General features: G+C 39.7%; 2 protein-coding genes and 3 pseudogenes across 4 annotated transcripts; 2 read left to right on the top strand and 3 right to left on the bottom strand.

The window, feature by feature from the left end:
* Positions 1-2,186: 2,186 nt before the first annotated feature.
* On the bottom strand, positions 2,187-39,935 carry SNAP23 (synaptosome associated protein 23). The gene is made up of 8 exons (XM_046007615.1): positions 39,838-39,935; positions 19,127-19,230; positions 18,543-18,584; positions 18,070-18,118; positions 17,213-17,330; positions 6,993-7,151; positions 5,207-5,351; positions 2,187-3,633 (listed from the first exon to the last, which is right to left on the bottom strand). The coding sequence occupies exons 2-8, from the start codon at positions 19,181-19,183 to the stop codon at positions 3,568-3,570; spliced, it is 636 nt and encodes a 211-aa protein (XP_045863571.1). The 5' UTR covers positions 19,184-19,230; positions 39,838-39,935; the 3' UTR covers positions 2,187-3,567.
* A 3,108-nt stretch (positions 39,936-43,043) lies between these two features.
* ZNF106 (zinc finger protein 106) lies at positions 43,044-108,523 on the top strand. 3 transcript variants are annotated; one of them, XM_046008378.1, is made up of 22 exons: positions 43,044-43,194; positions 64,652-64,737; positions 69,981-70,042; positions 76,038-76,238; positions 79,379-81,559; positions 82,622-83,255; positions 85,380-85,449; positions 86,842-86,996; positions 87,081-87,141; positions 87,807-87,944; positions 90,055-90,835; positions 91,179-91,234; positions 91,804-91,949; positions 93,310-93,444; positions 95,714-95,830; positions 98,514-98,705; positions 99,154-99,216; positions 99,919-100,038; positions 100,553-100,624; positions 101,416-101,487; positions 104,036-104,182; positions 104,601-108,523. In XM_046008378.1, exons 2-22 carry the CDS (start codon positions 64,684-64,686, stop codon positions 104,655-104,657), a joined length of 5,514 nt encoding a protein of 1,837 aa, XP_045864334.1. In that variant the 5' UTR covers positions 43,044-43,194; positions 64,652-64,683; the 3' UTR covers positions 104,658-108,523. The 3 variants fall into 3 exon arrangements, with proteins under 3 accessions (XP_045864334.1, XP_045864333.1, XP_045864335.1); XM_046008377.1 differs by having other exon boundaries at positions 87,603-87,944; XM_046008379.1 differs by lacking the exon at positions 87,807-87,944.
* LOC123943895 lies at positions 55,396-56,002 on the bottom strand (annotated as a pseudogene).
* Positions 58,455-59,408, bottom strand: LOC123943586 (annotated as a pseudogene).
* LOC123945282 lies at positions 86,119-86,271 on the top strand (annotated as a pseudogene).
* Positions 108,524-110,207: the final 1,684 nt, after the last annotated feature.

Genomic DNA, 110,207 nt, shown 5'->3' with positions numbered 1-110,207 from the left:
AGATCGTGGGTCTTGGAGTCAGAAAGATCCTGGTTTAAATACACAGTCTGTCATTTACTAGCTTTGTGAATTTGAGCAACTTATGCTCATCTGTAATATGGAGAATACCTCCAACCATTCAGGTTTGTTAGAAGGATGTAGTATAAAGATACATAAAGGCATTTTAGAAGAGTGCCCATGATAGAGTAAGCAATCAATAAACGGTGCCATTTATTTCACCTGTACGGTATTAAAATAGAAGTCAGCGAGTCATATAGAAACAGAAGACTTAGAGCAAATACTACATTAAAAAGGATGAAAACAAATGACTAGAGAATAAGGAACTTGACTATCAATCTGAGAAATACAAATCTGAAAAAAAAAATACAAATCTGATTAGGAATGTAACTGGGATAACCTGGAATTTTGATAAGACAGTGACCTAATAGAGAAAATAATATTTAAAGAAACTAATTTAAGTGCAATTGAATATAGAATGTCTGTCTGGGTTAAGAGAGATTCGTAATTCACACACGACATGAAAAGATCTAAGTTGAAGCGTGGTAACAAGGATGAAGGAAGGGACACTTGGGTGGCTCAGTGGGTTAAGCCTCTGCCTTTGGCTCAGGTCGTGACCCCAGGGTGGTGGGATCAAGTCCCACATTGGGCTCCCTGCTGAGCAGGGAGCCTGCTTCTCATTCTGCCTGCTGGCTCCCCCTGCTTGTGCTTTCTCTCTCTCTCTTTTGACAAATAAATAATATTAAAAAAAAAAAAAAGAGTGAAGGAGGAAAGAAACAAGCAACTATCGGGGATAAATACCACTGTTATTATGAGACTGGAAACTTGAAGAAGGAACTTAGTGTTAAAAAATTAAATTGAGGGTGAAACAATTTTTTTAAAAGATTTTATTTATTTATTTGACAGAGATCACAAGTAGGCAGAGGAGGGGGGCGGGAGGCAGACTCCCGGCTAAGCAGAGAGCCAGATGCAGCACTCAATCCCAGGACCCTGGGAATCATGACCTGAGCCAAAGGCAGAGGCTTAACCCACTGAGCCACAGGCAGAGGCTTAACCCACTGAGCCACCCAGGTGCCCCAAGGGTGATACTATTTTTGAACTCCTTAATTATAGGTTAGTGTTATGCTCAAGACTACATAAGTAAATGACTAAAGCAAAATTTGAAACAGGTGGTCAGACTCTAGAGCTTGTGTTAACTACTTTGTTACATTACTTTCAAAAGTAATGGAAACAAGTTTCCACACGATGTTACAGTAGAAAATCAGAAAAGGCTTTAAGTCAACAGCTTGTATTTCTAGTGCATTACGGACCTAATTTCTATGACCTCATCTCTCTTCTTTTTCCCTTTCTTTCTTTCTCTTGGAGGCATTTGTAACCTGGGATCCACAGATAGGCTTTTAAGACCCACTGAGGCGTGATTTTTACTTATGCGTGATTCATGTTTATGTTTATTTCTCTGGGGAGAAAGGCTGTTGTCTTTCATCAAATTCACAAATGGACTCTGACCCCAAAAGAGCTCCACCGAAGACAGGATAGCAACTATAATTTATTAAGCTCTTGCATTTATTGGGTGCTACTCTCGGTTCTTGACATGGCATCACCACACTGACTTTTCGTGACAACTCTATGGAGGAGGAATTATTAATCCCCATTTACAAAGAAACTGAGGCATAGAAATGGGCTTACAGTCTCAGCAGGTGGCAGAGTATAAATTCAGATAGTTGAGTGCCTTAACTTACACTTCTAACCAATTATATTGTGGGGGCAGCATGTTGGTATCCTCAGAACTACTGCCTTTAGCCATAACATGAAAAACATTTTTTAATTTAGGTGTATCACAATCCCTAATGTTTTATACTTTCTCTCTTTACACATTTACCACCACCTGCCAAACTACTCCTTTTGGCATGGAGCATTTCTGTTCCAGAGAGCCTGACTGAATCTCACTCTAAATATTTTCCTCTTCAGCCTAAGGAAGTCCTCGTGTTAACAGTACCTTCACTAAGTGGTTTGTAGTTCTAGTGTATAAACATCCTTTCAATCATTAGTGTATTAAAGCTCAAATGAGTAAGAGACTAATAATAATTAAAATGACCCTCATGACAAATTGTAGGAAGAAAAGTCCTGTCAGTATTTCCAATAAAAAATGGGAAAGGTGCTATAAAGGCAGCTTTCCATCAGAGTGCTTCTTGATTTAAGGACCTTTGCTTTATTCAGTTTGTTAAGAGCTGATGAAATTTTTGCCCCCCAGCCCCCACCAAATAGTCACAGAAACATATTACCTATTTGAAAGAACAATTCCACTAGTTAGTTATAAAATTTAATTGTAAAGATCAAGCAGTGGTATTGGTCAAACCAATCCATATTAATAGCTTCGAAGTGTGCAGATACTACTTCTTAAATAAAGGTGACAAATATCAATCAGATTCTTATAACACTGTTCAGGATCTAAATAAATGTGATTCTAGACATAATTCAATCTACAAGGCTAACTGAATGATAGTGCAATCATCAATAATTAAACCAAAGGCATAATTTTCCAAATCACTTTTAGTTAAACAGAATAAAGTCTAGCTTTTTTAAAGTCTAAAGCTATAAAAAACTCAAGGCAATCTAACTATTTTTCTACCTGAGATCAAAACAAGTTTCTTTTTTCCTATCTAAACATAATTCTTGACATTGAGGTAAATCTGAATTCACGTAATATATTTTGTCAAACTTTTCCAAAAAAATTTTAAGTCCTGCTTTAAAGAGAAATTCTCATGTTACAATACATATTTACATATTTTTTTCTTCAAAGACTAATAACAAATTTACGAGGTTAATGGGCATGTAATGGGACCATGATAGTACTAATAATGTGAAAATAAAAAGTCATTCATTTATACAAAGTGTTCCTGTATGGTGCAGTATGAAATGGGATCACTGTCTATGTACATACATAAATCACCAAACGTTCAGAAACTAAGCGCACTTTGAAAAAGTCATTCTATTTTTTTTGGAGCAGAGGTTGCCAAGTTGTGATGTATAACAAAAATATCGTGTATAAAAGCTCTGAAACCAAGTAGTAGCCTAAACTGGCAATAACTGCAACTTAAATTGAAAAATTAAACCCAACTAGATCTTTACTGTGGCTATGCAACTTTTGCTTTGTGGCCTGCAGGTTTTACTGAGGTAACAACCTCTTATCTCTTGCCTCTCCTCCTTGTGCTCGCTCCCCCTGCCTCTAGCTTCCTTCTTCATGGCTGTCTTTGGCAATGCTTCCAAATTTTGAAAGCAAAAGAACCTGCTAAAGTAAATGAGGAGGATGAAAAGTAATACTATATATGATGTATAAAAACCAATCTAAGACTATGAACCAAGGGACAAAAAATACTAGAAGTCTGAGCAGTAGTATACCCTCAAGGGAAAGAGATCATAAATGAATAGGGGTCTGTACTCCTGGCCTTCTTGCACATTATCTCCTGATTAAAAAGAGCATGGAACCAAAATGTCAAACTCTGAAAAGGTAATGACTTTGAAGGAGGAGCTAGAGAAGTGAATACACGATAAAGAAGTACAGCAGCAGTGTTAGCTGTCAATGAGTTTCTTTGCTCTGGCATTGGCAACATCAATACGATCTTTGTTGGTGTCAGCCTAAGGGGAAAAAAAAAGGTATCAGCATTATGTTACAAGGTAAGTTACTCTACTAAAAGTTGAATTTCATACATCTGGAGTAAATGACACACTGAGAAAATTCAGGAAGCATGAAGTTACATTACAAAACTCATTTTTAGGGGTGCCTGGGTGGCTCAGTTGGTTAAGTGACTGCCTTTGGCTTGGGTCACAGACCCGGTGTTCTGGCATCGAGTCCTGCATCAGGCTCCCTGCAGTGGGGAGCCTGCTTCTCCCTCTGATCCTCCCCTCTCTTCTGCTCTCTCTCATTCACTCTCTCTCAAATAAATAAATAAAATCTTAAAACAAACAACTCATTTTCGGCAAGAAGAGAGAGAGAATGAAATTCATTTGGGAAAACGGAATATAAACATGACAAAGGTTTAACAGAAGAACCTGCCAGTATTTCATGAATTCTGTAGTATGTTTTCATAGTTTAACTGGGATGCATCTTATAATCAATGCTTTCTGCTATAGATGTGGACATTGTGGGAGTTCCCTAAACTGAATCATAGAATCTTATCTGAGACTACTCTAGGTTTAACCCAGAAAGACTGAAAGAACTTTCTCCAAGATTTTTTTAACAGATTTATTACCATCCACATCAATATCTGAATTAAAAAGATGGGTAATATGTTAAACCCACAGGACAGCTCTAAAAGCATCTTATGAACAACAGTTTACTTCCGTGAAATCCACTGTTAAGTGATTTCAACAGAGCCAAGCTTAAAAACTCACCCCATTCTTTTTTTTTTTTTTTTTAAAGATTTTATTTATTTGATAGAGATCACAACTAGGCAGAAAGGCAGGCAGAGAGGGGGGCTGGGGAGGGAAGCAGGCTCCCTGCCGAGCAGAGAGCCTGATGCAGGGCTTGATCCCAGGACCCTGGGGTCATGACCTGAGCCGAAGGCAGAGGCCTTAACCCACTGAGCCACCCAGGTACCCCAAAACTCACCACATTCTTTAAGGGACCCTGAGATTTTTAATGAAATAATAACAATAAGAATGGCTTTTAGACATGGCACATCCAAACACTGAACCCAACTGCATTTTCAGTATCTCTTATATCATGTGAAGTAAAAAAAGAAAAAAAAAGCGCAATTCCATCTTTTCTTTACTCACAGGACCCCGTTTTGTGTGTCCACTCCACAAGAACCATTCTGCAGAACTGATTTTCACTTTCTGACTCATGAGATGAGGATTTAGGAACTTACTAATTTTTTAGTATCAAAGTAAAACTACAAAAGCTAACACGGTCATTCAGGGGGAAAAATATAGCCCTTCCAAAGGTTAGAGTAGACTCTAAGGTTCATGTGTGAAATTTTAAATAAAACCACTCATTCTAAGGTCTTGGTTTCAAAATGAACCAACTCCCATGAACAAGAGATAGTAGAGACCCGGCTATAATTTTTCAGTATGTTCGAAATGCCACCTCATGTCCTGTGAGGACAAGATCTTCTCTTATTGTTCCCCAAAAAGTATCAAGCACAGATGTCCAGTACTAAAACACTGTGAGTGTCTCAAATTCCTGAGGGAATTTTGAAGGACCATTTACCTTTTCTGTGATCCGGTCTATTTGTCGGTTCTGAGCCTCGATCTCATTGCCCATGTCCAGGGCCATGTTCTTTAGGTTTCCTAGGATACTGCCCACTTGAGTCAGGTTCTCTTCCATCTCATCTTCTCTGGCATCGTTAGTTATACTATCATAAAAAGACAGTTCAGCTTTTTGGTGAATTATAAAATGGACTAAATCTGGGCTTAGTCTTCATAAAAATAAGTAACCAAAATGACTTCAGCAAGTGTTAGACCCCTGGGAATGTAGGTTACCATTCTCAGAAAACATTCCATAGTAAAAACTGAAAGACTGACCAAAGAGAGCACAAATGTCTTAAGGCCATGGAGGAGAAGAAACAATTCTAGAACAATGGTTCTCAAAGAGTGATCACAGCATCACCTGGGAACTTTAATTAAACATGAAAACATGCTAATTCTCACACTCTACTACAGATCCACTGAATCAAACTGGAAGTGAATCCCAGCATTCTAGGTTTTAATAAACCCCCAAGTAACTCATGCAGACTAAGTCTAAAGAAACACTGCTGTAAAACAGGTTGCAAAACTCTGGCCCAAAGGTCAAAACTGGCTTGCCATCTTATAAAGTATTTCTTAGAAAATATAACCCTAAGGAGTGACTGTGGAAGCAATTGAAACATCAGCAGCACTCCTGTTCTCAGGCTACTGAATGCAATGGCTCAGGAGGAGCAGGATCCCATGATCTTCTGGGGCAAGGCACAGGTTAAAAGAATATATTGTAAACCCTAAGGAGTGAGCACGGAAGCAGCTGAAACATCAGCAGCATTCCTGTTCTTGGGCTGTTGAACACAATGGCTTGGCAGGAGCGGCATCCCATGATCTGTATGGGCAGGGCATAAGTTGGGAGCTATGAAATAATGTAACCCTCAGTCTCTCCTTTCTGCACCTGGCGATTGCTAGCCCAAGCATCCTGGGTGCCTACGAATAGGGGAAAATGCCAGACTGCTTCAAGATATTTGCCATCACTTTGTATTCCTTCCCCATGCTTGGAGGCATGTGTCCTTGCTCTTCTGATAAAAAAAAATAAAAGCTATGTGCATGAGTCAGAGGCTGCTGCTCTCCCTTGCAGAGGCAGCCCCACACGGCCACTCAGATTGGTGTCTGAGAACTTTATTTCAGTGCACAACGACACCACCTGATAGTGTAAATAAGGTTTTATTCCAATATAGGCACGCTCACCTGCTTACATATTGTTTATGGCTGCTTTCACCCTACAACAACAGAGCTGAGTAGCTGCAAAGTCTGAAATATTTACTATCTGATCCTTTACGGTTATCTTTATAGGGATTTGGCCAACCTCTAACTCTTGATGATACATTCTTTCTTTTTAAAGTAGGCTCCATGCTGGGCATGAACACAGGGCTTGAATAACACGGGGCTTGAACTCACGACCCTGAGATCAAAACCTAAGCTGATATCAAGGGTTGGATGCCTAACTGACTGAGCCACCCACATGCCCCTGCATGATACATTTTAAAACACATTCTCCCATTTACAGAAGTAAAATATGCTTACTTGGGTAATTTTCAAAATACTGAAAAATACAAAGAAAAGTTAATCTATCAATGAAAGTCAATAACCAGTCAACATTTTGTCAGAAGGCAGATTTTAAAGTGCATTTTTCAAATGGAATAAACACTATTTCTAATTGATGAGTTAGGGTTCATGTATAATAATACCCATTCCCCTGAGTGAGCCATTCATTTAGGAAAGGGGTTAAAAAAAAAAATCAGAAGGAGCTGGCATACCGTTTAATGTATCCACCGCTAGCTGCTCCAGTGGTTGTTTGTTGAGGCTGACCATTTGTCACTCGGCCTGGCTGCTTAGATACTACATTGCTAGGAGAGTTGTCTCCACCATCTCCCCATGTTGCTTTGTAGGCCTTACCAGACTCAAAGTTCTTTGTCCTGTGTAAGAGTCAGGATTGTAGAGAGATACGGAAAAGCAGGAGGGGAAGAATTGTAATTATTAGTGTTTTTTTACTTTCAGGATGACCCTAGCATCCTTAACATGAAAGCTACGTACAGCTAGATCTAGGTTAGCTATGCTATGCTCCATTATAATATGGTATATGAAAAAGATGAATTGTGAAGGCCACTGACATTAAACATTTTTTTAAAAGTTCAACTATTTGGGGCGCCTGGGTGGCTCAGTGGATTAAGCCGCTGCCTTCGGCTCAGGTCATGATCTCAGGGTCCTGGGATCGAGCCCCGCATCGGGCTCTCTGCTCTGCAGGGAGACTGCTTCCTCCTCTCTCTCTGCCTGCCTCTCTGCCTACTTGTGATCTCTCTCTCTGTCAAATAAATAAATAAAATCTTAAAAAAAAAAAAAAAGTTCAACTATTTACATAAAATGTTCACTAAAAAGTTAGCAAGTAGCAAAATATTTGACTTTTCAGGTTTCCCTGGCCTGTAACAGTCTTCAGAAAAGAAAATAATGGATATTAGGAAAAAAAATTCCTTAGGAAAGATGTTCTGGAATGCCTTATGAGGTTCCTTGGAGGGATCTCCCAAGTTGATGAGGGATGGAAGAGAAAAGAAAGGTAGCAGAGTGGGCAATACTCAGACCCCAGCTGCCCACTTATTTGAACCAGAGTAAATCCAGCTGATTGTTTTTTAAAGCTAGAATTTTGCATTAAATTAAAAACAAAAACAAAAACCAAACATCATGAAAGAAAGGCATGAATTATTTCCAAATTGAATAGCCAATGATAACCATCTTGACCACACTGGTACCAGTTACAAATCCTTTGACTTAGGGCTTTTTCATTTAAGATTTTACTTTTCCTCCTAAAAAAAAAAAAAAACACAAAAACACAAAAACCCTAAATCCAAGCCTCTTAAAAATAAAATATATAATACACGTTAGATGTAACTGATGTAGTCAAAGCCAGAATTTTATCTAGGGATTTACTACTCAAACTGGTAATTACGGCAAGAAAAAAGGCCTTGTAAAGTGACTTTTAAATGACTAGTAATAATGGCAAGAAAAAAAGTCTTGTAAAGTGACTTTTAATGTTACAAAAAAATAACACAAGTTTTTTTTTTACTGATTATTTGGCTAGGTACATTTTTCATTCTTAATTTTAATTTTTACTTTTCTACAAACAAAAAGTAGTATAAAGCTGTAATATTGGTCTCTGATTTATCCCACATAACGTTAACAAGGAAGTTACAAAACAGCAAAAACAGAAATTTTTATGAAAATTGTAGCTCCTTCTTTAATAGACATAATAGACATTCCAGGTTTTGGCAAACCTAGAATCGGATCTAAACTTTAAGTCATTAATGCTATAGAAAGGGTACTACCACCTTTTTTATAAGAGGTACTATAAAGGTAAATATATCTATAAACATTGAAGAACTAATCGAAGTGCCTTTCTTGGTTCCACTTTAAGTTCTCACAATTTCCTACTTGTGCTACTATGTTTAATTAATTTATCAATTTATTAACAAGCCATGTTAAATCTGTCCTGGAACAAGGTGGGATATACTTTTCTAAATGATTATTTATAAATAATTATCTGTTAGTTTGGTGAAACCCATTTGCATGTATTCTTTGTTAATAAGGTAAGTTTTCAGACAAAATGCTAAAGCAGAGGAATACCTAGTAAACAAAATAAACAGCATGAAAGTTTATCAGAAAGTTAATAACCAGATGTATCAGTAAAAAGTAACAGAAGGTAAGTGCAGCTTTTATCGGGATGTCAGATTGTAGAAGTGAAAGAATGAGGGCTGGAATTCATCATGCTTCTGAGAGTCATTGTACATAAAGAGTACTCTGGGACAGGGCCTGCCAGCTCCTGGTCTATCAAGAAATACACACATGCTCCAACTTCCTTCTGGGTCTTAAAAGATTTGAAATTCCTTTAAGTTTTTGAGAATTCTTCTTTCCATAATTAGATACAAGGGGCTCAGGATGCAAATGAATTGTTTCAATATGATATTATGAATGAATTCCAATGAAAGCATCATCTGTGTTCTAAACAAAGAATCAGAAAGGTTATTATTCCTTCTCCCTTTAAGAGAACTGGATCCTAAAACATGTTCCAATACTAAGGGGGAAAGGTATAAAAAGGTGACTTTGAATTTTTCTTTTTATAGCTTTGCACTGGGTTGTCATTTTTTTTTAAAGATTTAATTTTATTTATTTATTTATTTATTTATTTATTTATTTATTTGAGAGACAGCAAGCTTGAGAGGGGAAAAGTCAGAGGAAGCAGCAGACTCCCCACTGAGCAGGAAGCCCTACTCGGTACTCGATCCCAGGACTCCAGGATCATGACCTGAGCCGAAGGCAGTTGTCTAACCAACTGAGCCACCCAGGCACCCTGGGTTCAGTCTGCTTTTCAAATGAGTTTCAAATGAGTTGGGAAAAAACACTTTTCTCATGCAGTTACGACATGTTCTGCATGTTTGTGAAGAGGTGATTTTTAAATGGTGCTCATTTTCTATCTTCATCCACATGGCTGCTCCATGTCTCTTTCAGCATGTGTACTCTAGGTAATGTCTTCCAGTTTACCCTGCCACTTGCCATCACCTTGGAGTTTGTCCCACCAAAGTGAAATACCCTTGAAAGTTATCTGTTTTTAAGGAATTGTCAAGCAGCTACTCATCTAATAACAATGATGATCATGGTTTCAATCTTGTTTGTCTTCCTTCAAAGGGTCTTAAATGATTATTATGTTTTAATATTTTACATATTCGTCAGAGAGAGAGGGAGAGGCGCCTGGGTGGCTCAGTGGGTTAAGCATCTGCCTTCGGCTCAGGTCATGATCTCAGGGTCCTGGGACAGAGCCCCTAATCAGGCGCTCTGCTCAGCAGGGAAACTGCTTCCCCCTTTCTCTCTGTCTGCCTCTCTGCCTACCTGTGATCTCTCTGTCAAATAAACAAATAAAATCTTAAAACAAAGAGAGAGAAAGGGAGAGCGAGAGAGCACAAGCAGGGGGAGTGGCAGGCAGAAGGAAAAGAAGGCTCTCCACTGAGCAAGGAGCCAAATACAGAACTCCACCCCAGGACCCTGAGATCAAGACGTGAGCCGAAGGCAGATGCTTAACCGACTGACCCACCCAGGTATCCCCAAAGGATCTTGAACGCTTGAAAGGTAATATTTCCCAAACCTGACTAAGCACAGGGCAATATGGAGGCCTTTGAACACACATGTGTGTAAGTTACATGCTAAAAGTTTTGTTCTAGTACATATGGGGTAGAGCCAAGGAATCTTTTATTGTTATTATTGTTTTATTTAAATTCAAAAGCTCATTTACCTTCCCAGCCAGGGAAAAGAAACACTGTCTAAGGGACTTCCAATCTCTTGCAGAAAGTGTATTTTAGTTACTCCAGCAGTCTACCTTAGTATTTCTACATATTGAGAACTGAGAAATTAATCTGGACAAAGCAAAAGTACACACCAAGATTTTTTTCTTTTTTTAAAGGCCACAAGATTTGTAATATATTGACATGAATTCCGATCCTAGACCTGTCATTCTACTGCTGTAGAACCTTAAGCAAACTTCCATTATTTGGGGCACCTGGGTGGCTCTGCCTTCGGCTCAGGTCATGATCTCGGGGTCCTTGGATCGAGCCCCGCTTCAGGCTCTCTGCTCAGCAAGGAGCCTGCTTCCTCCTCTCTGCCTGCCTCTCTGCCTACTTGTGATCTCTGTCTGTTAAATAAATAAATAAAATCTTAAAAAAAAAAACTTCCATTATTTGGCTCAGTCAGGTTTGGGAAATATTACCTTTAAAACATTTAAGACCCTTTGGGGATGCCTGGGTAGCTCAGTCGGTTAAGCATCTTCCTTTGGCTTAGATCGAAGGATCCATATACATCCTTATGTGTAAAACTACAATAAAACAACAATGCTGTACCAATATGAATACTTCACAGGACCATGAAAAGATTCTGTTGATAATGGATATAAATTCTTTGAAAAGCATTAGTCAAATATTTCTATTATTTGGCTTGGATCTCAACCTGATCCTTACTTAATAGTTCATGCCTTTAAGTGCACAGAATACTAAATGGCATGTTTACTATTCTGGCCTATAAACACTCCCTAGCTTTGAGATCTACAGGAACTGAATATAGTTGGAATATGGCTACAAAAAAAGACAACTAGGCCCAAGTTGTTTTGGCCTACAGTAAGAAATGATTCTGAACTGTGACTGAATTATTTTGCTTAATAAAATTTACAGCCCTTCTGAGCAGAAAATTAGACTTTATGATAAAATGTTTAAGCAAATTTGTGATAGAACTGCTATTAAGAATGCCATCTGGAAAGTTAGATTTACCTTGTCAGTTCTGAGGAATTTAATAATCATTACCATTTTTTCCCATATAAATAACTCATTCAAAAATGGCAAGTTTGAGGGTGTCTGGATGGCTCGGTCATGATTCCAGGGTCCAGGGTCCTGGGATGGAGCCCCACATCAGACTCCCTACTGAGTGAGCCCTCTGCCCCTCCCCCTGCTTGTGCACTCTTTCTCTCAAATAAATAAAATTTTTTTAAAAACAAAGAAAAAAATAAGATGGCAAATTTGAAATAAGAATTTGAAATAACCCTTAATCAATTCAAGAAACTGTTGTATAAAAGCAGAAAACAAGTATCAAGATATGATCACAGGGCACCTAGGTGGCTCAGTTGGTTAAGTTTCCGACTCTTGATCTCAGCTCAGTTCTGTATCTCTGGGTCTTGAGTTTAAGCTCTGTGTTGAGCTCCATGCCCAGCTTACTTAAATAAATAAATAAGGGTGCCTGGGTGGCTCAGTGGGTTAAAGCCTCTGCCTTCAGCTCAGGTCATGATCCCAGGGTCCTGGGATCGAGCTCCCATCGGGCTCTCTGCTCAGCAGGGAACCTGCTTCCTCCTCTCTCTCTTTAGCTCTACTTCTTTCCTATCAGGAAGAAAAGGGACCAAATAAATGCCAAATGTAATGAGTGTGTGTGTGTGTGTGTGTGTGTGTTGGGTGATCAGGCTACAGGAAGGAGAAAAAAGGAGGGCAAGAAACAAAGGGTAAAGATCATATGCTCAATTTTCTAACATTTAACCATGGTCTTCACAGTTCCTAATAAGATCCAAAATTAAGGAGTCGAACATTATACTTAACAGTAGGTAGACTAGGTTTAACTTTCATTAAAAAAAAAAAATAATAAGATTAGTTAGCTCTGTATTAATTCAGCATGAAACCAGAGCAAGCTAATAGGGACATTATAGGAATTACAGAGCAGATTAAGAGGGAAAATCCTTATTTAAAAAAAAGAAAATACCAGATAAAGTAACATTTTAAGTTTATATCCCACCATGTTCCAAATGGTATTCAAGATGACTAGTTTGGCAATTAATTCCAATTTGGTAAGTGGCCTAAATCATGGAGAATCCAAATCATTTAGAAGCAACTCTTAAATAGGAAAAATCTTGATTCTGGAACCGGAAAGGCACAGGGAAGTAAAAGAAGATAGGATTCTGAAATCAAAGTCCTATGGAGATTGGTGGATTTTGCTTGAATTCCCTTACTTTTGATCAGAACTAGGATTAAGCAATTAACTACAAACATCACCTTAATTAAAACTTCATTAGAAACTTCAGGGATGTTTTTATTTTTATAATCTTAAATGTTATTTAGCAAAAACTTAGTTATCAGAACCATTAATCAAAGGGGGGCATTAGAAATTAAGAACATTTTGTCAAGTCCATCTTTTGGTATACAACACCCAGAACAAATTCACTTTACATTACACACCACAGGACAATTTTAAAGACAGTCTCCACCATTCACAAAATCCATGCACATGCACAGAAAAACCATTTGAAGCATCACCTTTAGAAAGCAGATTAACAGCCCAAACTGCGCCACAAGACTGCATCTTACTGCATCTTAAAGTTCCCTTTGATCAGTTACTGAGCTCGGCTCCTGATGTTAAATCTTCATTTTTAGTAAGCAGATTAGAAAGGAAGAGATTAATCAAGTGAGAGAATAAAACGCAGAAAAGAGTGAATGCCAGTCAAACAGAACAGAAGCAAGTTTAGAATTCTAAAAACATAATGCATTTAAATTCCTGCCTGGTTTCATAGAAACAACGAACATCTGAGAATCTAGATAAAAAGAAACACAGGAAAATAATTTAAGCCAGAGCACACTTCATTTTTCTTAAGAATGTCTGGGTGATGATATTCTTCCCTAAAATTATGAAAATCATTATGAAGAGAAGGTGAAAACTAATGGAGAGGTTCTAAGACTTCTTCATTCTTTCTTGGTGATTACAGATCTCTCCTAATTATTTCTGTTATATATTCATGTGCATTTAACTTAAAAAAAAAAATCTTTTTACATGTCTAACTCTCCCATCAGCCAACAAGTTTCTTAAGGACATTCAATCAGCAAGTATTTATTGAACACCTACTATATATCAGGTACCATGTCAGGCCTCCCCAAAATAAAGAGTAATGACAAATGAAACAGTGCCAGAGCTATACCTTACTCATCTTTGTATCTGCAGTGAGGAGGCTGGAGGGAGAAAATTCAAATGTTGACTAAAATATAATTCAACATTTATTTTAACAATCAGAGCTGAATTTTTACATCTCAGTAAGACTTGAATAGTAGAAAATCTGTAGTACCAACTGTGAATTTCTCTAATAAGTGGTCCAGAAATACCAATTTGTCTTCAAACTATGTGTTTGACATTGTAAGTACACACTGAAGAGAGGCATCTTCAGACAGAAGAATACCTTGTCTGAGAACAGTTAAACTGGGACACCAGCAAGTTTACTATACTGAGACTTCCCATTTAAAGGGTGCTTCCTTTTAAATTCTTGTTAATTGGTTTAACAATTAGAATGACAACTTATCAAAGTTACCATCAAAGATGATGACACCAATTCACAATTTTAAAGTTTAATCCTGGTAGTCTGTTTAAATTCCGGTAGTCCTTTAAAAATAATTAGCTAATGTTAAAATTCTCTTCTAATACAGGGTTCTGTTAAATAAAGCTATTTCTATGTCTGTTTCACTTGCTGAGCTGGCTTCAATGAAAACTACCGAACAAAAAAACATCTCAAAGAACAAATCTACTCAAGACATTTTCTATATAGCAATACATCTAACAGCAACAACAAAAAGGTTCATTCTTTTCCTGCCAAAGTCAAGCAATGTAGCTATATAGTTAAAAGCTGAGACTCTGACTGGTTTTGGATCTTAACTCTTCCATTTCTGGTATAACCTCTTTGTGCCTCTGTTTCTGCATATGTATAATGGTGTAAGAAGAGTCTATTTCATATTTAGGTTACTGTTAGGATTGAACTGAAAGTGCTCAAAATAATAAAAGCCTAATTTAACATATAGGCCCACAAATCTCATCCAAACCCTTGGATGTGAGACATTTGAGTGTACCACATAATCAATAAATACATGAGTATTTCTGTAGTGAAACAAATTAGCATTTACACTAAGTGGGATAAAGATTATAAATAGCTTCAACTCATGTTGTTTAATGGCCTAATTAATGAGTTGTGGCACATTATGGGGATACAAATCCTTGGTTTTCAGAGATTTTCAGATTTCTAAGTGGCAGATAAGAGATTGTGGACCTGGGATTTTATTACTACCAGAATTAATACTAGTCTTATATGATCTACCTTTGAAGAAGCTCATGTTATGGCTATTTATACAATAAGCCTAACTAAAGCCCGGATTAGCAGATAAAAAAGATCAAGACACTGGCAGGAATAATAGTACACAGAGCTAAGGATGAGGATATCATAGAGGCCAAAAAGTCAATGTTATAAAGAAGAGATAGATGCAAGGAAGGCAATTAAAATCTGACATCTTTAAGCTGGAATATCACTCTCTTCTCTTCAGGGAACAACTGTTCTCTTATAAGGAGCCCCTTCATTCCATCTGCTAAGAAGTGCATTCTCTGGACCTACTGAGAAAGGGTTCTGCTGACGTGAGAGCCTGCAAACTGCCTCAGGACCATATTACACCTTCTCTCTCACCAGTGTCCCTGAAAAACCCTACCTATGCTTGGCTAGGATATTCAAAGTGAAATAATAATACTAACTAATAGTTAATACTTCTGTAGTTCTATTTCCCACTTTCTAAGACTATCTTAGGATTCACTGTTTTTCCTGTTTATCAATCCCTGACTCAGGTGATTTTGCTCTTTGTTCTCAGGAGGATGACTTCTGCCTTTCTCTTCTCCGAATATGTAATCTCAGGAAAATTCATTTGATTTTTCTCCTCTGCACTTTTGAAAGGGTACACAGAACACACAAGAAAAGCATAAGTTTGCAAAATATAGTTAAGAGTTTAGATTAAAAAAAGAAAAAAACTTGTGCATTTCTAACTTGTTTGCTTAAGGTAATCTGCTATGCCCTGATGGACAGGTCATATTTAAGTTTAAAGTCATTATTTAAATATGCACTTTTAGAGAGTCAACCAAGATCTAACAGGCCAGCAGATTTGTCTTAGAATAGAAGGCCAATGGATAACAGTAGGAAGAATACTGTCAAATTTTAATTTGTTATGCTCAAAACAAACACTAAAGTTGACCAATAAGCAACTTAATTCTATTTTCTCTTGCAGAGATGGCAGAGAATGCTGTCACATGAAAACACCTATCTAAAAGTATGACAATATAACAAAAGTTCCTCCTTTCCCAACTCCTTAAGAAGTAAAAATGCTGAGAGTATGTAAACCTTTGCATCCCACTCGTGGTTTACCATACCAGCTGAGACAACTAGATCAAGTACTAATGTTTATGAAGCTCTTCTCAAATGAATGCTCTCAGCAGTAAGGATGGTCATTCAATTTCCAGACGTTGTCATTTCAACTAAGGGGAAAGTTCAAAGTTGTTTTGTTAATAACAGACAGAAGGGAAGATAATGGTTAACTGCCTCAACCCAAACCTCCTCCTGGTCGAAATACATAAAATATTTGTCAACTATATGGAGTTTGGTTTACTAAAGAGTAAGTAGGGAATTTCAATATTCATAATGGAGTCACCAAAAAGAATGAATTTCTTTCTGTCAATCATAATCTTATACACTTATACACAAAAAATTTGAAGACTTTTCATCTCCTACTTCACTAGAAACTTCAAATTTTCAGAGGCTTCTTTGATTTTTCCCTTCTTGTGTTTGACATACAATTAGTTGCTTTAAAATAAATTCCCTTGACTTATACTTTTTTCTCTAATCTCACTAATAAGGCCTCACCTCACAGGCCCAGATTACAAAAGGTTCCTAACTATGGCAGTTATATACGCCACTCCAATCCATCTACCCCTTAGTCCACCTATGTATGTCTTAATTTTCACTTCTCATCTATATGAATCATACAGCTCAGTTAAGTCAAGCTCCTCTATAACTTGGGTTTACATTAGGAAATGCCTTCCCTAGTTTGTGGTTCCACGTTCATCCAAATCCTTCTAATCATGAGTCTAATGCAAGTCCTCACTCTCTTGTAATATTTTTCCAAACCAAATTTTATCAGTTCTGTGTCCTCAGTTGACACATGATTTAGCATTAGATGTATATACTTTCTACTTTTTGGCTATTCTCCTTCATATATCACATCACACGATAGGTCTTTTGAAGATAGGATCCAAGTCCTTTACTCCCTTGGCCATTCCTCATGTGCCTACCACAGAGTATGTATTTTGTGAATATTCTGTGTTTGAAAGGAAAAGACACTAACTCCATCCTCCTCTGTATTAGCCAGATGTTTATTTCCTATATTATATTTCGTGTACTATTAAAAAACGAAATTGAGACTTGATTCAAGGACTGACTAAATTCAGCCACGGTTTTCAGTGAATGCGCCCATTTACATGAAAAGTTTGTTCTGCCTGAAGGAAATTTATCTAACAAAGTTCCTTATTTAGGCCCAGGCACACTTCTGACCTTCCTGGAGGACGGGAGAGTGGGGTGTTCTCACTTTCATTTTAAAAAGGACTTGATTTCTCAACTCACCTATTACATGGGCAGACGCAAAGGCCACAGCACTTGTTGAGTTCCGTTAAAGTCTTCTCAGCCTCTCTCATGTCTTTATTTATTTGGTCCATGCCTTCCTCTATGCGGTTTAGTTGTTCTAAGAGTAAGTTGTGGAAGTGACATTTTGTGTTATATTCACAGTTACAGTGAGAAGACACTATTAATATGGAACAGCAAACTTCAACTTTGAATCCACCAGTAATCCATCCCAGTGACTTTATCAGTGCCAGAAGGTACTACAAACTGCCCAACATGAGAACAATCTTTCACAAACTGATCCCGAGGCACCTGGCTTCTTATTGTGGGAAGACATGCTTTAAAGAAATTTGTATAATAGGAGCATGTGAAGGCTTTTATTTCAAGATCACCCTTGCAACTGATTTAGGTGTACTGTGACCAGACTGGATCCCCAGCATTTCTCTCTCTCAGTAAGTCCAAAACCTGAAGGCTATCATAAGTCTAATCAATCTAGGCCAAATTGCTCAGGGCCAACTCAAATGGAATGTTTCCAAGCTTACCTGAATCTAAACCTGTTTAAGGACTTAACTTGACTTCTGAAAATGATGCTAGAATACCACAGTATCTAATGTACAAGTGACAAATATACACAGTCCTGCTACCTGACAAATACTTGGTGTACAATTGGGCATTGTTGCTCCCACCTCAAACAGGCAAAAAACAGGATATAATTCCAATCAGAAAAAGGAAGTAAATGAATCACTCTTATCTTACATAGGGAAGGCACTCCCAAGGCTTAATTTTAGACATGGCTGATTTGGAAGGGCTTTCTGGCATCGTAAGTCAAATCAGGAGTTTCTGCCATGACTGCAACTCACCCCCTTGTTCATCCAGCATAGTGATAGTCTTGATTCCTGCATCCTGAGACTAAAAGAAGAGAAAAAAGCTGAGCGCAATACAACACAACACAAAAGCAATAGAAACAATAGAAACTATAAGGCCTAATAGCAAGAGAGAATCATTTAGAAACCCAAGTTCTCAGAGGATCAGAGCTACAGAGAAAGCTAATATCCCACAGCAACAAACTTTAACATATTTAACCGCCCCCCCCAATATAATTAAGTCAAAATTCATGGTGACTTGATCTTCCCTGTCATAGTCTATATAGTGTCAATGGGAAAAACAAAAACGGCCCATCAGTTCATTGTTTGACAAGTTCAGCAATTGCTGGTTTCAAATAATAAAAGCTTACTGATACCATATACTTCTGACTCCTAACACAAATTCCAGCTTGTGCTATCAAGATCCCTCTTGTACAATTTTTCTGCTTAATGATTAAGCATTGTCTTACCTCAAGGGCTAAACCCAGGATTCTCCTCGTACTTTCCAGAGACTAGGGAAAAACACAGGCTTTTAGTATTCTAAAATATGTAGCCAAAAAAATAAATAAAAATAAAAATCTGATCACATAGTCATGATGCTGCTCCCTTTTTAAATACCCAGTCCAGCCATATCTCCCCCCCTTTAAAACAAAAACAAACAAATAAGAAAGTTGATCACTGTAATTTTAGTTATTTTCTTCCTACCAGTTGCTCCTTAAGAAAAAATTTTGAGGGTAAAGTTAGCAGCATTTATAAAAGTTTAATGTAAGCAGAAATCTAGGTGCATTACACAGATGTTTCCAATTCCTCAAATCTAGAGTATCTTTGTTGTAAGTAACTGTTAAACAATGACACAAAAAGAAAATCATACAAGCTGCTTTCACTTGTTTAGTTTTTGGTAAGCTGAAAAACTAAGGGGCCAGCAATGGCACTCTGAAGAAAATGGATTCTTGGACATAAAGGGACAGGGAGGAGGCCAAAATGGACTTCTAAGAAGGTCCTCTCATCCTTCCACTGAGAAAAGTGAATTACTTATTCCAAGTATAACATTTACCTCATCAGTAACCTGGTGGGCTCTCAGTTGAATTTCTTCTGATGACAGATTATCCATGATGAATTAAAACTTTTGATAAGCACAGAAAGTGAAACGTGGATATTCTGTAAGAATAAAGATACAAAAGGGTTTGTTTAAACAAAGGGGGTGGGTTTATGGAATTCAGATTATCTGAGAAACAGAATAAAAAAGCCTATCTATATCTTTAGCTAGCTAACTAGCTATCTATCACAGGTGAAGAAATTAAGGCCAAGAAAGGATAAATGGATGGTTAAAATGCTAGTTAGTATCAGAGGTAAACCTGAAACTCAACTCAGATTTCAGGACCTCTAGTGAAGTGCTGTTTCGTTTTGTTTTGTTTCGTTTCTTTTCTTTCTTTCTTTTCTCTCTCTCGCTCTTCTTCTTTTTTTTTTTTTTTTTTGTGAAGTGCTGTTTCAAAGAGAAAGTGGTCTCTCTACTTTGAGGAGCACAAACTAGAAGACAAGCTTTAAGAGATTATTAAATTTTTTTAAAAAACTTTTGTTTTTTTTATTTTTTTTATTTTTTTATTTTTTTTCCATTTTATTTATTTTTTCAGCATAACAGTATTCATTCTTTTTGCACAACACCCAGTGCTCCATGCAAAACGTGCCCTCCCCATTACCCACCACCTGTTCCCCCAACCTCCCACCCCTGACCCTTCAAAACCCTCAGGTTGTTTTTCAGAGTCCATAGTCTCTTATGGTTCGCCTCGCCTCCCCAATGTCCATAAAAAACTTTTAAAAGATTTTATTTATTTATTTGACAGAGAGAGATCACAAGTAGGCAGAGCGGCAGGCAGAGAGAGAGGGGGAAGCAGGCTCCCCGCTGAGCAGAGAGCCCTATGAAGGGCTCGATCCCAGGACCCTGAGATCATGACCTGAGCAAGGCAGAGGCTTAACCCACTGAGCCACCCAGGCACCAAGTGAATTCTTGGTTGTACAATGTTATTCATACATTATCTTTTTTTATGATACATTTCTATTCTTTTGTCACAGTCCACATTGCTTCCTGAAGTCCTATAATCTTCTAAATTATTTTTTAATAAAAATATATTTTAATAAAAAATATATATATTTATACATTATTTGAACACACAAAAGCAGTAAGGTGAAGAAATCTAAGTTAGGTAGTATTCCATTAATAAAGTAACAAAAGTCATAGTGGTGTGCCTGAAGAACACAGGAAACATTCCAGACATGTGTCAGCTGGAGAAAATGAAGTATTTTCATTCTAAACAAGAAAAGTAATGTTGACAATGAATGCAGAAAAAACATGAATTTTTAAAAAAGATTTTATTTATTTATTTGACAGAAATCACAAGTAGGCAGAGAGGCAGGCAGAGAGAGGAGGAAGCAGGCTCCCCGCTGAGCAGAGAGCCTGACGCGGGGCTCGATTCCCAGGACCCTGGGATCACAACCCGAACTGAAGGCAGAGGCCTTAACCCACTGAGCCACACAAGCACCCCAAAAAACATGAAATATTTCATAGAGGATTTTCTCTTTCCAATTATAATACTGTTTTCTGTTTTAGTGAAGTCCCTAAGAAACTAAGTAATTATTCTCTTATACATAGTAACTCGTAACTCAGAGAAGATTCACAGACATTCAGACTAAAACACAACACATTTAGAAGGTGTTATTTAGGGAGCACCCGAGTGGCTCAGTTATTAAGTGTTTGCCTTCAGCTCGGGTCATGATTCCAGGGTCCTGGGATCGAGCCCCACATGGGGCTCCCTGCTCGGCGGGAAGCCTGCTTCTCCCTCTCCCACTCCCCTGCTTCTGTTCCCTCTCTTGCTGTGTGTCTCTCTGTCAAATAAATAAATTTTAAAAAATGAAAGAAAGTCTGATTCTCCCTCTTCCACTCCCCCTGCTTGTGTTCCCTTCCTTGCTGTGTCTCCCTCTGTCAAATAAATAAATAAAATCTTAAAAAAAAAAAAAGGTGTTATTCAGTACTACCATTGTGTACTCCTCTTTGAAAAAGACATAGGGAGTAGTAAGTACTGTGTAACACTCTAGGTTGCTTTCTTTCATTACATTTGCTAGTTTTGTATTACTTTTTTTTCTTGTATTACATTTTTAAAACTAATTTTACCAAAGTTCTTTAACACAGATAAAGTCTGGTTTACATTCTAAACTTGCCTTCAGGGAATATCTGGCAATGACTGTCATGAGTTTGAGGGGGATGGGTAGTGTTACTGGCATCGAGTAGGTGGGGGCCAGAAATGCTGCTAAATATACTATAATTCTTCTTGGGACAGCCCTTTACAACAAACGATTATCTGGCCCCAAACGTCAAAGTGCTGAGGTTGAGAAACCCTGCCACGTAGTAAATTCACTGACCAGCAGGAACCTAGTTAACCAGGAATATTCTAGACTAAATCCTTGGAATGCAGAGATTTCACTGTATCTTTTTATCTCTAACACCTAATCTGACAGTTGGCACTGCAGCAAATATATGCTGAATGAACAAATACGTAGAAAAATAAGATGTACTCTCAAAATACTTAAGTGGATCCTGGAAACAAAGCTATGTGTACCGGTAGCAGAAAGCCTGCAAATATCCACTAGAAACACAAACCAAAAATTGCCATTACATATGTATAATCTGGAATGGCCTGCAGGTCACCCACAAATCTTTTTAGTCACATCCATAGTTAACCATCACTTTTAGTAGAATCATCACTGATAATACAAAAAGCAACATTAGATTCTCAGTACAAAAAGGCATTGCAGGGATGCCTGGGTGGCTCAGTCGGTTAAGCCGCTGCCTTCGGCTAATGTCATGATCCTGGGGTCCTGGGTTGGAGTCCCACATCAGGCTCCTGGCTCGGCAGGGAGCCTGCTTCTCTCTCTGCCTCTGCCTGCTTGTGCGTGCGCACTCTCTCTCTCTCTCTCTCTCTCTGACAAATAAATAAATAAATAAAATCTTTAAAAAAAAAAAGCAAAAAAGCATTGCATTTCAAGGTCTGTTTATTAATCCTACTGTCACAGCTGTTTTAGGTTTAATTAAGATTTTGAACACTGACTAAAGTTACTAATGCTCATGAAGAAATTATTAATTAATATTATTAATAATAAAAAGCATTACTACAAAAATCGCAAATTTAATTTCATATCTTGCTTGCCAGTGTAGAGCTTTAATTCTGGCAGGAGGTTCATATACTAAGATATAAAATCAAGATATAAAGGTCCTTCTTGAATTAAGAACTGATCATTCATTAGACAGAAGCATTAATAGAACCACATGCTTGATTACTTTGCTAATAATCTGAGGCATAAGATTTATCATAGATCTGTTCATGCTACAGTTTCTCTTGTTAATCTTTCATAGTTACATAGCACAGATTTCTATAAACATTTTCTTTCTGTAATACCCCATGTAATTTTATGCTTCTCCATTACTTTCGAGCCCTAAACAACACACTAATCAAAGGCTGCCCTTCCCAGCATGCTCCAGTTGTCTATACCTCTTCAATGCCCAACAGAGCAGAAAGTGGTGACAAAAGTAATACAGGCTAATCAAGCAATGCCTGGAAGTGACACCCTTAGTCAGGTTTTCCAATATGGTATCCTGTGGATAGGAAGACATTTTGGGCATAAGGATGCTCAGATCTCTCAAATTGTGTAATTTTATAATTCTACTCCTGGACCTGATTCCTGCCAAGTACAGGTCAGTATATCTTCCCATTCTAGTAAAAATGAGCAAAACCTCCTCATAGGTTCAAAGAGAGGCTTGAATATAAAACTGACCTCTGTCAAATGAGCAGATACCAAGAGCCTACCTTCTAATGATAAAGAGAAAGAAAGAGAGAAAGAAAGATACCTACATACATACAGCTGGGAGGTAGATATTAAGAATCAATCCTGGCATGGCTATGGGCTCATTTTGAGGGACACACCCACTGGTGAAATCAAAGTGCTGCCTAGTACTTCCTTTTTTCTCTCCTCAGCAGATGGCACACAAGACAAGAAACAGACTTATGTAAAGTTCTCACATGTCTGACAGGCTGACATCGGGACACAGCTGCCTAAGACCTCTACTCTGGATTCTTGAGGGTGTTGAACACATGGTTACAGTAAATGGGAGCAAGAGAGACAAAGCAGAATTGTAAGGGGGAAGGACAAAGCAACAACATTCCCCAGGCTTTTCTTAGCCTTTACTAAATTGCTCAGAAGTGTCAGGCAGGGTGCAACCTAGAATTAGCTATACAGCTTTACTCATATTTATTATTATCTTCAGAAGTTTTTCTTATGAAGTCAGGAAAAGGCTATCCAGGATATCGCAGTAAAGACAATTAGAGGTGGGAGAGGGGAAGGAAAATAAAATGTTGTTTGACACAAATATCCCATTAAACTTACTGTTCTTAGATATAACCTAATAATTAAATATCTGTGTCAGTTTTTCAATGCTCCCAGAACCTAATATACTATGTTAATTGTGAGAATAGTATATGCTCCCTTTGAGAGGAAACTGCAAGATTTTCTCCAATGCTATTACAACATATCTTCCTTACTATGGTTCATTTGGGCTTTCTAGAAGACTCCCAGTTTACCTTAATTTCTTTTTATAAACTTTGGGGGGAGTGGGGAAGAAGAAATATTCACTGAGTACCTACTATGTGTCCTAGACCTTACTAAGTACTTATATACATCATTATCTTTATTTTTTATTTTTTTTTAATTTTTTTAAAGATTTTATTTATTTATATGATAGACAGAGATCACAAGTAGGCAGAGAGGCGGGCAGAGAGGCAGGCAGAGAGAGAGAGGGGTAAGCAAGCTTCCCTGCTGAGCAGAGAGCTCAATACGGGGCTCGATCCCAGGACCCTGGGACCATGAGCTGAGCTGAAGCCAGAGGTTTTAACCCACTGAGCCACCCAGGCACCCCCATCATTATCTTTATTATACCAGTTTACAGATGGGGAAACTAAGGCTCAAGTAAGTAATTTGCCCAAGGTGACTGACTCAGTAAAGGGCAGATTCATTACTCAAATTTGGATATTCTGAAACCAAAGATAGCTCATGGTTTAGGAACTAGTCTCAACTGTTGGGTTCATGGGGCGCCTGGGTGGCTCAGTGGGTTAAGCCTCTGACTTCAGCTCAGGTCATGATCTCAGGGTCCTGGCATCGAGCCCCACATTGGACTCTCTGCTCAGCAGGGAGCCTGCTTCCCCACCCCCTCTCTTTGCCTGCTAATGATCTCTGTCAAATAAATAAATAAAATCTTGGGGCACCTGGGTGGCTCAGTGGGTTAAAGCTCTGCCTTCGGCTCAGGTCATGATCCCAGGGTCCTGGGATCAAGCCCCGCATCAGGCTCTCTGCTCAGCATGGAGCCTGCTTCCTCCACTGTCTCTCTCTGCCCGCCTCTCTGCCTATTTGTGATCTCTGTCAAATAAATAAATAAATAAAATCTTTAAAAAAAAAAAAAAGAAAAGGAAGCGTGCTGGGCCCATAACTGTTGGGTGCATCTTCCCTTAACAAACAGCATAAGATCTGCTGAATATCAGAAAACAGACTAACTACCCTACCTGATAGTTCATTTCAAAATTTAAGATGCCTTTTTTTTTAAGATTTATTTATTTATTTTTGGGAGTAGGGGCAGAGGGAGAGGGAGAGAGAATTTCAAGTAGACTCTCTGCTGAGTGTGGATCCCAGTGTGGGACTCAATCTCACAACCCTGAGATCATGACCAGAGCTGAAACCAAGAGTCAGACATTTAAGTGACTAAGCCACCCACGCACCCCTAAGATGTCTTCTATAATAAAACCATAAGAACTCTTCAAAAGAGTCACAGTTAGTTAAATTAAAGGAAGAACTGGGGCGCCTGGCTGGCTTAGTTAGTAGAGCAATGGACTCTAGATCTCATGGTTGTGAGTTCAAGTCCCACACTGGGTGTAGTGATTACTTAAATCAACAAAGATATTGCTTTCCTTGGCAACTAAGCAAAAAAAAAAAAAAAAAAAAAAAAGCATCTTGTAGAACCTGAAATTATTTAAATTTAGAAAATGAAACTAATACTATTGGGAAGAAGGAATACAAAGAAAAAAGTCTTAGAACTAAGTCAACAGGAGATCCATGTCTTCACTGATAAAAATGGGGATATGTTAGGAAGTAATAAAAGAAACAGCACTTTAGATCACCCTCAATTCCAGGGTCCTGCCTAGACCAATATAGGAAAGATTTTATAAAACATTTTATACTGGAAAGCAAAGATTTTGCATTAAAATATTCTACTTAGTTCATTACTTCTTCTCTTAAAATTAATCCTAATGTAAGTTGCTCTACAACTTACACCATGTAGTTTACTGTAGGATAAAAAATTTGTGATTCTCTTTGGTATATTTTGGTTAGACTTTCATGGTAATCAATGTATTGACAGCAAGTGCAAATTTCTGTTCATAGCAGGCTAGCACAGTGGTGAGTAGCAGGAACTCCAGCATTCAAATTCTGACCCCAAAATGTATCAGCTGTATGACCTTAGGCAAGTTAGCTAAACCCACTATGATTTAGTTTCTACATTTGTAAAATGGAGATAATAGGCCCTTTTGGTGAGGATTAAAAAAAGATGATCCACACAAAGCGCTTATTATTAGTGCATGATACATGGCTAATATTCATGTCAGCCATTACTTTATTATTAGGGAAGCAGAAAAAAATAGGCAAAAGAAAACCAAAACAGCAATGTTAAGTGTAAGTGACATTAACGTAAATGCTACTAAATATTAATTCTTCTATCTGTAAGGCTAGATTTTAATATTAAAGTTGATAATACCATATGAGCCATATACCTGAACTTCATGCCAGCCATGAGTCTGCGTATGTCAAGACATACTAGACAGTTTTAAATTAAACCAAGTTTCTGGTTGATTGGTACTTATCTAGACAAATATACATATAGCTTTGCATGTCTAAAAAGTTAAAGACTGCCTAAAATGTTTGTTTTTTTTTTTTTATCCTGGCTAAGGTTAGCAAACACAAAACCACACAAAATGGCGACGGTCAGTATATGAAGTAAACAAAGTAAGACGTAAAATAATCAAATACTTGCTATAAAAAAAAAATAAGGTAGAAAAAAAAGGTAGAAAAAAGTCTAGGAGGGAATCATTAAAATATAACCAATAGCTATGGTGGTAGAATTAAAAGTGATTTTTCTTCTTTTCCCAATTTACAAAATAGTTTGTAATGTAGTTATACTACTTTTAAAATTCATACATTTATTTTCATCATAAAATATGACAGCTTAAGGGCACCTGGGTGGCTCAGTTGGTTACATGTCTGCCTTCAGCTCAGGTCATGATCCCAGATCCTGGAATCTGAGCCCTGGGTATGGCTCCCTGTTCAGTGGGGAGTCTGCTTCTCTCTCTCTCCCTGCCCACCCCCCACTTTTGCTTCCCCCACCTCCACTCGTGCTCCCTCTAGCTCCCTTGCTCTCACTTCCTCTCAAATAAATAAATAAATAAATAAAGTCTTTAGAAATATATGATAGCGGGTGCCTGGGTGGCTCAGTGGGTTGGGCCTCTGCTTTCGGCTTGGGTCATGGTCTCGGGGTCCTGGGATTGAGGTCTGCATTGGGCTCTCTGCTCGGCAGGGAGCCTGCTTCCCCCTCTCTCTCTGCCTGCCTCTCTGCCTACTTGTGTCCTCTCTCTGTCTGTCAAATAAATAAATAAAATCTTTAAAAATTATATATGATAGCTTATGACAAACAAGAAAGCAGATTTATAAGACTGAAGAAAACAAAGACAAGGAATTAATTTTAGACCCCATTTCATAAGCATAATTATGAATTCTTAGCCTCTCTTGAGAGAAATCTTCTGTTGGCACATATTCAAAGTAAATGTAAGTTTGCAGAAACATATTCATTCATTAACAGATGATCACCATTCCAAAGCACAAAGGTATGGAAATAATACAGAACAATTTGTCCTGAATGTTCGGCTAACAGATGGCTAGAGCAAAGGCCCTTGCTAAAGTTCAGCTGGGAATCCTATTTCATTCACATTAGGTGATGGAAATGGGTTCTAATGAGTTCTGAATAAGTCTTTAGTACTTTCATGGCAAAATACTAAGAGGTAGATAAAAGAGGGCCCCACACAGAAGCAGAGAACTTAGCTGGAATAAAGACTTTATAACTTCATCGTGGAATATAAGCAATCTCCTGTCACGGCCCCTCACCTTCAGTGTATTCTCTTTCTCAAGCCTCCTACCAATCATCAACCTCCTCAGGGATTCAAAGAAAACATATGAAATTAGAAACCATTTAAAAGGTAACCTGTAGGATGTGCTTTAAAATAATTCAGAGGTGGGTAAATGGGTGGGAGAACAGAGGAAACAAGATTGGCCATGACTGATGAAGCTGGTGAATAATACAGGAAAGTGTCATCATGCTACTTTCTCAACTTTTTCTTATGCAAGAATTCAACATATATGACAGTTCTTTAAAATGGCAGGTAACTGGGGTGCCAGAGTGGCTCAGTGGGTTAAGTCTCTGCCTTTGGCGCAGGTCATGATCTCAGGGTCCTGGGATGGAGCCCCGCATCGAGCTCTCTGCTAGCAGAGAGCCTGCTTCCCCCTCTCTCTGCCTGCTGCTCTTCCTACTTGTGATCTCTCTCTCTCTCTGTCCAATAAATAAATAAAATCTTTTAAACAAATAAATAAAAGGGCAAGTTAACATTTTAAGGATACCTGAGTGGCTCAGTCAGTTGAGTGGCTGCCTTAGGCTCAGGTCATGATCCCAGGGTCCTGGGATCAAGTCCCACATCAGGCTCCCTGATCAACTGGGAGCCTGCTTCTCTCTCTCCCTCTTCCTGCTACTCCCTCTGCTTGTGCTCTCGCTCTCTCTCTCTGTCAAATAAATAAATAAATAACTTTTAAAAAAAGTCACGTAACTTTTTAATAGTCATTACTCACCATTTTGTAAGTCTAGATAGTGAGTAAAGGACTGAGATGAATCACAGTAACAACTACAAGTTAACACTTACAAAGCACTATACATGCACAAAGCACTATTTTTTTAAAAAGATTTTATTTATTTCTTTGAGAGAGAAAGAGTGTGAGCACAGGGATGGGGGTGGGGTGGGGAGCAGAAGGAGATGGATAGAATCTTAAGCAGGCTTCACACCCAGCACAGAGTCCAAAGCAGGGCTCGATCTCACAACCCTGAGATAATGACCTGAACTAAAATCAGGAGTTGGACACTTAAGCAACTGAGTCACCCAGGCACCCCCTGATGCAAGACACTATTCTAAGAAATTAAAACACACACACACACACACACACACACTCATTATTTAATCCTTAAAACACTTAGTCTATCCAGCTGCTATAACAAAAAATATAGAGAGTTGGTAGTTTATTAACAACAGAAATGTATTTGTCACAGCTCTGGAGGCAGAAGTCTGAGCTCAAGGTGCCTGCATTGGTCACATTCTCATCACAGCCCTCTTTCTGGTACAAAACTGATGCCTTATATGGTGGAAGGGACTAGGGAGTTCTCTGGAGGTCCCCCCTTTTACAATTTTATTTATTTATTGGACAGGGAGAAGCAGGCTCCCCACTGAGCAGGAAGCCCGATGTGGGGTGGGATCATGACCTGAGCCAAATGCAGACCATTACCTGACTGAGACACCCAGGGGCCCCTGGAGCCTGTTTTATAAGGCGCTAATGCCATCCATGAGGACTCCACCTTCAGGGCTTAAGCACCTCCACATAATACCATCACACCAGGAATTAGGATTTCAAGAAACATTCAGACCATAGCAAACACTATTTAATTCCACATTTACAGATGTAGGAACTAAGGAACAGTGAGGTTAAGCAACTTTTGCAAGGTCATATAGTAGATCCAGGTTCCAATGTAGGTAGACCGATACAGAGCATGTGTTTTCAATCACTATTACACACAATAAAAAGAGTAGAGAGACACAATATCAAATCATTCAAATGTGTAGCAGTTTTGCCAAGAAAAGTATATATATGAAGTTCTGCCTTCCCCTTTTCAAGTAGCAAGTCTAACTTCAGTTAGAGTTAGAACAGTGGTTCCCAGTCTTGGCTACACATAATCACCTGGAGGCCCAAGCTGCACCACAGACTAATTAAATCAAAAACTCTGGGGGTTAGTGCCAGTTGATTTTAAACATTCCCAGATGACTCCAATGAGCAGCCAATGTTGAAAACCACTGTTTTAGGTGAAAGTTGTTTTGTTTTGTTTTTTTTTAATGTATAACCAGGTACTAACGGATGATATCCTACCCCTGTTATAATTCTGGTACCTAATGGAGGAAAAACATACCATTTAACAATGCAGGACAAGAACTCAGGCTTCAATAGATTAAGCATTGAATTACATGTCACCCAGCAATTACATTCCTATGTATATTAGAGACAAATGAAAACACATGTCCACATAAAAACCTGTACACAAATGTTTAAAGCAGCATTATTGCTAACAGCCAAAAAGCAGAAAACACCCAAACACCCAAATGTCCATACAATGGAGTATCATTCAGTCATAAAAGGGAATGTTACATGCTACAACACGTATGAGGCTAGAAAGCATTAATCTAATTGAACTGGATACAAAAGACCTCATACTGTATGATTCATTTATGTGAAATGTCCAGAATAGGTAAACCCTATTTAAAAGTAGATTAGTGATTGCCAGAGGATAGGGGAAAGGCAGAACAGGACTGACTACCAACAGATATAGGGTTTGTTTTGGAGGTGATGGAAATGTTCTGGAATTAGTAGTCATGGTTGCACAGCATTATGAATATACCAAAAGCCACTAAATTGTATACTTTAAATGGCAAACTTTACATTATGTGAATTATGTCTCAATTTCTAAAAATGGAAAAAAATGACTTAAGGATGGAGAAAGAATATTTGAAAGGAGAGAACAGTTAAGGAAAAGAAAACAGTATGAATAAGAATGAAAAGGAAGATAAAAGGAAAAAATTAATTTTGTAGCTTTTCTCATGCCCAACAATTTTCTGCAACAAAACCCCATTTAGTTAAAATAAATGATAGTAGCTATATAGTACGCACCACTGAAATGTCCCTTCTTGAAAAAGAAAAATGGTGGTTGGAAAACAGGACAGAACAACCATATTAAGAAATACACCTGATGAGTGATCCGAAGGGGCACATGCACCCGAATGTTCATAGCAGCAATATCCACAATAGCCAAATTATGGAAAGAGCCTAGATGACCATCAACAGATAAATGGATAAAGAAGATGTGGTGTGTACACACACACACACACACACACACACACACACACACACACACACACAATGGAATACTATACAGCCATTAAAAACACATCATCTTGCCATTTTTTAAAAAAATATTTTATTTATTTATTTGACAGAGAGAGAGGTCACAAGTAGGCAGAGAGGCAGGCAGAGAGAGAGGGAGAAACAGGCTCCTCACTGAGCAGAGAGCCTGATGCGGGGCCTGATCCCAGGACCCTGAGATCATGACCTGAACCGAAGGCAGAGGCTTAAACCACTGAGCCACCCAGGCACCCCATCATCTTGCCATCTGCAATGATGTAGACTGAAATAGATGCTATTTTGTTAAGCAAAATAAGTCAATCAGTGAAAGACAATTATATGATCTACTGATATGAGGAATTTGAGAAACTAGACAGAGGATCATAGGGGAAGGGAAGGAAAAAATGAAACAATATGAAACTAGAAAGGGAAACAAACTGTAAGAGACTCTTAATCTTAGGAAACAAACTGAGGGTTGCTGGAGGGGAGGCGGGTGGGAGGACGGGGTGGCTGGGTGATGGACACTGGGGAGGGTATGTGCTATGGCGAGTGCTGTGAATTGTGTAAGACTGATGAATCACAGACCTGTACTCCTGAAACAAATAATACATTGTATGTTAGTTAAAAAAAAAAAAAAAAAGAAGAAAGAAAAGAGAAAAAAAATACACATGATGTACTTCTTAGTATACTAAGATTCAAGTACAGGGGTGCCTGGGTCACTCAGTGGGTTAAAGCCTCTCTCTTCGGCGTGGGTTGTGATCCCAGGGTCCTGGGATCAAGCCCCGCGTTGGGCCCTCTGCTCAGTGGGGAGCCTGTTTCCTCCTCTCTCTCTGCCTGCCTCTCTGCCTACTTGTGATCTCTGTCAAATAAATAAATAATATCTTTAGGGGTGCCTGGGTGGCTCGGTGGGTTAAGCCTCTGACTTTGGCTCGGGTCATGATCTCAGGGTCCTGGGATAGAGCCCCACATCGGGCTCTGTGCTCCGCGGGGAGCCTGCTTCTTCCTCTTTCTCTCTCTGCCTGCCTCTCTGCCTACTTGTCATCTGTGTCTGCCAAATAAATAAAATAAATAAATAAATAAATAAATAATATCTTTAAAAAAAAAAAAAGATTTAAGAATAGTCTGTGTTTGGAATTCCGAAAACATGTCATTCCATATCTTTAAAAATGAAAGAGTCCAATTTTCTTTCTTGCAATGAGAGAAAAAAATGTTTTTAACTGGCACTTCTGACTATTATTAATAACTAATGCAAGAGAAACTGAAACCTAAATAAGGGAACATCAAGGTCAGATACACTAACATATATCTGAAAATGCTGAGCTCTTTTTGGAGACTTAAAATGGTCATTATACAGGTTATACACTACTATTTTCTATCAATAAATCTTAATGCCACATTAAAAAATATGTATGGTTTAAAAACTAAATGCCAAAAATGTAAATGTCCACCCAGCTTAAATGAGATGGACTGAAAATATTTTTTAAAATTTTACAGATAATTTTTGTCTTATACAATAATGTATTTTTCTAAATTTTCTTTAAAAGGACTTTTTTTTTTTAAAGATTTTAATTCCAGTTAGCTAACATACAGTGTTATATTAGTTGCAGGTGTACAACACAGTGATTCAATACCTCACCACGTGCTCATCACAGCAAATGCACTCCTTAATCCCCATTACCTATTTAACGCAACTCCTCACCCCACTCCCGAAATGTTATAAACATACATTGGTTGGGACACCTGGGTGGCACTGTCGGTTGAGCATCCAGCTCTTGGTTTCAGCTCTGGTCATGATCTCATTGGGGGTGAGATCCAGCCCTGCCTGCAGTTCCAGGCTCACTGGGGAATCTGCTTGAAGATGCTCTCCCTCTGCCCCTCCTGCCATTCACATGCTGGCTCTCTCTCACAAATAAATCAATTTTGTGGGGAAGAAAAGAACTCAAAGATCAGGACTTTCAAATTTTTAAATAAATAAATCTTATAAAAAAGAAAACCCAATCACTGGTTTTGTAGATAGGTTTCAGAATACTCTATAAGTTCATTAACAGCAAATCTATACAATAACTATAAGCCTTTGATAATGAAAAACTCTAAAAGATAAAAAATGTTGCAAGCTCCAAATGACACAAGAAATAGTGCACCCAGGACGTCTGTGGGTATTTCAATTCCCATTCCTATAAAATTAAAGCTTTCTTAACCACGGTTTAGGAAAGTAAAATGCTGATTTTTAAAAAACCAAAACTCTGGGGCGCTTGGGTGGCTAAGTGGGTTAAGCAACTGTCTTTCACCCGTGACTCTGTGCTCAGCAGGGGGCCTGCTTCTCCCTCTGCCTCTGCCTGCTACTCCCCTTGCCTGTGCTCTCCTGCTCTCTGTCAAACAAATAAAAAAAATCTTTAAAAACAAAACAAAAAAACCCCCAAACTCTCAAGAGATGATGTAATATAGATAAGAAAATTTTAAGTTATTTCTTACTCTGGCTTTTTTCTTTTTCTTTTGTTTATTTTTTAAATATTTTATTTATTTGACAGAGAGAAATCACAACTAGGCAGAGAGGCAGGCAGAGAGAGAGAAGGGGAAGGAGGCTCCCCTGGCAGGATCATGACCACAGCCAAAGGCAAAGGCTTTAACCCCTGTGCCACCCAGGAGCCCCTTGATATCTTCCAATTTTGGATATCATTCATGACCTTCCTACAATGAAGACATTTAGGTCTTAAACCTCCCCATCTTCTATTTTTCTTATTTATCCTTATACTATAGACTGGCTGGCTAATTAAATTCTTGGCTGGAAATCAGAAGTCCTGAAGCAGTGAAAAAAATCTGTTTAACTGTGGCTATCCCAGTCAAATACAGATGACCATAAAATCCTTCCTTCCAAGAATACTTTTATTAATCCCAGGGAACCAAGGTTCCATGGAGCATGACTTGGAAACTACTAGCCTACAGTAATCTCTGCCTGATTAATCAGTCATCTGGGAACAAAGTTTCTGCTCAATTCTCATCTCAGAGAATAGTCTCTAAAAATAAACCTCAGAGATCACTTAGTCCAACTTCTTTACACTAAGGGAATAAAAAGCAGTACTTCTGGCTCTCAGGCTCTTTGCATAATACAGAATCCCTTCTGAGGGAGGGGGGTGGTCCTTCCTGGAACAGACCTGATGGTAACTGAGGAGAAGGCAGTTGTTTGCAGAGGCCTGGGACCTCAGAAGGTCCCAGACGAAAACCCAACTGAAGAGGAAAACTAGACAAAGGTTGTCAGAAGGGAATGTGGGGCCGCCTGAGTGGCTCAGTCGGTTAAGCATTTGCCTTCGGCTCAGGTCATGATCCTGGGGTCCTGGGATCGAGCCCCGTGTCAGGCTCTCTGCTCGGCGAGAAGCGTGCTTCCCCATCTCTGCTTGCCTCTCTGCCTACCTGTGATCTCTCTTTCTGTCAAATAAAAATTTTAAAAATCTTAAAAAAAAAAAAAAAAGAAAGAAGAGAATATAGTGACATCTAGCTACGGTGACTGCCCCCAAAGAGTTGAGAGTTCCCTTATGCTGATGGATGGCGAGTCAGCAGTCTGGTAGCCTGAAAGCTTAGCAGAAAGAGATCCTAGTCCCAGAATACACCCCTCTTAATTCATTCCACAAACATTTTTCAAGGATCTGCAATCAAGTAAGGGAACATACTGTGATATCAAGAAAACTACCCTCCTTTCTTTTTAAATGTGTATTTTATGATACGCTGTAGTTAGAATATGGAAAATAAAGCACTCTTCTCCACTGCCTCTAAATATATACAGTTTCCAGCCTTTTTAGTTTTCTAGTTGTTTTGTGTATACAAATCCTGCCTGTCTACAAGACTAAAGTCTTCTTAGCTTAAGGCTAAGAGTACCCCAACTAATGTCAAGGCTGAATTGAGCTGAAAATGATTGCAGTTACTATTAATTCTCCTATGACTAAACTTGCTACTTCTAGATTAGGTGAGATAATTTAATAAATGGTGCTGAATGAACATAATGTAGTTTTAATGAGTATGTAGTATATAGTACGTAGTATAATGTCTGTCTGAGCTCAGACAGACCCTGAGTTCATCCTAGATCTGATACCAGGCAATGTACTTAGCCTATTCAAGTCTCAGTTTCCTTGTTCATTAGGGTAACAGTTCTAGGGGCGCCTGGGTGGCTCAGTGGGTTAAAGCCTCTGCCTTCAGCTCAGATTATGATCCTGGGGTCCTGGGATCGAGCCCCACATCGGGCTCTCTGCTCTCTGCATACCTGTGATCTCTGTCTGTCAAATAAATAAAATGTTTAAAAAAAATAAAAAGGGTAACAGTTCTACCTCCCAATGCTGTTTCAGAAATGAATTAATGTATGTGAAGTGTTTAGCACAGTGCTCATGTTACTTATGTTCTCTATCTGTGGTATTCGAGAGGCTAATCAAAAAGTTACTAGGTGAACTTAGAATCAGAGCCAAAATACTTTGGATGGTTGGGATGAATATTTTATTCAAGCAGGGTAAGCCTTGCCAGTCATCCCCACCTCACACTTGTGTATCATGTCATGCTGTATCTAGTACCTCTTTCTTAAAGACTCTAAATAAAGATGAATAATGGAGAATAAACAGAAAGAATAGAAGAAAGGATTACAGAGAACAAAGCAGAAATTCAGACATGGACCATCACTTATCAGGTAAAAGAATCTAGTTTTTCGGGGCGCTTGGGTGGCTCAGTGGATTAAGCCGCTGCCTTCGGCTCAGGTCATGATCTCAGGGTCTTGAGATTGAGCCCCGCGTCAGGCTCTCTGCTCCACAGGGAGCCTGCTTCCTCCTCTCTCTGCCTGCCTCTCTGCCTACTTGTGATCTCTCTCTCTGCCAAATAAATAAAATAAAATAAAATCTTTAAAAAAAAAAAAAAGAATCTAGTTTTTCTTTAGGAATGTTATGTTTTGCTCTTAGGTCCCATTTTTAAAAAAGATTTACTTATTTATTTGACAGAGAGAGACACAGCAAGAGAGAGAACACAAGCAGGGGGAGTGGAGGTGGGAGAAGCAGACTCCCCACTGAGCAGGGAGCCTGATGCGGGGGTTCGATCCCAGGACCCCAGGATCATGACCTGAGCAGAAGGCAGATGCTTAACCATCTGAGCCATCCAGGCACCCCATGTGTGAACATTTTTAATGTTTCATATTAAAAATGGGATCTAAGGGCGCCTGGGTGGCTCAGTTCTGCCTGAGAAGGAAGGAAGGAAGGATGTTCACACACTAAGTCCAGGTGCACAGTGTTCTAAAATACTCAAAATACTCCAGGTTATGCCAAAAAGAGCCCCTGCTCTGGTTAGGAAATTTAATTCTTTCTAAAGGCATTCAGATGAGAGCTTTATTTATATTAAGGTTAGTTTCCTCCTTTTACTTCCTCTCTTATTTCCTTTCTACTTCCTTCTACAGGAACAATTTTAACCATTTTTATAAAGCTCAAAAACTATGCAAATATAAGAAGTATACCACTGAATCGTATCTATTAAACATCTTGGTTTCAAAGAGCACTGAAGCACATGATTCAAGACAGAAAGCATACTGCTGAGAAAATAACACTAAAAATCAGGAACCAAAAAGATCAAGATTACACTTCAGCTTTACAGAAGTACTGTTTATGACTTAATTGCTGAAGTCCAACATCTAGGTTTCAAGTCCTGCTCAACCCTGGAACTTCCACAATTCTACTCTAACTGACCAGAATATAATCCAAGGAAGGTACATCTATATATTATTATAATCAATTGTATCGACACTGTCTAAAAGAAAGGCTATGGAAGCAGAAAAGTGATGCTCTGTAAGAGTTAAGAAAGAGGCTCAAGAATGAAGCATCCATTCTCCAAGTAGGACAGACATACAATCTGGCAGACTTAACTATGATATCTGCAGAGGAAGACACCAAGTTTGAGGTAGGGACAATTAGCAAGGCTTCACCTTGCCTGTATGAAGTATTTACCCAAGTCATCCAAGTATTTTGGATCTGATTCCAAGTTCACCTAGCAGCTTTCTGGTTAGCTTCTCACATACTCTGATTCGAGGAATTAGATGCCAGAGATAGAGAACAGTAAGCACTCAGGTCCCTGGAAAAGAGTATCTCCCACGCTAGGTTAAAAGAGTGGCATTCTTGGGGCACCTGGGTGGCTCAGTAGGTTAAGCTTCTGACTTCACCAAAGATCATGATCTCAGGGTCCTGGGATCAAGTCCCAGATCAGGCTCAGTCCTCAGCAGGGAGTCTGCTAGTCCCTCCACTCTGCCCCTCCCCCTGTTCATGCTCTTGGTCTCTCTCTCAAATAAATAAATAAATAAAATCTTAAAAAAGAAGAAGAGTAGCATTCTTATTTATACAAAGGGCAAAACAGCACAGTGGTTAAGTGCCTGATACTTGGAGGCATGTTTTTGAATCCTGACTATTGCTTAATTTATTTCTCTGTGCTTCAGTGTTTTTCATTAAATGAGAATATAATGGTTATCTTGAGCATTATAAGGATTGAGTTAATTCATGCTAAAGCATTTAAACCTTGGCTGGTATGCAGTGCTCAATAAAGCTATCACAGTTTTTCATAATTATTAAATACCTCTTGTGATTTTTGATTTGAGAATTGAAATCCAAGCATGATCAACCCTAAAAAAATTATGATTTCAAACTATCAAAGAAGTGTCACAATGTAAGGCCTAAGTAGTCATGTCAGAATATACTATAAGTGTATACAGAGTGGGTAGGGTGGTTTTAAAAGGCAGACAGAATAAACAGGTTTTAAAGCGCTTTGTATATTTTAACCAAGAAGTTTGAACTTTATTTTAAAAGTCTCAAAAGGCCATCTAAAGGTATTTCAATCATCAAAGCATTGTTCAAATAAATTTAAATCCAAGTTACAGACCTCACAAAAATCAAGACGGATGGGGGGATTCCAGAAAAAATATACTTATCAGTGATTTAAATATTTTAGTAGCAGCACAACCCAAACTGAAATCAAAACCAAAATGTCCGTGAATTTAAATGACTGCAAATGGAACACCACCTCCACCACCAATATTACAAAACGAATAGTACATGCTGTTTCCTGGCTCTACAATCCACTTCCTCCAGTTGCTGGAGGCACTGGATCCATCTGTTGTTTCAAGCCTCTATCCACCACAACAAAGAAAAAGATCAGTTCCTTGTCATCTAGTCCTCTTTCAATCTACAGACCTAGAAACGAAATATAGCACTAGAATAAAAAAAGTTCAGCACACCTGAATGCAAGCAACATCATATATTATAAATACTAGAATATGGGTAACACTGAGTACAAACAAAACTAAAAAACAATCTTTCAGAATGTTTTAAGACATGGCACCTAAATTCAGAAGAAAAAAAAGGCAGCTGATGTCACAAAAATGTCAAAGAGCAAACATCCTCTTTTTCCCTTTTGCTATTCTTATCTACTTTCATCTGGTGAAACCAGATAAGTAAGTGTGATAGAATTGTGTTACAACAGTGAATGCCATCACTGAGTTCACAGAATTTTGAAGTCCACTGGACACGTCCAATCTTCACTTTATTTTAAAAATGAGGTTAGTTCCAAAGCAGTATTTTCCAGAGTGCAGAACACGAACACAAGATGATTTCAGCTGTTATGTAAGCAACAGTTACGTACTGAAGTTACGTATTTATTATAATGTGTACTAGAAAAAGTTATACATAAAAACCATGATTTCACAAATTATCAGTTTGGAAAAGAGTAGTATTGAAAACAAGTCTATTAAAAACATGAAATAAAATAACACAGGCGATCTTTTAAAAGGCAAAATTTATGATGGTGGTATGGTTCATGAGGAGTGAAATACTGACAGCTGTCCCATGAACAACAGGGCCTGTTTTTGTTTTGTTTTTTTGCTTCCTTCCTGGTTCAAGGTTGTGTTCTGAATGATTAGAAATGATGTGACCTTTAGTTAAGTGATCCTGTTACTATGCTTAAGCTCATTTAGAGTAAAAGAAGCAAACACTAAGATGCATACAGAAACGCCACTGTTTTGCAGGAAAGAGTGCCATACTGTTAAGAACATAATAGCACAATAAGACTTTGCTATCCTGGAACTGGAATAACAAGAATTTTCTAGTACATATTCACATACCACAAGCACCTTAAAAAAAAAAAAAAAAAAAGCCAACCAAAACAAACAAACAAACAAACCCAAAAGGCTAAGAATGCAATAAATATCTGAGCTGTAAGCTGTTACATGATTATTCTATTTATTTTCACATTTACTGTCAAAGGAGCATGGTAATATGAGCAGAGATGTTTCTCCTAAATATTTCCTAATATTTATATGAATGTGTTCTTTCTCATTACCTCTTGCCAAAGGAATGAATGACAACTGACCATTAGAATGCCTTAAACATCAACTATGACGGTGGAAGAAACATTAATTTTTTAAAAATCTTACTATGAAATTGTTCAAATTTAGATCTCAACGTATTCTAGGTAATGGTGTGCTATGAATTTCAAGTTTGGTTTTCCAAGGTAAGCAAGAACGCTAGAGCATCATTTCTATTTGGTCTTATCTGCCATATTTTCTACTAGCACATCTGAATGCCAGTCTTAAGGGCATAGAGGCAGAGGGAGTAATATTCCTCTCAGTTCTTGAAATATCTGCTACTGTGAAGCTACGTTATTTTCACATGACTGAGAGAACGCTATCAGAAGCTGCCAGTATCCAAACACCCCCTCGTCAATCGTCTCCCTACTTCCTAAAGATGACTAGCAAAAGGCAAAATAATACTCCCTTTTCATTTCCTTTTCCCAACTCTGATGCCTTTCGGTTTCCTCTATCCTCATCTACCTTTCCTAACATTGTGGTGACTAATGATGGGAAAAAAAGGATGAGATGAAACAGCACTTTACAGTACTTACTCTCCACCGTCCCCCTCTCTCCACCGCCCCCTCCCCGCCGTCTCCCGCAACCAACTCCAGCCCGGAATTGTAAAAGTCGGTGTTTCACGGATCCTTTGTGCGCCTACAGTAAAGCCACGGCATAAGGATGGACTTTCCTAGAGAGCATGGACTCTCCAATGACACGAACCTCAGACACCTCCAAACACCTAGTTCAGTTATCTGATCACTGTGGTCACCATACAGTCAATTAACCCCGATCACAGCAACACGGTAGGGGTGGGGAAGGTTTTGAGGAGGGGTCCAACGAACCACCATCCCGCCACCCTTCCTCCGCCGGCCCCACGGTAGTTTCCCCGCGGCTAGTGTCCTTGCTCTGGGCCCGGCCTGCCCAGTCCGGGCCAGAGCACCGCCACTCCTCCCCTTAAGCCCGACTCCACCAAGTTTTAAACCGTCATGATAATACTCTTTCTTCTTGGGACCTGATCCCAATCTTCAACCAGGCTATCTCTCTCAACCCCACTCCTGAAGGCTCACCAAACAGTTCCGGCCACTCCTCTCGCGCCGAAGCCGCTCGGACACCCCCCCACACTGGACCTGGAGCTGAGTCCTCCCAGCGCCTGCGCGCGCCGGACCCACGCGCCTGCGCACTTCACCCGCAGCGCGAGCGCGGACACACCCCTGGAGCTGGAGCCAATCACGGTCTGAGGGGTTTAAATCTCCCTGCCACGCAGGCGGAGAGTCTGGGGACTCACCCGTTAACCGGAAAATTCGAATGCCTCCCAAAGGTGGGAAGTATTTATGCAACAAACATTTGTCAAGGGCAAGGCGTTTGGTAGATGATCGATGAAGAAAAGAAGGAGAAAAGAATGCCTTCCCTGCCTTCCAGGGTCTTTCCGTCTGTCTAGATTGGAAATAGATATGTAAACAAATTATAGTGGATAGAATACAGTGCGTGGTGTTGTAAAGTCCGAGGCCGAGTTGGCGCACAATGAAAACAGCGCCTTATTCTTAGGGGTGCCTGGAAGGGTTCCCAAAGGAAGTGACTTTTCAATCAGGAAGGCTAAGTAGGAGTTCTGCCAGAAGCCTGGGTTGGAGAGAAATAATTTTCCAGCCTGTGAGAACAGCGTATGCCATTAAGAACATAGCACCTTCGGTAGATTCCTTGTACTTCATCCTGGTTAGAGGCTTACAGCTCATCGTCTATCTCCGGTTGAAGTGGGGAATAAGCTTTAAATAGTCAGCAATGGGCCAGATCTTGGAAGGGTGGATTAGTGAGCCTGCGCTTTGTGCTATGCACACAGAGAGCCGTTGAAAGGCTTTAAACAGGTTCAGGAACTCTTCCAGGCACCTCTAAGAATACAGCTCAATTCTGGAAATTAAAATAAATAAATAAAAAGTATTTCAAAGGAGAAGAGGGAATGGTTTTGGAAGAGAGAAAAGATATTTCAAATACAAGAGGAAGTATATGCCTGTAAGTTTTATGTTTAGTAACAGGAAGTTGAGTTCTCATCTGATGACCTCAGTTTTCTCTGTGAAGTAGGAGATGAAGTCATTTGCTAATAGAAAAGGAGTTGGGAGTTTTAAGGAAAGTGGAAAAGTTTTGGAATATTGTTACAGAAAGTGAAAGAACAAGTTGACCCCAAACAAGCAGTAGGACTGTTAAGCAGTGTGAAGGTCCTGTATAAGACTGGTAAAAATGAACTCCCCAGCTTCTACCCTTGACTTTCTCAAGCAGCAATTACTTAGTGTGGACAGAAGTGGTTGAGTTTATTTATGGATGGGTTACTGCCATGGTATAATGCCATAGTTCTCAACCAGGGACATTTTTGCCTTTGAGGAACATTTGGCAATGTCTGGAGTCATTTTTGATTGTCAAGATGATGGGGATTGGGGTGGGGGTTGTAAAAGCATGTAGGTGTAACATAAAGGATGTAATGTAAAGGCATGTAATGGATGTAAATGTGGGGGATACTACAGGTATCTAGCGTCCAAGGATGCTTAGCAACATCCTACAATGCACAAGAGAGCATGAGAATTATCTAAAAAATTGAGGCATCTGGGTGTCTCAGTCCATTAAGCATCCAGCTTTTGATTTTGGCTCAGGTCTTGATCTCAGGGTTGTGAGATGGAGCCCCACAGTGGGCTCTGTACTGGGTGTGGAGTCTGCTTGAGATTCTCTCTCTCTCTCCCTCTGCCCTTCCCCACCTCTAAAAAAAAAAAAAAAAAAAAAAGTATGTCCAAAGTACCAAAGTATCAATAGTACCAAGGTTAAGAAACCCTGACCTAGGGGTGCCTAGGTGGTTCAGTTGGTTGGGTGTCCTACTCTTGGTTTTCACTCAGGTCATGATCTCAGGGTGGTGGTGTCAAGTACCACACTGGGTTCTGCACTCAGCTGGGAGTCTGCTTCTCTCCCTCTCCCTCTGCTGCTCCCCCTCCCCTGCTCTCTGTCTCTCAAATGAATAAATAAGTCTTAAAAAAAAAAAAGAAAAAAGAAACCCTGATCTAGGATTACCTTGATGCTCACCAATGGCTGACCTTTGTCTTCTACAAGCTTTTCCTTGGACTATGGCCCTGAGATTTTAGGGCAAAGTAGTCCTTCCATTGCATCTTTGAAGGAGAGTAGAATGAGCAGTGTACTCAGACTTTGAGTGTTTCAAGAAATTGTGATGTCACAAATACAGAATTGGAATAGTTCCTCGGTCCTTTAGATGAAAATCTGGACTTATACACAGATGAAGGGAGGTGCTTACTTTGATTTTAGGAATTGAACATAGACATTATTAGAACTTCAATAATGTAGGAGGAATAACACTTCACATCATTATTAATCTTTTTAAAAAAAGATTTTATTTATTTATTTGACAGACTGAGATCACAAGTAGGCAGAGAGGCAGGCGGGTGGGGGTGGGGTGGGGAACAGGCTCCCGGAGGAGCAGAGAGCCCGATGTGGGGCTGGATCCCAGGCCCCTGAGATCATGACCTGAGCTGGAGGGAGAGGCTTTAACCCACTGAGCCACCCAGGCACCCCACCATTATTAATCTTAATGTAACTTGGTTTATCCGATTAATTGTAGTCACTAAAAATAGGATCCTGGGGAATGAGTATGGACTACATTTAATAAAGAAATACATTAAGTATTAAAATACTATCATTGGTATTCATGGATTTTTTGTGCTGTGACAGGCACCCATTCATGGATATGCACTTGACTCGTGTTATGTCATTTAATCCCAGCAACCCCCCGAGAGATACCATTATCCTAAATTTAACTGTGAAGAAACTGAGTTTCCAAGAAAACTTGTAATTTGCCCAAAGTCATAAATTACTAGTAGTAGCTAAGTCAATATTTGAACTCAGGTCTGTCTGTCCTCAAACTCTTGCACCTTCCATTAAACTTCAGTAAGTTCTACAAGGCAGGAATGGTTGGAAATTCAGCATAAACAATCGCACTGCATAAAGGGAATGCTGGGGATTTAGGAAGAGAGCAGAAGCAACAGGGAGGCCCAGAAAGAGCAAAAGAATGAAAAAGGAGCTAGGGAGGCTGGTTACTGGTGCGTTCAGTGTAGCAGAGTAACTTCTGCAAGCCGGCATGCCTTTGATCTTTCTTTCTTTTCCAGTAAAGCCTCTTTCCCCTGTGTCCGTTGTTCACTCTCGTGTGTTCAAATAAAGCTAGATTATTGAGAAAGGCGGACAGCTAAGAGGGGAAAAAAAAAAAAAAAAAAAAGGAGCGTGACGGCGGTGTGCGCCTGCGCGCTGGCGGCGGCGGCGGCGGTGCCCGGCGGGGAGGGGGTCCGGAGTGGGCCGCCGGACCCAAAACTGAGGGGGACCTCGGGGAGCCCCCTCCCTGGGACCTTGGCGGCCTGATGGAGTAAGAGGGGTCGGCTGTGAGTGTGAGTATCGAGTGGCCGGGCTGCGTTGAGGCATGCCGGAATGGCGGGGTCCTGGTGGTCTGTTCCTAAGGTTTCCGGCTGCGGGACGCGGCCGGGTTTCTGCTCCTGCAGGCTGCGGCGCAGCGGCATCCCGGTCCTCCCCTCTCCCAGAGCCCGCGCGGTTTACAGGCAGGCGGTGCTTCTGGCTTCGGGATACAGATTTTCGCGGGGGCGTTCCGGCTCGGCTTCTAGCCCCAGCCGGAAACGCGCCTGCAAGAACCTTGACCTTTAGGGGAGGCCCCTGACCTCTTTCGGCCCCCGATTCCGCAGGGATCTCGTAGACCCAGGTGCTTAAAGGCCTACGGGTCACAGGCCAGGGACACCTTTCGACCTCTTGTGACTGACAGGCTCCGTTCTTTTGCCTCCTTCCGCCTTCTCTCCGGGTGGGATGCGTCTTAATAGCTACTAATTATGGAGCGTTCACTCCGTGTCAGTTTAATATTTATTCCGAATCTCGGTGCATAATTATGGGGGAGGAAATGCTTTGCACCCCACTCCCCGTTGAGTCTGCTCAATTTAATTATCCTTGAGAGTTAGAGTAAACCATTTTATTGGGAAGTTTGAGATTTCCATGGCTTTTAGAAACTTGGCACTGCCATTCTAGTTAAGGGAAGTTTTCTTATCTGACAAATAGGTGCTTTATCCACCATAATGGTTTATATCGAATTTACTCAAGCCAAAATAACTTAATTTTTAACACTAGGAGCTCAATACTATTCTAAACATCATGGGAAATCTTAGAATTTGTCTAAACCCCTGTTCTCCGGTTCGGTTGTGAATGAAACAATGGAAGATAATACTTAGCTTCAGTGAGGATGTATAGCACCTACTGCATAAGTGCCAGATACACTCAGGTTTGTCACAAAAATTGATGAGATACTGCAATGGAAAGTGGCTTTTTGAAGCATATTTCAGATTAGGTCACTAAAAGTTTGATGGTAATTTGCTCGAGCTAACCTAGCTAAAGTAAGTGGTGAAATTCACATATCCAAGGCTCATCATTTTCCTGTTAGACCAAGTTAAGTATCCTAAGCATTTTTGAGAAGCAACTACATTATAGTTTTAGTTTCTAGAGTTAACTCCTGAGTCTAGAAAATGGTAGGCGCCTTTAAAGATACTAGATGGTTTTTGAAGAGAACTTCAACGTGGCTTGGAAGGTGGTAAGACGGTATGATGGAATCTGATCAAGTTATTTCAGAACCAATTACTTTGATTAAAAGGATGATATTTAAAAAGGAAGAACTGCAAATGGTAATTTTTTATCTGGGTTGGAGCACAGCACATGTAATCTGCTGTAGAAGAGGCTCCTGTACAAAGAAAGGAAGGAATAATGGTAGATGCTAGCTGATTTGGTTCTGGGACCAGGAGTGGCTCTGTGAGAAATATACATATTGTGTAATACATAATTTGAATGTTTTAGTGGGAAGTTTAGGATTAATATGTGTATCCATTGAATAGGAACATGTAGGCAGACAAGTTGCATAGGAATACTCCAGTTGCACATTCACCATGCTAAGTCTCTAATTGAAACCTTACAGTCAGTGGGTTTTTCTTTCCTCTTAGAATCTTATCTGAAAGAGACTATCAAGAAATGAGAGTTCCTAGGTGTTCATCAGTGGAGGACTGGTTAAATCAATTTTGCATTTGTTAGAACAAACCAGCCCTCTGTGTGCTAATACTGAGTAATAACTAAGATATATCAAGTGGAAAAAAAGTGCAAAAGAGGTTTTATATTCTGCAACCATTTGTGTGTGTTTTTTATAAAGTTTATGTATTTGCATAGTGTGTATAGAATATATCTGGAGGTATATTTAAGAAACTGGTAACAGTGACTAGAGGTGCACGTGGGTGGGAAACGGGAATGGGAAGGGAATAATTTTCTGTATTTAAGATGTATGTGTGTGTGTCTGCACACCAGCACAAAAAAAGGTGGTTTTATTAAAGCACAGGGACAGGACCTGTGGGTAGAAAGAGTTGCCCTAGGGTCATGAGGCCCATTATATACTTTGAAGTTGGGAGGGGGTTAGGGATAGTGAAAGCCTCCTAGCTATTTTGGAAACAAGGTTTCCAGGATCCTGAGGGGGCTAGCTATTGTTAGGAAAGGTCTTATGTTACTCTTTAGTAAAAACTCAGTTATGAGACCTTTAGACGTATATGGGTGGGTCATATGCTCGGGGGATGACTGCCAACTTGCATGGGGGGGTAGAAAAATGGAGTTTCCAGAGGAATTTCTATATGTTTAAGTAGACTTACGGGGTGGGCTAAAATTGCCTTTTGCCCTTAACAAAGTATAAACATTGACGCAGCTCAGTTCCTAGAGGAAGGTCACTCTGCCTGTTTCAAGGACTGTAGATAGTAGTCATGGGCTGTAGATAGTAAGGAAATTTTAATAATTTTTTCTTCCACCTTTGTTTCCCACATCACGTTTTTAAGAAATTTTTTAATGAAATTTAAAAATATCCAGAAAAGTAGAGAAAATACGATAATGAATCTGTGCAAATTGATCATTTTAAAATCTGTTGTTACATTGCTGTATTTGCTTTTATTCCTGAAATCTCTAAACACTTTAATACACATCTCTAAGAAAAAGAACATTTTCCTGCATAACCCAGTAACACAATCATACCGAACAACTGATTTTTGTATATTATGTAATACCCAGTCTTTATTAAAATTTCCCCAAATTGGAGGCACTTGGTTGACTCAGAGGAACATGCAATTCTTGATCTTGGGGATTGTGAGTTGGAGCCCCATGTTGGGTATAGAGATTACAAAAAAACAAACTTAAAAAATGTCCCCAAATTGTCCTTTTTTCCCCCCACTGTTTTTGATCCTATTTCCAATCAAAGTCTATGCATTGCATTTGGCTATTAATCTCTTGAAATCTTTTAAATCTAGAACAGTTGCCTTTTTTCTTTCTCCCTTTCTCTTTTTTTCGTCATGACTTGTTGAAGAGACCTGGTCAATTATCTGGATTTATCTGACTGATTCCTAGTGGTTTACTTAGCTGGTTACTGCAAACTGGAAGGTACAGGTAAATGCTTGATTGGATTCAGGTTAAACATTTTGGAGATGATGTTATATGCTATGCTGTGTAGTTTTTCTGTTAATGGTGCTGAGATTGATTAGTGGGTTCAGATGGTAAATCTGAGTTCTCCATTGTAAAATTGTATTTCACCCCTTGGAAACCAGCTGTAAGTCTTTTTTGTATATTTAAGATTTAAAACTAGTGTTAGCTATTCAAAATATAAATAATTACCTTTAAAAAGACAAAGCTTGGGGCACCTGGGTGGCTCAGTGGGTTAAAGCCTCTGCCTTCGGCTCAGGTCATGATCCCAGCGTCCTGGGATCGAGCCCCGCATCGGGCTCTCTGCTCAGTGGAGAGCCTGCTTCCCTTCCTGTCTCTCTCTGCCTGCCTCTCTGCCTACTTGTGATCTCTGTCAAATAAATAAATAAAATCTTAAAAAAAAAAAAAAAGACAAAGCTTGGGGTGCCTCAGATGGTTAAACATCTGCCTTTGGCTCAGGTCATGATCTCTAACTCCTGGGATCGAGCCCCAAGTTGGGCTCCTGGCTCAGCAGGGAGTCTGCTTCTCCCTCTTCTGCCTCTTCCCCTGCTTGTGCTCTCTTTCTCTCTATTAAATAAAATCTTAAAAAAAAAAAAAAAAGAGCTTACTGGAAGAAATTGCTGCTGCTCATTTTTTATTTTTTTATTTTTTTTTATTTTTTTTAAAGATTTTATTTATTTATTTGATAGAGATCACAAGTAGGCAGAGAGGCAGGCAGAGAGAGAGGTGGGAAGTGAGGGGATGGGGAGAGGGAAGCAGGCTCTCTGCTGAGCAGAGAGCCCGATGCGGGGCTCGATCCCAGGATGCTGGGATCATGACCTGAGCCGAAGGCAGAGGCTTTAACCCACTGAGCCACCCAGGTGCCCCTATTTTTTTATTTTTAAAGATTTTGTCTAGGGATGCCTGGGTGGCTCATTCACTTAGGCAACTGCCTTTGGCTCAGGTCTTGATCTTAGGGTCCTGGGATCAAGTCCCACATCAGGTTCCTTGCTCAGTAGGGAGCCTGTTTCTCCCTCTGCTTGCTCCTCCCCCTGCTTGTTCTCCCTCTTTCTCTCTCTCTCTGACAAATAAATAAATCTTAAAAAAAAAAGATTTTATTTATTTATTTAGAGCATAAGCAAGGGGAGGGGCAGAGGGAGAGGGAGAGAATCTTCCTCTCTGTGCAGACTCTGTGCTGAGTGCAAGGTTGGGTTCCATCCCACAACCCGGATATCATGACCTGAGCTGAAATCAAGAGCCAGTTGGTTAACCAACTGAGCTACCCAGTCTGTTCATGCTGTACTCCCCCCCCCTTTTTTTTTTAAGAGAGAGAGCGAGCATGGGGTCGGGGAGGTAGAGGCAGAGGGAGAGGATCTTAAGCACCCTCTGTGCTCAGTGCAGACCCCTACATGGGTTTCGATCTCAGAACCCTGAATGCATAATGAAGACATAATAGACTGGACCACTCCGGTGCCCCGTGCTGCTGAATTTTTTTTTTTTTTTAAGTATTCTCTTTGTCTTGAGTGTTTGTTTTTTAAGATTTTATTCATTTGAGAGAGAGAGAGGGAGCAAGAGAGCACAAGCAGGGGAGCAGCAGAGGGAGAGGGAAAAGCAGGCTCCCCACTGAGCAGGGAGCCCGCCATGGGGCTAGATCCCAGGATCCAAACTGAAGGCAGACCCTTAACTCACTGAGCAACCCAGGTGCCCCAGGCTGCTGCTTATTTAAACTGAATCCCTGATAAGTAGGTGGTAGTATCTCATTTTATGCTACTTCTAAGTGGTATAATCTACTTCCAAGGTCATACTTTTCCACCATATTTTGTAAACTGTAAACTGGTATATAAATGTAAAATTGTTATTACTCCCACAAGTTATGTTACTGGTCCCTTCTATCTTTTTGGACAGGTAATCAGTATCTAATGATATTAGACATTTTGGAATATCAGTAAATGGGATAGATCTCTGTAATGTGATAGTCTATAATGAGCCATTTTGAAAGTTCAAAGTATGTGTGCAAGTCAAAACTCTTGATGTTTTCTGGAGTTCCAAAAAAAGTTCCAAAAAAACGTTATGTATATGTGCTGCCGAAGCGAGCACCCAAAAAAAAAACGTTATGCAGTCTTGGTTCTTGTGCCTAAAGTCTTCGATGTTTAAAAAAATACTATGAGTAAAAAAAAATTTAAAAAAATTAAAACTATATGTGTATTATTGTTTAATTTTTTGAAAAGTACAAAAGAGTCTCTAATGAAAGTCTGCACACCCTCCCTTTTTTTCCCAGAGGCAATAACTGTTATAGTTCCTTGGGTATCCCATTATAGATACTCTGCATGTTTATGTATATGCCACTAGGATGAATTTTGACCTTCTTAAATAGAAGTATCTTAGTAGCATAACCTAAAATAATACTATTGAGGGTTATACTCCAGTTTTTATTGTTTATATTCCAAATGTCTTTGCTAACTTGTGTTCATTCATTCAACAGTATTGAGTACTTACGCTATACCAGATGGTGTTGCAAGTCATAGGAATAAAATGATGAACAAAACAGGCATTTCTGCTAGCTGTCAAGGAGCTTATCCTCTATTGGGAGAGGCAGTCATTAAGCAAATCATTGGGGCGCCTGGGTGGCTCAGTGGGTTAAGCTGCTGCCTTCAGCTCAGGTCATGATCTCAGGGTCCTGGGATCGAGTCCCACATCAGGCTCTCTGCTCAGCGGAGAGCCTGCTTCCCTTCCTCTCTCTCTGCCTGCCTCTCTTGTGATTTCTCTCTGTCAAATAAATAAATAAAATCTTTAAAAAAAAAAAAAAAGCAAATCATTATATTTATGACTAGCAAAGATTTAGTACCTGCTCTGTGCCAAACACTTCATGTGGATTTTTAAATTTATTTCTCATAACAACTCTATGACATTGATACTAATAATATTTTTATTTCATGAATGCACAGAAATATTAAATTACTTGGTCAAGATCACACAGAACTAGTAAGTGATAGAGCCAGGTTTCAAGCACAGGCACTCTGGCTGTAGAGATCTTACTGTCTTCCTTTATCCTAATGAAGTGTTTTTTAATGAGTTTGAGATCATCTGCTGAGGAGGTTTGGAAATTTTGGGGGGGGTGGTTTTTTTGCTTTCAGAATCATTGAGAGGATGACACTGACTTTAGTGGATGGAGATCAGGGATGTTGGACATCCTGCAATGTAAAGGACATCCCTAACCTATATGGTAAAAATTATTACACATTTTGCATCACTTTCAAATGTTTCAGAAGATGTTCATGTAGGTAAAAAATCTGGTTATGATCGTATGACCTAGACCCAATTTGTTTTACACATATTTTTTTTTTGTTTTTGCCTAAAGCATAGTTACTATGTAAATCACGTGATTGTGCTTTCTTTATTTTAGAAAGTTTATAAAGAGTTGGCCCCTATTTTCGAAAATCATATCACAGCATTGCTATTCCTGGTATTTGCATCAACAATATAACATGTCTACATCAGCCTGTATTTGTAGTTGTCACATTCATAATCTTACATCATCTAATCTAGTCATGTCCAAGCCTTTACATGTTGAAATACATATTATTTTATGATAAACTACTTTTTTGTAATAGCACATTATATGGATGTTTTAAATTTTACTTGTGTAAGTAAATTGCAGTAGCTCTGAATTTCTTGTTTTTAAAGATTTTTATTTGAGAGCATGCACGTGTGTGAGAGAGTGCACACTGCGAGTGGGGGGAGAGAGAGAGGAAGAAGCAGACTTCCCCTGAATAGGGAGCCAGATGTGTGACTCAGTCTCAAGATCCTGGGATCATGACCTGAGCGAAGGCAGACACTTGACCAACTGAGCCACCCAGGCGCCCTGAATTTCGTTTCCTTAAGAATGGGAGATATTACAAAATATTTATGATTAAAAAAAGGTATATATATATATATATATATATATATATATCTCTTGAAAGAAAAATTGTGTGGTGACAATTAGGGAGGCTGGTTGATGAGCACAGTGGGGAGTATTATATTAATCCCTCATATTTATGTAAGAATGAAAATTCCCATAATGTTTTAGAAAAAAGAAGGGTATGGGTCTGAGAACTGCTGCTCTACTCCCTGCCTCAGAAATAGTCACATACACCAGTTATTAGATCAGAAGTACGTAATACAACTAAGATCACTGGGGTTACCCAGAGCAAGCAGATTCTAGAAGGGAATTAACACTTGAGGAAGAGAACATGGGCATGATTTCCCATTTTCATGACCCCAGTCTGTGCCAGGTAGGACAGTTAAAATTCTGAAATAAACTTGCGGTGTTTTTGGCCTTAACAAAAGTTAAGGCTCAAGGCAGAGATAGCTTTTGGGAAGTGAGAGAAGAATCCTAGAACATAGAGAAGCATCAAACTCTGTGAATGAACTCTACCCAAATCTTGGCAGACTGTTGAGCTGTGCATGTACAGAGCAGATTCCAAGAAGATCAGCTAAGGATAAAATAACTAAATTGATATTTCATCTACTTAAGATACAGAGTTTGAAGTTTGAGTCAACCAATTTAGATACCTACTAAAACAAAAATAAAGTAAAAATACTCTTCAGAGGAATATAAAGAAATCCAGAGCCTCCACAACATAACATTTACAACTTGCAGCATATATTCCAAAATTACTTATATACAAAGGATCAGGGAAATGTAACTTCGAGTTAAAAGACAATCTACAGAGACTGACTTGAAGATACTCAAATAATGGAATTAGTAGGAAAGTATTTGAAGCTTTTGTAACTATTACTAATAAAGAAAAGGAAAGTGATGCGTAGGAAAATGTTCATAGAGAGTGAATATTAAATAATCAAGTGGATATTCTAAAGTTGAAAAATATTATACTGGAAATAAAGTGGATGGGCTAAAAGCAGAATAGAGATGACTAAGGAAAGAATCCATGAAATTAAAGATTAGTAGAAATTATTCAGTATGAAGAGCAGAAGAAGTGTAAAAGGGGGAAAAGGAGTAGCATATTCCCAAGGACCTGGGGGCAGTATAAAAAAATTCAGCATAAAGTAATTAAAGTCCCAGAAGGAGAGGTGAAATAATGGGAAAGAAACAATACTTGCAAATATAATGGCTGAAAATTTCCCAAATTTAGTGAAAGGCATAAATTGACAGACTCACTAACCTCAGCAAATCCCAGTAAAGATAAAGACAAAACCATGCAAACCACAGGTTTAAAACTGAAGAAATCCATGACTGGGTACTTCATAATCAAACTGTTGAAAGCCAAAAATCAAAGGAAAAATCCAGAACAAGAAATCCATGACTGGGTACTTCATAATCAAACTGTTGAAAGCCAAAAATCAAAGGAAAAATCCAGAAGAAGCCATGTTGCATACAGAAGGGTAATCATAAAGGCCAGAGAGAATAGAAAATAATTAAAATGCTGGGGCGCCTGGGTGGCTCAGTGGGTTAAAGCCTCTGCCTTCAGCTCAGGTCATGATCCCAGGGTTCTGGGATCGAGCCCCGCATCGGGCTCTCTGCTCTGCAGGGAGCCTGCTTCCTCCTCTCTCTCTCTCTGCCTCTCTGCCCTTGTGGTCTCTGTCTGTCACATAAATAAATAAAATATTAAAAAAAAAAAAGAAAAAAAGAAAATAATTAAAATGCTGAAAGAAAAATTTTACAGTCCAGAATTCCAGATTCAGTAGTATAGCCTTCAAGAATGAAAATGAAATACCAAATAAAAGAAAACCAAGAGAATTCATAGCTAGCAGGCTTGCACTACAAGAAATGCTGAAGTTCTTCAGTCTGAAGGGAAATGATACCTGGTGGAAACTTGAATCATAAGGAAATGAAGAACATCAGAAATGGTAAATATGTGATAGATATTAATCTTTCCCTTTTTTCTTAAAACAACATATACAACTGTTCAAATAATTTTAAAGAAGCATCTTGTGGAGATTATCACATAATGTAGATATAAAATCTATACAGTAAGGGTACCTGGGTGACTCAGTGGGTTAAGCCTCTGCCTTTGCTCAGATCATGATCTTGGGGTTCTGGGATCAAGCCCCAAATCAGGCTCTTTGCTCAGCAGGGAGCCTGCTTCCCCCTCTCTCTCTACCTGCCTCTCTGCCTGCTTGTGATCTCTCTGTGTCAAATAAATAAATAAACTTTAAAAAAATAAATAAAAACTATACGGTAAAGCATGGAATGGGAGATGGGGGTAAATGAACCTATATGGGCGCAAGATTTGTATATATTATGTGAAGAGGCAAACTATTAAGTGTAAAATGAGAAGGATGTAGTTTGTAATTCTTAGAGCACTCACTAAGGAAAAAATGTGATTGAAGTGTTGCTAAAAAGCTAGTAAAAAAGTAAATAATCCAAAAGAGGATAGAGGTACAGCTGAACAGAAATAATGGTAGGCCTAATCCAACCATCAATTTAATTTAGTTTAATGGAATAGGTAATCTGATTCAGATTATCTGATTAGGTTATCTGGACTAGATACTTTGAATCAGAGATATTATTATCCAATCATGTCTGCATACAGACATGATTGGATAAAAGTAAATGCATGGAGGGGTACCTGGGTCATTCCATGGGTTAAAGCCTCTGCCTTCGGCTCAGGTCATGATCCCAGGGTCCTGGGATTGAGCCCCCCATCAGGCTCTCTGCTCAGCGGGGAGCCTGCTTTCTCCTCTCTCTCTGCCTGCCTCTCTGCCTACTTGTGATCTCTGTCAAATAAATAAAATCTTAAAAAGTAAATGCATGGAAAAAGATACATGTTTTCATCGGTAAGCATAAGAAGGCTGGAGTGGCTATATTCATATCAGATAAAGTAGAGTTCAAGGTAAAGTGTGTTGCTAGAGTTAAGGGAGTCGTTCATAATGATAAAAAGGTCAATTCATGACATAATCATAAACGTGTGTGTAATACAGAGGTTCAAATACATCAAGCAAAAATGGATAAAATTTAAAAAAGAAATAGACAACAATCAGAGATTTTGGCACTCTTCTCAACAACTGATAGACAACTAAACAAACAAAAAAGTAAGTATAAAAAAATAAAAATAAAAAAATAATAATAATTAAAAAAAAAAGTAAGTATAGATCTCCACCTGACTACCACAGAATATACTTCTTTTCCCAAGTATACTTACCAAATGCTGGGCTGTGAATCAAGTCTTAATAAATTTGAAAGGATTGAAATAATGCAGAATATGTTCTTTGGTCGAGATAGGATTAAAGTAGAAATCAGGATGTCTGAAATAACCCACACATACTTGAAAAGTCCTGAAACTTCTAAACCTATGTATGAATGAAGAAATCACAAGAGAGAAAGAAATTTGAACTGGATGATGAAAATGGGGCATCAAAATTTGTGAGATAACGGTCATAGCTAAGAGGATCCTGGCTGAGGATACATCACAACCAAATGTAATGTGATATCCTGGTTGAGATCCTGGAAGAGAAAAAGGATACTTGGTAAAAAGTGAGGAAATAAAATAAGGACTTCAATTAATAATAATGTATCAATATCCATTTTTTAATTATGACAGGCTATTTTTTACTAATGCAAGATGTCAATAATATGGGAAACTGGGAGTGGGGTATAGGGTACTTTACTATTTCTGCAATTTCTATGAGTCTAAAACTATCCTAGAATAGTTTATTAAAAAGTGCTTTAAAGGGGCGCTTTAGGTGCTCAGTCCTTAAGCATCTGCCTTTGGCTCAGGTCATGATCCTAGGGTCCTGGGAGGGAGCCCCACGTCAGTCTTCCTGCTTGGCAGGGAGCCTGCTTTCCCCCTCCCACTCCCCCTGCTTGTGTTCCTTCTCTCTCTCTCTCTCTCTCTCTTTTTAAAATTGCTTTAAAAATTTATAGGATGCAGTTAATGGAATGTGTAGAGGGAAGTTTATAATTTTAAACACCTATTTTAGAAAAGAAAGGTTTAAAGACAATGGTCTGAAGTTCTACCTTATGAAGCTAGTAGAGAGCAAGATACTCCCAAAGTATATAGAAGGAAAGAATGAAGACAACAGAAGCAATCAGTAAAATAGAGAAAGACAAACAATACACAAAATTGCAAAGTCAGAGTTGGTTCTTTGAAAAAATCAATAATGTTGCTAAATCCATAGATACACTGGTCAGAACACAAATTACTAGTATCAGGAATGAAAGGGATTTACCAGAACGATAAGAAGATATTGTAGGCAACCTTATACCAAAAAATGTGCCAACAAAACTGGACAGTTTCTTGAAAATAGCTGTATACTAAAGCTGTCACAAGTTGAAACAAGATCTGAAGAAGCTTATAGTAAAGAAATGGAATAATGATTTAAAAAAAAATTCCCATAATGAAAACTCAGGGCCATAATGATTTGATTGATGAGTTCTATCAAGTATTTAAAGGAGAAATAACATCAATCTTATATAAAATTACAGAAAACAGACAAAGGGGAGTCACCTCCAAACTCATTTCAGTAGGCTGGCATAACTCCAATAACTAAAACCTAATAAAGACATTACAGATTTCAAAGAAAATTGCAGAAGTGTGCCCTATGAACAGAGACACCATATAATTCTGGGCAAACTACTAACAAACCATAGTACACTATGACAAAGTGATTAAGGATAGATGGATAGGTATCTGTCTGATAAAACAAATATAGTCAATTGCTAATGGTAGCATCTAGGTGGTAGATACAGGGATATATGGGAAACTGGGTGTGGGATATTCACTATGAGATTTTTTCAGCATTTTTGTGCTTGAAATTTTCTAAACTACAGTATAGGGACAAAAGGGAATATTATGAACAGATTTGTATTTTAAAGAGATTTCTCCTGCTACAGTGTAAAGGTTAGAAATGTACAGGATTACTTGAGAATAGTTTGAGAGAGGATGCCGAGACCATTTAGGAGTGTATTATGTGACTGTTCTTTTTACGTTGGCAGTTTCAAGTTAAATTTGAGCCCTGGGGAAATTTCCAAGCTGTTGGAATGCTGAACTTTTGAATAGTACCAAATTTTGTCTAAGCCTTAATTTTTTTACTACCTACCTGCTGAGATGTTGGCTGTATCACTCACTGCCTCATGCACACTGTGCATGAGAGTTTTAATTTTTTTTTTTTAGCACAAACACATTTATTTACTAACCAAAGGGATGATCCTAATTAAATCAACACTTTGAAATAGTTGCATGTAAAATGTTTGTGATAAAGATAACTGAACACAGTAATGGAAAAAAAAAAAAAGCAGTATGGAGATTTGCTCATTGAACTGAGCTTATTTATCCTCACAGCTAATTCCTATCCAAAATGATGATGGAATTTTTACTCTACTTTTTCATAGACCCGAGTACAGGTGACATTGTTCATGACGCATTCCACCACTAATTTCCCATTTTCCAATTTTCTTGTGATTGTGCTTTCCTTCCCATCCCATTCCTGATGTTGAACCAACGCGCCGTCTGTGAAGTTGCAGACCGTCTGAGTTTTTCTGCCATCAGCTGTAGTTTCTTCAAACTACTCTCCCAGGTTACATGAAAACTGGGTTGTTTTCAAAGTGCTCTCAGTTCTTATGGTGAGGTTTTTGCCATCAGAAGAGATGATACAATCTGGTTTGGCCATTGCACCCACTTTTCGCAGACCCATTCCCACTCCTACTTCCTTCATGTATTCGTCAAAGCCTTTGCTCTCCACTAAGCGCCATCTTCCTACCAGCTGCTGAATGGTAGCCATGGTGGGTGCGGGCGGGCGGGCCGAGCTAGCAGAGCAGAGCCGGGGCGTTGGGAAGCATGGCTTCGAGAGTTTTAATTTTTTTAATTTAAAAATTTTTTTTAAAGATTTATTTATTTGAGGGGCATCTGGGTGGCTCAGTCAGTTAAGCACCTGCCTTCAACTCAGGTCATGATCTCGGGGTCCCAGGATGGAACCCTGCACCAGGGTCCCTGCGGGGAGTCTGCTTCTCCCTCCACCTCTCCCACTCCCCCTGCTTGTGCTCTCTCACTCTCTCTCTGTCAAATAAACAAAATCTTAAGAAAAAAATTTTTTGTTTATTTGAGAGAGAGCGCCTGCGCTCCATGGCTTGATGGCCCCATATCTCCATCCCACAACCCATGGGATCAGGGCCTGAGTTGAAACCAAGAGTCAGACACTTAAGTGACTGAGCCACCCCAGCGCCCCTATGTGAGCTTTTAGTGAACATTAGACTTTCGACATTAATAGAGTGATGTTGAGCATTTTTTGCAAATTCCAAAATTTGCAGTATTGCTACTTTTGCAGCACATAAATTGCTCTCTAAAATCTGATAAAATATATGGTGACATTTTCAGAGACTTTAAAACCTTGTTTTGGTGGGCAGCAAAGCAAGATTTTTGAGTGATAGCAAAGTGATGGTACAAAGCTCCCAAGGAGGGAGGGGACCTGAAGTGGTTGCCACCCAAGTTTCTAAGTGTTGGGGTTTTTATGGGCCTGTTGGCGGGCTGTTTTAATCTGTCTGATTAATCTTCCCTGTACCTGTCATCCAGTCAGGTTTTTGTCATCTGTCTATCATATGGGAAAGGGTGGTGTAAAATCCTTTTAAGGGTGGTTTCCTCTTAGGGCAGGGACACCCTTGTCCCTGCCTGCCTTCCAGTTACCTGTCATCATTCTCCCTGCCGAAGAGGTAACCCTAACTGCCATTAGGGAAGAAGGGTGACGACTGATCTTAACTCCTTCCTGCTGGTCACAGGGACGTTGGATGGGGTGGCAGTCAGCGTTCCTTTTGTCCAGATCAGGGGGTCCCCTATAGATGTTTGGTTTGACTTCCACGTGAGGCTCCATCTGAACCACTACCATTTGGAGTTTGATGTCCTTTATTGGTTAGTTGTCCTTAACGATGGTGGATATCCTGGATGAGCCCCCATTAGTGTTGCAGGATTTTTTTTCTGGTGCCCACGGTTCTTGGTCACGCCACTTTGAAGAATGAGAAGGTAGATCAGACGGGGTGGTGGGCAGCAAAGCAAGATTTACTGAGCGACAGCAAAGTGTTAGTATAAAGCTCCCAAGGAGGGAGGGGACCAAAAGGGGTTGCCCTCAGAGACTTAAGTATACTTTTTTTTTTAAGTATATGACAGAGGCACTTAGGAAGCTATCCATATCGAAATGCTGAAGTAAATGCTTTACTGTATTACACCAGGACTGTAGTCAATGATTAACGATTTTATAAAAGGAAGAAATAATGAACATGATTGCTATTATAGTCCTATTTATATAAAGTAGTTGAAGATTATTGAATGTTTTGTTACCAACAAGATGCATGGAGAACGGCTAAGCTTTTTGAGGAGGTGTTGGGCAGTTAGCTAGACTCACTCATTTGCTTGCAGTGATTGTAATTCATTCACAGAATTTTTATTTTTATTTTTAAAGATTTATTTATTTGTTTAGAGAGAGCACATGTGAGCAAACACATGGGAGGAGTGGAAGAGGAGAGGGAGAGAGAGAATCCCAAGCAAACTCCTTGCTGAGCATGGAGCCCTACATGGGGCTCCATCCCACAACCCTAAGATCATGACCTGAGCTGAAACCAAGAGCCGGACACCCAACTCACTGAGCCACCCAGGCACCCCTAGAATTTTTTTTTTTAAAGACACATTTATTAAGCATCATGATTAGACTATTACACTTAGCAGTCAAACCACCAAAAACTACATTAAAACAAACAAATAGGGGTGCCTGGGTGGCTCAGTGGGTTAAAGCCTCTGCCTTCAGCTCAGGTCATGATCTCAGGGTCCTGGGATCGAGCCCCGCATTGGGCTCTCTGCTCGGCCGGGAGCCTGCTTCCCCTTCTCTCTCTGCCTGCCTCTCTGCCTACTTGTGATCTCTCTCTGTCAGAATAAATTAAAAACAACAACAACAACAAACAAACAAACAAAAACCCAAACCAAAAAAACTACATTAAAACCCATTGTTGGAATGCTTTACACTTTCCATAGGACAGAAACAAAAATAACCTGTTATACAATTAGTCACAATGAGAGTCCTCAGTTTTTTTTTGTCTGTACACATGAGTATTGTCTGAAACATGGCTTCTTTGCAGCAGGTAGGCCCTGCTACCACTGTGCTTGGCTGAGTTCACAAATCTGTTGTAACCTGTAACTTCCCTGTCACTTCTCTGGCTCTTCTCTCCTGCTAAACTCTGTCCTGGCAGTGATTAAAACCTCCTGCCACTGCTGTAGCTACTCCTGCTGCTGAAACCACCATAGCCACCTTGGTTTTGTGGTTTCGCAAAGTACTGACCTTCACCGCCTTGGGGCCAGAGCTTCTACCTCCAGAATTTGAGGATTGATTGTTGTAACCACCAGAATCATTATAACTTCCACCACCTCCGAAGCTGCCGCTTTCATTACCAAATCTGTCACAGCCATCCCCCACTGCAACCGTATCCACCACCACCTCTACCACCACCAAAGCCACGTTGCCTGCTGAAGTGTCCTCCACGACCAAAGTTGTCATTCCCATCAAAACCACCTCCACAGTTTCCAGAACCTTCAGCCTCTTGGAATGAAGCACTAACCATCGTTTGCTGAGATAGGGCTCTCCTTCGTTCAAAGTTGGGGCCATTCACAGCATGGGATTTTTGAATGACGATCTTGTCTACAGAATCATGACCATCAAGTGTTACAAAAGCAAAGCCCTTCTTTTTGCCAGTGCCTTGGTGAGTCATGATTTCAGTCACTTCAGTTTTCTGATACTGTCCAAAATAATCCCTTAGATGATTTCTTCATTGTCTTCTTGAATGCCACCAACAAAAATCTTTCTCACAGTTAAGTAGGCACTGGGTCTTTGAGACCCTTCTCTTGGGACAGCCTTTTTTGGTTCCACAACTCTTCCATCCACCTTGTGTGGGCTTGCGTTCATGGCTGCATCCACTTCCTCCACAGTGGCATACCTGGCAAACCCAAAGCCTCTGGAGAGCTTGGTGTTTGGATCTCTCATTAACCACACAGACTCTAAGCTTTCCCCATTGCTCAGAATGGCCGCTCAGATGCTCATCAGTTGTTTCAAAGCTCAACCCTCTGATGAAGAGCTTCTGCGGCTGGTCAGGGTTTTGGGGAGACTGACTTAGACACGACAGTAGTGGGAGGGGAGACTTGGCAGGGTCCATGGGTAGAAAGCAGTAATGAACGTATCTCCATGCCACAGAATTTTAAATTTCATGTCATGGAATTAAAATTTTTTTTTTGCATTTTAAATTTTAATATCAATGAAAGATATATTGAGTACAGGAATAAAAACTTTTTAAATTGTTAAATAAGGGGCGCCTGGGTGGCTCAGTGGGTTAAAGCCTCTGCTTTCGGCTCAGGTCATGATCCTGGGGTTCTGGGATCGAGCCCCACATCGGGATCTCTGCTGGGCAGGGAGCTTGCTTCCCTTCCTCTCTCTCTGCCTGCGTGTCTACCTACTTGTGATCTCTGTCTATCAAATAAATAAATAAATCTTTAAAAAAAATAGTTAAATAAATGCAACAAGCTACCAAGTTATACTTTTTAAAAAGTGTTTATACAAGCTATCTTTGGGCTTAAAACTTAGTCTGTTTCATGATGACGACATTTGCTAGTATTTTACTGTCTCATCTACTATCCTAAGTATCAAGTACTATCCTACTTTCTTTCTGTCACTTCTCCCTGTAAGGTACAATGCTTGCCAAGTTCCAGAATTTAGTAAAGAATTGGAACCTGGCAGTAGTTCTAATTCTGAGTTAAGGGATCAGTGGGCCACCCTGTCCCATTTCCTTGCCTGCTGATGGACAGTGTGAACAGCTTCATTTTGAGGGGCACAACTTTTAATGCCTTTTTCTGGTCACAGCCTTAACTTCTGCTCTTTGTGTTAGCCCTGTGCTTATTAAAAAAGAGTGATTGGTACATGAACTCTTGATAAGTGTTGTGTTAGGGCAGATAATATAAAAAGTGGGAATGCCAGTGAGTAAAATGCTGATAAGCTTATGCTCGATCAGTGATATTGAATGCAGGAAACCACCAATCACTTGCCTTGGGAAACAGGAGGCAGCCAGAACTTAGAACTAGCAAATATGACAGCTACCCAGAATAAGCCTTTGAAAGTTGAGAGAAAATACTTTCTGACCTCTGTTACCAGCTTACTCCTTCCTTAGCTGGGAGCCTTGAAACTTTGTTGGGAGGCCCACTGACCAAAGTGAGGACCTCCCAGAAGTGATAGACGTATCTTTGCTCCATAACCTTCTGGGCAACCTAGGGGTAGTGGCAAAAATTTGTTCTGTCGCTGAGTACTGTCTTTCTCTTGCCCAGTCTTGCTCATCAGAAATCTGTTAGTTTTTTGTCAGGGTGGAGGTGGAGGCACCGGAAGTTCTCTGTGGGATTTAGAGAAGGGATTCTAATTTGAGTACCACTCAACTCAATAATTAAGCTTTGTTTTTTTCTTTAGAGTTTTTATTTATTTGAGTAACCTCTACACCAACGTGGGGCTCAAACCTATGACCCCAAGATCAAGAGTCACATGCTCCTCTGACTGAGCCAGCCAGACACCTCTAGCTTTTTTTTCTTCTTCACAGTTTTACAGTATATGATTGTCCTGGAGAGTCTGAGTTGATTTTAACTAAGTCACAGTTCAAATATCTTAAGTATTACTTGTTTTACCGTAATGAATTTTAAGAGATTTATAAAAAGACTGATCCCTTCCTTATGGTAAGGTCGGGAAGCTCAGATATAACCTACCATCAGACAGCCTGCACTTACTTGTATTGCTGGGTGTTTGAACAATAAATGAGATAGTGACAATGTTTCACATAAAGTTCTCTGACACTATTAAACAGTGTTTTCCAGCCTTGAGTTACATAATAAATGTTTGGAGAAATATTATAACATTGATATTTGAGATGGGCTACAGTATTATCAGATAGTGATTACTTGGAAGTGTGTCTTTCTGACCTATTTAAGTCACTTTTGAGTGACTACCCTTGCATAGGGATGGGGAGAGCATAGTGAAGTACAAAAATGGAGATTACAGGGCAATAATTCTGCCTTCACAACTGTATTTCTTTTTACTAGTAAGTTATGTGGATGATTCTGTTGTACTGCTTGGGTTTAGAACTTTATATATTGGGGGCAGGAGTCAAGGCAAGAATCTTTAATGGGTGGAGCAGTTGGGTGAAGGAAGAATAGATGTAAGGCCTTGAAGGCTTATCCCATTGAAGAAGAGATAGCAAAAATGAAAAATAGAAATCAATTAGGACTTGAAGACTAAATACAAGAATCTGAAGGAAAAGAATTAATAATAGGGTTTTTGCCCACCAACATGGTAATTGTATTGACAGAATAGTAATTAGGATGTTGAGAAAAGGTACTTATTATAGGATTTTAAGGCTATTATAGCTAAGAAATATCAGCTATTTCTCATAGTTGTTTGGAGAAAATTTGAAAGATTTCGTAGTGGGTATTTTTAAGTGATACGGGAGGAAAACGCAAGTTGGTTAAAGTAAGGACAGCAGTAGTTGAATTGTTTATTTACACTTACTTGACTTGTAACCTCTCAAGCACTTCGAGATTACAGAGTTGGGTGGTTTCTATTTCCTTGGCTTCTAATAATTGTTAAAGCCTTTATTTTTTTAAAAAAAGATTTTATTTATTTGACAGACAGAGATCACAAGTAGGCAGAGAGTCAGGTGGGGGGTGAGGAAGCAGGCCCCCTGCTGAGCAGAAAGCCCTTACATGGGGCTCAATCTCAGGACTCCAGAATCATGACCTGAGCCGAAGGCAGAGGCTTTAACCCACTGAGGCTCTCAGGCACCCCGAGACCTTTATTTTTTATTTTTATTGATTTTTAAGAGAGTGAGTGAGAGAGGGAGAGAGCACGTGAATGAGCAAGCTAGTGCAGGAGGAGCAGGGGGAGGGGAAGAGAGAGAATCCCAAACAAGACCCGACAGAAGACCCTGAGATCATGATCTGAGCAGAAATCAAGAGTCAGTTACTTAATCTACTGAGTCATCCAGGTGTCCCCTTGTTAAGACCTTTAAAGAGAGCAGTGGTTCCCATTTAGAAAGCTGTGGCTAATTTGAGTATTTCAGAAAGCTTGATGGAAATCATGTATTAACTCAGACTAAGGATATAGAAGTTAAAATTCCTTTGTCTTTGGCTGAAATCCCATCAACGTAGTGCTTAAATACTAGGTCTTCTTTATTGATTAAATGCTTTGCTAGCAGTTGTATTTCTTGATGTTTTTGACAGAAATGAAAATGAACTTACTTAATTCATGCAGATTAGAAAAAAACAGAGCTTGTGAAAGGAAAACTAAATAAAAAGAGGGAGTCTTTGGTTCAAAGGTTGATAGAGAATATTTTTTATATGACTTTATTTACTAGGAGTTGATGCCTTTGGCTTTACTAAATAGAAACACAGTTTGTATTTTTTTTTTTTAAGATTTTATTTATTTATTTGACACAGAGAGAGAGAGATCCCAAGTAGGCAGAGAGGCAGAGGAAAGCAGGCTGCTGAGCAGAGAGCCCGATGTGGGGCTCAATCCCAGGACCCTGAGATCATGACCTGAGCTGAAGGCAGAGGCTTAACCCACTGAGCCACCCAGGCGCCCTGCTCTTTAAGTCTTCCCACTTGGGGACCCTCATTGGCAGCTGGGCTTAGAATACTGACAAGGCTCACTCACCCAACATGGCTTCAGATGGTGCTGGTTGTTGGGTGCTCAGCTGGGCCTCTGTTCTTTCCCCCTTGTCCTCTTCTTGTGGCTTGGGCTTATTTCCAATCCCAGCCTTCAGAACCATCTTCTAAGCTATCCCCTGCCTCTAAGACCAGCCAACACTGTTTTTTGAGCTCAGCTCCTTATTGCCAATCAAACCTGAGCTCCCAGTTCTTCAGAATTATTCCACCGAGGTGGGGGCTGCTGTCAACCATCCGGTCCACCTGTATGTGCGGGCTTCTTAGACCTCCTTCCCTCTGGCCTGTATTTTGACCATGCCGTTGTAACGCTGTCACTTCTGCAGTTGACTGAGAAGGGTATCTCCTGACGATGCAGAACGTGGGCAGCTGTGCCCTCTGAAAAGACATGTAGAAGCTGTCCCTAGAGGAGTGGGGTGAAACCTTGGACACTGTGGGAGACACTGTGGTCCTGGAGAAGAACCTGAACAAGGCCCTTTTGTATGTGCATGGCTTGGGTTTTGCCCATGTAGACGCTAATCTCTGGGACTTCTTAGCCATTTCCTCAACGAGCAGGTGAAACCCACCTAGAAGATGGCCAACCACCAACTGATCTTTGCAGGTTGAATGACTCCTAGGCTGGCTGGGCTGGGCAAGTATCTCTTCCAAAGGCTCACCCTCAAGCATGCCTAAGAGCCTCTCGAGCCCAGGAGCCTCTGAGGGACCCCTTGGTATCTCCCTGGTGTCAGGTCTTCTGCCTGAGCCTCCTCCTGCAGCCGCCACGCATCTCTTTAACCACCCTGGAGCTCTCTCCCAAGCCACAGACCAAATGGAAACAATAAAGCTTTGTGCAGCAAAAAAAAAAAAAAAAAAAAAAAAAAAAAAAAAAAAAAAAAAAAATTATTTATTTATAAATAAATAAAATAAAATAATTAAGCAGTTAATAGGAGGATAGAAGGAATGGGGAGCAAAAAATACAGTATTGTGTAGGTCAGGAAAGGCCTCCTTGGTGAAGCCACATTTCCGATACTGATGGAAATGAGGGAATAAGCTATGAGGACCATAAAGACATCTTAGGGAAGCATGTTACAGGTGGAGAGAATAGGAAATGTAGAAACCCTAAGGTGGGGAATCCGTGCTGTGATCGAGGACTAGCAAGGAGGGCCATGTGACAGGAATGAAGTGATAGAGGCAGGGAGGTGGGCATGGAGTCAGAGTGGGAGAGGAAGCAGATTTTGAGGCCCATGGCAAAGGAAGGTCTGGACGTCGTATGAGTGAGATGGGATTCTGTTGGAAGCTTTTGCACAATGACCTGACTTAAATTTTAATAGAATCCTGTTGTGAGAATCCTTGGCTACTGTTTTGAGAATAGACTAAGAGGACAAGAGTGGAACTAGGGAGGCAAGGCAGTAGGCTGGTGGCTTGTGAGCGGATAGGTAAGCTCAATAGTGAGGAGGGGTTGGATTTGGGATGTACTATAACCAGGGACTGACAAGATTTGCTGATGAGGGTGGATATGGGGTGAGAAAGAGGGATCAAGGTTGACTTCCAAAGTTTTTGCTCTAGGTACCCAGAAAACTTGAATTTTCATTCACCAAGATGGGAAGACTGGGAGAAACAGGGTGGAGGTGTGGGAGATGCAAGACTGGGATTTTTAGCTCTGTTAAGGGGAATCTTAAGAAGTCATCCCGGGGGAGAAAGGTTACTAAATGTTACTTCCTCATTGCAGGTGTGACGTTGAGTGCTTCAGATCTGGTCACTATGGTACGAGAACGAAAATGCATATTGTGCCACATTGTGTACAGCTCAAAAAAGGTAATACATAGAAGGCGGAGAATCTGTGGCTGTATGACGGATCTTTTTTTTTTTTTCCAGAGACATGTGGAATTTGTAGATGGGTAAAAGCTTTTAACAATGTCTTATTTATGCAGATGGTAAAAGCTTTTAGCAGTGTCTTATTTATGCTTATTTCCTATATCAGAGTCTCATTCTGCCAATTTCTTTCTCTTTAGTGCCTCATAAAGCCAGTAACTATATTATTAAATCTCTACCCAAAATTTGAGGGTACTCAGAAGTTGATAATGGTAACTACTTTAGTTATACCAGTTACAGAGAAAAGACCTTAAAATTTGGTTTATTTGGCGTTGTACTACTTTCTGATGAGCTAAGGATATTAGCATTTTTTTTTTGTCTGTACCTGCATTCTGTTTTCTGCCTTTGCCTGTGAAAAGTTCCTCAGAGCAGAAGTGGTGTTAACAGTACCCTGGATGTCCACAAGGTGGGGATGTTGCTCAAAGAAAAACCACATTTTTAAGCGCTTAAAGAATTTATCTGCGTGTTAGGGAAAACGCACTTTTCATTTTTTCTTGCCTTTGTCCTTTGCTTTCAAAGTAGTGCTGCTAGCTTAACTACTGAGAAATTGTTTTCTAAGCTTTTAAGATGCTGTGAATTGTCACTGAAAATTCGGAAAATTATCATGAGCTAGGTTGGGTAGGGGGAGCGGGCGGGGGTTGAGTGAACCTGGAAAAATGTTTGGGAGTAAGATGGTTTCAGAGAAAGAGAAGACAGATATTTTAGGTGGAATAACAACATGTACAGAGATGCAGAGGTAGAATGGAGTCTAAGAGTTCTAGGAGTTCATGCGAAGGAGTATCTGATTAAGACAGTTTTGTACTGGGGATAGTGGGACTGCAATAGAATTTGTAATTTAAGTGCAGACAGTCATAAAATATGTTGAATGCCAGACTAGGGGTTCAGTTATGATCCACCCAGTAGGCTGGGGAGAATTTTTTCCCCCCAATTTAGGATTTCTTTTAGTGATGGAACAATCAGTTGAGATTCTAAAATCATGTTTAATAATATAGGGGCTGCCTTTTATAAAAGTAAAAGAACTCTTTTAGGTTTTTTTTTTTTAAATAGATTGTTCACATTTTTTTTTAAGATTTTTTATTTATTTATTTGACAGAGAGAGATCACAAGTAGGCAGAGAGGCAGGCAGAGAGAGTGAGAGGGAAGCAGGCTCCCTGCTGAGCAGAGAGCCCGATGCGGGGCTCAATCCCAGGACCCTGAGATCATGACCTGAGCTGAAGGCAGCAGCTTAAACCACTGAGCCACCCAGGCACCCTCACATATTTTTTTTTAAATTTTTTTTTATTTATTTGACAGAGAGAGAAAGATCACAAGTAGGCAGAGAGGCAGGCAGAGAGAGAGGGGGACAGCAGGCTCCCCGCTGAGTGGAGAGCCTGATGTGGGACTTGATCCCAGGACCCTGAGATCATGACCTGAACTGAAGGCAGAGGCTTAACCCACTGAGCCACCCAGGCGCCCCGAACTCTTCTAGTTTTAAAAATTTTGACCAGGGTTTATGCAGATTTATAATAAGTAAAAATTCCTTATGGCTCCTTTCAGATTGGGGGGAAATGGGAAACTAAGAAGGTGTGAGAAGGATAGGTTGACATTCAGAAGTGTGGTGTCAGATTTTCATGGAGTAGCAACGTTGTCTAGTGATATCTCATAATTTTGCCATTTTAAGTCTTTCTGCATTTCTTCTACTCTGGTTTATGTGTTTGTTTGTTTATTTAATAAGAATCACTGGGGCGCCTGGGTGGCTCAGTGGGTTAAGCCGCTGCCTTCGGCTCAGGTCATGATCTCAGGGTCCTGGGATCGAGTCCCGCATCGGGCTCTCTGCTCAGCGGCGAGCCTGCTTCCCTCTCTCTCTCTGCCTGCCTCTCTGTCTACTTGTGATCTCTCTCTGTCAAATAAATAAATAAAATCTTTAAAAAAAAAAAAAAGAATCACCTAGGACCCTTACTACTTCTTTTTTTTTTTTTAAGATTTTATTTATTCATTTGTCAGAGATAGAGAGAGAGAGCAAGCACAGGCAGACAGAGTGGCAGGCAGAGGCAGAGGGAGAAGCAGGCTCCCCGCCAAGCAAGGAGCCCGATGTGGGACTCGATCCCAGGATGCCGGGATCATGACCTGAGCCGCCCAACCAAGTGAGCCACCCAGGCATCCCGGATCCTTACTACTTCTTCTTCTTCTTTTTTTTTTTTTTAAGATTTTATTTATTTGGGGGGGAAGTGTGAGCAAGGGAGGGAACACAGGCACAGGGAGTGGGAGAGGGAGAAGCAAGCAGGCTCTCCACTGAGCAGGGAGCCAGAGGCAGGGCTTGATCCCAGGATCCTGGGATCATGACCTGAGCTGAAGGCAGACGCTTAACTGACTGAGCCACCCAGGTGCCCCTCTACTCTGGTTTAAAACATGTTTTCATTTCTTCATATTTTTCCATGGATCATAATGAAAAATCAAGAGTTGGAATTCTCCAACTTGATTTAAGTGTTAAGGTTGATGTGGTCTGGGGAATTAGCAAAATGGATTAATTAAAAGAGATAACTCTGATACTGAATTTTAGATTGATTATCAACAACTAATGTTTGAAGCAGTACTTTCTGCTAGTCTCCCAAACTAGCGTAACCCTGATTTCTCCAAATATACTGTGGAGAAGAATAAGAACCTAAAGTGCTCTAGGTGTGGGGAAAAGCTGTGTACTACATCCCTGAGTATTCTGATGCCCACTAATTTTTTTACTTCAATTTTATTTTTAAAAGATTATTTATTTATTTATTTATTTGAGGGATGCCTGGGTGGCTCAGTGGGTTAAGCCTCTGCCTTGGGCTCAAGTCATGATCTCAGGGTCCTGGGATCGAGCCCCGCATCGGGCTTTCTACTCGGCGGGAAGACTGTTTCCTCCTCTCTCTCTGCCTGCTTGTGATCTCTGTCCGTCAAATAAATAAATAAAATCTTAAAAAAAATGTTTGTTTATTTATTTATTTATTTGAGAGAGAGGGAGAGCACCAACAGGGGGAGGGGCAGAGGCAGAAGCAGGCTCCCTGCTGGGTGTTCATTAATTTATGAAAGACTGAGAAGCCCTGGAGTTAAAAATACTAAAAAAAAATTCTTTTGTATTATTCAGTGTTTTATGAATTTGTTCAACTGCCAAATCTTTAAAAAAAATTTCCTTTCTCCCCTTTCTTTAAAAAAGGAGATTACTCATTAATATTACAAGAACTAAATAGAAGCTTGGTAACTGAGCATTTGGGGATATTACTTTAATTCTGTACCTTTGGACATTACCTAGCTTATTTTGAAAGCTCAGGTCATTTATTCTTGAGCTTTTTTGCATTTATTCCTTAGAGCCAGGTGGAAGAGAATTTTGCATATAAATTTAGGAAAAGATTTGTGAAGTGTTTTAGATAATCAGAAATCACCCTAAAACAAATTTTGAATAGTAATATTTTTGTAACTGAAATAGGATACAGAATTGGTTTTTATATCAGAGAATAACTTATTTCAGTGAATAAAATCCGGAAAGGTTTCATTGTAAGAAACAGAACCAGCTTAAATTTAACTCAATAAAAGGGGATTTGGCATATGTAAATCTTAGATTAGATTCTAAAGATCAAACAAAAGGATTCATAATGATTTGAGTAGGTGTTGTATATTGTTCATGGATTTTTTTTCATTATTGATTATGTCACTAATTTGATTGGGCTTTCAGCTCTGTATGTGTTCATTCTGGTTACTGGCCAGTCAGTTGTAGGTGGGGAGGGGTCACAAGCAAAGGTGTCTCCTCCAAGTGAAGCATTTATACAGATAGAAGGAAATGATAGTTGTCTTCAGTAAAATTGTCATTTAAAGGAAGTGTTTGGAATCACAAAGCTGTTTGTCACACTGTAGTAGATAATTTAAAGTAAGAATAGGTTACTGGGCTGTTTTATTCTTTTTGACAAATGAATTGTATATAATGAAAAATCTCAGTGCACTCAATGGTTACAGTGTGACGTGGTATTTTAAACCTTGGCTTTGGTGTCAGATATTTCAAGGTCTGAGTCCTAGTTTGACCAGTTGATTATCTATGACTCTGAAAGGGCAAGACTGAATATTTTCACACCTATCCCTTCAATGCCTAGCTCCGTACTTGGCATTTAACAAGCAATGATAAATACAAGTGAGTTAGCTTCTGTGTATCCTTGTATCCTTATGGAATTAGTAATATTCCTGCAGCAGTGTTTTATAGTTCATTTGAAGAAATGTTTGAGGCACTTAAACACAGTTTAAGTTAATAGTTAACTTAGTTAACTATTAAGCACAGTTAATAGTATTACTCAACAATTACAGAAACCCTGTATTATATATGTGAACAGCCATTCTCTAATTATGGCGTGCTGCCTATATATATGTCCCCATGACAAAGGGACAGACATTTACAGGTTTTTTGGTTTTTTGAGGTGTGTGTGCATGTATGTGCACATTTTTAAGTGGAAACTCTTCCCACAGATTCCATTTTCCTCCCACTAAGGATGGGATGGAGGTACAGGAGACCCTTGCAGATTTTCAGACATTTCATTAGAACCAAACAAATCAGTTGGGGGAGAGTGGGCAGTGCAGATGAAGGCATGATTGAGCTGTGTTCAAAGCAGTTTTAGAAAACTGCTGACCAACCACAGGGAAGTTCTGTTATATCCATAACTTCTACCTGGAATTAATATATCCATGTGTTCATTCAGCGAATGTTGACAACTGTATGCCACACCCTGGCCAAGACTTGATTAAGAGTTGCAGCTTATTTTTGAGAAACTCTCAGTGGAGTGGGGAGAGCATGGAGAAAAGTAACCAAATAGTTGAGAAGTTAAGTGATTTCAGAGTTCTTTTTTTAAATAACTTTAGTAAATTCTTTAGTTTGGGATAGAATTTAATAAACCCACATAGGTTTTTCTTAAATCTTTTGCCTCCTAAAGACAATATACTTCTGATCTTTTTGGAAAGTCATTTCAATAGGTTTTTCTTAATAATTCCTTTATTTAAGAATGAAACAATGTCAAAAACATAGCTAAAGAATTACGAGCAACTGATTTCAATATTGAATTGAGAAGAGAAACCAGGACAAACACTTCTGAGACAAAGAACTTGAACCCCGATTGTTGATTGAATAGAAACAGAGGAATTTCTTTTCCCAAAGCAATGCCCCTTAGTTTAATCTGCTTTCTTTAATTTTGAAGGAGATGGACGAACACATGCGGAGCATGTTGCATCACAGGGAACTTGAGAACCTGAAGGGCAGGTATGGGAACGGCTCTCTTCCATCCACTTGTGACTGTCGGGGGATCTGAGTGCTGAGGGTGCCTGCCAGCTTATTTTGTAGTAATCCTTCATGAATGAACACGGTCATATGACATAGAACTATCTTCTAGAATTATTAACAACGACAGTAGTTGTTTGCTATTCCAAAAGGATAAATCTTGGTGCATCTCAAGTGTGTAGAATTCACAACAGCTCTAAGTAGTAGGTTGCAACAAAGGTGGTTGGGGATCAGCTAGTTCTCTAGTTAGTACATTTTCTCATTCCTCTACCCCAGCCTCGAAACTAAGATATTTCTATGTTATTGCCTCAGCAGTGTTACAAATTCTTACATGCCAGAAACCTGTAGTGTTGTGGAATAGTCTGAGAAGTCCCAAGTCTGCTGAATAGCACTGAATCTCATTAGTGTAAATAAAATCTGGGTACAAACTTTGAATATCTAAGAATGCTATTTTGTGATGCAAAACTTGAGATGTTTAAAGGAAGAAAGTCTAATAAGTAAGCACCTTTTAAAAATTAAATGTAGCGTATGTGTATATTCCTTGTCTTTTTTTTTTTCCAATCTAAGGTTCTTTTTTGATGTTTTTGATTTGAATTTGGAGATAGTATGGAACAAAGAAACATTGGGAAACTGAGAAATAATTAATTTTACCTTATTGCATGAATAATAGATACAAGCTTTAATCATGATGCCAGACTAAGTAATTTGAGTTATTTGTATTTAAAGTAATACAGTTTTAGATTGTGTGGGCAAATTAATGTGTTAGTAAACTTCCAGCGAATATTTAGCATATTTGTGGAATTTTTCCATGGTCTCAGGACCTTACTATGTGAAGGTTAGGTCTTAGCAGCAGCATAAAAAGAGGCTTTCATTCAGATTTAGTTTGGAGAATCCTTGTCATAATACCTTGAATACATATGATCTTTAACTCATTATCATTGGAAACCTATGAAATAGTCAACCTTTGATTCTCTAAATGGGTATTATCTTAATTACTTAGCCCATTTCCAGCAGACTTCCTGTTGGAATTCACCTTTTTCTGGGCTCTTTACCTGCCACCTGACTGTATTATAAATCAAACGAAATATATGAGGTCAGTAAATCTAGTTGTTAGGAGACAGGCCACTTTTATTCCAAGATTAATGCCTTATTTTCTCCATACATCCACTAGTCAGCTATTTAAAAATGTTAAAAAGATGTTTTGATTACTTAAGATTCATGTTCATAATGAATACAGAATTAATTGTATAAAGTAAAAAAGGTAGATGTCCTCTCAGTCCTATATGCCCCAACCCCCAGTCCTGTTCCATTCTTACAGGAACGTCAGCAGTTTGGTCCAGACTCTGTACGTGAATACATAGATTTCTGTTTCTATATAGACACATTTAGTCTTGTCTGATTAACGTAACTGAGCTACATGCCATATATTTATTGTTCAGTCACTTTTTTCCCCTCTCTACCCCTCAGGTTGACTGTACCCGGAGATTATGTATATCATTTTCAGTTATTTGGAGCATAGTCCAATGATCAAGGAGAAAGCATTTAGAAGCCTCCGAGCTGACAATAAAAATGTCAACCTTTGCATCCAAACTTATTTTATTCAGAGGGGAGCACCTTTAGCACTTGCTTACTTGTAGTTTAGATATGGTGCAAACAGGTTTTCTAGGGTCTCCTGGCCGTAATAAAGTGTGAAGGCAAAAGCAGGTAGCAAGGAAAAACAACTGACAAAACTATAAAAAACAAGATCTCAAAAATCATTTACTTACTTGGAGCACTTACTGTAGTGACAGACGGTGATCACTAGTTTGTACCATAGGGACAAATAGTTACTGGTCATCATTTTTCCTTCCTCTCATCGGTTTGTGATTATTTTCTGTGGAATTCATGTTTAATTACTGCCTTTTTGATGCTAAAGTTTTCTGTTTCTCTTTATATTTGTATCACTCTAATTTTCAGCTGTGATCTGGTTAAGGAATTTAAAGAGCATATTTTTAAGGTTTAGAATACAAATTTGAGAAGAAACTTTCTTTTTATTTTATTTTAATTAAATTTATTATTTTTTTTTATTTCAGTAAGAAATTTTCTTATTTGGTTCACAATTTTGGACATCTGGAACATTTCTCTCTTTTTTCCTGTGTACTTATTCAGATGTGTGGCCTGTTTCTACAGATAAATGCTATTAAAAGGACACAGACCTTTCTTTATCGACCAGCTGTTGTGGTATAGTTAGAGCAAGCTTAATAAAGAAAAGCTTATGGGTAGAATATCTTAAGGCTTTGCCTTCCACACATGAGAGGAAATTGTGTGGTAACAGGATGAAGTTAATTTGGGCCCTCCTTTAAATGTCCTGAGGATAGTTTTTGCCTTTATTAGTCAAGAAGTAAAGCAGTACATGTTCCCCAGTAATTATATAGTTATACAAAGTAGTAAATATTTTAACTGGCTATTGATAGAGAATTGGAAAGTAGCATCATTAAAATATTATTTAATTTGCCATTTACTTTTTAAATATGTGGTTTCCCTAACATCATATGTAGAAGCATGAATGCCTATTGTATGTAGAACAGGTAATACACTTTCCTCCAGACACGGACACATTTCGTTTTTAAGAGATGTGGTTATCCTAATCCATTCTTTCCTTGGATAAATGTGATTCTCTTCTTTTCTCATTTTGACATTTCTTGTAAAGATTCTCTCCCTCTTTTTAAACTAGAATTCATTTATGTTACGCTTACTGCCTTTACTCTTGTGCGCCAGATCTCTTTAGGTGTTTTTCTATTAAATATAACTTTAGAGGGCACCTGGGTGGCTCAGTGGATTAAGCCTCTGCCTTCGGCTCGGGTCATGATCTCAGGGTCCTGGGATCGAGCCCCGCATCGGGCTCTCTGCTCAGCGGAGGGCCTGCTTCCTCCTCTCTCTCTGCCTGCCTCTCTGCCTACTTGTGATCTCTCTCTGTCAAATAAATAAATAAAATCTTTAAAAATATGTACATATATATATACTTTAGAGCTATGGTTAATATCCTTTTTTACAAGGAAAGCACATATGTTTTAAAAATCTGTGTTTGAGTATTTGTTACATATCCAACATATGCCTGCGCTTTGGGGATTGCAGAGTGTGTGGGTTTATGATTATGGATGTTTATTTTTAACAGAGTTAAATATTGTCTACACTGCATTCCTTAATATTTTAAACAGTGTGGTCTTCTAGTTATATCTGTAAAGGGAGAGGGATTTTGGTGGTTTGAACATAAGAAAAATTCTTTGCATTTTAGAAGTAAGGGTATAAGCAGGAATTTTATTCAAGAATGCCTTTAGGAAAGATGTCCTTGGGACTGCAATATATAGTTTAGACTTCTCTAAGTTTTTATGTAGAAAAGTGGACTAAAACATTTTCCATAGTTTTAGAGACTTTAAAGCCCAAAAGATTTCCTAACCAGAAAATACAGTTGATTTGAATTTTCTTTTAACTTTTATGTTTTACGTTAAAAATTATTTTTTTTAAGTGAAGTGTAGTTGACACACTGTTACATTAGTTTTAGGTGCAAGACGTAATGATACAACACCCTGCACCTTAGGCTGTGCTCACTACAAGTATGATGCGATTTTTTATGATAGTGTAAACCATCTGTTCTAGGTTAGTTGCAGTTTTCAGATTCTTCCAGTGCCGGACAGATTTATACTGATTTTTAACTTCTTTTTGTGTTACCTTGAGAAAAGGCTTGATTTCTGTTACAAGTAAACACTTCATATGAACTATCATAATTCTGAGGGAAGAGTAGGGGTATCCTTGGCAAACTGGAGGAATTTGAGGATTATTCTTTAGTGGAAAATGTTCGGTGAAATAATAGATTTAAGCTTTTTGGAGGATTAGAATGAACTAGAATATTGATATACATTAGTAAGATAATGAGGTTTTTGAGGGTCCTTGATCAGAATTCATTAAATGAATCTTAATATCAGAGACTGCTTTGTATCCAGAGCATTTGAGGTTACAAAGTTCAAAAAAGTTAAAAACTTAGGACTTTTCTCCATTTTTCTGAGGTGTTTTCCATGATTCTTACAAGGTGAAAATCTCTTAATTTTTTTTTGGAAAGATTTTATTTATTTTTTCATGAGAAACAGAGAGAAAGGCAGAGGCAGGGGGAGAAGCAGGCTCACGGGACTCAATTCCAGGACTCTGGCATCATGACCCGAGTAGAAGGCAGACGCTTAACCTGTTAACTGAGCCACCCAGGTGTCCACGTTTTGTTTTAATTTACTGGCTATTATTTCTGTCATGCTAGACAACTGTAATCATATAGTTAGCATGATGCCCAGAATTTAGTAGGTATTCAGCAAGTTTTTTTTGGTTTTGTTTTGTTTAATGAATGATCAGGTTGTCAGTAATAGAAACCATCTTTTGGTAAATGAAGTGCTCAGTTTTGAGGTTTTCTTCTGGTTAATTGATGTGAATTCCACCATGTCTTTTTAGATATATGTGAGGGGAAGAAGGAGCAGTGTAGTGCATGTGTGTGCGTGTGTGTGTGTGTCTGTCTGTCTGTCTGTCTGTCTGTCTTATCAAAGACAGCATGTCTTTTTGTGTTGATTTTTTTTTAAAGATTAGCATAATGGGGAGAGAACCTTATCAGTGGAGAAAGCATCAACTTAAATCTTCTACATAACTACCCTTACCATTGTTTTCCTTTCATTTCCTGGTTACCTCCAGTAACTGGTGCTCCTTCCTGCTTTTCTTTTTTTCTTTTTTTTTTAATTTGCCTTTAGCTGAAAATGGTATTTAAGTTGGTGGCTTAGGTTACCTAGGGAAGTTACTCGTTTTTCCTGGGTGTCTCTCAAGTATCCATGGGATATACATTGTAGTTAGTTTCTGTTGGTAAAATAAATAAATGAGTGAATGAATGAAAAATAGATATTGGCATAGGAAATGCAAAAATATCACTAGTGTAAACCCAAGAGAAGTGGTAAGAGTTAAGCCCATTGAGCCATTATTGAATGGCTGTTATTGTCTGTTCATCACACTTGTGCCCACAGTGTTCATGTGTTTCCCATGGCTGCACAGACAGCTGAACCAATCAAGGGATTTCAGGAAGCTAAAAAAGCTGTTAAGTCATTCATCTACTACAGCTCTGGGTGTTGATTCAAGATTTTGGCTTCTTAAACTGGCCAAGTATGACATTTACTATTGACTGTGTAAAGTAAAAGGGAAAAAAAAAAAAAAAATCTGCTCAGTTGCTTTCTGAACTTAGAACCCGGTTTTGCTTCTCTCTGAACTTTTGCATTTTCTGAAACTTGAGAAAAACCATTTGCCTAGCACAGCTGTTAACTTCCTACAACTGAAATGCTTTCCATTCCCTTTTAAATAAGCCCTTCTGAAGCAGAATGTAGGTCACATGTATCATACAGACCAAAAAAGTCTGCTGAGCCACTCTTATCATTTGCCCTGGGGTCCGGAATCTTCACATTCCAGGCAGAGCTCCCGTTGTTCCGATTTAGATGCACGTTGGGATTGGCTAGGCTGCGTACCCTTCTCTCCACCCCTTAACTGTCACTGGGAGAAAGCTCTTGAGCCTGGGATAAAATGTCAGCGCTGTCACCAGGCTCCTGAGTGCAGCTGGCATCATGGGTGTGCTCTAGAGCAACTTCTGTTTGCTCTGAGCCCCCTGCCCTGCCTCCCCTTTCACCATGTTTCCTCTGGCAAGATTTTAAGTACAGCAATTCAAGAAGATTTCTCCTCCTAAACTACAGTATTCTGAAGTGTGTTGCCTCTTGATTGCTGGAAAAGAATCTTAACAATCATTTCAAAAATAACTTACGAGCAAACTTACTAAAAGTGATGAAAGGAGCATTGAAATTGATTAGCACTAATCTTTCACTGTGCCAAAGTGTGCGGTGTTTTTCAGAGGAAACTGTAAGAGATCTGTTGAGTGTGCCATGCCAGTGGGGAGAATTGAATGTCCTTCATCTCCCTCTTTCCCTAGGGACAGTAGTCATGAGTGCCGAGTGTGTGGGGTCACAGAAGTGGGTCTTTCTGCATATGCAAAGCACATTTCTAGCCAGTTGCACAAAGATAATGTGGATGCCCAGGAAAGAGAAGATGATGGAAAGGGAGAAGAAGAGGAAGAAGATTATTTTGACAAGGAACTCGTTCAGTTAATAAAACAAAGGAAAGAACAAAGTCGGTAAGTAATGATTTTGATTTTTAAAAAGACTGTCAGAAATAGGTTATAGTAGAGAATACATTTTCCAAATCTATACTTTTTAGCCTGTAGCTTTCAGACTTACCTTCATTGCAAAGGGTAGCTTGAGGTTGCTGTCTTATGCATAAAAGGTCAGTGGAATCCTTCCTTGAACTACTGTACTGTCTGTTTAAAAAAAAAAAAAAAAAACCTCAGGAAAAAAAAACAAACTCAGTATTGCCTCTCTATAAAAATTAGCTACAGGTGCAAAATATCTGAAATTTTTACTGTGTTGATAACTATGTATATAACTGTTTTTGTTGGTTCCAATTTTTTTTGGACACCAGTGAGCTATTTTATTTGGTATCCAAAATTGCTAGTGGAAATGTATTAGTGTAGTATTTCTTATTACATTCATTAGGTAAAAATGTTTTGCCTAATATGAATTAACATGGTGCTTCTACCAAATTTGATTTATCCTTTATAATTTAGTGCTTCAGTAAATATTTATTGAATAAATTTGTATTTTAAGTTTGACAGTGTCAAGATCAATGTAAGTTTTCCAGCTCGTACTGTATAATTTGATACCTACATCTATAATTCAGGTATTAGGCTTTTGTATTTTTGCATTACTGAGTTGTGGTCTAAAGAGTTTAATTAATGAAGCAGAAATTTTCAGATTTCTTTTTCTTTTCAGTGAAGGAGAGAGTTGGTTAAGTGGTTGGGTAATTTTTTAAAGTCTTAGAATATAATTAGAAACATTACAAATTCTAAAATCAAATTTTGTTTTTTTAATTTTAAAGATTCTTTTTGAATACTAGTTTTATTTGCTATATACTTCATTTTTAGTTAGAAGTTTAGCATAAAAAGTTTTTCACTGTACATGCTGCAGGTGTTTTGAATAAGTGTTTTGAATAAGGAGACTTTCTTAGTCTCAAAATGTAACAGTATGGTTCTTAAACCCCTTTAGTTGCTTTAGTCCTTCAAATGACATTGTTATTACTTTCAGTATAGCTGTAGTTTACTCTTGTTTTAAGACTGTTGTAAGTCTCTAAAGGACTAACATTTATTTTTTCCTTACACACTTGTGCCATTATTAGCTTATGTATAGATAACTATATCTATATAGATAACTAAAATTAAGTTAGAAGGTAAAAGAGCTTCTCAGTAAATTAGACATTCATATCATAGTAAATATTCTTTGAATATTCTGATACCCTTCTTTGGTGATTTGTATATAGTCATCTACTTATTTCTGTAGGAAGTTTTTTTTCTTTTTTCCTTCCTGAGGTTTTTGATGTAGATTGCTTTTTCTGGGCTATGGATTTGGCTGCATGCTTTGTTCCCTTGATCTAGCTAATTCAGGGCCATCTAGGAATTCTACTTTGTGACAGATTTATTGCCTGGTTCTCCCATTTCTGGATCCCATAAGTGCAGCCAAGTCAGCCGTCCAGTCTCCTTGGATGTCAAAAGTTATATACTGCTTAGAAACAAAAGCAAAAAGCAATTTGGTCAATGATACTACAAAAATCCTGCACATGTCTGTAATAACACTTGTCACTTGGGGACTTAGGGTCTCCTGTCTAGAAATGGTTGTGATTCATAATGTCAGTAGATGTTTGAACTTTGAGGTGAATTAGCATTTAGTTCCATCTTGTGAAAAAGGAAGAAATTCCAAATTTCCAAAATCTTAGAGACATTAGAAGCTTTTAGAACCATTTCAAGTCAGTATTGCGTTTAAGTCTGATTAAGAGGAGGGAGCCCAACAGCAGAAACTTAGTTTTGGGATATCCAGTCTCTCTGAGCTGCAGCAGAGAAGCATGTAGATGCTAGAATCAGATTGCCGAGGTCCATGTCTCCACTGTGCCACTGCCTGGCTGTCTTACTCTGGGTAAGCTACTTAGCCTCTCCGGTGCTTGGTTTCCTCATCCAAAAGGTAGGAATAAGAAGAATGGCTTCAGGGCTGTAAAAACTTAGTGAGATTCTCTATATGAAATGCTTCGGAGGCCTGACAGTTGGTTGGTCCTCAGTACGTTTTAGCTGCTATAACTCTGTGTTTCGAGCACTCACTGCACGCTAAGCCCTATGCCAGACGCACCACGGGCAGTCTGTAGAGGAAAGTGTTTTACATCTATTCCTGTAATGGTGACTTAGAATTACCCATGTGTCTGTGGGCTCCATGGCTAACACGAATAGTTGAAACAGCTGCAGCTTTATAAAACCCTCCAGCTCACTGAGCTCCTTATAGCACTGATTGCGGGCGCTGCTTATTCGGTGTTTGCTATTTTACTCCTGTTTGTGATCTCACTTTCTCAGCTAGGCTGTAAGCCTTTCAGGAATGGGAACTATACATAAGAGTTCTCTTTTGCTCCAGCCATTGGATGTGTGCCTGGTGAAGTGTTTATTATTGAAGGCGATGATGCAAAGTGAGATCTTAGCATTTACAATAGGTTAAGAAACTGGGTTTTTTGAGAAAGAACCTACAACTACAAAAATCCACAGTATTAAGAGCAGCTGAATTTAAATTGTATTAACTCTGATAACTAGCCAAAGCCACACATGTAATTGTGCTTCTTTTCAGAAAGGAGCATAATGTAAAAACAGTAATTGGATGACAGGGACAAAAGTCCCAGAACTTGCTAAGAAAAATAGGAGTAGGAAAAGGTGGATAGTATAAATGTGTTAGATTTTTAACTTTTCTGAGGTGATAGCAGAAACAAGATATGTTTTTTTTTTTTTTTTAAGATTTTATTTATTTATTTGACAGACAGAGATCACAGGTAGGCAGAGAGGCAGGCAGAGAGAGAAAGGGGGAAGCAGGCTCCCCGCTGAGCAGAGAGCCTGATGTGGGGCTTGATCCCAGGACCCTGAGACCATGACCTGAGCTGAAGGCAGAGGCTTTAACCCACTGAGCCACCCAAGCGCCCCAAAACAAGATATGTTTAATGTCTAAATCAATGGTGAAAAAAAAGTTGAGCTGTATTAAAGATAGGAAAGCAGCCACTATTAGAAATAAAAATAGACTCTATTATATATTCTAAGTAACTGAGGAGATAGTTAGTGGGGAAGTTTGATGTGCTCTGCCTCTAAATGAAGCGTGATCATTTCTTTACATCTCTAATGGAAAACTGTTTCTCTTCCAGACAAGATGAACCTTCCAATAGCAGCCAAGAAATAAACTCTGATGACAGGCGACCCCAATGGAGACGAGAAGACCGAATCCCTTACCAAGACAGAGAGAGCTACAGTCAGCCAGCATGGCACCATCGTGGACCTCCTCAGCGAGACTGGAAGTGGGAGAAAGATGGCTTTAATAATACTAGGAAAAACAACTTTCCACATTCTTTGAGGAATAATGGTGGACCAAGAGGCTGCTCCGGGTGGCATAAGGGTGTTACAGGAGCCTCCTCAGCTTGGTTTCACAACCATAGTAATTCTGGAGGTGGTTGGCATCCAAATAGCGGAACGGTAGATTGGAGTCATAATGGTACAGGAAGGAATTCCGGTTGGCATTCTGAAGGAACAGGTGGCTTTTCCAGTTGGCATATGAATAGCAGCAACGGAAACTGGAAATCCAGTGTACGTAGTACAAATAGTTGGAATTACAGTGGCCCCGGAGACAAATTTCCAGCAGGCAGAAACAGAAATCCTAACTGTCAGATGGAAGACCTCACTATGCTGTGGAACAAGAAATCTAAGTCCAACAAATACAGTCAAGAGAGATATAGTTGGCAGCGGCAAGAAAGTGACAAAGTTGGTACGGCTGCCGCATATAGAGGTCCTTCGGAAGGATTTACAAGTGATAAGTTTCCTTCAGAAGGCTTACTCAACTTCAATTTTGAGCAGCTGGAAAGCAAAACTTCTAAACAAACAGATCCCATAGCTTCCAAAATGGGTGGGAAGAGTGGCAGTGTAGGGAGGGACAAGCTCCATCGCTGGACTCCTTACCCTTCCCAGAAGACTCTGGAATTACAATCAGGAATGAAGGAAGTTCCTGGTAACAAGGCAGAAGTGATAGAGAAGCCTTTCTTTGACTTCAGCTTGACAACCACAGGAACACCAGAGCCCCAGACTGACGAAATAAAGAATTCCCCAGCGCTGAAAACACAAAAACAAACAAATAGTGGATCCCTTACTCACAAGGCCCCTTCTGACTGCGCTGCTTCTTACGAGGCGGTGAGGGATTCCCCTGTTACAGAAAAGCACGAACAAGAGCCTCACTTAAGTAAGATGGCGTCGTTAAAATCCGCACTCCTTCCAATTCCGGTCACCAAGTCAGTTCCTCAAAAGCCAGATTTAAAGAATCCCTCAAAAAACCCCAAAACAAATTCTTTTTTTCCTGGAGAACACTCCAATCCCTTGAACAAACCCACTACGGAAGACAGTCCTGGGTCTTACATAACCAAACTGCGAAGTTCATGTCCTCATGTCTTAAAAGGGAATAAAGGTACATTTGGCACTCAGAGAGAACCTGACGAAAATGTCAGTGATACATTACAAAAAGCCAAAGAGGTGCTACAGTGTCATGAGTCATTGCAAAACCCACTTCTTGGCACTTCTAAAAGGACCAGGAACTTTGCAAAAGCAAGTAGGAATGTTGAAGAGTCTGAAAAAGGATCTTTGAAGATAGAGTTTCAGGTACACACACCCGAAGAGGAAAGCGATGGGGAGCTCTCTGACACGGAAAAGCATGGATCAAAAATTGGAACCTTGGGCTCTGCCACTACAGAAATGTTATCCTGCAGCACTCACATCGCTGATGAGAAAGAAGGGGATGACCCAAACCTGAAAACATGCAGAAAACTCTCCACCAATGCATGTAATTCAACAGCTCATCCGAAAGAACCTGAGTTGCAAATGGCCTCTGCAGCCAGTCCATCCTCTGGCTTACTGCTGGACCTGAAGACGTCTCTAGAAGATGCACAGGTGGATGACCCCATTAAATCTCATGTATCTTACGAAACAGAAGGTTTTGAGAGTGCTAGCTTGGATGCAGAGCTGCAGAAAAATGATCTAGGTCAGTCCTCAGGCCCTCTTCTGCCTGAACTCAGTAAGCTTGGCTTTCCTGCCTCTCTCCAGAGAGATCTAACCCGGCACATTAGTTTGAAGAGCAAAACTGGAGCACACCTTCCCGAGCCAAATCTCAATAGCGCTCGCCGCATTCGCAACATCAGTGGTCATCGAAAGGGTGAGACGGAGAAGGAATCTGGGCTCAAGCCAACCCTTCGACAGATTCTCAATGCATCTCGGAGAAACGTCAACTGGGAACAGGTCATCCAGCAAGTAACCAAGAAGAAGCAAGAGCTTGGCAAAGGCTTGCCCAGGTGTGTGCCTCTTTTTAGTATCCCATTTCTCTTTCTTTTAAACTCACCTTTTGACCCCGATCAAGGGAATTCTACTTACTAATTAAATGTTTCTAAGAAATACATGTTGTAGATGCCTGGTTGGAGTATCAAAGAGCAGTTGCTCTTTGTAATACAGAGTAGCAATTGCTACTGTTTGTAATACAGAGTAGCAATTGCTACTCTGTAACATTAACAAGAGTATTTCCTGCCAGGGAGTTCAGGTTGCAAAGAAGCACATCAGCCTCTAAGGAATGAGATGGGGATGCACAAAAGCTGATCAGAAATCCATCACTTTAGCTACGGGGGCCAGAGAGTGGCAGCATGAGAGAGTGTATCTGTGGATCCGTATCTACCTCTCACTCTTAATGAGCTGTGTTTTTAAGTGTCACTATCTTGTTACCTATAAACAGTTACCCTTCTATATATACTCTGGGCGTTGTATTTGTAGTCACAAAATACTTGCTCTTAAGTACTTGTGTGATATTCTGGCTGTTCCTCTTAGGTGGAGGAGCTAGACTTTTCTGAACGGTAAAGCAGCATTCAGCATAGGTTTGCTGTGTGAAAATCGGCCTGCTGCGTTATAATTATACAACCCTTCAGGCTTCAATTTTTATCCCTGTTGAAATAGCATATTTATTGTGCACCCTTTTCCACCACTCGAATATTGAGATTTTAAAGTTCTTGTTCTTAGCCTAGTGCCTGGCACTCGTGAATGTTCAGTAAATATTTTTGTTTGTTTGGCTTAGACTTGTGGTCTGTTTAAAAATTTTTTGTTGTTGGTTCAGAAAAACTCCAAACTAATAAAACTCCGAATTTTTACTTCCTCAAATGTATTCTCATAACTGGGCACAAATCTCCAATTTAGTACTGGTTACATGGTAGTACTTACGGATGGTTATTTACTTTGTGTCTGGAGCACTTACTAGACTGTGAGCTTCTTGAGGGCAGAAACCATCTTATGTATATTTGTAATCTCATTAAGGGGTGCCCCCTCTCCCCTAACCATGTGTGATTTGTGGGGCTTTTTCTTTTTTTCTGAAGGTTTGGCATAGAAATGGTGCCCTTAGTTCAAAATGAACACGAGGTCTTGGATTTGGATGGGGAACCTGATCTGTCCAATCTAGAAGGATTCCAGTGGGAAGGCATTTCCATTTCTTCATCTCCTGGCCTGGCCAGGAAGCGAAGCCTCTCTGAGAGCAGCGTGATCATGGACAGAGCTCCTTCTGTGTATAGCTTCTTCAGTGAGGAAGGTACAGGTAAAGAAAATGAGCCCCAGCAGATTTTTTCACCTAGTAACTCGTTGAGGGCTGCCCAGAGTCAGACAACAACCATGGGCCTTAAGCAAGAAGTGACACCTGTGGCTGCCTCACTCAGAACAGGTGAAAGGGCCGACAATGTCGCAAGTCCAAGGCGACATAGTGCGCAGTTGTCTTCTGACCGAATAATACCTTTGATGCACTTGGCCAAAGACCTGAACAGCCAGGAGAGTTCTACGCCATCTTCAGAGAACCAGAATACCCAGGAGAGTAATGGAGAAGGAAACTCGTTGTCATCAAATACATCCTCAGCCCTCGGAATCTCCAGTTTGGCAGACGCAGCCACAGACAGTAGCTGTACCTCTGGGGCCGAACAGAATGACGGCCAGAGTGTGCGGAAGAAGCGAAGAGCCACTGGCGTGAGTATGATTGCCCGTGCTGGTTGTAGGGCATTTCATGGGGTGACTTGGCCATTATAGGAAAGATTTAACTGTTTAATTTTCTCTGGGTAGCTGGGCTCCCTCTGCTTCCTACTCTGACATAGGTTTGTGAGGCTCCTACTTTCATGTTCTTATCCTATTGGTGTCTTTCACTGAGTCATTCTACTAAGTGAGATGTCATCAAATATGAATGTACAGTACTAGGAAAATATGAAGTCATCTCTAAAACTAGTCTCCAAGCTGGTGATTCTTTGTATTACCTGACTAAGGAGTAAGCCACACCTTCAGCTGTAACTTTATTTTCATCATGCATTCTGAACTGCTGCTCAAGAAAGGCATTCTAGTGTTGCATTCGTAGGCCATGAGTGCTTTTCAGATCCAGGACCTTCGGGCTCAATGCTAAGGTAGTTTTCATACTACTAGAGTGCGTCTATGTGAACAGAGTCTTAGAAATATTTTTAGTCTGTTAGTGTTTTGTACCTCACATACCCAGCTTGGCCCTTTCAGAAGCCATTCCTTCACTGACACCACTTCTCTTCTGGCGTCTCTGTCGCTAATACGGCCTAACCCTTTCAGGAACCCTTTCTGAAAAGAAGAAATTATTGGTAGTGATACAGTCTGGAATGTGACACTGGGAGAAAATGGGCTGTGTCCTTTATTTTTTATTTATTTTTATTTTTAAATTTTATTTTTATTTTTTTCACCTTCCATTTTTTATGTTTGCGTTTTTTTCCATCTTTAAGTTTAAATTTAGTTAATTGATGTGTAATGTATTATTGGTTTCAGAGGTAGAGGTCAGTGATTCATTGGTCTTATATAATACCCAGTGGTCATTACATCACATGCCCTCCTTAATTAAGGGGCTGAGGCAGTAAAGCAGAGTAGTTAAGGGCTTGGCTTGTAGACCTGGGTTCAAATCCCAACTTTGCTTTGCTCCTTTGAGTTGAACACTGTAGTGATATTGTTGAATGAAAGTTTGTACTGTAACAAAGCTTGTATCTAGGGGCTTGTCATGTAGACTATATAGCTTTTTGTTGTAAAGATTCTGTTGCGAAGATTTCCTAGTAAAGTAGAAACTGCCACAGTGAAATGAGGTATATGCATTATTGGCTTTGTCTGTACTTCTTACTATACCTTGTTTTACCAACGTGAAATGCTTTGCCTTAGCCCCAGTGCTTCACCACCTCTAGGATGGTAGGAAGGTGCTTGACCTCAGGTTCTGTTCTGGGGGTTTTTTGTTTATTTTTTAAAAAATTTTAATTGATTTGGGGTGCCTGGGTGGCTCAGTGGGCTAAAGCCTCTGCCTTCAGGGGCGCCTGGGTGGCTCAGTGGGTTAAAGCCTCTGCCTTCGGCTCAGGTCATGATCCCAGGTTTCTGGGATCGAGCCCTACATCAGGCTCTCTGCTTAGCAGGGAACCTGCTTCCTCCTCTCTCTCTCTCTGCCTCCTCTCTGCCTGCTTGGGATCTCTGTCTGTCAAATAAATAAATAAAATCTTAAAAAAAAAAAAAAAAAAAAAAGCCTCTGCCTTCGGCTCAGGTCATGGTCTCAGGGTCCTGGGACCAAACCCCACATCGTGCTCTCTGCTCAGTGGGGAGCCTGCTTCCCCTCCTCTCTGCCTGAATCTCTGTCTACTTGTGATCTCTCTCTCTGTGTCAAATAAATAAATAAATAAAATCTTTAAAAAAAAAAAGATTCTAATTGATTTAAAGGAGGGAGGGAGGGAGAGAGAGCTCAAGCTTGTGCATAAGAAGGAGGGACAGAAAGAGATGGAGAGAGAATGCCCAGGCGGACTCTGTGCTGAGCACAGAGCCTGATGCAGGACTCAGTCTCACAACACCGAGATCATGACCTGAGCTGAAACTTGGAGTTGGACGCCTAACCAACTGTGCCACCCAAGTGCCTGTTTTATTTAGTTTTTTAATCATGTACATTCAGCTAATATTTGAGTTCAGACCTTGTGCATGAGATTCCTAGTGTCCTGTTAGAGGTGGTAGCAATAATGAAGAATATTGTATAATGGTCTTAGAACTGATTGTTTTTTTCCCTTCCTGAGTAATGGCCTGTACACATTTAATATTACTCAGTTTTCTTTCTCTTCTCAGGATGGATCTTCTCCCGAACTCCCAAGTCTTGAAAGAAAAAACAAAAGAAGGAAAATCAAAGGAAAGAAAGGTATAGTGTGAAATATTCTGACAGAAATTGTTCTTATAGCAATTCAGCCTTTTTACACCTTGACACAGATTATAGCTTGTGGTTATCAAACACTCATCCCCCATTTATTATTATTTTTTGACATTTTTGTTGTCCTGTTTAAGGGCATAGAAAAGTTTGATTTTCTGCCATATCCCGTTGCAGCTATAGAAGAAATATTTGATGCCACATAGACCCATAAGCTAATTGAGTTCAGTATAAAGTCAGAAAGTCTCATTGGTCTTTTTCAGTGATGGAGAGGAATAGGCCATTTAGTAAAGATATTGTCTTCTCTTGGTAGTTTATAGCCATTTCTCTCAATTTCCATTTCTGAGATATCTTTATTGCTTCTCTTACTTGAATTGAGGGAAGTTGTTAGAGTTGCTCTCTCATGATTCACTTCTATGATACTTGCTTTTCCTAACTCTGAACCCTTTCTGGTGTAAGGGCTAGTGTGGAAAGTAATTAGATGAACCTTGGGTGGTTGGATGTGATGGATAAGGTAGGATTCGAGGATGACCCCAATTTCTGGCTGAGGCATCTTTGGGGATGTTGGTATCATTTGTAGAGCTAGAAAAGTCCATGAGAAGAACAAGTTGAGGGTAGAGGAAGATGACAAGTTCCCTTTTGGATACTTTGAGTGAAAGGATCAGCTTTGCGCAGTGGCAGTATCGTAGCCAATGAGGTTTATCCGAGGTGCGATTATTGCTAATTGAGTGAAAGGATCTTAGAGACACCTCAGTAAAGATATCAAGGTAACAGTTGGGTATGTGGCTCTGGAGTTTAGGGTAGAGGTCTTGATTTCCTGAACGGGAAGGAGACAAACATTAAGATGAAAAATACATACACGTGGGAGGTCAGTTTACTTAAAGTAATTTAAATGTACTATTTTGAAGCTTTATTTTCTTCAGGACATTTTCTCTAATAAAGCGAACTATTTTATATTAGCTAAGAGACTAGAAAAATATGAATTGGGATGAGAGTGGAAGCCATTCACATCTGGGGTCTAACCTAAGCAAAAACCATAGGGAAGAGGGTAGTAGATAAAGGAAAAATGGGAAATGAAATGTACAACAGTTGCTTTGCCTGGGACAAAGATTTCACTTGGGAGGAAAGTGGCGGAAGATGGTGATACTATGTCTTGGCACACTTGAACCTATGAGCTACCTCCATCTTATCAATTCTCACTTTTGGGTTGGCTCTGACATCAGTCTTGACTATGTGACTTGTGAGATTGGATGAGTCTCTGGTGACCTATTGGAGAGAACATAAAGGTTTCTCCTAGAGAATTGCTGTAGTTCTATCTTCTGAGGAGCTGTCTTATTAAGAAGAAATCTCCAGCATTAAACTGAGCCTTATGGTTTCTCTTGGCAGAACGTTCTCAGGTTGACCAGCTGCTGAATATTTCTTTAAGGGAGGAAGAACTGAGCAGATCACTGCAGTGCATGGATAACAACCTTCTGCAAGCCCGGGCAGCCCTGCAGGCGGCATATGTTGAAGTTCAGAGGCTTCTGATGCTCAAGCAGCAGGTAACAGCCGATGGAACATTTAATGAGAACAGATCATCTCTAAAGTTGGATTTCAAAATGCTTAACCAGTTACTTTATTTTTAGATAACTATGGAGATGAGTGCGCTGAGGACCCATAGAATACAGATTCTGCAGGGATTACAAGGTATTCGGAGAGCATCTGATGGATTGGATCTTCTATAGCTTGTTTATTTCTTCGTTATCTATACAAGGGGTATTGAAGTAGTCATGTAAAGGTCATATGTTTTCTCTCCTGTCTCCTTGCTTTTGGGGTGATTATACACCCCGAAAATGCTTAGCAGCAGGGGCATTATGTCGCAGAAAGAGCCTTGGGTTAGGAATCAAAAGACCTGGGTTCAGATCTTGGCTCTTCTATTAGTAACTATATGACTTTGGGTAAGTCACTTAAAATTTAAAAATGGAATACTAATGCCTGTTCTGCCTGTGTCCTTGTTGGTTGTATAGATTTTATGACAACATATTTCGAAGAATTATCAGGGACTTCAGAATTCTCTTGTAATGTTTAAAAATACAAATTGGCTCTGAAATGAGTGATTTTTCAGAAAACGTTTTTGCATTTGTACGTACGTATGTTTCCCGTTCTAGAAACATATGAACCTTCCGAGCGCCCAGACCAGGTTCCTTATAGCCTTCCACGAGAGCAAAGGAACAGTAGATCTCAGACATCTGCTGATGCCACACTGCTGCCTACTCCCTTTTTCCCAGTTTTTCTGGAGCCTCCATCTTCCCACATGTCTCCGTCGCCCACCGGAGTCCCCCTCCAAGTAACCACATCTCCTACTTTTCAAGCCCATGGCAGTGTTCCTGCTCCAGACTCCTCAATTCAGATTAAACAAGAACCCATGTCTCCTGAACATGACGAGGGTGTGAATGCTGTGTCACAAGGCTCTGCTGGCAATGTGTCCAAGGAATTACCACAAGCTAATAGTATGTAAGCTTTTCTGTGGGTTAAGGGCAACCCGGAAGTGGGTCTAGGACAGTTTTAGGTCAGTGATGTAGTCATATTTGCCCCATTAAAACGGAAGTTGCTAGAATTAATTTTTCTTGATTTCCTTCATTTAGGGAGGATTGCTTATTTATTTTTGAGAGAGAGAGAGAGTGTGTGTACACTTGTGGTGGGGGAGGCGCAGAGGGAAAGAGAGAATCTTAAACAGGCTCCATGCCCAGTGCAGAGCCGGACTCGGGGGTTGAGCGCCTAACTGTGAGATCAGTACCTGGGCTGAAATCAAAGAGTCCGTCACTCAACTGACTGAGCCACCCAGGCATTTCTATGATGATTATTTAAACATCAGTAATTTTTCCTCAATCTCCCTTAATCTGGGATTACTAAATTGACTTTGCATTAGCAAAATGTTCCATAATGAGGATTGGTGCAGAATTATTTTTTTGTGAGATGAGTGGAGTTGAAGTTACTCAGTCAACTTCCTAGATAAGCTGTATCCTCTGAATTTCTTAGCACTTACCTTTACCCTTTAAAGGCAAGACAGGTTTAATATAAGCCCGAGAGACAGGTGCCCATGATGAAAGGCAGAGGACACTGGAGTTGGAATCATTAACAGGAACTTGAGTGGTTTTGAGAAATAGCCAGTTTTTACTCTTTTCATAAACTACACCCACCTGGTCAGTATTTGAGAATAACTTCTAAGCTATTTTTAACGTTACCTGAAGTTTGTATAACTGTAATGGTGCTATATTGACAGTTCAGTAAAAATAAACTGGTACTGTGTGATCTGAGCAGAAAAAGTCTGAAGAATTACCCTAGATTTTGCTACCTGTTATAACATTGATCTAGATAACTATCTTGAATGTATATTATCTTTCATCTGGAATTTTGTTGCTGTTGTCTGAGTAGTATTCAATATTTTTTAAAAAACTGGCAAAGAAGTATTGTGACTTTTTAAGCTAAGATTTTTTAAAATGTCTTTTATTAGGTTTCTTCCTCTGCAAAATAATTCATGTTCACTGTAAAAAGATCGAAGACTGGGCACCTGGGTGTCTCAGATGCTTAAGCATCTGCCTTCAGCTTAGGTCATGATCCCAGGTCCTAGGATTGAGTCCTGCATTGGGCTCCCTATTCCACAGGAAGCCTGCTTCTCCCTCTACCTCTCTCTCTCATGAATAAATAAATATATTCTTAAAAAAACAAAAGGTGTAAGAATAAAAATTAGGTGTTATTTTGTTATACATTATTTCAGTCCTAAGTTATAAATGTTTGTGTGTTTATCCATAGACTTTATACAAAAGGAAAATCATAGTCTGTTATAACCTTTTTTCTACTTGATTTCTCATGATCATTTTCCTGTGGCATAAAAATAATTCATCTGAAATACTTTAATTTTATGAGTTGAATAATACTTGAGGAGTTGCATAATATGGATACAGTTATTTATAATCTTCTTTGAATATTTGCTTTTTATCCCCCTTTTTTAGTATTCTTTATAACACTACATTGTGTATGTCTTTGAGTATGTCTGTGATTATTTCATCAGTTTAAATTCCTCCACATGAAATAACTAAGTCAAAGAAAATAGACATTTTTAAGTCAGCAGACTTTTTAACTACTGTTATGTAGCCACACTAGCTGATGTACTGGTAAAATAGCATCGTGAAAACATCTGAGAAATTAAGGCAAAAGGACTTGAGCCGAGTAGATATTTAAATGTCTACCAAGAGTAAAACATGATATTAAATATGTGAACATGTCAAACAAGAAAGAAAAGAGATTGGTAGAAACCGTCTGTGCCCATAAAAAGTTGTGGTTTTTTTTTTCCATAGAGTTTTTGTGTAGTATAAGACATGCATGTTATTTGTGAGATCAGAGCAGGGCCAAGTGTAGTAAGTGCTATCGTAGAAATTTCTGTAGGTTATGGGAAGCTGAGGGGTGAGATAACCACTTTAACAATTGGAGCTTTGTTCACATATCACTGAAAGGTCATTATTTGGTAGAGATTCAATCGTTGATAAATAATGGCAGTTTATAATGATAAACAGCAGACACAAAAGAAGATGCAATAATTTTTTTTTCTTCTCAATTCAGGCGAGAACAGTGACAGTTGTTCAGTCTATCCAGTCATCACTGCAACATTGTCCTTGTCAGAGGTCACAGAAAGTTTCCATGAGCCCAGCCAAGAACTGAAGTTTTCCACGGAGCAAGGAAATACCAGGAACAGAGGAAATGCACCCTCTTCCCAACCAACTGATCTTCCAGGTATAAATAAAGAAGATGAAGAGCCAGTCAAAGGCAACAGCGGGTCTGAGGCCTGTACCAGTTCTTTTCCAAGATTGTCATTTGTTTCTGAAACCCCCGTAGAGAGGGAGCCCCACTCTCCAGCTGACCAGCCTGAGCAACAGGCAGAGTCTACCTTGACATCAGCTGAAACTCGGGGAAACAAGAAAAAGAAGAAACTTAGGAAGAAGAAAACACTTCGGGCTGCTCATGTTCCTGAGAACAGTGACACTGAACAGGATGTATTTACTGCTAAACCTGTAAGGAAAGTAAAGACCGGAAAGTCAGCTAAAGGGGGGAAGGTGACAACCTCCACCTGGGAAGATAGCAGAACTGGCCCAGAACAAGAGAGTGTCAGGGATGAGCCAGATAGTGACTCGTCTCTGGAAGTCCTAGAGATCCCTAACCCTCAGTTGGAAGTGGTGGCCATTGATTCTTCTGAATCTGGAGAAGAGAAACCAGACAGCCCATCTAAAAAGGATATTTGGAACTCCACAGAGCAAAACTCCTTAGAAACGTCTCGTTCTGGCTGTGATGAAGTTAGCTCTACCAGTGAGATTGGCACACGTTATAAAGATGGTATCCCTGTAAGGTGAGGATGTTGTGCTGGTCCAGTCAGAACAGCTTTTACCCTTATTCTTTTCTTAAAACATAGAACTTTTGATTATGAATCACTGTTTAAATGAACCTGTTGTAAAGGAAATTAGTAGAGATTCTGGGTATGGAAGAATCAAACCTTGGCAATGGAGATTTTCTGCTTTCTCATTTGTGTTGTAAATATTTACTGTACTTACATTTCCTTTCATATAGAAATTTCAGGTGAAAAAACTGATTGCTTCTATCACTGCTGTGTTGCCCATTTTATGTCAGGAAAATTTAAGTTTTACGGCCTCCTATTCACAGATGCTAAAAAGACGTTTGCTATTATTTTGTAGTGTGGCAGAAACTCAGACTGTGATCTCCTCCATAAAAGGCTCAAAGAACTCTTCAGGTATTGGTTATTCAGCTTCATTTAAATTAGCCACAGAAAAAGAGGCTTGTAGATATTAGAGCCAGGGTTTAAGTAAGCCTATAGAGTGGGGTTGGGAGGGGTGATTGTCAGCAAGAGGATTGCTTTGACCAGCAATTATGGTATCTGTAAATCCTAAATCCGGCCTTTTTAGTTTCTTTTTCCCATCTGTCTTATCTGTTCAGCTAATGACTATTAAGGTTTCATTGCCTCTCCGGGGTTTTTGCTTTGAGAAGGAACTGCATAAAGAATAATGCCTTATTCAGCAGAACAACTTGGCAGCAGAAGAGAGGATATGAAGAGAGATTTTGTACTTTGCAGGTTCACTCAAAAAATAAATATCTATCTTTTCTCCTATGTAAGAGAACTTCTCTGCCTTCTCTTGTTATAAAGTCTTCATAATGAAGATCATTAATGAAAAATGTGTTTTGCTAGGGGAACTAAGTTTTAAGGAGAATCCAGGGACCACTATAATCTGTAATGGTTTTGATTTTTTAGTATCTTTTCTGACAAAAGCAGGCACGTCTCTGAAACATACTCTTGTTTTCCAGAAATATCATCCGAGCCAGGAGATGACGATGAGCCTACAGAAGGGAGCTTTGAGGGGCACCAAGCCGCAGTGAATGCAATTCAGATATTTGGGAACTTACTGTACACCTGTTCAGCAGATAAAACTGTCCGAGTTTATAATCTGGTGGTGAGTTGATAAATCTGTTGGAATGTTTTTGCAGGACTCCAGGCCACACACTCTTAGACAGTAGGGGAATCCATTTGCTGTCCAAAGATGAGGTGACTTTTAGACTAGCTGTAGATGAGGTTGATGCCATGGCTTAGCAGGGTCACTGGGGACTTAGCTTCTTCCTCTCTGTCCATTCTGCCTTCTCTGGTGTCACCTCTTCCTAAAGCTAGTTCTCCTCTTGCATACAGACAGATTTCAGAAGGCTCTGGGGTTTCTTTTTCCTCCCATCGCTGTAAAAGTGGGTCCTGTGCTTGACCGTGAACAACCGATTGGCCAGCAGTAGGGTTTGGCCAATCGGGTTCTGGTCCTGGTGTTGCTGATAAGGTCCTTCATGTAGCTGCTACATAATAGGTTAGAATGAGTATGAGGGAAGTAGTAGAGGAGGGATTTTTCCTCACAGTTGATTAATTGTCCCAAGTTATTAAGGAGAGCAACAGTGTTCTTGTACCCAACACTTAGTGTAATCTGATGCTTGTTTGTCTCAGTTTTCAAAGAATGAACTTTTCATAGAATGAGTTTTGAATTCGGTGTGTGTCAAACTAATTTTACTTATCAAAGGTGATAGCCAAGAAGCTTTAGGAATACTTCATTGTCTGAACAGGCACCACGAAAGTATTTGAAATTGCTGAAGTCTTGAAAGTCAAAAGGTTAGATAATGGACCATGAAAATATGTTCACTCTAGGCAACAGGTGTCTAGGTTCCATTAGGCTAGTGATGGGAAGGGGCAACAGCGACGACAGAAGGAAGGAAGCAGTGGTACCAGGAAATAGGAGTGTAACATTTGGGGGATTAGCTCTAATTCTAAATTGTAAGATAAATGTATGTATGCACATTCTAAGTGGGTCTCCATCTTTGCACAAAGGTAACATTTAGGATGCTCCCCTGTGAAACCATCCCTGGACCACTACGGCCCGTGATGGCACAGGACACATCTCTGAATGTTGTGGAACATTCGTAAGTTAATGATGAAATGCAGGAACTTATCTGAGAAATCAGCTGCAGTTTGGATTTGTCAGATCTTTGGTCCTATGTTGAAGAGCTTTGCCCCAGGCATTAATTAAAATTCTGATCTATCCAACAGCAGATCGCCCTAAGTATTTTTGGAATGGCTCAGATAACATAGAGTTGCAGGTACTTAGTTCATGTGACTGTTTACTGGGCATTTAGTAAACAGGTATTTACGGAGCACCTTTCGTATACCAGGCATAACCAAGGCACTAAGGATACAGCAGGAAACTGTGTGTTTTAGCATTTGGAAATGTGTTCTCTAACACTTACGTATCCACAAGTAACGATCTGATATGTGCTTGACTTTAGAGTCGGAAGTGCGTTGGTGTCTTTGAGGGGCACGTCTCCAAAGTGAACTGCCTCCTGGTTACCCAGATCTCCGGGAAGAATGCTGCTCTTTACACTGGTTCCAGTGACCATACCATTCGCTGCTATAATGTCAAGGTGAGTGAGTCCAGAGAAGTCAGAAATGATCATATTAAGCTGCTTTGGCTGTTATTTACTAGGCAGAGTGGAGATAGATGGTTCATTCTGCCCATTTTCTTATGCTTCGAGCCAATTTTGACACAGACATACCTCAAAGATACTGCAGGTTGGGTTCCAGACCACTGCAGTAAGGTGTGAACATCATAATAAAAAGAGTCAAAGGAATTTTTTGGTTTCCTGGTGAACATAAAAGTTACGTTGATGCTATATTCTGTGAGGTGTGCAGTGGCATTTTATCTGAAAAGACAATGTATGTACCTTAATTAAATACTTTTTTCTCTCCTCCACAGAGAGGGGAAAAGAAGGAAAAATAAAAAAAAGAAAAAGAATACTTTATTGCTAAACAAAGTTAGCCATCATCTGCGTTTTCAGCGAGCTGTAGTCTTTTTGCTGGTGGGAGGTCCTGCCTCAGTGTTGGTGGCCCCTGACAGATGTGGGAGTGGTTGCAGCAATTTCTTAAAATAAGACCACAGTGAAGTTTGCCTCCATGATCGACTCTTCCTTTCATGAACCACTTCTCTATTGCATGTAGTGCTGTTTGATAGCGTTTAACTCCCAGTAGAACTTCTTTCAAAATTGGAGTCCACCCTCTCAAACCCTGCCGCTGCTTTATCAACTGAGTTTACGGAATGTTGTTATTAATCTTGTCGTACCTTTCCGTTTGTGGGTGACTAGATGCTTGTCAGCGACCACTCATATTTCAAAAGGACTCTTCTTACTACATTATGTATCTGATTGCCCTATAAAAACTGTGAAAAGATTTCATGTGGGTTAACCAGAGGCAACATGGATTTTAACATTGGGGCATATTTACTGTCTTTTTTCTTTATTTCACAGTTTTATACGTGGCATTTATATTTGTAATTTTATGGGAGAAAATGGAATAATTTCGGAGACTGACTCTTTATAAAAGAAGGTTGGGAAAAGAAGTCAAAAGCTTTGATAGCCTATGGCTTTTTTTTCTTTTTTATTTTAACTTTACTTTCTCAGTGTTCCAAGATTCATTGTTTATGTAACACCGGCCTATAGCTTTTATCACCCTACCCACAGCTTGTCCATCCTTCTAACCATCATGATTTTAACATCTGTTTCCAGTCCTGTCTAAAGCTATACTTGGGCCTTTCACTGGGTAGTATCATTTAGTAACAAATCTTGAGTGCTCACTGTCTTACTAGCAACAGGGCCAGATTACCTAGGTAACTAGAATTGCTAGTATAACCCAGATCGGGAAATTCGTGGAAATCATTTCTTGAAAGTGAGATCAAACAGTACTTATTTAACCTGGATATGCATTAGAATTAGTAAAGAAAATTTTTTTACAATATTTTATTTATTTGACAGACAGAGGCAGGCAGAGAGAGAGGGAGAAGCAGACTCTCTGCTGAGCAGAGAGCCCAGTGTGGGACTCAATCCCAGGACCCTGAGACCACAACCCAAGCTGAAGGCAGAGGCTTAACCCCCTGAGCCACCCAGGCACCCCTGGAAATTTTTTTTTTTAATACACATTCCAGACGCTACTGAATTAGAATCTCATGGATCAAGGAAGAAGCTTGGGGTTCTGTATATTTTTAAAGCTGCTCAGCTAATTATGGATCAGCCAGCCTGGCACTGGTTTGAAGGAGGCATGTGGAAACTATTGAAATAGACAATCAATTACAGGCAAGCACATACATGATTAATAAAAGTGTCAAATATACAACTGTAATCTTTATTTTCCTTTTTAGATGTCAAGGCAGCTTTACTTTTGGCTACTTCATTTAAAAGTTTAAGGCCCAGTTCTTTTTTTTTTCCCTAACGATTTTATTTATTTATTTAACAGACAGAGATCACAAGTAGGCAGAGAGGCAGGCAGAGACTGGAGGAAGCAGGCTCCCCGCTGAGCAGAGAGCCCAATGTGGGGCTTGATCCCAGGACCCTGGGATCATGACCTGAGCTGAAGGCAGATGCTTAACCCGCTGAGCCACCCAGGTGCCCCTAAGGCCCAGTTCTTAGCGCCCTTTGAAGAATTTCTACATTCCAAATTAGGAACACAAGTGACATTATTAGAGTTGATATTTGTTTATAGCTTGAGGGTCTTTGGCCAAGTCTAAGATAGTCTTCTACAAGATAAAGGATGCTACATTTTCTTCCTCATAAAAATCGTTTCACACTCTGCTGTAAGAAGGATTGCTTTCACGTTTTATTTGCTGTTAACCTCTGCTGATTAGGTGTTGTGTACTTTTGTCAGACACGAGAGTGTGTGGAGCAGTTACAGCTGGAAGACCGGGTTCTCTGCCTCCACAGTCGATGGCGAATCCTCTATGCAGGACTGGCAAATGGCACTGTGGTCACCTTCAACATCAAGGTCAGTGTCTGGTGGGAGAACACTAGAAAGTAGTGTGTGTGTGGAAAGAAGGAGAAGGCAGACATTTTCCTGTTTTCTTGTGTGAGAAAACAACAGAATGAGCTGCTACTCAAAAACTGTTATCTTCTGGCGTAAGTGAAACAAGATCCTTCATTCTGTCTGCTCAGGCCTAAGTTTGCCAGGACCAAAAGGTAGCTCTACTAAATTAAACCAAGCCTGATGATTTGGGGCCAAATAATGAGTCATAGGTTAAACTAGTCTATCTCATTTTAAGAATGACACCATGAAAAATAAGCTTAAATTCTTTTGAGTATGACATTGATGTGGTTTGGAAGTGATTTAGGGTTTCTTGAGGATAACCTATTCTGTAATGTGAACCCAGTCATAGGTTTGCCTTTTGCTCATGTGGCCTCATTCTTTCCTAATCCAAACGTAAATTCATTTGTTGAGCAAACCTTTACTGAGCATTTTTATGTGCTAGGCCTCAGGTTAAAGCTTAGGAAGCGAGGAGGGACAAGTTCTTGATAGCCCTATATGCTTTGTTAATGTGGGTGGACTTCCATCTTGTGGGCTTTAAAGTAGGAGAGATACGGTCCAATTTGTATTTTAGAGAAAGTCATCCTGCAGTTGATGATAGGAAAATACTGGTACTAGTAAAGGCAGGAAGATCATTTAGGAGGCTCTGTTGTAGAAGATGATGTGAACGGTCAGTCTAAGAATGCAGAGAAGAGAATGGATAAAAGATGTAAGAGGTAGAGTTGATGGGTTTGGTTACTAATGAGTTGTAGCTCTGTATCCCAAGGTCATCTAGTCATCTTTTTTTTGTTTGAAAGTGAGTGCATGAGTGTTGCTGATGCTGTAGGCAGGCAGGGGGAGAGGGAGAGAGAAGATCTTAAACAGGCTCCATGCATGGAGTTGGATGTGGGACTCTACCTCACAACCCTGAGTTCATGACCTCAGTCAAAATCAAGAGTCAGGTGCCTAACTGACTGCCACCCAGGCGCCTCATGGTCATCTTTTGACAGCATGTTATGGTGTTTATTGTGTTATGCCCAATTACAGTATCATTCCTATGTTAAGAATACCTGCCAACTCTCCTTCCACATGTGAGCTGGAACCACTGCTTATAAGGGATACAGTAAAAGATCTCATGGCCTCTGCCTTTAAGAAGCTTAAAATCAAGCAAAAACAGTCTAGTCCATAGATAATCAAGTGCCAAGTTATATGGTTCACTTGATAGGGATAGATCACAGAAGGGTCATTACTGAAAGTTGTTGCATTCCATATGTGAAATGCTAACAGTCTACATTAGATTTGGTTAGGGCAATAGAAATGCAGAAGAAAGAATAGATTTAAAAGATTTTAAAGGATAAAACTTGATAATGACCTCATTCCTTTTTTGGGAGAGTAATGTTATCAAAGGTGGACAGAGGTTAGGAGCAGGACTTTTGAGGCAGGGTGAGAACGAAAAATTCAGATGGAAATGGTCCCTAACTGGTTGACAAGCCCAGAGAGGATGGACCTTGACAGAGAGATTTGAGAATCTCTGCAGACGTGGGAATTTTGAAGTCTTATGAGGACTGGGCCCTTTTTGGTTTGGCCGCACACCTAGAATGCAGTGCTTCTGAGATCTCAACAGAAAGCCAGGGTTGGTTCTCTGTGCCTGGCCCGAAACTACCACCAGCCTGTCTCCCAAGCACCTAAGGTGATTGGAGTCATTGCTTAGCCCTGGATGCTCCCAGCTGCTGCTCTGTGCTTAGTTTCTGGGAGTTTCACCACTTGTGTGCACCTGAAGTTCCTTTTATTTATTTATTTATTTATTTATTTTTAAACTCGTTTTTTTTTTTTTTTTTAACATAATCTCCACCCAGTCTCTACATAGGGCTTGAACTCATGACCCCAAGATCAAGAGTAGCATGCTCTACCTCCTGGCTCCAGCCAGGCACACCCCCCACCCCCAAAGTTACTTTTTAGACGTTTTGGGGAAGTGGGAGACTTTAGAAACAAGACTGATATGGGGATGAGGGAAGTAAGTCTAAGATCTGAGGTTAAGTAATGTTTGGAAATTCAGGATGTGACCATGCCACTCTGACTGATGTAATAGGCTTCTCTAGTTCACTAAATGATGTCATGAGAGATGACATAGAACGAGAAAATAGAAGAAACTTAGAATAACAGAAAGGTAGAGAATGAGAGACTCTTACCAAAATTAAACCTCAGTAAGTAATTCTCAGTGGAGAAATTTGGAAATGTGACTAATTGATTGCATAATTTTTGATAAGAAAAAAATCAGGGAAAGAGTTTCTGGGTCTAAGGCATGGAAGATGTGTTAGAATGAAAAAAAAAAGTTGATCATTTGTTATTAAGGGAAGTGAGAGAAGGCATTAAAAAGAGAATCAAGTACTAATTATGATCAGATACTGTAATTTAAAGTTAGAAATGTGTTTATAATGCAAGAGTTTGCTGTGCCCCCACTGGATTGGGGGAGGAGGGAATCTTGGACACAAAGAGAGTTGGGATGAGAATGGCAGAGGTTGGGAAGTTAAAGACAGGGATGGGGTATGAGAACTTAAGTACAAATAATAGAATTAGAGAGTTCGTATCAAGGTAGTGATTTGGGTTGATTTTGACATTTACCAGCTGAGTTTCCTTTACTTCATATAATGGTGGCTTATTTTTTTAGAACAATAAACGACTTGAAATCTTCGAATGCCACGGCCCTCGGGCTGTTAGCTGTCTTGCCACAGCACAGGAAGGCGCCCGAAAGCTGCTCGTTGTTGGGTCTTATGACTGTACCATTAGTGTTCGTGATGCACGGAATGGACTCCTCCTCAGAACTCTGGAGGGCCACAGCAAAACCATTCTTTGCATGAAGGCAAGTACAGGGCAAGAGAAGAGGAGTGGGTTGTCTGGCACAAATAGAAGGGCTTGAGTGGCATTTCCTTTGTTGTCTAATGACTTGTTTAGAACACATCATCTTGAAAAGAGCAAGATTACAGTGCTTGGGTCACTGTACTGTATTTTAATGTATTAACAGAGAGGTGTATTTTATTATAGAATATAGACAGACTTCAAAGCCCTCTCGGCTCTTTCACAGTCATTCACAGGAGGCAGCAAACCCACTAATACGTTGTCCATTCATCCCAGTACCTGGTGGTAGGACAGAAGTTTCACTTTAGTAAATTTGAGGAACTTATTTTGTCCCTAGTTCATGTTCATCTCAAAGTAGGTTATAAATTAGAATTCAACAATGTGCTTTACAGGTTACAGAGAAAACTCAGACCTTTATACCAAATCTAACTCAATGAATTTTTTTCTTTAAGGTGGTGAATGACCTTGTGTTCAGTGGCTCCAGCGATCAGTCAGTCCACGCCCATAACATTCATGTAAGTTGTGTTGATGTAAAGAAATCTTTATGGAATGATGGTGAAAGCTTGAAGGATTCCTCAGACCTGCAGTTCAAATGAAAGCCCTTTTTCCAGTGAAAAGCTTAATAACAGTCTGTACCTGCATGAGCTCTTGGAAGGTAGTAAGCAATCTGGAAATTCTGACCTGATCAACATTTTTAATGGGGGACAGATTCAAAGTTTATGTAAGGTTTAGTTTGTTTCATTTGAGCTTGAGATAAATTGAGCAGCTGAGGCTCCAAGAAAGTGGGTATGTTATGTAGTTTAAAATAGAACAAATAAAAACAGCCAAGAGACTCTGCTTGGGTCCTAGAGGCAGCTCTGGGAAGCTCAGTGCCTGGCTATAAACCTGGGGACAGAGCAGCCTCAGGGATTTGTCCAGGTGCAGTGGGATGAGAAAAATGGAAATACTTCAACACCTACAAAATACATGCAGATAGAGTTGTGGGCCTTCCCTTTCTATGACACCAGCTTCTCTCCGTCAGGGTACATTTCATATATGTTGTATACCTACATTGTGAGAAATGCTTGTGTGAGTACTTCAGCTGTTAAAATTAGTTCAGTTCCCTTATGTACAAGTAGCTTCAGAAGTACGACTTAGGGAATAATGGCACACGAAATCTCAAAAGTCAGAAGGAATCTTGAAAATCAGTCTAGTGACTTATCTCTTTTTGGATGCAGACCGGTGAGCTCGTGCGGATCTATAAAGGTCACAATCACGCAGTGACTGTGGTGAATATCCTAGGAAAAGTGATGGTGACTGCTTGCTTGGATAAATTTGTTCGTGTCTATGAATTACAGGTAGAATTTAGATCACTTTTTGCTTCAACAATTTGGGGAGAATATCTGCCTGGGTTTGGTGTTAATTTTTTTTTTCTAATATAGTAAGGTTGGGGGTGGGCCCAGAAATCTGCATTTTTCAGAAGACCTGTAGATAATGAAGTAGATGGTCCATGGACTACACTTTGAGAAAAATACTCCGAGGCTTGTGGTGAGGCTCAGGTCCATACCGGAGGGTTACAGGCTGCAGCGGTAGTCTCTAAAGCCTACCTAGTGCTCCCTGTGTGTAGTTTCAGGTTGGAGACTTTGACACGACACAGAAATTCGTTCTCTCATTTCCAATGGCCAGCACCTCCTCTGAGGACTTATTAGAAAGATGGTCGTCAGATTACTTTTCTGTGAAAATGCACCCGGTGCCTCACCATAGTGCCTTGGGTATGGTTTTAATCCTGCCAGCGGCCTCCAGGGATTATACTTATTAAACACAGGGTATGAATGACCTTAATTCTCTTTCTGTTTTGTTCCTCCACCTAAGTCCCATGATCGACTGCAAGTTTATGGAGGACACAAAGACATGATTATGTGTATGACCATCCATAAAAGTATGGTGAGTATTATTAGCCATGTCACATATTGCTTTAGACATGTTCACTAAAAACTACAAACTGATGATAATGTTCCTCTCTATCACTCCCATAGATGTTATCTGTTTCTGATACACCTCGTTATTGAATCCTTTATCTTTTGGTGTGGTATCACTGAGAAGTAACCCAGTGACATTGTTAATATTCTCTTTGCTATATTGATAAGTGAAAATAATTACAATAAAAATCTGATACCCCCATGAAACAGAAAATAAGTTTAAGACCTGTCCCCTAAAAATTGAGCGGTGCTTTTTCCCGAGCCATTACGATCTGAACAGAACATTGGAATGGAGTCAGGAGACCTGGCCAGTATGGCGAAGTGAAAGCAGTCCTAAAAGTAGAAGCTAATTCACTCAACCCTGCTAAACCTTGATTTATTTTATTTTTAAATTATGGGATTGAAGCAGAGTGCATGTTTTTCAGATTCTGAGCAGTAGCACCCCTTGTTGCAATGGAACGCAGCTGGCTCCCGTGTAATGCGTAGTGTAGCATCCGGTGCTCAGGGGCCTGGGGTCTGGGGGCCTCCAGCCCTGAGCTGTGGTTCTCAGCCCGGCTCTCAGGAGCGACTCCCTAAGGAGCGGAGCTTCACAGTTAGAACATACTTAGCCGTGGTAGGACTCAGGACTGGCTTTGGTTTTGGTTTGTGTTTTCTTACAGCCAGCACAAAGAGCTTTTGACACATATTTTGAGGATGTTCAGTCATTGATTTTTTTGTGTTTTGTTTTGGTCTAATACGAGAAACCGCTTTTTCCAGATTTATACTGGCTGTTACGATGGCAGTATTCAAGCTGTGAGGCTGAATCTGATGCAGAATTACCGTTGTTGGGTAAGGAGTGAAACTGTTCTAGCCAGACTTAGGAGTTGCTTAATGCTAGGCTAATTTATAGATCTTCATTAGCATCAATTAAGCATTTTTATATTTGAGCATCAACTTTTTGCCTCCCACTGGAGGACAAGGAAGCTTATTTTTATTGTTTTATTTTTAAAAAAGATTTATTTATTTTAGAGGGAGGGGGAGAGAGAGAGTGAGCACGGGAGCGAGCATGAATGGGCGGGGGAGGGAGAGAGAGAGGGAGAGAGAATCAAGCAGACTCCACGCTGAGCATGTAGCTAGCTTGACATGTGGCTTGATCTCACCACCCTGAGATCACAACTGGAGCCGAAACCATGAGTCAGATGCTTAACCAACGACGCCACCCAGATGCCCCAAGGAAACTTATTTTTTAAAACTATACATAAAATGTTTCCATACTTCTTTCATGAATAATCTAAGATTAGACATAAAGTATGTCTACATATTATCCCCTCAGAGGTCATCTCTCTGGGGATTTTTGCTTGTTTTATTAAAAATCAATACATTTTTACAAAAATATCAATTGTTACAGAAGTACAGTTGACCCTTGAACAGTGCAGGGACTTAGGGGTACCAAACCCTATGCAGTTGAAAATCCACATATAACTTTTGACTCCCCAAAAGCTTACCTGCTGATAGCCTCCTCTTGATCAGAAGCCTTACCAATAACACATATTTTGTATATTATATGTCCTATATACTGTTTCCTCACAATATGGTAAGCTAGAGGAAAGAAGATGTTACTAAGATCTAAGAAGCGATGCCTGGCTTCTTGACATGTGACTTGATCGCAGGGTCGTGAGTTTGAGTTCCATGTTGGGCGTGGAGCTTACTTAAATAAGTAAATAAAATCATAAGGGAATAAAGATACATTTACAGTACTGTACTATATTTATTGAAAAAAGTTCACATGTAAGTGGACCTGTGCATTTGAGACCATGTTGTTTAAGGGCCAACTGTATGTGAAATAAAACATGGAAGTGCTTATTTTTGTGACCTGTCCACTGTCCTATACTCATGTATTCATGGTTTGGTTTGCTTTTTGGTTTTCTCAGTGAAGGACACAAAATATAGTAAAACAGGGTCTAGAATACAGAGGGTTAATTCATCTAGAGAAATGGAGAAAATACCATCTGGTTTTAAGGCTGGAGGGGATGAAATAGTGCTACAGGAAAAACTCAAATTTGCATTATTTTATAAAAATGAACCTGTTAGAATTGTAGGGTTTAAGACAAGCAAGCCTGGACAGGGAAAAAACCAAGACAAAGAGTCTTGATGCTTTCTGACTAACAAGTGAAATTGAGAATTGAGCCACATTTTTAGTAAAGTAGGAATTAAAAAAAAAAAAAAAAAAAGAGGGGTGCCTGGGTGGATCTGTTGGTTAAGAATCCAGCTCTTGGCTTCAGCTCGGGTCATGATGTCGGGGTCATGAGATTGAGCCCCAAGTTGGACACCATGCTCAGTGGGGAGTCAGCTTGAGATTCTTTCCCTCTGCCTCTCCTCTCTCCTTCTCCCCACTTGCAAGCTAAATAAATAAATAGATAAATAAAATCTTCAAAAAGAAAAAAAAAAGGATTGTGATTCAAGTGATAAAGATTCTCTGTAAAGTCAGGCTTCTAGGGTGTAGTTTTCTTTGTCAGACACATTTATTTTCAAGTTCACGAGTCAGCAGTTCTCAGAATTGTGAAACACAGCCCCTTCAGTATTATAGAGAACTCTTACCCTTTTTTTTTTAAGATTTTATTTATTTATGTAGAAAGCAAGCAGTGGGGGAGAGGTGAGGGTGGGAAGGAGAGAGAGAATCTCAATCAGACTCCCAGCTGAGCAAGGAGCCTGACTCAGGGCTCCATCTCACGATCCTGAAATTGTGACCTGAGCTGAAAGCAAGAGTCAGATGCTTAACTGATTGAGCCACCCAGCACCCCTCTTTTTTAAATAAATGGACTAAAGAACTCATTTTATGATGGCAAGATAAAAAACTTGGCTTGGGGTGCCTGGGTGGCTCAGTCGTTAAGCGTCTGCCTTCGGCTCAGGTCATGGTTCCAGGGTCCTGGGATCGAGCCTCGCATTGGGCTCCCTGCTTGGCGGGAAGCCTGCTTCTGCCTCTCCCACTCCCCCTGCTTGTGTTCCCTCTCTCGCTTTGTCTCTCGCTGTCAAATAAATAAATAAAATCTTAAAAAAAAAAAAAAAGTGGCTGAAACTGAATTTTATGGTAACGTGTCCGTCAATATTTGCTAACCTTTTCCTCTAACAATGCAGCTATCTGGGTGCCTCACCTTCTCAGTAGGGCAAAGTGTTGAGACTTTCCAGTCTTTGCAAGACTGGAAAGAATATTCCTCAGAATATGGGTGATTGATGTGGATGCCTCCAGCTTTGTTATATTTTCTAGCCAAGAATAAAGAATAAGGGGCTTGCTTTTTGCTTCTGCAGTCCGTACAGGATACAAGCGAGGACTGCTCTAATTGCGATTGCATGGTTCCTGTACTCTTTCCCCTTACCCTTTCATTGCCTTTCTCCCTAGTGGCATGGCTGCTCTCTGATATTTGGTGTTGTGGATCATTTGAAACAACATTTGCTCACTGACCATACAAATCCAAACTTTCAAACTCTGAAATGTCGCTGGAAGAACTGTGATGCTTTCTTCACTGCAAGGAAAGGATCCAAACAGGTACATAAGTGGGACCAGAGGCCGACCTGGGGTCACTGGACTTCTCAGAGCAGGCAGACCTTTTAGGCCTTATTAGAATGTTCAGAATTGCAATAATAGAGTCTAGGGATTTTCCTTTTTATTATTATTCAGAGATTTGGGGAATAGCTTAATGAGGTTTCACATGATGAATTAGGTAGTTTTTGAGAAAGAGCCTTAAGAGAATGTTTTTAAATGTTTCAAATCTAATAACTGGACCTGGAGGATTATTACAATATTTTTGTGTGAGATAAGAACTCATCTTTAAGTGCACAGTTTCAAATAAATCGCCTTTCATGTATGGATCTTAGAAGGTACCCGGGAAGCTCTCCTTGGCTTGAATTTTCTCTTGTCTCACTACCAGCTTTTCTCTCACGGGCCCTTTTCCCTTTATTCCTAGGACGCTGCGGGACACATTGAACGACATGCTGAGGATGACAGCAAAATTGATTCGTGAAGTTTTTTGCCTCCCATGTTGGGAAGTTATCATTTGAACTAATTTTACATCGGCCCTTCTCAGAGGCCACAGTCTTCCCTTCCCCAGAGAAGCAGGGAAGGAGAAAATGGTTACTAGCCAGGCTTACCAGTAGCGTAAGTCTGGGCAGCTCTATGGGATGATAGGTACACTTTAAGTTCTTACTGGAGATTTGTCAGATTTAAACAGATTTTAAGGAACCATACTTCTCTGGGACAGCATGGAACGTAGTAATCTGTGCTACTAGTATTCTCCAGATGTTGATTAAAGATACAGATCTTAATTCACTACCCAGTCTGACCCTAATCATATCTATTTTTTTTATTGCTTTTAGTTTGTGATTTTTAGTTTATGTTCTTATGATGGTTTAAACCATAGTCCAGCTTTTAGGTACAAGTTTGTGCAAATGCTAGATTTTTAGGATCATTTTTAATTTTTTTAGTTCTAATAACTGGGTATTTAAATTAGAAGCAACTAGTTTCCTTTCTTAACAATTATGTGCAGTGTGTTTCACTATTCTCTTGCCTTGTAGATGGACAGAGCTGGCTTTATATGCCAAAGGGACACACAGTAGATTTTCAACAGCTAGAGTGACTGCTCTGCTGATTATATTTTAGGAATTCAGCAAATCACATAATGACAGGTCCTCACTGACAGCATTTCCTGTTGGACATCTATGCACATTTGGCTGGGAGTGCTCAGTTCAGGACAGTGCACAGACCTAACATCTACCTTGCAATGTTGCTGTTAGGCCCCAGGCGCACACGGTGTAGGTATTGTCAGGCTGTTTGAACTGGAGTGTAGCCTTTATTTCCCTTTCCAGTTTCTGACTCTCTAGGCCTGTTGTGGGTGTGAAACCCCTTAGTGTGCTCCATTGCCAAGCCCTCTCCGTTCCGCTCTCTGGCTGTGCCTAGACTCCTGGCAGCCATCACATACTTCCTCTAGGCTCCCAGAGTGCTTATGCCCCACCTGCAGCACCCAGGATGGGGGAGTTAAGATAAAGCACCTGCCTACAGTCTTTAGGATCTCAAGCAGGCTTCTTAGAAACTGATTTCTGAGACTGGAGTCTTGCCTTCACCTCCCTTCTAGTTGGCAAAGCAGAGTAGAGTATGAGGAAGGTAAAGACTCCAATTTTCCACTGAGAGCAGCCAAGTTAACACAGCCTAGTGAGACTGCTTTGTTTTTGGAATTTCTCTGGACTCTTGAGAGAAGCTGTTAGAAGTGTTGCTTTCTAGCCTTTTGTTTCTGGATTCTCAAAACTATGAAAGAGTCTCCGGAGAGCTAGAAGAAGGGAGAAGAGCCCAGTGCCACATATGAGACTTGGGGATGTGATGCATACTGTTTTCTGGGATTGCAGAGCACACAGGTTTCTCCACCCCTATTTGTGTGCACACATCTACTCACAGTTCTTCACTTGGGCTCTAGGGCTGGGGACTTCACCCAGCTTCATGGATGGATTTCAGGAGGGTATGATAGTGGATGCAAGACTTTAAGTATGTGTTCTTTTTTTCCAGGAAAGGCTCTAGCCGTTCTTCCTGGAACCATAAACAAAGAACTAATCTAGTGGTACTACCAAATAATGAATGGCCCCACAGACTATTTACTTCTATCCTTATGAACAGGAAAACTTTTTTTTTTTTTGACCACACTATTGATAGTTGCATGATACTTGAGAGAGAACAGAATGAAGATTCTCTTGCATAAAATGTATCTGTGCTGTTTCTTTATGAGATTCAGAAGCTTTCTTACCTCTCCTCCCCATTTCTTATAAGGATGACCAGAGCAGTCAGGCTGTTGTGTGGGTTTGGGAAGGGTGATTTCCCAGGAAGGCGTATTGGAATTTATTACTAAACCTGGTGTTTCATTCGGGTCCGTAGTGAAGCCGCATTCCATGGTGACTGGGCAGTGTGCTATGAAAGTCTTCCACGCTATGTTGCATGGGTGCCCTTCTGTCCTGCCCGAGGACATGTCTGAAAAGAGGAGAGTGGTGGAGTTTTGGTACAGCAGGAAGGGGTTATGTGAGGTGTTGGGCAATCGTGGGGAACCTTTGAAGGTATGAGCAGACTGATAGAATCAGTAACAACCGATTTGGGTTTAATTTTGGTAGAATTGTGCACAGTCTTTCTGCCTTTGTGTGTGCAGCTGTGACTGTTCTTGTATGTGTGTATGGGTGTGGGCACCTATACTTGTAATACTTTTCCTCATTTCACAAACTTTTTTTTTTTTTTTTTTGAAGCCATGGTAATACCGTGTTTCTTTCAAGAATTTGTAAAATTCTTTTAACCCCAGGTTGGTGTGTTATCCTAAATGCGCGGTTCTAGCTGTCGATTTAGAAATAAAGGCACCATAAGCATCTTGGCTGCTTATGGTTGTGTTATTGCTTTTAAGAGTCTTGAAAGTTACACAGAACTTAGGCTGCTTTCTGTTTTTTACAATGTCTTAACTGATTGTAGCCTTCCGTCTTCCCTTAGAGAAGAGCTGTGGCTCAGGTTTTTGTGTTGACGTGGTGTTTAGTACTTAATGAAGGAAGGGAAATGTTCCATGACCTGATAAAACCCACCTCATTTCTTATAAGGGGTTGGAGGCCATTATGAGAATGTCATCCTCAGTTGCCTGTGCCTACTTCTAATGGCCGGAAGCCAAGAAATCCATAGTATCCGTCCTTTGGTGTGCATATGCTAGTGTTTTAATGACAGTTTACGGCAAACTATCAGTCACTTCAAGTTTTTTCCTAAAGTTTTTAATCAGGTTCAGAAAGTGTTTTAACACACTCCTCTGCTGAGTGATAAAGCAGTTAAACCATAAGAGCAAAGAATTATCTCCACCTGATGTTACTTGAATTTGAGGGAATGCCATTGCTACTACACTCCTGCTTTTGTGGGGGAAACTGTTTTCCAGCCTCAGAAGTTAGCAGTTGAGTGTTTAGCTCCTGACCTACCTATAATGTATAGGCAATATCATTGCTGTTTAAGTGATCATTTGCCTAACAAAGGGGCTTTTTTGTTTTGGTTTTGGGGTAGATAATATAGTAGACACCTTTAGTGACTAGGTATGTGGATGGTGTGGTGGGAGTAGGTATACAACACTTAGTGGAATGGCATGATATATTTTATGGAAGAGAATTCACTGGAGGGGAGATCACAGTATATTGTGAAGTGGGAATTAAAGAGCACGTACCTTCTGGTTTTTGCAAACAACTGTAGTTTGTATATGCTGACTTACAAATTTTGTTTCTGCTACCAAAAGGAGAGCTCCTAGAACTGTTACGAAGGCCATGCCTGCCACATTGGAAAAACTGATTTCATCCCTGCCCCAAATCATCATGATCTTCAGGATTTCAGGGTGACTGATAGGGTAGAAGCTATGGTGGAGGTGATTTGGACTATACTGAGTTCCATGTGTAAGTGGATATGAAATCCTGGTGTAAACCAGACATAATCCCTATTAGACAATAATCTCTAACCTCACCTCCAGGCCCCAAGTATATGGCCCTGCTGGGTCACATGGCAACTAAAGTTTCCTAGATTTGCTTTACAGTTCAAGGTAGTAGCCCAGTTGAATTGGTGGGGGAGGAAGTCAAGGAGGAAAGGCTGTTGAAGAGCTTTTCTCCTGCTTAAAAGAAATATGTGCCCTAGAGCTGCTCCAGTACCCTTGGTATCTGAATTTTTTATATATATTGAATATGGATTAGAAGAATGAAATCAGATGACATTTGACTGCAAAAATGTTTATAAGCAAATAGCTTAGCCTTCTTACATTTTGGTATAAAGCTGTGAACTTCATAACTTTGTAAAGCAAGATATAAAGCAAATTCAAGAGGAAAATAAAGTACTTTTACTAATTGTTTACTTTTGCTACCTTATCTGCATATTAATAGCCAACCCTTTTTTCTCCATGTCGTGATAGACAGCAAGAAGGAAATTGGGTGGAAGGCACAAATTGGCTATAGATATACCACACACCATGGTCCAGATAAGTTTGGCAAACAGCTACATTTAAGGATTTGTCCACAGTCATAAGACAGTTAATTAGTTAATGAAGGAGCTAGGATTAAAACTACATCTTTGGGGTTCAAGATGGCTATGTAAGAAGATCTTGAATTCACCTCCTCCACAGAAAAATTCACAGCTACATAAGGAATAATTTTTCTCTGCAGATGACCTGGGAACTAGATTAACAGCACCTCCACAACAAAAGATAAAAGAGATGCATTGAGACAGGTAGGAGAGGCAGAGACTCAGTCTCCCTCCGGATCCTACCTGAGGGATGATGACCCACTATCAGGAAGGGATCCCATAAATACAGAGCTTTTTATCGAAGAGTGAAGTGGATATGCCCGCACTTCAGGCATCCAGACCCTTGTGTCTGGAACCCGAAAGAAAAGCTCCCAAAACACATGGTTTTGAAAATCGACAAGGATTAAGTTCAGGGGAACCATAGAACTGAGAGAACAAAGAACCTGCTCATAAAGGGCTCACACGTCCGTCCACTCATCCTGAAATCCACTGCAAAAATCATTTGAAAAGTACCTAGACTATAACTGGGGGAGAGACCCATTTGCTAATCCTAATGTGGCTGTAGAACACTTCTCAACTGTGGTGACTTTCTCTGGGAATGGAAGCACTAGCTGGTGCCATTTTTGCAATCTCATTCTAACTAGCTGGTAACAGAGCTTGTGAGCACCATGTTTGGGGCCCTCCCTTTCGCCTGCCAGCACTGGTAAGCATCCTTCTTGTCCTGGTGAACCTATGCAAGCAGCCACACCACAACTGGGCCAAGTGAGTATATTGCATCTGGGCTGGGCATGTTCCATGTCCACCCTCCCCCCTTTGCAACAGTTGTGCCACAACCAGATGACTCAATAGATAGGTACAGAACATTCCATTCAAGCAGCAGAATACATATTCTTATCAAGTGCATGTGGAACAATTTCTAGCATAGATGAGCTGGGCCGTGAAACAAGTTTCAATAAATTCAATACTGAAGTCATATCAAGCAACTTCTCCAACTACAATGGTATGAACCTAGAAATCAATTATAATAACAGGAAAACCACAAAAATACGGAGATTAAACAACATGCCACTGAACAATCAATAAGTCATTGAAGAAATCAAAGGAGATACCAAAAAATACCTAGAGACAAATGAGAACAGAAATATGAGATACCAAATCTATGGGATACTGCACAGGCCTACCTCAAGAAAAGATAAAAATCTCACATTGTCTAATGTTACTGCTGAAATAACAAAAAAAAGAAGAAGAAGAAGAAACGGGTCCATAGGTGGCTCAGTTGGTTAAGCCGTGAACTCTAGATTTTAGCTCAGGTCATGGTTTCATGACCTGAAACCTCAGAGATTGAGCCCCAAGTCAGGCTCTATGCTGGATGTAAAGACTGCTTAAGATTCTCTCCCTTTCCTCTTCCTCTCCTCAGGTGCACACTCTCTCTTTAAAAAAAAAAAAAAGGAATGAAACCCAAAAGTAAGTAGAAGGAAGAAAACAAATATATTTATATAAAAGATAGAGACTACCA

Source organism: Meles meles, chromosome 6 (genome assembly GCF_922984935.1).
Source record: "Meles meles chromosome 6, mMelMel3.1 paternal haplotype, whole genome shotgun sequence".
Taxonomy (NCBI): domain Eukaryota; kingdom Metazoa; phylum Chordata; class Mammalia; order Carnivora; family Mustelidae; genus Meles; species Meles meles.
This window is presented reverse-complemented; position numbering and strand designations above follow the sequence as displayed.

Bases quoted from the DNA above. Each gene is read 5' to 3' on its own strand.
- SNAP23 (XM_046007615.1), bottom strand. From the start codon at position 19,183: ATGGATAATCTGTCATCAGAAGAAATTCAACTGAGAGCCCACCAGGTT. The intron at 5,352-6,992 runs GTATGCCAGCTC...TTTTTATGATAG, and splicing joins AGCGGTGGATACATTAAACG to TATAACTAACGATGCCAGAG. The intron at 3,634-5,206 runs GTAAATGGTCCT...TTTTCCCCTTAG, and splicing joins TAGACCGGATCACAGAAAAG to GCTGACACCAACAAAGATCG.
- ZNF106 (XM_046008377.1), top strand. From the start codon at position 64,684: ATGGTACGAGAACGAAAATGCATATTGTGCCACATTGTGTACAGCTCA. The intron at 81,560-82,621 runs GTGTGTGCCTCT...TTTTTTCTGAAG, and splicing joins CTTGGCAAAGGCTTGCCCAG to GTTTGGCATAGAAATGGTGC. The intron at 83,256-85,379 runs GTGAGTATGATT...TTCTCTTCTCAG, and splicing joins AGAAGCGAAGAGCCACTGGC to GATGGATCTTCTCCCGAACT.